The sequence below is a fragment of the Cervus canadensis genome, chromosome 4 (genome assembly GCF_019320065.1).
Source record: "Cervus canadensis isolate Bull #8, Minnesota chromosome 4, ASM1932006v1, whole genome shotgun sequence".
Classification (NCBI taxonomy): Eukaryota; Metazoa; Chordata; class Mammalia; order Artiodactyla; family Cervidae; genus Cervus; species Cervus canadensis.
In genome coordinates, this window is record NC_057389.1 from 90,334,081 (window position 1) to 90,469,132 (window position 135,052).

The 135,052-nt window shown below is 54.3% G+C and overlaps 10 protein-coding genes and 1 long non-coding RNA gene across 19 annotated transcripts in view; 6 read left to right on the top strand and 5 right to left on the bottom strand.

Moving 5' to 3' along the window:
• The first annotated feature begins 4,733 nt into the window (after positions 1–4,733).
• On the top strand, positions 4,734–17,878 carry TIMM44 (translocase of inner mitochondrial membrane 44). Its single transcript, XM_043466448.1, has 13 exons — positions 4,734–4,871; positions 6,666–6,767; positions 8,629–8,799; positions 10,183–10,263; positions 11,146–11,295; positions 12,285–12,424; positions 12,725–12,810; positions 13,519–13,611; positions 13,705–13,829; positions 14,643–14,693; positions 16,347–16,436; positions 16,979–17,089; positions 17,387–17,878. Exons 1-13 carry the CDS (start codon positions 4,827–4,829, stop codon positions 17,504–17,506), a joined length of 1,365 nt encoding a protein of 454 aa, XP_043322383.1. The 5' UTR covers positions 4,734–4,826; the 3' UTR covers positions 17,507–17,878.
• A 571-nt stretch (positions 17,879–18,449) lies between these two features.
• Positions 18,450–20,034, top strand: CTXN1 (cortexin 1). The gene is made up of 2 exons (XM_043466450.1): positions 18,450–18,639; positions 18,989–20,034. Exon 2 carries the CDS (start codon positions 19,009–19,011, stop codon positions 19,255–19,257), a length of 249 nt encoding a protein of 82 aa, XP_043322385.1. The 5' UTR covers positions 18,450–18,639; positions 18,989–19,008; the 3' UTR covers positions 19,258–20,034.
• A 1,159-nt stretch (positions 20,035–21,193) lies between these two features.
• SNAPC2 (small nuclear RNA activating complex polypeptide 2) lies at positions 21,194–23,984 on the bottom strand. Its single transcript, XM_043466463.1, has 5 exons — positions 23,802–23,984; positions 22,738–22,857; positions 22,519–22,587; positions 21,921–22,251; positions 21,194–21,831 (listed from the first exon to the last, which is right to left on the bottom strand). The coding sequence occupies exons 1-5, from the start codon at positions 23,982–23,984 to the stop codon at positions 21,509–21,511; spliced, it is 1,026 nt and encodes a 341-aa protein (XP_043322398.1). The 3' UTR covers positions 21,194–21,508.
• Positions 23,985–24,745: 761 nt separating this feature from the next.
• TGFBR3L (transforming growth factor beta receptor 3 like) lies at positions 24,746–28,484 on the bottom strand. 3 transcript variants are annotated; one of them, XM_043466460.1, is made up of 7 exons: positions 28,135–28,484; positions 27,046–27,182; positions 26,662–26,970; positions 26,208–26,334; positions 25,945–26,103; positions 25,689–25,780; positions 24,746–24,934 (listed from the first exon to the last, which is right to left on the bottom strand). In XM_043466460.1, the coding sequence occupies exons 1-7, from the start codon at positions 28,202–28,204 to the stop codon at positions 24,761–24,763; spliced, it is 1,068 nt and encodes a 355-aa protein (XP_043322395.1). In that variant the 5' UTR covers positions 28,205–28,484; the 3' UTR covers positions 24,746–24,760. The 3 variants fall into 3 exon arrangements, with proteins under 3 accessions (XP_043322395.1, XP_043322394.1, XP_043322393.1); XM_043466459.1 differs by having other exon boundaries at positions 25,689–25,762; positions 26,208–26,970; XM_043466458.1 differs by having other exon boundaries at positions 26,208–26,970.
• A 144-nt stretch (positions 28,485–28,628) lies between these two features.
• Positions 28,629–38,281, bottom strand: MAP2K7 (mitogen-activated protein kinase kinase 7). 2 transcript variants are annotated; one of them, XM_043466461.1, is made up of 12 exons: positions 38,062–38,280; positions 36,133–36,180; positions 33,142–33,283; positions 32,923–32,989; positions 32,674–32,787; positions 32,452–32,571; positions 32,249–32,356; positions 31,974–32,153; positions 31,800–31,880; positions 31,534–31,676; positions 30,993–31,038; positions 28,629–30,879 (listed from the first exon to the last, which is right to left on the bottom strand). In XM_043466461.1, exons 1-12 carry the CDS (start codon positions 38,183–38,185, stop codon positions 30,745–30,747), a joined length of 1,308 nt encoding a protein of 435 aa, XP_043322396.1. In that variant the 5' UTR covers positions 38,186–38,280; the 3' UTR covers positions 28,629–30,744. The 2 variants fall into 2 exon arrangements, with proteins under 2 accessions (XP_043322396.1, XP_043322397.1); XM_043466462.1 differs by lacking the exon at positions 36,133–36,180 and having other exon boundaries at positions 38,062–38,281.
• Positions 38,282–39,798: 1,517 nt separating this feature from the next.
• On the bottom strand, positions 39,799–47,714 carry LRRC8E (leucine rich repeat containing 8 VRAC subunit E). Of its 3 annotated transcripts, none has more exons than XM_043466456.1 (3): positions 47,634–47,714; positions 43,870–44,012; positions 39,799–43,068 (listed from the first exon to the last, which is right to left on the bottom strand). In XM_043466456.1, the coding sequence occupies exons 2-3, from the start codon at positions 44,005–44,007 to the stop codon at positions 40,816–40,818; spliced, it is 2,391 nt and encodes a 796-aa protein (XP_043322391.1). In that variant the 5' UTR covers positions 44,008–44,012; positions 47,634–47,714; the 3' UTR covers positions 39,799–40,815. The 3 variants fall into 3 exon arrangements, with proteins under 3 accessions (XP_043322391.1, XP_043322390.1, XP_043322392.1); XM_043466455.1 differs by lacking the exon at positions 47,634–47,714 and adding an exon at positions 44,260–44,608; XM_043466457.1 differs by lacking the exons at positions 43,870–44,012; positions 47,634–47,714 and adding an exon at positions 43,628–43,766.
• On the top strand, positions 44,176–56,928 carry PRR36 (proline rich 36). 3 transcript variants are annotated; one of them, XM_043466451.1, is made up of 6 exons: positions 44,176–44,265; positions 52,775–53,049; positions 53,162–53,261; positions 53,496–53,608; positions 53,690–55,900; positions 56,090–56,928. In XM_043466451.1, exons 1-6 carry the CDS (start codon positions 44,231–44,233, stop codon positions 56,596–56,598), a joined length of 3,243 nt encoding a protein of 1,080 aa, XP_043322386.1. In that variant the 5' UTR covers positions 44,176–44,230; the 3' UTR covers positions 56,599–56,928. The 3 variants fall into 3 exon arrangements, with proteins under 3 accessions (XP_043322386.1, XP_043322387.1, XP_043322388.1); XM_043466452.1 differs by lacking the exon at positions 44,176–44,265 and adding an exon at positions 51,474–52,234; XM_043466453.1 differs by lacking the exon at positions 44,176–44,265 and adding an exon at positions 52,280–52,613.
• A 2,754-nt stretch (positions 56,929–59,682) lies between these two features.
• On the bottom strand, positions 59,683–92,035 carry EVI5L (ecotropic viral integration site 5 like). Of its 2 annotated transcripts, XM_043466464.1 has the most exons (20): positions 91,834–92,035; positions 77,420–77,603; positions 75,938–76,127; positions 75,401–75,625; positions 75,245–75,319; positions 74,535–74,660; positions 73,253–73,396; positions 73,026–73,115; positions 71,799–71,896; positions 71,651–71,711; positions 68,599–68,652; positions 67,750–67,782; positions 66,594–66,734; positions 63,606–63,734; positions 62,168–62,308; positions 61,932–62,087; positions 61,699–61,845; positions 61,525–61,620; positions 61,347–61,442; positions 59,683–61,174 (listed from the first exon to the last, which is right to left on the bottom strand). In XM_043466464.1, the coding sequence occupies exons 2-20, from the start codon at positions 77,554–77,556 to the stop codon at positions 60,896–60,898; spliced, it is 2,418 nt and encodes an 805-aa protein (XP_043322399.1). In that variant the 5' UTR covers positions 77,557–77,603; positions 91,834–92,035; the 3' UTR covers positions 59,683–60,895. The 2 variants fall into 2 exon arrangements, with proteins under 2 accessions (XP_043322399.1, XP_043322400.1); XM_043466465.1 differs by lacking the exon at positions 67,750–67,782.
• LOC122440351 lies at positions 76,793–89,296 on the top strand. The gene is made up of 3 exons (XR_006269091.1): positions 76,793–76,917; positions 87,509–87,566; positions 89,161–89,296. It is a non-coding gene; the product is annotated as an uncharacterized LOC122440351 (long non-coding RNA).
• An 18,672-nt stretch (positions 92,036–110,707) lies between the features above and the next one.
• Positions 110,708–114,009, top strand: CD209 (CD209 molecule). Its single transcript, XM_043464377.1, has 8 exons — positions 110,708–110,849; positions 110,999–111,073; positions 111,191–111,280; positions 111,545–111,634; positions 111,905–111,982; positions 112,217–112,368; positions 112,859–112,971; positions 113,570–114,009. The coding sequence occupies exons 1-8, from the start codon at positions 110,810–110,812 to the stop codon at positions 113,763–113,765; spliced, it is 834 nt and encodes a 277-aa protein (XP_043320312.1). The 5' UTR covers positions 110,708–110,809; the 3' UTR covers positions 113,766–114,009.
• A 20,249-nt stretch (positions 114,010–134,258) lies between these two features.
• CLEC4G (C-type lectin domain family 4 member G) overlaps positions 134,259–135,052 on the top strand; it is a 3,461-nt gene continuing 2,667 nt past the window's right edge. Inside the window, exons 1-2 of the mRNA XM_043466467.1 lie at positions 134,259–134,372; positions 134,933–135,034. Of these exons, the coding sequence (XP_043322402.1) occupies positions 134,318–134,372; positions 134,933–135,034 (157 nt within the window). The 5' untranslated portion in view covers positions 134,259–134,317. The remainder of the gene's footprint in view (positions 134,373–134,932; positions 135,035–135,052) is intronic.

Sequence of the window (135,052 nt, forward strand, 5' to 3'; positions counted from 1 at the left end):
GCCCGGGCTACAGAAGACCTAAACAGACTTTTCTCCAAAGAAGACAAACAGATGGCCAATAGGCACATGAAAAGATGCTCAATATTGCTATTAGAGAAATGCAAAACAAAACCACAATGAGGTACCACCTCATACTGGTCAGAATGGCCATCATTAGAAAGTCTACAAATAATAAATGCTGGAGAGGACATGGAAAAAAAGGTAGGTACAAACCTACACATTAGCAGGATTGTAAATTGGCGCAGTTACTATGGAAAACTATAGAGATTCCTTAAGAAAACTAAAACAAGAGTTGCCATATATCCAGCAATCCCCCTCCTGGGCATTTATCCAGAAAAGACAAAAGCTCTAATTTGAAAAGACACATGCATCTCAATGTTCAGAGCAGTACTATTTACAATAACCAAGACATGGAAGCAAGCTAAGTGCCCATCGACAGGTGAATGGGCAAAGAAGATATGCTATGTATAATAAGTAATGGACTATTACTCAGTCATAAAAAGAGTGGGATAATACCATTTGCAGCAACATGGATGGACCTGGAGAATAGCTTACTAAGTTAAGTAAGTCAGAAAGAGACAGATACCGCATGATATTACATATGTGGGGTCTAAAAAGCGGTACAAATGAACTTATTTACAAAACTGAAACAGACTCATAGATACAGAAAACTTCACTTACCAAAGGGGATGGGTAGGGGGATAAATTGGGACTATTGACTTAACAGATTCACACCACTGTATATAACACAGCTTCCCAGGTGGAGCTAGAGGTAAAGAATCTACCTGCCAACACAAAAGTTGTAAGAGATGTGGGTTCCATCCCTGGGTTGGGAAGATCCCCTGGAGGAGGAAATGGCACCCTACTCCAGTATTCTTTTTTTTTTTCCCGATACACATAACGCTACTCCAGTATTCTTGCCTGGAAAATTCCATGGACAGAGGAGCCTGGTGGGCTATAGTCCATGGGGTCACAAAGAGTCAGACACGACTGAGCATCTGAGCGCACATATAAAATAAGTAAACAACAAGGACCTACTGTATAGCACAGGGAACTATATTCAATGTCTTATACCAAACTATAATGGAAAAGAACTGTTAAAAATTAATTATATATATATATATTTATATCACAAATCACTTAGCTGCGCACCTGAGGCCAACACAAAATTGTAAATCAACCATCAGTTCTCAGACGCTCAGTCATGTCCAAGTCTGTGACCCCATGCCTTGTAGCCCACCAGGCCCCTCTGTTCATGGAATTTTCTAGGCAAGAATACTGGAGCAGGTTGCCATGCCCTCCTCCAGGGGATCTTCCCGACTCAGGGATTGAACCAGGATCTTTTGTGTCTCCTGCATTGTCAGGCGGGTTCTCTACCACTAGCACCACCTGGGAACCCCTCACATGTGCATAGCAAATGCTAAAGCACATGTGGCAAAACAAATGTAGGTAAGTGGTGTATGAGTGTTCATTATACTATTCTTGCAACTTTTTTTGTAGCTTTGAACATTTTCAAAATGAAAAGGTAGGGAAAACATAAACCACCCTCACTCTACCCCATATGTACCTCCAGCTGTCATAATTTCACTTTCTAAGCACTGCAAAGATTCCTCAGAGGCATCTCTGTTCTCCCTCTCTATGTGCTTGTTAAACATTTAATAACTGACTCTCCAAACATACCAGAAAGTTCTTGATCTGTAGCATTTGTCAATTCCTATGGAGTAAATACTCCCACCATGGCCAATTTCAAGCTATTAATATGGTGCATTAGAGATAGAATTGGTGGGGACTTCCCTGGTGGTCCAGTGGCAAAGACTTGATGCTCTCAATGCTGGAAGCCCAGGTTCGACCCCTGGCCAGGGAACTAGATCCCACATGTTGCAATGAAGACCTGGCTCAGCCAAATTAAATAAATAAAAATAAATATGAAAACGAACCCTTAACTCAGTGACCAAGATGAAGTGGACTTGGGACTTGTCTCCCATTCCCCTGTGTGGCACCCTGCAAATAAACCATTACTTTAGAAAAAAAAAAAAGACAGAACTAGTAAGAGGTATAGCACATCTAATATGGTATTTCCAGCCTACGGAAGAGACATACGTAAATAACTTCAGTAGCATAGACAGGGACATAATAAGAAGTGTTGAGTTTTGAGAATTTATTACCATTGTTTTAATATAATCCAGTTGATTGTAAGCTTATACAATCAATTTTAAAATAATGACCGTGTTTAACAACTAGCTCCAAAATTCCTGAAAATTTGACAACTGGCTCTTGCCAGGCAGTCCAAGCTGGTTCCAGCACACCTCTGAAAAAACAAAAGACTCAGCCAATCGAAATCTAGCTTCCACAGCCACCATTCAAGCAAAACCTTCTAGCTTCTCTCCTCAGGAACCTCCATATTACAAAGTGCAAGGGCCGATGGATACCATTCTGGCCTGGTCTGCCTGGCCTGAGTTCTCTACTGCCTTCAGCAGCGCCTACTCCACCTGTCTTCTCCAAGCCCCTCCAGGTCCTCTTCTGACCTGTTGACCAGTCCTGCCCAGCCTCTTTTAAGGGCTCTTCTTCCCCCATCTAACTATGGGGTTTTGATGTGCCCACCTGACATATTCTCTCTGGGTGCCCTTGTCTAACTCCATGACTTCAACTACAACTAAGAAACCCTTAGACCTTCTTCTCAGCAGCAAACCTGTATATCCCGACCCTTAACTAGTTTGCTCCTCTTCAAATAAGCGCATTTCCAACAAAGCCAGGGTGGAAGCCCGCAACACTTCTTATCACCTCTAGGTGGCGCTCCTGAGGGACAGAGAATGCAGACCTGTCCAACCCTGAAGCCAGGGAGTACGCTGCCTCCCTTCCAAGTCCCATAGACCTTATCACAGTTTTAGTAATGGCAAAGGTTTCAATAGGGCAAAGGCAACGTACATTAACTCTCCCCATGGTACCAGCGAGTACACCATGTGAAAAGATGGGCTGAACGAAACACTAACTGGAATCAAGACTGCTAGGAGAAATATCAACAACCTTAGATATCTAGATGATATCTAATGGCAGAAAGCAAAGAGGAACTAACAGCCTTTTGATGAAGGTGAAGGAAGAGAGTGAAACCTGGCTTAAAATTCAACATTCAAAAAACTAAGATCATGGCATCCAGTCCCATCAATTCAAGGCAAATAGATAGGGGAAAAGTGGAAACAGTGACAGATCTTTTCTAGGTCTCCAAAATCACTGCGGATGGTGACTGCAGCCATGAAATTAAAAGATGATTACTCCTTGGGAAAAAAGCTATGACAGATCTGTGCTGTGCCTAGTCACTCAGTTGTGTCCAACTATTTGAGACCCCATGCACTGTAGCCCGCCAGGCTCCTCTGCCCATAGGGATTCTCCAGGCAACAGTACTGGGCTGGGTTGCCATGCCCTCTTCCAGGGGATCTTCCCAAGCCAGGGATCGAACCAAGGTCTCCTGCATTGCAGGTGGATTCTTCACCAACTGAGCTACCAGGGAAGCCTAGACAGCATCTTAAAAAGCAGACATTTCCCCCACAAAGGACCGTATAGTCAAAACTGTGGTTTTTCCAATAGACATGTACAGATGTAAGAGTTAGACCATAAAGAAGGTTGTGCGCCAAAGAATTAATGCTTTTGAATTGTGTTGCGGGAGAACTCTTGAGAGTCCCTTTGATAGCATGGAGATCAAACCAGTCAGTCCTAAAGGAAATCAACCCTGAATATTCATTGGAAGGACTGATGCTTAAGCTGAAGCTCCAATATTTTGACCACTTGATGCTAAGAGCTGACTCACTGGAAAAGACCCTCATGGTGGGAAAGATTGAGTGCAAGAGGAGAAGGGGGCCGAGAGAGGATGAGATGGTTGAATGGCATCATCAATACAACGGACAGGAGTTGGAGCTAACTCTGGGAGATAGTGAAGGACAGGGAAGCCTGGAGTGCTGCAGTGCATGGGGTCAGGAAGAGTCGGACGGACACTACTGAAAGACTGAACAACAACGCGACCAACACACCACCTCTTCCCAGCTGCATGACCATGTCCAGGTACCGCCACTTGGTGGTGGATTCTCGAAATGGTAAATAGCATCTGGGCGCTGACGTGACAGAGGCATGACCTTCTTCCTGGCCAGGTGTATCAATTCACACTAAATGGATGGAGGGAAGAGTGGCTCACACCCAGCCAGGTCTCAGCTTCCCGTTCCTTTTCTGGACCAAAACCAACAGGTGCCCTCTGAAGGTGCTGTACAAATGTGGGTTCGTTCTCTCTTGCTCGTGAAGCAACTCACTTGCTCGTCTGTTAGTCAACATCAGTCACTGAGTCAGAGTCAGTAGCAAAGGGCGGGCCCATCGGTCAATCAGTCAGAACCCCATTGAATCGGTTCTTATGGTGGGTCGTTCTGTTCCGGTTTTTCCGGCCACGCGAACCCTGGGTTGTCTGTAGGAAAATCTCCACTCGTGACAGAATCCACATCTTCAGGCTCCGCCTCTTCGCTTTCTTATCCAACCACAGGTCTCTGCCACACATGAGTACACGCCCCCCAGGTCACATCCAGTCACAGGCCCCGTTCTTCCGAAACTCTGCCCTATCAGAGACCTAGCTCTCTAGGATTCTCCCGCCCTCTGTGAGGCCACGCCCCCATTGTGGCCCGCCCTCTACGGCCCCTCCTTCCTTGGGAGTCCTGTCCAATGATACGCCCTCCCTTTCACAAATCCCGCCCCCCAGGACTTGCTTTTCCCAGGCCCAGACCCTACCAGGCAGACGCGGCGGATGACGGTATCGAGTCGCGCCCCGAGAAGGTCACACGGGATCCTCCAGCATGGCGGCGGCGGCGCTGCGGGCAGGCTGGTGCCGCTGCCCGCGGGTGAGCAGATATGCGGGGCCAGGAGGGCGGGACTAGGGAGCTCCGGACACGCGACCTCCAGGATCTCTCTGTCCCGAGGTCTTTGACCTCTTTGCCCCTTCCCTGGGCTCCGCGAGAGACTCAGAGTTTGGTCACTGGGTCAGCCGAGGCCGGGGCGGGGGCCCGGTAACGTGCTGGAGCTAGGCCTGAGGGCGGGGGAGCCGAGATTGTCCGACCGGGGGCAGTAATGCATGGAGCCAGGCAGGGAGAGGATCGCCGCTCATTTCTGGCTGACCCCACGTGTACCGATGAGTGAATGGTGACCGTAGCGCTCCGTGGAGAAACAGTGGCGAGGAAAAGCCAGAAGACCGTGACAGTCACGGCTCAGCTTTATATGCTTGTTCCGCGACAGGGGGCACTTTCCGTCCCTCCTCCTAATCCTCTGAAAGTACGGGAGGTAGTTGTCACCCTGGCTGAGAATCTGGGCTCACAGATGCCTTGGGGGTCAAGGCGTATAAAGTGCATTGGGAAAATAGTACTCACGTTGCTACTATTTGATGCTATCTCACAGGTTGGGAAACTGGGAGCACAGAGGAGTTAAGCAAGCTGCCCACAGTCTCAGAACTAGCAGGGTAGCTGACCTGGCCCAAAGCTCAGGTCAGGAAGGAAAGTACCTCACAGGAATCTGAGTGGCAGGAGAAACAAGGTGTTTCTGACTCAGGGCAGAGCTTTTCTTCTGGACTGATTGTCTTTTGAGTCAGGGTTTGAAAGTTGCATGTACAGATGTTTGGATTTGGGCACAAGACAAAAGAGGAGCCACCTTCAGGTTCTGTCCTCCTGCGGGGTTTTCCTCCCCAATTAGACAGCGATCCACTTCAACTTCAGACTGCAGCTGACATCAGTGGCTCCAGGATCAATGGCTGTAGGCATTTAGAAGAAGAAAACAACAAAGCAATTAAAACAAAAGTTTCAATAACTCACAAGAGTTACTCTTGAGTAGCTATAGGTGATCATAGCATCTGTGTCAGTCTGTATGTTGCTTAGAGTTCCTGGAGACAGGAAGCATGGAACAGGATGAGGAGAGGCCCAGGGATTGTAGACATGGAAATGTGATTTTGTCAGGTCATTGACATACGTCTAACTGGCTCCATGCTGGGTGCTAGAATGCAGCATTGAACAGGACCTACATGGAGCTTCCCTCCTGGAACTTAAGTTCATCATTTGGTCAGAGAAGAAATGCCTTTCACATGAGGTTAGCAGCATCTCTCTGCCCAGGTGACTCCCCTTAGTTGCTCTGTTCACATCCCAACCCTGGATCAGGACATGGTAGGTTTATTGTAGGGTCGTGCCTGGGACAGTAAGTTATCAATGTTTACCTCTGAAAGCCCAGGCCTCTGGTCCTCCAAGGCCAGCAGAAGTAGAGAAGGCTGGTGAGAGAAGATTGGTTGCTACCAGCATCAAGGATCAGCATGCCCATTTTCAGACTAAGGCCTTAAATTAGACTGGCACATTTAGCCTTTAGCCTTCTTCCACCATAGGTTGGCATTTCCTAGGACCCGTCTGGTTTCCCCTAGGTTGAGAGTCAGGAGGGTACATGTGGGCCCTGCGGTACAGTTCCAAGATTTTCTCTTTCTACCAGATTCCACTGGCTTCTCAGAATTTGAGAAGATGGTTGAGCATCAAGCATGCAGGTGGCATGTGATAAAAATCATCAGATGAGTCTCAGGCAATCCCTGCTCTTTTAGGTGGACTATTTCCTTCCTTCCTCATCACCCTCTGGTCTAAATGGATCTTTATCTCTTCTCCCTCAATTAGAGATGTGTTGGCAGCGGAGTCCATCTCCTGTCCAGCCACAATCTAGTGCCACTGCCCCATGGTACCTACCAGCTGCCCCGGCCTAGTGGAGAGCTGACCCTGGTGAGTGACTCAAGACGTGAGCGAGCTGGCTGGAAGGGGAGGTGTGAGAGTGAGGCATAGGTGACAGAAGCCTGCGGGATGCTGCCCGCACTGCTGGGGCGTCTGATGGGCAGGCCTTCTGGAGTCAGAGCCCAGTAGGCCTGGCGCTCTTGGTATCTGGAAGTGCTGGGCACACTTGGAGGTGGGGCTCCTGCCTCCCAGAGTGGAGTGGGATTCCTGTAGCGAGCTGAAATGCACCCCTCAGTGGGTCGCCCGTCTGGGTCCTTCAAGCAAAGCTGGGCCTTGCTTCTGGGAGACGGCCCCATGGGCATTTGCGTTTGCACAGTCACACATCTCCTGGAGCTGGGTTTCCCCAGGCTAGACCGTCCTTACCTTTATTTTTTTTTAATTGTATGTATTTATAAAACTTTTACATTTATATTTTTATACAAAATTTCTATAATTTTGTTTTTATATAATTTTATATTTATGTAATGTTAGTTTTTATATTTTTATAAAATTTATATATAAAATTTGCATAATTTTATTTATCTATAGCTATCCTGGGTCTTGGTTGCTATGCTCGGGGCTTTCTCTAGTTGCGGCGACTGGGGGCTACTTTCCAGTTGCCACGCATGGGCTTCTCATTGTGTAGGCTTTTCTTGTTGCAGAACATAGGCTCTAGGGCTCGGAGGCTTCGGTAATTGTGGCACTAGGGCTTAGTTGCCCTGCAACAAGTGGAATCTTCCCGGATCAGGGATCGAATCCATGTCCCCTGCGTTGGCAGGTGGATTCTAAACCACTGGACCACCAGGGAAGCCCCGATATCTCTCTTACTCTTGATGCTGTTTGTCAGAAACAGCGTTTTCTAGAGCTTTTGCCCTCCCCATCACTCCTCCTCAACCATGCTTCTGCTGGTGTTTCACCACCACGGGGAGGGAGGAAAGCCCCAAACCTCACACTGACTCCAATTCCACATGCTTGAGCAGCCCACACCCTCCCTTCCCTTTTGAGTCTCAGCACAGCCCTCTAGTTACCTGTGCCAGCCTGTCTCCCCAACCGTGTCCTGGGGCTGTTGTAGGTGTGGGACGTGTCTTTCCCATTAGTTGTCCACGTCTCTGATCTGCCCCGCCCCCTACCACTACCACCCAGTCCACAGCCCTGGAGTGAGTGGTGGGGCTGCTGTGAGCTGATGCAGTCCCTGACACTCTTGGAACCTGGATTTCCCCTGGAGAAGGGCTGGCCAGGACCCATCTGGACCAGAAAGCTGCCTGCCAGCAGCATTCCTGGCCACCCCACCTCTGGGGCAGCACCCAGACTTTCCGCCTCTTTTGCTGGGGCTCAATAGCAGCCAGGCAGGCTGTTGCCCCCGAAACTGGTAGGGTGAGTCCCCAGGCCTGGTGGTGGACCCTGCGCATCCTCAGAAGTGGGAGCAGCCAAGCACACGAGGCCACGTCCCCCTGACCTGAGTCACTCGCTCACAATCATTTTTGAAGCTTTCTCTTTCCTGAGCCTGTGAAGGAGGAGAAGCCGGGATCTAAACCCAGCTGTGTCTGACCTCAAAGCCCGTGTCTTGGGCAGGGCAGTGCATGGAGCAGGGCCTCATGTGGGATCTTCCTGGACCAGGGATCAAACCCGTGTCCCCTGCATTGGCAGGCGGATTCTTATCTGCTGTGCCACCAGGGAAGTCCCTGGTCTCATTTCTTTTTATTGCTGAATAATATCTTGTTGCCTGGCTGCCCCACAGTTTATCACCTAATATTTTTTTAGTGTGCCTCTTCTACTCTTCTGCAAAGAGAGAGCTCTTCATTGTTAAACCAGTATCAACAGGAAATTGAAAATTAAAAAGAAAATCCTATGTCTCTTTCTATATGCTTTCTAGTCCAAATCCTATTCTTCTGGAAGCAGAAAAGGCTTTCTCTCCGGCTTGCTCGATAACATCAAACAGGAATTAGCCAAAAACAAAGAAATGAAAGAAAGTATAAAAAAGTTCCGAGACGAGGCCAAGAAGCTGGAAGAGTCAGATGCACTCCAGGAAGCCAGGAGGAAATACGTGAGTCCCCTTCGCGACTCGTCTCTGAACAGACTTATTGGCCAACCCAGTATGTTAATCACCATTAACCTCTCTCACTTCACCACCTCTCACTTGCTCCGTGGAGCCAGGAATTCCCGTAGCGCAGTGCCCCGGCTGTCAGAATCCCTGATGATGGGGAGTAAGGGGGCAGGGGGAGCCACTCAGCCTTCCAGGTCTGCGGTGAGCCTGCGGCATCCTCTACACACAGACTAGCACACGGGGGGCTTTCTGGACCTTCTGCATCAGAATCTGCATTGTGGGGGAGTCTCAAGACTGGGGGATGTGTATACTTATGGCTGACTCGCACTGCTCTACAGGAGAAACCAACACAATATTGTAAAGCAGTTATCTCCAATTAAAAATAAATAATTTTAAAAAGGAAAAAAAAATAGGGAGGGAGGTGGGAGGGGGGATCGGAATGGGGAACACATGTAAATCCATGGCTGATTCATGTCAATGTATGGCAAAAATCACTACAATATTGTAAAGTAATTAGCCTCCAACTAATAAAAATAAATGAAAAAAAAAAAAAGGAAGAAAAAGAAGAATCTCCATAGGTCTCTCAGGCACTAGGTTTGAGATGCGTACTCCAGAGGGCCTCTGAGTGAAATGGGTAGAAAGTGGGTTCCAGGGCTAGTGTAATTGTTACGTGGTCGCTTGGCCAAAAAAATTGGGTTTTTCCATTAGAGCATAGGGAAACACCCAAACAATTTTCAGCTGCCTGTGAATGGGCCTGTGGCCCTTTATCTGTCTTCCCTCGAGGGCTCTGCAAGGCCGATGCAGAGCCCCGCCGTCTCCCCTGTGGGCAGCTGAGCCTGGGGTGTGGGCGCTTGCCCCGGATGCCCCAGGTCCCTTGGTGTTTTGCTGTGTTGACCCCCCCTTCCTGGGCCGCGGGCGCAGTGAGGCCTGTTCCCTCCAAGTCTCCGCCAAACTGTCTGTGGGGGATTCCACCCTATGGGGGAGCACCCTTCCTTGTCATTAAGGAAGAGGAGTGGGCTGAGGGGCCGCCTGGGGGCAGAAGAGGCTGAGGTTGGGGCAGGGTGCCTGGGTGGGGGCAGAATGGGAACAGCACCCCCCACCCCGCCCCCGCCACCACCATCCCCCTCAACATATCACTGATGAGCAGATAGGTGAGTTCGTCCACTGCCGCCCAGAGAGAGATTTGGGGCCTGGGGCTTTGTGCTCAGGAGGGTCCCTGTCCAGGCTTCGTGCCAGGCTGGGGGGCAGCCAGGGACCCTGGGGGAAGGGAGGGACCCATTGGGCAGGCTGAGGGGGAGAGGTGTCTGGGGAGGAAGGGACTGCTGAGAAAATGCTGCTTTGGACCTTGCATCACAACACAAAGACACAATGTCCTTCCCCTAGAGAACCATTGAATCCGAAACCCTGCGGACAAGCGAGGTGATCAGGAAGAAGCTGGGGGAGATCACAGGCACCGTCAAGGAGGTAATGTCCTCAGGGCTCCCAGGGCCTCTTAGCCGAGGCTGCAGGGCCCGTCTGTTCTCACCTCTGGCAGAGGAGTGGGGCGGCAGGAGGAGCTGGCAGCCAGCACTGTGTAGGCTGGGGTGGTGAGCAGCCTGTCCGCTCCAGAGGCTTTCCGGAGATAAAGTCCAGGATGCCCTCAGGAAGGAGGGCAAGGTCAGACCAGCCCACTGGCCTACAGTTCACTGGCCTGCTTCGTGAAATGAGGATGTTTTTCTTCCCTCCTTAGGATAGGAGGGGAGCACTTTGCCCCAAGGTGAGGGTGGAGGTGGGAGTGACTTTCCTGGAGGGCTTTCTTCTTTGTTGCTTCTGTTTGTTTTTTCTGTTCTCCTGGACTGGAGAGAGGGACCTGCCTGCTAAGTTGCTTCAGTCTTGTGACCCATGGACTGTAGCCCACCAGGCTCCTCTGTCCATGGGATTCTCCAGGCGAGAATACTGGAGTGGGTCGCCATGCCCTTTTCCAGGGGATCTTCCCAACCCAGGGATCAAACCCGAGTCTCCTGCATCTCCAGGAGAGAAGGGCAGGGCTTTGAGGCCAGCCCAGCTCCATGCACACCTCCTCACCTTCTTCTTGCCTCCCCACCACCCGTGGCTGCTGCTCCTGTGTATCCTGGGAGGGCTGGGGCTCCTGTCTGCTCCATGCCCGCAGCCCCAGGCCCAGATCCCCAGGAGTGGTAGGCACCCTTCTCAAGCATGCACATACCCCAGTCGCAGCTTCACCAGCCAGACAAGCTCAGGTTGTCTGCTCCCGCCCTCCTTCAGCCTGGCTGGCCCTTAGCTCGGGGGAGCTCCTGCCAGCCCCCAGCCTGTGCCGCGCTGACACCTCCCCCTTCTCTGTCTCAGTAGAGTCTTGACGAAGTCAGTAAAAGTGACCTTGGCCGGAAAATCAAGGAAGGTGTGGAAGAAGCAGCCAAGACTGCCAAGCAGTCTGCCGAGTCAGTGTCCAAAGGCGGGGAGAAGCTCGGCCGGACCGCTGCCTTCAAAGCCCTCTCCCAGGTGAGCTGGGCTGGGCTCCTGCCTGCGGGCACTCTAGGCCCTGGCCTGCTCCCAACCCCCGGGAGCCGAGTTGCCATCTCTGGGCTCAGCCCCTCCCAGCTGTGTGGTCTTGGGCAAATCACAGCCCCTAGGGAGCTACTGGTTAACAGACCAAGAGCCTCCAGCCCGCAGTCAGTGGCTGACACCCTTAGGTCTGGCCCAGAACCCCGAGACTGTCACTCCCAGTCGCTTGAGGTCCTGAATTCATTCTGTGAAGACCTTACCGCACACGGGGCCCTCTGCTGGCTGCAGGGCCACAGGAGAGAAGGTCTGAGTTGCTGCTCTCAAAGGATCGCAGGACAGGGAAGGGGCAGGCAGTTCTGAATAACATGACAGGAACGTCCAGGGGTGGCTCCAGGCAAGAGGAGCAGGCATTGCCAGCTGCGGGCACCAGGGACAACTGGGTGTGACCAGAGCCACTGCAGGGGCCTGGGGGCCGTACGGAAGAGTTCAGGTTTTATCCTGAAAGCACAGCCACCAGCGAGGACTCGGGCAGCAGCTCAGAGGCGGCCGGAGAGTGTCTGGGGTGGTGGGGCGGGGAGGGAATGGGTTCCGGAGATTTGGGAAGTTGGGATCCACAGACTGGGTCAGCCTGGATGGGGGTCATGGGGCAGGGGCCGCTCAGGATGCCCCTCCAGTTGCTGGTTTCTCCCTACCTGAAGGCAGGTTTCCAGGGAGACGGGGAATCGACCTCAGAATGTGAGGGTCGTCTGGGGGCTGCTCTTAGAGCCGGGGTTGGTGGGGGTGGGGGGGAGTCAGGGGCAGAAGTCAGATAGCCAGGGTCTCCTCATGGCAGTGAGCATCTGCCTCCCCCTGAGGCTCCGACAAATCCTTGGCCTGCACCTGCAAGGCAGGTGACCTGGAGACGTGGAGCCAGGGTGGGTGTACAGCTTCTGGTTGGGGGTGTCTGGGGGTCACCCAACTCCTACACGCCCGGCTGTGCCCTGCAGGGGGTGGAGTCTGTCAAGAAGGAGATCGACGAGAGTGTCCTAGGACAGACCGGGCCCTATCGGCGGCCTGAGCGGCTCCGGAAAAGGAAGGAGTTCGCCGGAGAGAAATTCAAGGAAGAGAAAGTGTTTGAGGCCAATGAGTAGGTCCCAGGCCGGTCAGGGCCTTCCCGTCTTGTCTCCACCTCCCTTTTCAGCCACCTGCAGTGTTGTCCGTCTCTGAGGACCACACGGGGTTCCAACCCGAGTCTGTCTGTGGGGTTTCTCTCTGCCCAAGGTTTCCTGGCTCCCTGAGAGAATGGAGGTTGGGAGGGATGGGCAGGGGAAACGAGAAGGCAGGGGGCCGGGAAGTGAGGCCGGGGTCATCACACTGTCTGACTGGTCCCTCTCCCCGGGGGAGCGGCCCCCGCGCTGCGCTCACTGGCTTCCCTGGTCTTCCCCAGAGAGGCGCTGGGGGTCGTGCTGCACAAGGATTCCAAGTGGTACCAGCAGTGGAAGGACTTCAGGGACAACAACGTGGTGTTCAATCGTGAGTGTCCCCATCTCAGAACGGCCCGATGGCAGGGCAGTGGGAGACACTCGCTGAGCGCTCCCGGGGGGCGGGCACCAGACAGAGGAGGGGACTGGGGTCCGAGGGGCCAGTCACTGCGGCAGAGTCACCCAGCGTGTGAGCAGCGGAGTGCGGGCCTCAGGAGGCCCGAGGGGAAGCACCCAGGACGTCTCGGGCGGCAGGGGCTCTGCCGTCGGGGCTGGGTCACCATCTTGACTAGAGCCAGTGTGGTTGTGGGGCAGGCAGGCGCGAGTGCCCCCCCCACCCATGCCCACCCCAGTGGTGCAGCTGTGGATTTGGCCCCTACACACCCCGCCTCACAAGCCAGGAACCAGCTCAAGGCCCAGCATGCTCTGCCCAGTCTGGGGCACCTGGCTTCCCTTGTGCTGACAGGGAGCCCTGTTCCTCGTCCCCTAGGGATTCCCAGAAGCCTGTGTTTCCTTTGCAGTGAAAGCAGCTGCCAGTAGAGGTGGGCCCCCACAGTTCACACAGCCCCCCAAGCTCATGGTGGCAGGGTCTCCACTCCCCCACCCCGAGGTTGGCCCACAGGCCCTGGTCTCTTGAGGAAGCAGCAGCCTCTGAGAGGCCCCCTGTTACCCAGTCTGCTCGGGGGGGGGCTGTGATGGAGTGGGGGTGTCTTTCTGGAAGGGACCCCTGAGCCCTGACCCTACCCGCCACCTGCCACAGGGTTCTTTGAGATGAAGATGAAGTATGACGAGAGCGACAATGCCTTCATCCGGGCGTCCCGTGTGCTGACAGACAAGGTCACGGACTTGCTGGGTGAGTGGGCCGCCCCAAGACCATCCCCTCACCCTGAGCCGGCAAGGGGCGGAGTCCCAGGCCCTCACTGCCCTGCTGGCTCGGCCATCCCAGGGGGCCTGTTCTCCAAGACCGAGATGTCAGAGGTGCTCACAGAGATCCTGCGTGTGGACCCCGCCTTTGACAAGGACCGCTTCCTGCAGCAGTGCGAGAATGACATCATCCCCAACGTCCTGGAGGTGGGTGTGCCCCGGCGGGCTGTTCTGCCTTTTCCCTGCCCCTCCATGGCCACCAGCCCTGGCTGGAGGCTGAGAGTCCTGCAGCCCAGCCCATACAGAAGCCTGTGGCGTGGCCTAGTAGGGCTGCAGGGAGCACTCCCCCAGCCCCCCGGTCCTCTGTGAACATCTGATCCCTCCTCCTGGGGTCCTTCTCCCTCCTCCGCATTCCCAGCTTCCTCAGGATACTCGGGGCAGGGCTGGGAGGAGGTGAAAAGGTAGCAACTCCCAAAAGCAGCAGCCCAGGCCCAGGCAGGATCCTCTGGGTGAGGTCATCTCAGCCCCCACCCCCACCACGCCCTGTGGTTCCCCCCAAGTGCCTCCCACCCCCCAGGACTCTCACCACATCCAGTTCCTGTGGCAGCTTCTCTCCTTGCACCCGGGGAGCCCTGCCCCACACTCCCCTCTGCCCGCTCTGCCCCGTCCCTCCTGGGCCAGGCCATCCAGGGTGTTGTCCCCAGGCCAGGCAGGCTGCCCCTGCCTGGCCACCTTGGCTCAGTTTCCCAGCTGGGACCAGACCTCCGACCACTGCCACCATCCCCTTCCTTCCCGCAGACCCTGGGGACCCACCCTGGGCTGCCCCACTGTTAGCTGCGGGAGTTCCCCTCCCACTGCCCCAGCCTGGCCCGGTCTCCGTTCCCCAGACTTGGACCCCAGGATGGGGCTGGGAGGCTGCCGAGGAAAGGGTCTCCTTGGAGAACATTCTCCAGCAGTATCTCCCTGCCTCCAAAGCCCACTTTCACTCTCATACTTGACTTTTTGTCTCTCCCTTTTTAGGCCATGATTTCTGGGGAACTCGACATTCTCAAAGACTGGTGCTATGAAGCTGTGAGTGCTCGCCGGCTTTTTTTTTTTTCCTGTTTAGGCCTAAGAAGTAACAATTTGAAGGAGATCTGCTTGGGTGGCTCCATCCAGGAAGAGCTTGATGGGGATGGGGGTGTTGGGGGTGGGGGTGGCTGCAGGCTGGGGATCCAGGGGTCAGGGAAGTGGGTGGAAAGGGACACTGGAGAACCCTGGGGTGCATCAGATGTTCATTCTGTGCATGGGGGTCACAGGTGCTGGCCAGCAAGTGGGGTGTGAGGCCCCAGGGCCCCCTCCCGAGGCCAGGGTTACATCACTGGGGTCATCCCTTGGGGATCAAGAGGGTGCTTCGGGGACACCAAAGCGGAGCTCCCACACAGGCGGCATTGGATGGATTCATTAGCTGTTTTTCTCATCGTGAGATCCTCAAACATAGATCCAAGCAGACACTGACATATTTCTGCCTGGGTAAAAGCTGCATGTCTTAAGGAGGCCTAGGTGTTCCTGGAGCTCCAGGTCCCAGGCCACAGGTAGGGCTGGGCTGCGTGATGGCGGGTCAGGCGGCCTCGGGAGCACCCTGTCTGCCCTGTCCCTTCCTGGCAGCCTGCTTGTCCCCACGGGGCCACCTTGCCCCATCCTTCTGGCTCCCTAACCTGTGTCTTCTGGGAGTTTGTTTTTTTCACCCCCAGCTTCTTGACACTAAATAATCCAGAATCTCTTTTGGCTGATTCTCTTCTGTACCCAGCTCACAAACAAGTTGGAAAAAGCAGAGGAGAAGATGTCAGGTTTTCTTTTTAAATACTCCCCTGCACGGTGACTAATCCAGCAGGCGTTTATGAGTGGGTTGTTTTTTTTTTTTTTTCACTTTGGTACTGTTAAGATGTGACTGGTTATCTCTACCCGCGGGCTGCTGCTGGTGCTCCTAGAAACAGAGCTGAAGTTGAAGCCACTCACACCGGGGCGTTCTGAGAATGTCATCTTTGAGAAAGCACACCAGAACGCAGATTGGCACCTTTTCTTTTTTTTTTCCTTTTCATTTGGTGTGTCCATTAGTTGCATAAAAAGTGGGTGCTGTTGGAATGTCTTCCATTGAGATGTGAGATTGCCATATCCCGGGCATGGGAGCAGGCACGAGAGGGCTATGTGTCTTTGCCCCCATAGGAGGAACAGGCCGCCTACGGCCGAGAGCCACCCACAGGTGCTGGTCAGGGAGAAGCAGGCAGATCCAGGCAGCTCACCCCAGCGCAGCCATGGGGCAGGATGAATCCTAGAAAAAAGCGTTTGGTTCCAGGCCAGGATCCACAGGAGAATGTTCTGCGTCAGCCAGAGAGGCCTCAACTTACCTCTCCGGGAGCATGTTCCTGTTTGCGTTCCAGGAGCGCTCCCGACCTCACTGATTAATACCGCTTTCAATAGTGGTGATACGGTGCTGTCTTGGTAATGAGAGGGAAGTGTGTGACTTGCGCCAGCAAGAGGGTGGCACCAGCCTGCCTGCTCCTGGCATCTGTCACTCCTGGCGCGGGAGCCCTTTCTGGGAGGTACAGGAGCTGAAAGCCTGAAACTCCGCCTGTGAGCCCACTACTGGCCTGGGGTGTGTAGGTGCCCTCAGCTCCCAGGTGCCTTGGCGTGGCTTGCTCGAGGGTGGCCGGTCCCATGGGTATGTTCGGCTTCTTGTTGCAGACCTACAGCCAGCTGGCCCACCCGATCCAGCAGGCCAAGGCTCTGGGCCTCCAGTTCCACTCCCGCGTCCTGGACATTGACAACATCGATGTGAGTGCCTCTTCCAGGGTCGGGGGGAGGGGCAGGGGTGCTTCTCTGAATTGTGCTCAGCTGGGCAGGGTGAGCTCCTTGTCCCTGGAGGAGTAGGGTCACATTCACTGCCGGGTTTCCATAGTCCTGGGGTTGGGAATTCTCCAGCAAGTGATGGCCCAGGGGTGCTGCTGCTCAGACCCAGGGGCTCCTGAGGCCAGGGCTCTCCCTGCACCTTCACTGAGAAAGGTGGGGGCTCTGTTGGGACCACTCAGGCCCCCACTGGTCTTTCTGCCACGACTGTGTGGGAAGCCCACACCTGTATGGAAGACGTGGCTCTGAGAGGCCTCTGTGTGTCCACAAAGCCTCAGTCCAGGGAGCCTGTCTGGGTCCTCAGCGATTCAGATTCCCCTCATAGTTGAGAAGTGCCCACTGGAAGCAGACCAGTGGGAGGCGGTAGGCCTGGGGTGCTGAAGCTTGGGTCTGCCCCTGGATGGGGGCTGCAAGGAAGGCACCAGGGACCACTCTCTGAGGCCCATCCACCTTGTCCCCACCCCCTGCAGCTGGCCATGGGCAAGATGATGGAGCAGGGGCCAGTGCTGATCATCACCTTCCAGGCCCAGATGGTGATGGTGATCAAGAACCCCAAAGGGGAGGTGGTCGAGGGCGACCCGGTGAGTGGGCAGGAAGGGAGGGGCAGGGCATGCACTGAGTTCCCTGCACTGCAGGGCACCAGGACAGCACCTTGAGCTGGGCCTGGTGGAGGTCAGAGGACCGCTGCTGATTTGTCTGGTTTGACCAAGTCCTGATTCCCAGCCTCTGCTCTGGATCCCAGACCCAGGCCAACACCCCAGACCCGCTCCCTGCTCCCTCCCAGCCCTGATCTGACTGCAGCCATCACCCTGCCCTCCTTCTGGTGTGGGTACTGGGTGTTCCCCGCCTCCAGCCCTCACCCTTCCCGGGTTCCGCAGGACAAGGTACTGCGAATGCTGTATGTGTGGGCGCTCTGCCGAGACCAGGATGAGCTGAACCCCTATGCGGCCTGGCGACTCCTGGACATCTCGGCCTCCAGCACAGAGCAGGTCCTCTGAGCATGGCGGCCATGCCCGGGCCCTCCAGGGCTGACCCTCACTGTGGACACACAGGGAACTGGCATCCACCTGCAGCAGCCAGACCTCTGGGGACAGGACTGTCAGCTCTGCGCCTGCTCTGCCAGGCCAGCTGCAACACCGGCCGGATGGGGCGAGGAGGGTTGGGGCTGCATCGGCCCCCGGCCCCCTATCGGGCTGCTGGCCTGCGGACCTCAGACCAGGCACTCCCAGGACTGAGCAGTGGGGCCTGGGCCCACCGGCCACATCAGCCAGGCCATTTTAGCTCTTTTTTTTTTTTTAAACAGTGCCCTTGTTATCCTGTATATAAGCGGAGATTTGGAAATAATAAATCGCCAAAGTGCAAGAGAACAACTTGGGTTGTCCAGGGTGTCTGTCACTGGGGGTGGGAGCTAGGACTGAGGAGGAGGTGGGGGGTGGGCCAGCCCAGTGGTGATGGGGAGGCGGTCATGGTCACTAAAGAAGCTGCAACAGAAGAGGGGGAGGCTTTACCTGGGCAAGACCCTGCCCACCCTGGGTATGTGTGGGGGTGATGGGGGACAATGACAAGAAAAGCTATGGAGGTTTTCGGTGACCTGGCTGGGGTCTCTTGAAGGTTGAAGGTTGGGGTCCCTGGGGCCAGAGGACCTTTAGCGCCCGAATGAGTTTTTGGGGCACTGGGATCCTTCAAACGGAAACTGAGGGGTCAGTTGCAGAGGAGAATGGGGGTGTGGGAGCTGAGGTCTGGCTGGGAGGTTTAGGAGTGCTGGTGGGGGTGGGAGGGTGAAGTCCTTGGTGCTCACCGTTCTTTGGGACCGGTGGTCTCTGCAGCGGCTCAGGGCGGGGCCCGGTTTTCCCGGTGGGCGGGGCGGGGTCGCGGGCGCGAGCGCCGCTCCCTGCGCAGCCTCCGCCCCCCGCGGCGGCCCCGCCCCCCCGTCGCCATGGGAACAGCCGCGGCGGCCCGGCTCGCGCGCTGCTCGCCTGCCTCGGTCTCCGCGGCTCCAGGGGCGGGTGGGGTGGGCAGAGCCGGGGCCGCCGCCGCGGCCGCCGCGGAGAGGCCAAGAGCGGACAGGGTGCGGGTCCCGGAAGACAGCGCGGCTGCCGGGCGCTGGGTCCCGGTCCCGGTCCAGGCCAGGGTGAGGGGCGCTGCGGGACGGAGGTGGTGGGGGAGGGGGGTCCCCGGGACCAAGAACAAAGGGAGTGGGGCGGGGGAGCCGGGTCGAGCCCCCGCCGCCTCCCCGGGCCGTGCGTTCGCACCTGTTGTGCGCGGACCGGCCGGGTCGGGGTTTCCTCTCCTTGTTCATAGCGTCCCCACCTGCGAGCACGCCCGGAGTTGGGTGCCCGCGGGCCGGGCATGGGCGTAGCCCCGGGACTGAGGCGCAGGCGGGGGCTGGGACTCGGCAGGGAGTGGGGGGAGGGGGCGACGCGGGGGAGAGGGAGGTCGCAGCTTCATCCCCGCATCCCGGGCGGGCCCCTCCTCCCCAGGGCGCGCGGCGATGTGAGCCATGAGCGCGACGTGGACGCTGTCCCCCGAGCCGCTGCCGCCGTCTACGGGGCCCCCGGTGGGTGCGGGCCTGGACGCGGAGCAGCGCACCGTGTTCGCCTTCGTGCTGTGCCTGCTCGTGGTGCTGGTGCTGCTGATGGTGCGCTGCGTGCGTATCCTGCTCGACCCCTACAGCCGCATGCCCGCCTCGTCCTGGACCGACCACAAGGAGGCGCTCGAGCGCGGGCAGTTCGACTACGCGCTGGTCTGAGTGGTGCGGCGCCCCTGGCCGGCCCTCAGCGGGGTTTTTCTCCCAGGGCCGCCGCCAGGCCTGGACCGCGCTCGGGATCCTGCCCCGCGAGCCCGCAGCCCGAGTGGGGAGGGCATGAGGAGAAGTCCAAGCCCTCCCCCCTCAGACCCCTCCCATCTTCCCTCCTGGCCAGGCCGGAGCCCCACTTCGTGCCTTTACCCTGCCCTGTCCCGCCCCTCCACCCCCAGCGTGTAGGTGTTTCTCTGCTGTTGTCCTGCCGCCCAGCAGCATGAGTGTCCTGTCCACTCCTGGATTCGGAGACCCCCATATCCTTTCCCTTCCTCCTTGTTCTGTGACCATCCTCACTCCCCACCCCGCGCAACCCCGCCCGTAAGCGCTGAGCCCCTCCTCGGGTTTCGGCCTTGCCGGGCAGGCTCTCCTGGGCTCACGGGGTGGGACACTGCATACCAATATGCCCTGCGCGGCCTGCCCCGGAGACAGAGCCTGAAGAGCGACAATGGCTGCTGTGTCCAGGATGCGTGGCTCCTTCCACGGGAGGAGAGGGCAGACAGGTTCCCTCCCGCCCCCAGCCCAGGCCCCAGTTCAGGTCAGCGCGCCCCTCCCTCTGTTACGACCTCCACCTTTCTTTGGCTCCCCTGCTACCTCCCCCGATCCCTCAGCCACACACCCCTCCCCAGACCCTCCCCTGGCCTCTCACTCCTCCCTGCCTCTGAGCCCATGCTGTTAATAAAAGCTATTATTGAGCGCTTACTGCATGCCAAGCAGTGTGCTGAGGTAGCGACTCTGCACTTGGCCTCTTGTATTTTCAGGATCCTGTTAGCATCGTCATTCTACAGGCCTGGGGACTCGGGTCCAGACAGGTTCAGTAACTTGCCAGAGCTAGAATCTGAACCCACGGCTGACTTTTGCACACTCTTAAGAGCTGCCCAGGGCTGAGAAACACCCAGATGCATGCTCTGGGGAACTGAGGCTAACCATCTCTAATTCCCCCCATTCCAGAAAGAGCCAAGACCACCCTTCCTTCCCTTAACTTGGGGCAACTCTGGGGGCCATTGATGGACTTAGCCCGGTAGACAGCTGGGATGGGGCACCCTCAGCCAGCCCTGGAGGTTGTCTCCGAGACCTGACGTGGCCTCCTGGTACTTTGACCATACCTGCAGCCCCAGACCACTCTGACCTGATCCCTCCGTCCCACCATCAACTTCGGGAACCTCAGGTCTGGTGTGGTGGGGCTGTGGTCATGGAGTGGGCTGGCTCCATTCCATGGCCTGCCTGGGAGAAGTGTTGTGCGCCCTGGGGGAGCTGTGTGCAGTGTGTGTGGGGAGAAACTGAGTGTTGCTATAAAAGGAAGGTTGTGTGAATGCACAGGCTCCGTGAACAGAAAATTCGCCAGCTCTTAGATGACTGGTGAGATCTGGGGGAAGGCAGTGCTGTGGGAGGACGCCTGGTGCCCCGGCCCAGCCCGAACCAGCCGGTCCCTGCCCCCGCACCCTCAGGGAGGCTGATGGAGGGGGCCGGGCAGGGGGAGAGACCCAGGAGCACCCCTGCAAACATGAGGCATTTGACAGCCACCGGGAGCCCAGCCTTGCCCTCCACCCAGCTGTGCTCCCTTCTCTGCTCCTCTGTTCCCCCTCCAGCTCTCCCTCCCTCCCCAAGGCCACCTCAGGGACTCACTCCCCTCCCTCCAACTTCCTGACACACGGGCAGCCCACCCCTCAGTCTCCCCTGGCTGGGGACCTGCCTCCCCCACCTCAGTCAGGCTCAGGCCAAGACCCTCCAAACAATCACCTAGGGTCACTTCACTGCCCACCGCACCCTCCTGCCTGACAGACCGCCCTCAGACCCCAGGAACTCTAAGCTGTGGTTCTCCAGCTCAGATTTTCCCTCCAGCATTTTGAACCCTCTCCCACCTCTAACTCACAGGAGAAAGAGTCAGTCAGGGGGGTTGACAAGAACTTTATTCACCATTACAGGACACGGGATACTGAGCTTCGGAAGGGGATGAGGAACCAGTAGGGGAAATATTTGATGGTGGTGTTAGCCTAGCCAGTTGTATGGCTGAACCTCTCCTTGTACAATTGGGCTTCCGTCTCTGAGACCCCCACTGTATCAAGCATGTTAAGGCCACTGCACATTGCCTCAGGGACCTTCCACTGTGGCAAGGGCCTCATGACAACCCAGGGCCAGACCAAGCAGGATTGAGGGTCTGGGGGCTCACCGAGGTCTGGAGTATCCCCTGCCTGCCAGGCCCCTACCTTGCCACCTGGCCCAGAAGCTCCAAGGGTACCAGGAACGGGTTCAGGGGGCACACCCCAGCCGCTTGCCAAGAGGTTATGGGCTGGCTGGAGCCAGCATTCTCGGGGGCCTGAGGGGTGGCCTGGCCAGTCTCCTCCTGACCCCTGGAACCTGCCCCGCTATCCTCAGTTCTGGACGCCAGGCCCCCACTGGCAAGGTCACGCTGAGGGGCCGTCAGATGTCGGTACATACCCGACATGTGTTCAACCAGGGTGGCGCAGGGCAGACGGGACAACTCCTCAGGAAGCGCCATGAGCAGGTCAAGGACCACAGCGGACTCTGGTGAAGGATGGAAAGGGGATGAGTCGGGAGGGCGGGGCTGGCCACCAAAGAACCCGCCCCCAGAGTGCCGGCTCCTCCCTCCTCACCAGCTGCGGAAAGCTCAGGGACCTGGCCACCGCGGGAGACGGATGACAGGTACGTGTAGATCTTCTCGAAGTCCACAGAAAAGTCTCCCTCAGCAGACTGGCCAGTCAGGGACTCGGAGGATGCCTCAGGAACAGGGCCTTGCGTCTTGGGGGTGGAGCCAGGAACCTCATGCCCTCCGGAGGCCTTGGGGGCGGGGCTGGAAGCCTCAGGACCCAGGTCCTCCTGTCCTCCAGGGGCGCTGAGGGGCAGTAGTTTCCCGCAAGCCTGCGTGGGCTTGGAGGGCACCGAGTGCAGGAGGTTGATGGGCTCCGTGGCAGCGATGCCGAGCGCCTGGCAGGCAGAGAAACATCAGGGAAGGAAAGGCGGAAGTGTCCCCACGGGTTACTCCCCTGCCCTGCAGGAGAAAACCTTCAAATCCACCCCCCCACCCCCCAACCCTGAGGAAGGCTGAGAGGGTGGACACGGAGGCTAGGGTGACCAGTGACGGGCCAGAATCACAGAGCTGGCAAAGGGAAGGGAGCCAGGTCCAGCTTAGACTCATGTATATGACCCTGTCCTCTGGGACACCCCCATCCTGCCTGGAGGGAATGGCTCTACCTGTGAGAAAGCCACAGTAAGTGCCTCCTCCAGAGGGCCTGTTATCTTCTCAGCCAGATCGATCCACACCTGGGTGGAACAAGCAGAAGGTACTTAGGGATTAATCCTCGGGAGTCCCCCATACCCTACTCCTCCTGGAGCTCCCCTGTCCAGATTATCCCCCCGAACTCCCACCTCATTCCCCAGGGGCCAGCCCTGGGGAGCCTTGCCCCAGCTCACCTCGATGGGGGCTGGGGTCTGTGTTTCCCAGCGCCTTGGACCCTTTGGGCCACCTGGATGTATCCTCTGAATGGCCTTCCGGGCCACTCGGCCCTTGAGCTGCCGGAGAAAGTCCTCGATCTGGGAAGTAAGAAGAGGCCAAATGGACCTTCTAGAACCCAGGGCTAGGCAGTCCTGCCTGTTCCAGGGCTAGCCACTGCTCCCTAGCCTCCCGCTGGCCAGGGGTTAAGGGTCATAGGGACTCTGCCCGGGGCTCTCCGGCCAAGGCCCTAGGCATGACCAGCTACCTGACAAAGATACAAGGCCCTGGCCGGTTCTGGCTCCTCCCCGCAGCCACAGCCCACACCCGTGGTTAAGTACTATCCAAGTCACCTACCCGCTTCTTCCACTCCACTCTATTTCCCTGACTCCCACTTCAACCACATTCCTGTCCAGTCCCGCTGCGACCTGCACCCATTCTGGGAAGTGAAGGAAAGTGTTTGTCGCTCAGTCGTTGCCGACTCTTAGCGACCCCATGGACTGCAGTCCTTCAGGCTCCTTTGTCCATGGAGTTCTCCGGGCAAGAATACTAGAGTGAGTAGCCATTCCCTTCTCCAGGGGATCTTCCCGACCCAGGGATCGAATCGGTGCCGCCTGCATTGCAGGCAGATTTCTTCACCATCTGAGCTAGCAGAGAAGACCCATTCTGGGGCCTCCGAACAAACTCAGAGCTCGCCCCGCCCCTAAATTTTGCCTTCGCTCCGCCCCTCCGACTTCTGCGACAAGACCTCCTCCTCGCCCCGCCCCTCGACTCACTCTGTCCCGCCCTCACCCCGCCCTCACCCCGCCCTCAGCTTCTCGCAGCCACACAAGGCCCAGCCTCGCACTAGTCCCGCCTCCTCCGCCGTTCTTCCGGTTCCTCAACCTCGGCCTCGTCCCCGCCTCACCCTCGACAGGCCCACTCCAAGGCCCCGCCCCCAAGCCTCACTTTCGTCCAGCCCACCCTCAAGGCCCGCCCCTCTGCCAGCCCTGGACACATCCTAGCTCCGCCTCCAGCCTTGCTCCCATTTCGGGACTCTTCTCACCTCGGTCTTGCTCCGGCCCGGCAACTCTCGGGCCAGCTCGGCGGCGTCCAGTTCTGGTTGGCCCTGTCGCGCCTGCAGTAGTCGTAACAGCTGCCGCTTTTCGCTGGCTTTCCAGGCCGCGGGGCCAGTCACCTCAACCAGATAGCGCCTCGGGATCGCTCGCCGCCGCTGCGGTGGCTTCATGCCGGTGAGGCGGGTGAGGGCGTCGGCGTCGTTCCGGAGTGTTTCCTTGGTGGGCGGGGTTACGGCGGCCTCTGGGTCCAAATGACCCCGCGCGGAAGCAGAATTGGATGGGGGCGTGGTTCTGCGTTTGCAGGCCGTTAGGGAACTGCCTACAGCAGAAGCGATGGGGACTGGTATCTAACTGAGGCTAAGGACCCCACCGCCCGCATTCTGTCTCATTCGTGAACTGGAGCCGAGACCTTAGATCTCATCCCTTCCCTCCATTCCAGGAATAAGTCTTGTGAAACTCCTGTTATGTGCTTTGTAGCCAAGAACCTCAGCTGTGAGGTCGGATAGCCCAGATTGGTGATTTAAATGATGTGACCTTGCCGAGCCTCAGTTTCCTCAGCCGTAAAATGGAGCTAAAATCCCGCCCTTGTCTATGCTCTGAGGAGGGTGAGGTCAGGCAGGAGGGATTTAAGGACCTTAAGGCTAGACGGAGAGGAGCTTGAAGCAGAGACTTGAGCTCGAGGTCTTAGCAAGGGCAGGGTCCGGGCCGTGGGAGTGGAGAGCGGAGAGGTTTTGAGAAGGCCGATGAGCTGATGCAGGTTTGGAGGAGGAGACGAGGCTAAGCTGTCAGGATTGGGTGTTCCCTTTTGTTAGGGGCAAAATGCCCGTGGGCGGTATTTGCACACGTGTATAAGGGCGTGTGAGCCCCGCCTCAAAGCCCCTCCCCTCCAGTCTGGACCTCTTCCGGCCCGGAATCCCCACCCCCGCGGCACGCGCACGCGCGGACTTCAGAAAGCCGCAGTCCAGGCCAGAGGTTTATTTTGGGCCCAGGTGGGAGGGTGGGAGGAGAAGCAAGGAGGGCGGGGCGCAGCGATTGTAGTCCCATGAGTCCCAGGTACTGGCGGGCCTAATACGAGGCCGTGGCTGGTTTGTCTCCGGATCCTGCTGTGGGCTCTCCATCTCTGGAAAGAGGCGACTCAGGCTGAGCGGGGAGAGGACGCTAAGGCTGGTCACCCCCTTCTCAACCCATCGCCCACCGCCCCATCAGTCTGCGTGGCCGGGTGAGAGTGGATGAAACTGGGCAGAGTCTGAAACCCGAATTCTCTTTTCCTAGTGCCTATGTGAGGTGTTGAGATCCTTTCTCACGACACTAAACCCGCAGTCGGCTACGGGTCACCCACCACCTGAGTTCGAATCCCAGTTCCACTAAATTTTTGTGACCTTTGGCAAGTCCATTTCAGAGAGTGCCTCATTTTCCTTATATTGTGGGGATTATAGTAGAAAGTTTTTGCAAGGATTAATATTCGTTAATCATTTGGAACTCCGCCTGTCAGAAAGAACGGTGCTGCTGCTGCTAAGTCGCTTCAGTCATGTCCGACTCTGTGCGACCCCACAGACAGCAGCCCACCAGGCTCCGCCGTCTCGGATTCTCCAGGCAAGAACACTGGAGTGGGCTGCCATTTCCTTCTCCAATGCGTGAAAGTGAAAAGTGAAAGTGAAGTCGCTCAGTCGTGTCTGACTCTTCGCGTCTCCATGGACTGCAACCTACCAGGCTCCTCCATCCATGGGATTTTCCAGGCAAGAGTACTGGAGTGGGGTGCCATTGCCTTCTCCGAAAGAACGGGCTATGAAGATCATTGTCATCACCTCCCTCCTCCATCTGTCTTAACCTGCCCCACGTTACACTCTCCCTCCTTCCTGCGCCCCGACACTTACCTGCCTCACTGGGGCCTCCTGGGCGGGGGGCCGCTGGGCGAGGCTCTCGGGGGGCTGACCGTGGAGTTGGGGCGCTGGAGAAGAGAGGGAAGCTGAGGAGTAGGGGTTGCGGTGAGCAGGGCAGGAGCTAGGGCGACCCCTGGAGGCTGCTGCGGGCGTAGCGGAGGCCGGTCTAGGGATGTTCAGGGCGGAGCAGGCCGACGCGCTGGAATAGACTGGGGGCCAGGCGGAGATCCCGGAGGGCGGAGATTGGTACCTGAGTGCGCGCACACGAGGCTGAGCCCGGCGGCCACAGCGGCGCCCAGCACGAAAGCGGCCAACACCAGCGCTACCACCGGCGCGGGCTCCAGGGCCTGCGGGGTCGGCGCGGGAGACTCGGGGAGCACAGCTCTGCCGGGGAAGCCCTTGGGTAGCCCTGTGAGAAGTACAACGCTAAGACTGGGATCAGGCCTCAGATGTCCTCCCCACCCCTCTTCTGGACCCCAGAGGTCCCCCCGCGGAGGACCGCTGCGCGCTCACTGGGGGGCAGCCGTGGCACAGTCACCGCGATGGGCTGCGTCAGTGTGTGCAGGCGGGGGCTGTCAGCACCCGGGCTCTCGTCGCTCCCACTGCCGGCGCCCGCGCACGCCTCATCCTGAGGCAGACGCTGCAAGGAAGGGGGCACAAGAGACGGGAATGTCAGGGGCCGGACTCCACGGACTGGGCCGCAGGCAGATCTAAGTGTCCAGCGCTCTGTTGCAACCAGGGATCGCATCACTAGAACCCTGGAAATCTGGCCCTTCGGACGTCTCTGCCCCCAACCCCAGCCTGAGACCCAGTACCTACTCCCAGTTTCGAGATAACCACCGCCCCCAGGTCTAAAAGCACCCAGATGTCCAAACCCTAAGGAGTTTCTCCCTCGGATGTCAGAGGCGCTTGCGCCCAACCCTTGATCGGCCCGGGCGCCGAGGTTCCCGGTCCTGCGCCCGCGCACCGGGGACAGTGGAGGCATTGTCAAAGGCGCAGGCGTCCAGCGGGCTCTGCGGAGGCGGCGGCAGCGACTCAGTTGGCAGTGCAGGAACTGCACAGAGGCGTTGAAGACCGGGCGCAGGCGGAAGCTGAAACGCGCGGGCCGGGCGGCACCGAGGAGCGGCCGCGGTGGCGGGAAGGTGACCGAGGAGTCGGCGGAGCAGCCCCCGCGCAGCAGCGCCAGGGCAGGGGCCGGGGCCGGGCGCGAGGACGGTGTTACGGAGCAGCGGTGCAGGGCCAAGCCCCAGCGCGGGGAGGGACGGGCCAGGGACGCCTGGGGGGCGGGGTCGCCGTCAGGATCGGCAGCCCCCACCGGCCCTCACCCGGCCTCCGTGCGTCCCGCGTCTACCTGCACAAACACCCGGCTGTCCGCTGGGACCTCGAGCGGCCCCGCACGGCGCGGGAAGGCATCCTCCGCGTCCGACAGCTCCAGACTGAAAAGGGGTCGGCGCAGCCAGGGCCCGGGCGCCGCAGGGAACGGGGGCTCTGGCGGGGAGAAAGAGTGGCACAGGAGAGGGAGGACGCGCTGTCTCTTGGTTCCCCCGGCCAACCTCCCGCCTCCCCTGCCTTCTTTGGAAGATGGATGCAGTTGTGGTGGAGGATTCACCTGCGCTCGGCTCTGTGCCTCACACCCTCAGCCATAAAGCTGCTGTGATGTACCCTCTGGAGACCCCCAGGACGTCCCAGCCCAGCCCCTGAGCCTGGACGCAAAGCTGCACCTTCCTGGGGAGGCGCCCCTTTTCCCAGACCCCGTCTTCTCCACCTGCAGCGGGCAAAGGATCCCCGGCGGGGGCGGGGCTGAGGGGCGCCTGACGGTGGATGGTCAGTCTGGGTGAGCACAAAGGTCCTCTCCTCCCCCCACCCACCCAGGCCCAGGGACTGCTTCGGGGTCACAGCAGGGCCGTCTAGGGGGGACGATGCTGACCCCACCCTTTCCTTTCTAAGGGTTGGGGATAACAGCAAGGGGGTCTTCCTCCAGCCCTTTCGGCATCATGGAAGCCCAGCCTGGCCACCAGGGTCCAGGGCTTTTCCCCATGTCTGGTTCCTCACTTCTGGACTGAGGGCAGCAGCAGCAAAGGGAATAGGCACTGGGGAGCCCCCACTGGGGTGTGTGGTCACCCCACTACCCCCATCTGCCTTCAGGAGGCACTCGACTATGTTCTTCTCAAAGGATGTTATCTAAACGTCCAGGATCACCCGTGCACAGTACCTAAGATCATTTGTGCAGACCACTCCCCTCCCACAGCCCTTAGCCTCACCATGGCTGCTGGGGAGTTTGAAGTTGGGGATCCAAGACAACCTGGAATCGGGGGTGGGGGAGACCCCACCTTCCACCCACCCCCCCCCATTCCCCCAGGCAGGGTAGATGAGAGATTGCGTTGATAGGGCAGCACAAGAACGGGTTTGTGCCGGGCCATGTCCCCTTGCCTGTACATACCAGCTGGCTCGCTGGGCAAGGTGGTGGTCCCCGGGAGCAGGGCCAGCAGCAGGAGCATGGTGCCCAGCATGCTGGCCTGGCTGAGGTGAGCGCGTACAGAGCTGGTGGCAGAAGCGCCAGCCAGGCAGCACCCACACCCAGGAGGTGGGCAGGCGGCCCTGTCCTTGGCTGGGTGGCCACTTCAGGAGGCAAGGAGCGGGGGCGGCAGACTGTTGGGTTGACATCAGAGCTGGCGCCCAAGGCCTGCCAGGATTAAGGGCTCTCCCACCAGACCTGTGGCTATCAGGTTAGGGGGAGGTCCCACACACTGGCCATTAAGTATGCGGCAAGTCACTACAAACAACCCCTCCAGCCCCCAGCCCTGCCTCCCCTCACTGCATAGGCCTTGTCCACTAGAATGGCTCCCAGCCCCCCACTTCCAAGGTCAGGCCTCAGGACCCCTTCCCCTTTTCCCACCTTGCTGCCAGGCTCAGGACACACACCACAGACTCAAGTGGAAGAAAAGGGAGGGGTTTTATTCTCAAGCGTCTAAGGATTTACAAACGAGGGCGTTTTGTTTTAAAAAGGGATGGGGCAATACTGGCGGCCTGAGAAGGGGTGGTGGGCTGATGGGCTGGGCCAGGCCGCCCCAGGCCCCTGGCTGCCCACTCTGCCCTCTGCCTGGTTGAGAGGGGGGTGGCTGGTGGCTGGTGACTGGGAGGCGCAGGGAGGGAGACATGGGGTGGGGGAAGGAGAGGCTCCCATTTTAACACTGAAGGGGAGGGGGACATGGGTGGACACTCACACGCAAAACAGAAAATAAAGTTAAATAAAAATTAAACCCAGGCAGCTGGCCTCAGGCCTGTGCGGGCCTTGGGGCTGGCCACGCAACCTTCCCGGCTACCCAGAAAGGCCCTTGGCAAGGGAGGGTGGAGGCCATGCCTACTGGCCCCACACCCTGCCCCCCTCCCCTCACAAAGGGGACTGGAGCAAGAAAAAGTGGCCACCCCCTGGGGCGGGGGACAAAGATGACTTCGAGTACTTTTTAAACATGCGGCATTTTGTGACTACCCTAGTAGTAACTAGATTCGGTGAGATAAATGGAGGGTACAGTGATACCTAGTCTAGATTGCTTCAGCTACATCCAGCGAGGTTCCTCACCTTTGGTGTTGGTTGATTTTTGTGGTTTTTCTGGGGTTTTCTTTTTCCTTTTTTTTTTTTTTCCTGTTAACGTTATTTTGTTCTACTGTCCACTTGATTCGCATGCGTCACCAACAACAAGGAAAACAGTCCCTCCTGCTCTGGCTGCTTGCTGCCCAGGGCCCCATGGACGCCGGGGCCTCAGGGCGGGCTGGGCACTGGCCAGCTCCGGGTGAGTCGAGGGGCACTCGTGGGCCACTACGAGGGCGTGACTGCCTGCACACGCCCAGCCCTTGGCCTGCTCCCACCTCTGTCCCTGTCAACACATCCTCGAACCCCCGCGTCCAATCCGTGCACCCTCATCCCTGCCTCCCGGGGCCCCATGGACCCCCTCCTGTCACCCGTTCCCTCCGCCACCTCCCTGCCACACCAGCGCCGGCTGCCCTCCACCACGCCCCGCGCCTACTGTCCCTGAAGGCCACCCTGTGTGGCCATGGCCCCTTGGGCTTCCTCTATACCCCCTGAGGTCCTCCACTCACCCCTGCAAGCTTGGCCAGTCTCCAGCCCTGAGGGAGGAGCAATCCCCCACCCCCAGAGCCCGCCTTTGGGACTAGTGTCTCCCAGGTGGTGGCCCGAGCCCCCACGGCTCAGCCCCCAGCCCAGCCCCCCAGTACCCACAGGCGGTTCGGGGGGCTGCCGCCACAAGCAGCTAAACACGACTTTGGTAAAAGTTTCTGAAGGTACCAACAAAGCCCATGAGAACAAGCTCTTCTCCTCCCCCCACCCCCAAATACCCCACCAAGTACAATAAAATACAATAAACTCCAAAAAGGACCCCCTGAGATCAAAGAGAGAGAGAGAGAGAGAGAGAGACCAGCCCGGGTCCGGCTGCAGTCACAATGTCCAGCCCGCCTGCCGGGGGAAGGGCGCCCGCCAACTGGCTCATCACTGGCCAGAGACCTAAGTGGACCCAGGGGTCCTGCCGGGGGTGGCAGGGCCTGGGCCAGGAGAGAGGCAGAGGCAGGGAGGGAGATGGGGAAAGCCAGAGAGGTAGAGAGGGAAGTGGCAGAGAGGGAGATGGAGCCAGGGCGCATGTGTGCATGGAGGGGGCGGTGGGGACAGCGCGGTGTGGGGGTGCAGGGAATGGCGGCTCTCTCCCGACCCCTGGGGGCCGCCCCAGCCCAGAGGTTACAACTGAATAAATAGCGAGACTGCTCGCGGCCTGCTGTCTTCCGTTCACAGTGTCTGTCGGGGTGGGGGGACGTGTACGGCCGGCTGATCCCGGGACGGGAAAGGGCTGGGGCCTGGCAGGCCCATCTGTCCACGGCTGGTGGGCAGGGAGTCGGGGGTGGGTCGGCGCCCCCTACTATCTGTCCTCAGCCCTCGTCGGCCGTCCGGGTCCCAGGGCTCCCCTGGCGGGCAGCTGGGGGACTGTGCAGGGCAGGGGGGCCTGAGGCCGCGTCCCCCAGCGGGCCGGCCGCCGCCGTGCGGCTACCTGAAGAAGGGCAGGTGGTGCTGGCTCAGGACCCCGCTTGTCCTCGGTGACTCGGTCTTCGCCATGACATCCTTGAACCAGGACGCCACGTCCACCTCCAGCGTCTCGTAGCGCTTGATGAAGCTGTGTTCCTGGGGACCCAAGGGGGTGGGGCTCAGGACCAGGGTGTCTCTTCCCTGGCCGCCTGGCCTCCAGTGGGGCAGAGGTTTTCGGACGGGGTCTGGGAGGGGTCCTGGGTACTCACAAGTAGCTTATTATACTTTGGTCTCTTCCTGTGATCTTTAGTAAGGCTGGAGAGAGAGAGAGAAAGGAGAGAAATGAAAGCTGGGAGAAGGGGCCTGGCTGCCCGCCCCACGGAGTCAGGGCTGCTGGATCTGCAGGCCAGAGCCCATGTCCTCCCCGCCCCCCAGCCTTGTGCTGACAGAGGGGCCGGGGTTGGCACTCAGGCCCCTCATCTGTGACAGAAGCCTGACACACACTGAGATGCCCATGGGGGACGGAAGCTCCTGTGTGGACCCAGCTCTCAGGCCTGGGACACCTGTGCTCACTCACAGTTCCCTGGTGAAGCCCAAGAACCACCCTGCCAAACACCCCAGGGCTAGGGGTCCCCTGTGGCTGAGTCTGGACCCAACTTCTAGCCCCTAGGGCTTGGGCTCTGGCTCCAATCTGCAGCCCCCCACCCCCATCCCAGGGGGCCCTTCACCCCACCCCAGTGGCCTAAGCTCAGGGTCATGTCTAACCTTGCCCTGCCTTCCAGACTGGAGGGCAGGGCTGGGGGTGCTCACCAGTCTTTGACGAAGGACTGGAAATCCCCCGAGAAGCCCATGTGTCCGGGCAGGAGCGGGGGCTCCTCTTGGAGGACTTTGGTGAGGACCTCGAAGTCCGTCTTGCAGTTCTTGTAGGGGAACTGTCCTGTCGCCAACTCCACCTGGGAGAGAAATGGGCAGGGCTGGGCTGGCCAAGGAGGAGGGGGCCCTGCCCTTTCTGCTGCCACTGCCTGCCTCCACGCCCCGAGAAAACCCAGCCTCCAAAAGCCGGGGCCCCAACTCACCAAGGAGATGCCCAGGCTCCACACATCGGCCCGGATGTCGTAGTCAGGCTTGGTGGGATCCGGGGGGTCGATGCGCTCGGGCTGCCAGTGGGAGGTGGGAGAGGGTGATGGACCCCTGGGGCTGGGGTGGGTGTGCCACCCCTCCCACTGGCGTCCCCGGGGTCCCCCACTTACTGCCATATAGGCGGCACAGCCAGCACTCCGCGTTTTGGCTTTGGAGTCGACCAGGCGGCCACTGATGCCGAAGTCACAGAGCTTGATCTGGCCCCGCTCGTCCAACAGGATGTTGGAGGGCTTGACGTCACGGTGGATCACGCCATGCTTCTCCTTCAGGTAGTAGAGCGCCTTCACAATCTGCAGCGTAGGCAGGGGAGGGCACTGGTCAGTGACATGGAGGCCGAGGCTGGGGGGGCACCTGCCTGCCCACCTGCGCCCTCCAGGCCACTCACTGCCACCGTCATCTTGCCCAGGATCCGCTCAGGCATGGGGCCCTGCATCCGCTTCTTGAGCTTCTCCGCGCACGTGCCCATGAGCTCCATGGCGATGAAGACATCCGTCTGCAGGGACAGCAGTGGCTGTACCCCTCTGCCCACCCAACAGGCTCAGGGCCCGGGGGAGGAGATGGGGGGGTTGGGGGGAGCCCTCGTCTCACGTTGGTGATGAAAGTCCCGAAGCACTGCACAATGTAGGGGCAGTCGTGGCTCTTGAGCACCACGTCCAAATCCATGAGGATCCTCTTGTTCTCCTCCTTATTCCCCGAGCGCCGCATTTGCTGCACAGGACAGCCGAGGGCTTAGCGTGGAGCCTGGGGCGCGGGGCCCCCGTGGGACATGGAGGGGGTTGCGCTCCCACGGGCAGGGCGTGGCGGGCTCACCTTGACAGCGATGACATGCCCCGTCTTCCGGAAGCGCATCTTCCACACCTGGCCGCAGGTGCCGCTGCCCATCTCCCCCAGGTTCTCCAGGTCGTTGATCTCCGCCTGGTAGCGCTGGTGAGGAGAGCCAGGGCTGGGGATCCAGCGGGCCTCTGCCCTCACCCCCGGCCCACATCTACCAGCTGTGTCCCACCCACCCTCCCTGGGGCTGCCAAGGGTGGGGCTGCCAAGGGAAGTGTGTCACGTTACCTGGCCCCCGATGGTCAGGTAGCCCGTCTGCTTCATGATCTCCTGCAGCTTCTGGTCAATCTCGATGCTGAAGGGAGAGGGAGTGGGTGCCGGTGGAGGGGGGTCCTGACCAATGTGAGGTGACCCCAGCCCCCAATACACAGAGGGTTCCAGAGTTCACCAGCGCCACCCCGAGGCTGGCCCTGCGCCCCCTGATCTCCCATCCCCCAGGTGGCTCACCTCTCCATGCTGCGGGGTGTGAACAAGGTTGAAGGCAGCCCCAGCATGTGGCGGGGCCGGGCAGGGGGCGTGGGGTGCTGCGGCGAGCTCTCGGAGGACGGTGAGCGGCTGCCCCCATCGTTGGCCAGTGGGAGCTGCAGGGCTGGGGGGTGGTGAGAACCAGGGGTGGGGAGGGGGTTAGCTCCCGGCTGGCCCCAACTGCAGGGTCTGGCGCCCCCATCCTTCCCTCCCTGGTATCCCTCAGGTGGGCCAGCACAGCCCCCAGCCCTGGTAGACGGGGCGCGCCCTGCTCCTAGGCCACTCTCGGGGTGCTTTCTCCCAGCCCCCCTGACTGGGAAGGGCTTGTGGCGGGCTGTGGGGGAAGGGTGGTCCCCAGAGGCTGAGGGTTCATCCCAAGTATTCCCTGATAGAGAAAGGAAGCCCTGAGGCTGCTAGTGGACCTCGGGCAGGTAGGCCGCCCCCACCCTGGGGCCCCTTCCTCCCCACTCTGCCCAGTAAGAGGCCCAGGGTCACCGCCCCCAGAAGGTGGCAACGCTGAACTGGTGAGAGAGTGGGTGAGGGACCCAGGCTTCTGGCTGCCTCGCCTGTTCTGTTTCAGGGTCAGGGAGGACTGCCCTCTGGCCAGCAGACTCTCTGAGCCTCCGGCCTGGCCTGCAGAGCTGGGGCCAATGCGGCCAGGGCAGGAGCCCGAGCTGGACCTGTGTCCTTCAGGTAAAGGGAGCCAGGTGACCCAGCCCCTCCAGGGGCTGGCAGGGCTCCAGGGATGGGGGCCAGGCCAGGAGGGGAGCTCGGTTCTTTCCAGAAGCCTGCATGCGGACAGCTTGGGCATGCTACAGGCAGGCGGGCAGGCAGCGGGCAGGCAGCGGGCACCCCAGGACGGGCAGGCGGCGTTAGGGGACGGGAGGGTGGGAGACAGACAGATGGGAGCTGAGACTTGGGGCCCAGCTGCCCAGAAGAGGCTCTGCAGAGACAGGCCAGAGAGGAGCTGGGGACAGGAGAGCAGGCCCCTGATGGACAAGGAGCCTCCGGGCCAGGCAGGCCACAGAGTGGGAGCAGAGGCCAGAGTGGCCCTGGAAAAGATGGACGACTCTCCAGGGAACCCGTGAACCTCAGAGACCCTGGCACTCGGCCTCCAGAAGGGAGCCCCTGGCTGGGAAGGCCGAAGGTTACAAGCACCCCCCCAGGTTCACCTCCCCTTGGAGAATGGACTGGGAGCTGGGCGGGGGGGCGGGAGCGTCTCCCCTGCAAGTTCTGCAGGCGCCTGGTGACGTGGGCCCAGTGACCAATGGGTAGACAGATACAGTGTGGCTCTTGGCGCCCAGGCACTTTCTGTGCCCTGCTGGCCTACGACCTTGGTCGCAGCCAGAGCGAGGAGCAGACCTCTGAGCCTGGCCTGCCAGTCCCAGGAGGGCCTGGTGAGAGTGATAGAAGAGCTCTGGGAGCCCGAGGACGTGGCTGAGCCCCGTCCCCTTCACTGGCCCAGAGGTCTCTCCTCCGGGGCCCTCCCTGCTCTATCACAGCCAGAAGTCTGGTCCTAAACCCTCCCTCTCTGGCTGGACACTCTCCAGGGCTCCCAAAGACCCTCAAGCTCTGGGACCCTGGATCCCTGGCAGGCTGCCCCACGCTGTCATCGGCTCCCAGGGTGAGGACCACCCCCCTCCCCTCCCTCGGCCTCTCTGTGCCCTGTCGGCCCCCCACCCCCACCCCTCACACAGTCCACCGGGTCCTCTGAAGGCTCCCCCAGAGCCTGGGGCCAAGGCAGCTTGTGGGGGGAGAGAGGCTTCCAGCCGGTCCCACAAACTGAAGCATGGTAGGTGTTTAAGAGGGGCCGGTGCAGGATGGCTGGGGGGTAAGGCGGGGGGAAGTATACAGAGGCCCTGAGAACGGAGATCACACAGGTGGTGCCGGGCCCACGGCAGGTCAAGAAGGCCAAACGGGAGCAAGAGACTGACGGGGACAGGGGAAAGAGGAGGATGAGTGAGCGAGGGTGAGGGAGACACAGGGCGGTGGGGCGGGGTGGAGCATGCAGCCTGCCAGGCTGTCAGCGAGCACACGCGCACACACACACAGGGCACGGCACGAACCCACAAGCACGTGCAGACGCCACGCCACAGGACTGACAGAGCCAGCTCTCCCTCCTGTTCACACACACACACACACACACGCACACTTCCCAACCCAGTCCTATTCCACACACAAGGATCAATGAGGCCAGCCTGCCCCCCGTCCCCCACCTTCCCCACAGGCACGCCTGGCTCCCTCTTGGGCCCTGGGGGGCTGTTTCCTTCCACTCCTGTGCTCCTCCACCTCCCAGGAGACTTTGCTCAAATGCCACCTTCTCCCCAGGCTTCCCAACCGCGGCACCCACCCCCCTCCAACCCTGCAGAACCCATGACCCTGCTCCACTGGGCCTTTCCTCCAAGGCACAGGGCCTCTTCCACTTCTCCCTGCCCAGAGGACCCCCCAACCCCCAGGGCCTTCCACCCCCAGGGGAGCACCAGCCCCTGGAACAGATGGGCTCCCTCCAGGCCTAGCACTGCTCAGCACAGGGCGGGGGGGTGGTGGCGACATGGGTCCGCTGAGCTGATGAAGTGGATCAGCAGGTGGGTAGCCCAACCTTCCCTCCCTTCACTCACACACACACACACACACACACACACACACACGCCTGCAGGCATGCGCACAGACACTCGGGACCCCCTCAGCAGGCGACAGACTCCTGGCAGGGGAGGGAGTCTGTTTCCTCCTGCGGGGGGTCCAGACCTGAGCCCGAGAGGAACAGAGGAGCAGGAGGGGACAGGACACAGAGGAAGTGCCCGGGTGGGCCAGACGTTGACCGTGTGGTTGGAGAGAGTGAGGGTGGGACGGGGGGACGCACACGCACACACGGAGCATGAGGGAGGGGGGGAGGAGGGATGGCATTCTGCGGCCGGGGCAGCGGTTAGGTCAATGGTGCAGAGATCCAAGCAGCGATGATAAAAAGGCTGGTACCTGCTCGTTGGGACGGGGCAGGAGCAGGGCTTAGAGTGATCACAATAACTGGATGGGGAAAAGGAAGAAAAAAAAAAAAAAGAAAAACAACACCACGATAAATCACAACAGAAACAACTGATTTGTCCAAAAGAAAAGAAAATCAAATCATAACAAGGAGGAGGGGGGAGGCACGCGGCACCAAACTGCAGAGAACAACAGAGATGGGAGGGCTGAGAGGATGGGATGGAGCTGACAGACACAGGCACCAGGAGGGGGCTCCCCGGGGCATGTTCTCCGTGGGCCTCCCTGTGCCTCCCTGCCCATCTGGGACAGCCTCCCTGCCAGGCACCCCAGGCCCTATCCGGGCCTGTCTCATCCACGCTGGGGCTGGAGGGGGAACAGCGCTGAAGAGCCTGGTGGGGACCCTCCAGTCCTGGCTGGGCTTCCTACCCCACGCAGAGTCTTAACACAGCATTGCTGCCTCAGGGGTCTTCCCGGGCCCTTAGAGACCCCTCCCCACTCCAGTAAGGAGCCCACACGGACCAAGGGCAGAAAAGGGAGGGTAGGGAGTGGACCATACACGAGAATGGGGGGTGATGAGGGAGTGATGGGAGTACCCAGATGAGCAGCTATCTTCCCCACCTCTTAAGATGGGCCGACAGGGAGCTACATAAGCCACAAGAGTCATATCAGTGGGGTTAACAAGAAGGGGAATTTGCTGGGTCAAGAGAGACACAGAAAGCATGTGTGGGAGGGGACTTCCCTGGTAGTCCAGTGGTTTATACTCTGCACTTCCAATGCGGGCAGGGGGCACGGGTTCCATCCCTGGTCATGGAACTAAGATCCCGAATACCGCAAGAAGTGGCCAAAAAAGTTATATAAAGAAGAGAAAGCGTGTGTGGAGATGCTCTTCATCAGGTCAGTAGGAAGGGGGAAAATCTGACTCCCTGTGAGCTTCCAGGATGTGCGGAAGGGTTCCGCAGGACGTTACAAGCAGACTAGATGTCGCATGGTGATCCCGGGCCAGGCGCGGGTGTTGAGGGGCAGCTCTTGACGCCAGAGGACAGGATTCCGGACAGACAGGCGCTGAGATCGTGGGATCACAAAGGAGCGGTACGTGTATACCCTGGGATGCCCAGGTAGCCTCACACTGGCCTCAGGTGTCCCTGGGCTGTGTGTGGAAGGGGGAGTCACTTGATTCAAGGTGACAAAGTTGCCACGCTTGGAAGCTGCGTATTTATTTCTGGAGAATCCAGAAAGATGGTGGCAGTGAAACTAGTCCGAGGAGTATGAGGAGGGGCCTGGCTTAGGTGGGTAAAAAGGTAGGTGGCAGGAAGTCTGCTGAACCAGTGACAAGATCTCAGCGCGGGGAGAAGGGAGCACTAGACACAATCACAGGGGCAGTTATACGTGGTCCAGCGATGTCAGGTGTCCCCAGGTCAGGTGCACTTGTGTCATCTGCTGAACCCGGCTGACAAGGACCCAGGTGGCGGGGGAGGGGACCTCTTGACACAGTCTCTGAGATGGCGACAGTGGAATCAGCTGGTGAAAAGGGATGTGTACACGTATACGGAGGAGCTGGATGTGGTCATGGTTGCATGGAGTAGGAGCACCAAGGCTCAGAGTAGGTGACAGAGGCTCCGAGGTTCCCGGTGATTGGGGGCGGGTCATCAGATGGAGGGCCTCGCCCTGGAGCCGGTAACTAGGTTCCCAGGCCCCATTAAGGGGAGCCCCGAGGCAGGGTGAGGACTGACGGGGAGCTCACGGGCCCCACGACCCCCGGGTCACCGTGACCCTCTCCCCGCAGGCCGACAGCGGGGAGCCGGGCGGAGAGGAGGAGGAGCAAGAGCGCCCCGGAAGCGGGGGCGGGGCCTGGCAGCGGGGGCGGGGCCTCCCGCGGCGCGCGCCCCGCCCCGCCCGCCCCCTCCCCCATGCCGCCGTGCTTACTGGGCCTGGGCCGCTGGGGGCTGATATCCAGGTTGAGGTCGATCCTCCGCCGGGCCTCGCGGTTCTCCTGCTTTAGCTTTGCTTCCAGGCGGGACAGCTTCTGCTCCAGGGAGGACGCCGCCATCTTCCCCGCCGCCGCCGCCGCCGCGCACCGCCCGGCCGCCCGTCAGTCCGGCAGACAAACACCGCACTGCGCCTGCGCTTGGATGACCCCGCCGAGCCGCCGTCTCGCTCTGCACGGCGCATGCCCGGGGCGCGCACCCGCCCTTCCCGCGTGCGAACCTCCGCGCGTGCGTGCTTCGTCCCAGCCGGAGGGGTGACGCCTCCTAGAGCTCGCGGATGGCAGCGTACACATCCTTCCAGTGTGATGCGCATGTGCAAATCCCAGAGAGCTCCGGCAGGAGGCGCTGTTTGAAAACTCACTCACCATTCAGTTAAGAGCCGTGGGAGGAGAAAGCAGCGCGCAGGCGTACAGAAGGGGAAACGAGAGTACGCGCGTGCCCTCTGCTGCGCATGCGCGTTCCTGGCCCTCGCTCGCTCTCTCTCTCTTTTTTTTTTTAAATTTCCTGCCGCTGTCCCCGGTGGTCGCCAGGCTATCCTCAGACTCGTTCTTTCTTTTCCCGGCTGGCCCTGGCTGGCACCCACGCCTTCCAAAACTGCCTTTCTCATCTCGGACAGTGCTTCGTTACGGTCCCTGTTGTGTTTAATTGCTGCCTACTCACCATAATTAGGCACCTGTGGGAAGCCCTTTCCATTTCAGCGGGGTCAGGGTTGGCCACGAAGACTTGAAGGATGGGCGGGGTAGGGTTTGGGCCACTGCCTGAACGGTGGGAATCCAGCGGCGTGATCCCTGCCCTCAGCGACGTGGGGCCAAGGTCAAGGCTAGAGAGTTCCAAGTCAGACTGGCCGTGGGAAATTTGAAGACATCCCTCATCTGTTTAGCTCCTGGACAATGCAGAGTTAGGACCTGGGGTTTGGTTCCTCCACCTGGTGTCTTCGCCACCTACACATTTTCTTCAGCTTGTCTGAAGAGTGCTGGGAAAATGTCCCCATCGGGAACCCTGGGGCGCCCAGGTGAGCAGCTTGCTTCTGCTCTCTGGTGCCTGGAGGAGGCTCACATGTTGGAGACACCATGGAGGTGGGGATCCCAGAAGGTCAGGGTTGGGCAGGCTGTGCCAAGGCCCTGCCCACTCTAGCACGAGAAAACTGATGGGTGTTGAAGGTTTCTGATGACTCTCCTGGTGACAACTTACGGGTGAAGCAGATCCAAAACTGTGGAGCCATGAGAATAACTGAATGTAAAGGACAGGCAGTTCTACCAGAGAAAGGCTAGGTAGACGACCACCTGATGTCTCCTGGTTAACTGAGGTCTCTCTTTGCCTCTGCTCCCAGGGAAGAGGCTTATAGCCTTGATTCTGGAAGCTGACTGTTGCCACTGCCTGTATTTGGTCTGGTGGAATAGAAGCCTTAGACAACGGCAGGAGTGGACACAAGGGATCAGACTTATCATTCTCAGACTTCCCTGGGCTGGGTAAGAATCCACCTGCCAACACGGGGGATATGGGTTTGATTCCTGGCCTGGGGAGATTTCACATGCCACGGAGCCACTAAGCCCTTGTGCCGCAGCTACTGAGCCTGTGCTCTGCAAAAGAGAAGTGACCACAATGAGAAACCCATGCACCACGGTTAGAGGAAGCCTGAGTGCAGCATGGAAGGCCCAGCTCAGCCAAAAAAAACTATAGTTCTCATAGTTAGTGTTATTTATTAAGCACCCACTGATATACACTCCCTCACATAGGGAACATTGAAAGAAAGCCCCAGCCTACAGAAAAATGTGCCTCCTTTGCAGGTGTTCCAGTCATTAGCACGTCCATGAATAGCCCCCTGGGGGGTCTGGGGGAATGTTGATTGCTTGAAGTTGCCTGCAGAGCTTTTAACTTATGTGAACAGGAGCATTTTCCTGAGGAAGGAGGTGCCCAGCTTTCATCAGATTTCTCAAAGCATCTAGGGATCTAAAACCAAGTTCAGAATCCCTGCTCTCGACACCCAGATATCTGCTCTGTAGGTCAGCATTTCCCAACATTCAGGCCTGGGATGGTCCGAATCAGAATTACCTGGGATGCTTCTGTTTACCAGCAAGTTCCTGGCCTCCAGCCAACGTCCTGAGTCAGCCTTTCAAGGGTGCGGGCTAGGATGTTTTGTTTTGGAGATGTTGATTTCAGCCAAATATGAGAACCATTGCTTTCTGAGTTCAGGTGTCCATAGAAAGCAACTTATAAATAGGAGATAAATATCAAAATTGGGGGGGGGGAGGTTGGTCCCTTATATCTGTGTCCCCTCGTTGGGAGAAAACCCCAGATGTAAGCTGTTTTGGACAGGGGGAAAGGGTTGAAATCCCATTGGGATGAGCCTCCCCCACCCCACCCCCCATATGGGGTACTGTGGTTGCTGTCTGGGGGAGGGCAGCATCTCTGGCCCAGGGCTAGGGGCAGGTCAGCCAAGCCAAAGACACGGGTGTGGTTTTGGTCTGAGAGTCTTCTGACTGAGTTAATCTCTCCAGGATGTTCCACCCCAAATCCACAACCTCCCAGACAAACCAGTCTCAGGATCTTGCCTGGGCTCCATCAACCTGACATGTCTGTTCCTTGTCTCCTGGCTGGGGCCCACTTTGCCACCTCCCTCGAAGATAATGGTAGATTCCGGGGCGGTAGCATCCGGGACGCATTGACCTCAACCTGTCCTCCCTCCCCGGCTTCACTCCGCCTCCATCCGGTCCCGTACCTCCGCCGGCAGCCCGTCGTAAAGGGTGTCCTCCACCAGGAGCCCCGACTTCTTGAGCCCCCCACAGTTGCCGAGCTCTTCCGGCAGTGCTTCCAGCCGGTTGCCCTTGAGCTCCAGGCGGCTGAGGGCCCTGAGGGCCCCCACCTGGGGTGCGAGCTGGCTCAAGTGGTTGTAACCTAGGAGCAGCGTCCGCAGCTTGCGGCAGAAGAAGAGCTCTTCGGGTAGAAACTCCAGGGCATTGTAGGAGAGAGCCAAGTGCTGAAGATTCTGCAGGAGACCCAGCTCGGCTGGCAGGGAGTGAAGCCCATTGTGCGAGACGTCCAGCAGGCGGAGGCTGGAGCACATGCCGAGCTGGGTGGGCAGCGTCTCCAGCTTGTTGTGGCTCAGATAGAGCTGCTCGAGGCCCCGCAGCTTCCGCACGTGCTCGGGGACGTAGGCGATCTGGTTGTGCCACAGCCGGAGCGTGAGGAGCTTGCGGCAGTGCTGGAAGCTGAGGATCTCCTCGATGGAACGCAGGTGGTTGTCCCGGAGGTCAAGCTCTTGCAGTGCACCTAGGCTGAAGACGGCATGGGGGATGCGCTCCAGCCCGCAGGCCACCAGCTCCAGCTCCCGCAGTGCCGCCAGCTTCTTGAGGCTGTTCAGTGCCACCAGACGCGCCCCGTCGTTGTGCAGGCTGAGCCGCTGAAGGTGGCCGGCCACATCAGTAACACTGGCGGGAACCTTGCCGGCGTTGCTCCGCAGAGACAGCACCTTCAGCTGCTTCAGTTCCCGGAGGCTCTCAAGGGTGGCCGCCCGGGCCAGCTCTGGGGGGAAGAGACCCTCTAGATGCAGCTCCTCCAGACCGCGCAGCCCAAACACCCACAGGGGCACCTCCCGCAGCTCCTCGCACTTGATTCGGATGACCTTCAGGCGGTCCCGCAGGAAGATCTGTGAGGAGAATGGAAGCCTGGCGGGTGAGTGGAGCAGGCTCAGCTCCTGCAGGTGAACCAGCTGTGAGAGTCCTGGGGGGAAGGTGATGTCACCGATGGCCTCCAGCCGCAGTGCCTCCACCTCGCTGAGCTCAAAGACCGTGTCTGGCAGCCCCGGGAGCATGCAGAGGGCCAGTTCCAGCCGGCCCCGGGAGTTGCGCTGCAGCTTCTGCCGCAGCTTCTCGGCAGTCCACTCGTGGTTGAGGTTGAGCTGCTTCAGGCGGCTCTCGCTGACCTCAGAGAGGAAGACAGCAAAGCGCTTGGAGTAGAGTGAGTCGTACTGGTCGATGAGGTGCAGCATAAAGGCGAAGTCGTTCTTGACATCGGGGATGTCGCCCATGCCGGTTTCCTCCCTCACCGACCGGAAGGAGTACTCCTTGAGGGGCCGGTGGAAGAGCCAATAGAGGGTGTAGAGACAGGTGATCCCGTAGACGCACACGAAGGAGATGTAGCAGAAAGCCAGCTTGGAGAAGAGGTGGGCCTTGGTGTGGTTGCAGCAGAAGCTGGCGTAGCCCGTCACCTCCGAGGTCTCCACCCTGCAGGCCACCAGGAAGCTGATCTTTCCCACATAGACCAGGTTGTAGACCAGGATGGCCAAGAACTTGCAGACCTTGAGCACCGTCTGCCGGATGTACATGGTATATAGGATGTCGCCCTCCTCCACATGCACGCGGAATTTCTTGACCTTTTCAAACAGGGCTTTGGCCTGCTCCCCCTCCTTCTTGTCCAGCAGGGTGACAGCTGGGGGCTCTGTCACCACCTTCTCGGGCTCTGCCAACACCTTCTCCTTCTCGCCCTCCCCTGCCTTCCCCTGCCCTGCTATTGTGGTCACGGTCACTGTCGCCCGCCCAGCTGTGGTGGTGGCAGGGCCCTTGTGGTTCTCCCCGGAGACCTCGGACAGCGCCCGAGTAGTCCATGGCGAGTCAAAACACTTGCCCAGGATGGAGATGAAGTGCTCGATCTTGGAGCTGGTGCCGGGGAACTTGAACCAGAAGCTGGTGCAGACCATGAAGATGAGCGTGTGGATGACCACCAGGTAGGGGAAGTACTTGGCGTACCAGTGGAGGGCCGTCTCGTAGCAGAGCTGGTTGATGAAGCTGTACTGCTGCAGGTCCAGGTTGTTCTTCAGGCCGCTCAACTCCCGGAGGTCCCCCATGGGCTCTGAGACCCCCCGCGGCAGCAGCTGCTGGCACGGGGCTTCAGATAAATTCTCCCGGGGTTCATGACTGGGCAGACAGATGATCTTGTCCTGTGTCACCTGGGGATGGGGGAGAGGATATGAAAGAGGGTGAAGGATCTAGGGCGGCCTGGGAAGCTATAGGAAGAGGAAGCAGGCTGCAAGCAGGAGAGGTCTGCATTGATCCCCAGCTGTCCTCAGCTGGCTGTAACTTTGGAAGAGTCACTAAAGCTTTGAGCACAGGACTTTGTCTGGAAATACAAGAGCTGGGTTGATTCATGTTCCTCAAAAAGATGTTAAAGACCTAGGGACTTCCCTGCTGGCCCAGTGGCTAAGACTGGGCACTCCCAATGCTGGGAGGCCTGGGTTTGATCCCTAGTCAGGGAACTAGATCCCACATGCCACACCTAAGGGTTCGTGCTTCAACTTAAAAAAAAAAAAATAAAGATCTTACAGGCTGCAAGTAAAAATGCCGCATGAGGCAACTAAGAACTGGTGCAGGCAAATAAATATTAAACAAAAAAATGTTGAAGTCCTAAGCCCCAAATACCTAACCTGTGATTGATGCCTTATCTGGAAATAGTTTGCAGAGCAGATGTAATCAAGTTAAGATGAGGGAGAAATTTGGACACACACTCACACTGAGGGCAGATGCTGTGAAGATACAGTGAGAATGTCCTCTATCAACCAAGGAATGCCTGAGGCCACCAGAGTCTAGACGAGAGGCACAGCCTTCGCAAGGAACCAGCCCTGTCAACACTTTTATTTCGGATGTCCAGTCTCTAGAACTATGATAGGATAAGGGAAGACTTCCGGAATCTCCCAGACCCCGCCCCTTGGAGACCCCGCCCCATCCAGGCCACACCCCGCCCCGCCCCTTACCTGGAGGGTGCAGCCGAAGACCCCGATCATGAGCATGGCTACGGTGAGGTACTCGGCCAGCACGTCCCACCAAGGTTTGAGCACCTTGAAGGCAGGCTGCTGCTCCGTGAACTGCTTGAACTCCGCCACCGGAATCATCCCTCCTGTGAGGAGAGCAGGAAGCGGAGGATGCAGAGAGAGACCCTCAGGAAAGGGCGCCTTGTGAGCCGGGCCCCCAGAAGAGCCAGAAAGACACGCCTCTGCTCCCAGTATCCGCGCTCCGCCCCGCCGAACTCCAGCAGAACCCACAGCTGTGCGCTCCCTTCCCCTCCCCCGCCCCCCAGACCTCACCTCCTTCCTGGAGCCAAGCGACTAAGACTGAATGCTTGGCTTAAGGTGGGAAGTACTTACTGCTCGGTAAGTCCTCGCCACCTCTGTTCCCAGGGACCCCTGCCTCGCTGGGACTGGGCTTGCCCTCTCAGAGCTCAGGAGGGGCATTCCACGAGGCCGCTGCTCCACCGCTCGCCGGTGTGGCCTTCTCCCCGAGCCCAGGCATCTCCTCCCACACTTGACGCCAGTCCCAAACACTTCGCTCTGCTTCCTTGACTCCGGACACCCGGTACCCAGGCGGCCAGCCCCGGATCCCTCCGTCACTGGACCACAGAGAGTCCCGAGACTCGGGACTTCCGGGGCGTGGACCCCCACCCCCTTCAGGGGCGCTCCGGGCACCACCTCCAACCTCCAACCGGAAAAGCCGGCTGGAGCCTGGCTCTGGTTACGGGCCCCAGGGGCAGGGAGTGGCGGAGCTGAAGGCTTGTCGGCCCTGGGGGCGGGGGGCGGGGGGGGCGGGTTGGCAGGGACGAGGACACCTGGGTTTCTGGTGGGGCCAGTGTTTAGGATCTGCTGCGGAAAACGGATACCCGAAAGGCAAGGGCTGAGGGGCAAAGAATCAGGAAATGGAAAACTCACAGGGAGAGAGCCAGGGTGACACCTACGACTACAACGTCTAGGACGGGGCTGGGCTGCCAGGCTCCTGGGCGGCCGGCCTACTCTGTCTGTCCCTGGGTTTCATTTTAGACCAAGGTATCATTATTTCAGATACAGACAGCCAGGCGCAAGTCACTCGGGGGCGTGGACCACAAGCTGGTACAGCACCCTCCCAGACAGGCAGCCCTGCAGCCTCTCTTCCCAGGTCTGGAAGGGGAGAGAAAGGAAGGCAGCAAGGCCCCCACTGTCTCCGAGGGGGCTCCTAGGCCGGTCCATCTCCCCTTCCCAGCACCCATGCTCCCCAATATAAAGCCCCTGTTTCTCATCCTTCTCACGCTTCCCAGATGGCACAGTGGTCAAGAACCCACTTGCCAATGCAGGAGATGCAAGAGACGCAGGTTTGATCCCTGGGTGGGGAAGATCCCCTGGAGGAGGAAATGGCTACCCACTTCAGTATTCTTGCCTGGAGAATCCCAGGGACAGCGGAGCCTGGGGGCTATAGTCCATGGGGTCGCAAAGAATCGGACATGACTGAGCACAGATGCCTGTTTCTCATGTAGGTTTCCTGGGCCCTGTGGTCCTCATCCTGATAGCTTGTCACTGGCTGGGCAAGGAAGGGAGGCGTCTGAGTCATCGGATCATCCTCCAGCCTCCCACCCATCTCCTGGGGGGCAGGGCTGGCCTCTGTCCCACACTTCAGCCAATTGCTTTGATACCTCCATGCCTCCCTCTTCGGTCCCCATAACCCTGGAAGGCCTTCTATTACTACTGAATGAGGACAAGGTGGAAGTGGGCGGGGCTGTAGGATGCAGGCCCCGCCCAGCCGGCTGAAGTCAGGGCAGTCCACCACACCCCTTAATCCCACCAGGGATGGCAGGCAAGGGAAGGGACACACCTGCCTACACCCGGTCTCCAGGGGCCCCTGACTCAGGCCCTGACTCACCCAGCACCAGGCTCACACAAGGGGGTACATAGAACACAGGATCCCTCACCCAGTGACCCAGCCCTTGCGCTGAGTTTCACAACCTGTCCTCAACAACAAGCCCAGTAAAGGTGCCCACCCTCCACCAGTGCATCACAGGCTTCAGACACCAGGGAATCTGACAGAAACACACCCAGGGCAACTCCACAGCCCCCAGGGGCCAAATTGCAGCCACCAAGTGGGACAAAACCCTGGGGGCATTCTAGTGTGTACGCACCAGTGCACGTGTGTACAAGCTGAAAGGAGACTCAGGACCGGAGACACAGCCATACACTCTCTTCCAGTTCTGGCCACCCACTATTCTCCCTGCCCTGGCCACCTGCCCCTGCAAGCGACACTGCTTCAATTAAGAATGGTGACTCTTAGCAGAAATGCCACACAGACAGGCAGGGAGGACCAGCTTCCTGCCCCCGAGGTCCTGCCACCCTTCAGGACACATCTCACAATTGTGGAAGCTCTGCCATTGGCCATCCCAGACCCACAATCAAAAGCAAGAAGGCAGAGACACCCAGGGTCCCCAACGGATGGGTCAGAGGCTCCCACGGAGCAAGGTGTATACACAACAAAGGCAGACATGGGGTTATCATTATCTGTCTCCATGACTCAATCTTGACTGTTTGGAACCTGCCATTAAGTTTCCCCCAGACACAAGACTGGCCCCCCTTTGTCTGAACCAGGCTGGTGGGAGGGCTAGGGGAGAAAGCCTCATGGGGGTGTGGGGACAGAGAACTTAAGGCCACCAGATGCTTTCGGTGTCTTGTTTGATCCCAACTCCAGGAGCATGGATGTGGAGACCCTTATTTCCCAGACTCGGGGAAGTGAAATAACTCATTCAAGGTGTCCCAGCTTGTGACAAGCAGCATTTGAGGGAGACCCCCTGAGTCCTGTCCATCTGATCACAGGCACTCTGTTCCAGGTTGAGCAAGAACATCTCACTGAGGTGAAGCATCTTTGCCAGGGAGCCTCAGAAGGGGGCTCCTTCCGGTAGAGAAGAGATGGAGGGAGGATGGCTGCTCTGCCTACCAGGCTAAGTTGTCCTTGTCAGCCTCTGAACAGGAAATTGCCCCCTACGTAGCCTTAGCTCTGCCTACCCATGCCTCATCCTTGCTTCTCTCTCATGCCTCCCTCGAGCCCCCACCTTGCCTCTAAACACTGGCAGCGGTGGTGGGTGCCCCGATCCCCCCGACCCCCATTTCCACCCACCGCCCAAGCTAAGCGGCAAAGAAGAAACAGTGACAGTTGTCAGCCCCGAAATGGGCCTTGGAGGGCATTCGGTTTAACCTTTGACTTCTACACGAGGGAGAAATTATGGTCGGGGGTGGGGGGGCAGTAGCAGCAGAGCCAGTTCTGGGCCTTAGGCCTGGGGAGTCCCAACCTAGTACTTTTCCAAGCTGCCCTTCCAGGACTGGGGCTTCTGGGGAGTCTTTAGGTTCAAGGGACCTGGAAGGGACAGCCTGGGGAGGCCCCCACGTGTTAGGGTTCTGGGAGGTGAGGGGCTCACTGGGATGAGCTGTCACTGGCAAGAGGAGAGGGGAACAGGGTATCAAGACGCCCAGGGTGGACCCTAGCTGTTCGATCTTCACTCTGTCCTTGGCCAGGCCTGCCGGGCTCCCTGGATAGGCGCCCTTGGGCTGGCCAGGGCCGGGCCTCTCTCTGCACCGCCCCCCCTCACCCCCCACCCCCCGCCCAGCTCCTTCTGTGCCCCAGACGGCTTAGGGCTCAGGTCGCAGGGCCAGCCGCACCTCGGGCGGTCCTCCTGTGGGCCAGGTCCTCAGCCCACCACCGAGTCCCCAAGCGCGGAGAGCCACCTACTCACCTCACGGGCCAGACGCTGTTTCCAACTCCTGTGTCCCGGGGAGCTGAGCGGCCCGGACTCCCGCGGAGTTCGCGGGCGGGACTGGGTGAGTCAGGGCGGGCGGGACCGGAGCCGCGGGCTGCCCCGCCCCGCCCCGCCCACCAGCCGTCTCGGCCCCGCCTCCCTTCGGACGCTCCCGGACTGCCGGTACCGTAGGCTAGCCGGAGGTAGGCGAGCCTAACCCTGAAGTCCCCGGGGAGGGGAGGGGCTCGTCGGAGGAGCAGAAACGGTAGAATTCTGGGCTCCGCTGCAGTGGGGCGGACCTGGCATGAGGGACCCTGAGAGGGGCTGAAGGCGCTGGACGCCCAAAGCCAACCTGAGAGTACCTTTCTGGGAGCTAAGCTATATAGACTAGTCAGTAACAGGTGGAGCTACTTGGCTTTGAAACTCAAACAGGGAATCCGTGATCAGGGCCCAAGGGAGGGCGGGGCGCTTTCTCCTTCCTGCTGTGACCACCCAACCAGGGGACGCTCTCCACTGGGGAGGAGACAGAGTCCGGGGTCAGAGGGCTCTGGGAGCCAAGGTTGGAGTCCAATCTGGGAGGTCTGCTTCTCAAAGGGAGACCCTGCTGCCCCAACCCCCACGATTTCCTCCCCACTTTGGGAGGCCTGCACTAGATCTCAGACAAGACTTTTACCTTGATCTGCTCTGTCTGCTAGATTCAAAGGAGAGGAGACCTGAGAAGGTAGGAGAGTGAGGCCCTATCTCTCATGGGGAAAACGAGCCCACAAGTTCACCAGATTAGAGATACTCTGAAACCTCGAGGGTTGGGACCCCCTAAGCTTAGGTTCCTCTGTGAAATCTGGCAATGGGCATGACCCCCTTGCAGAAGTACCTGTGGGCTCGGCCACAGGCCACCCAAAGACAAACCTTCTTTGTGTGGACAAGATAAGTGAGGCTATCTTCTCTCTCAGAGCTTCTGCTCTATTGGAGTGTGTCTGTGTGTGGATGGGGGTGGAGAGAGGGAGAGGGTAAGAATGTGTGTAATTAAGGAACAAGATAATGTCAATTTGTGACAAATGCTGTGGTGGTGCAGTGGAAAAGAATCTGCCTGCCAGTGCAGGAGAAGCAGGTGGGGAAGGACCCCTGTAGAAGGAAATGGCAACCCTCTCCAGGATTCTTGCCTGGAGAATCCCATGGACAGAGGAGTGGTGGACTATAGCCCATGGTGTCTCAAAGAGTCATACATGACTGAGTCATTGAGCATGCACTTATGCTGTGCATATAGCAAAACAGGGTGAGGTGAAGTGGTAGCAAAGGGGCCTTTTGAGATGAATAGCTTCTCCTTTTCCTCTAGCCTCTGGAGTAGCTCCTTGAGATCCATGTCCTGAGGGTTTGTTCTCAGCTATATGCTGGGATGCGTGTCTTGTCACACACTGCTTTGCACTCCTGTGCAATAGTCTCTGCGGTCACTGGAACTGAAGCCCCACGGGCCCTAGACACATATCTTTTCTGACACTTCACATGGTGCCTGGCACACAGTGGGCATTCAGTAAATAATGGATGGGTGCTTAGTTCAGGCTCTTCTTCATGCAGACCCCGAGGCAAGGAATTAGATGGCAATAGTTTCTCTGGAAGGTGAACTCAGGAAGGATTAACCATGAGCCAGTGGGGAAGAGAAGGAAGCCAGTACGTGTTAATGACGGCAGCTCTGGGAGATGATGGCAGATGCACCTCCAAGGTGTCCCACCCAAGTGGCGGAGGAGTGGAAGCATTGTTGCACCAGCTTCTGTCTGTCGTGGCTGAGGGCTTTGCTGGAGACTGGGGTGGAGGGGGGCGTTCACGCCTTGGGACTCCTGACTTTCCCTGCATGTGGGGACTCTGGGTGCTCAGAGGATATAGCAGGGGCTGTATGGGATCTGTCACAGGTACAAACGCTTGAGTGGAATGTCTTAGCCATATGACATACATGCAGTGCTTCCCAGTGGTCCTTCAGAAAGACTGCCTACTTTACATTCCCATTGGTAATTCATGAGTTTCCCCACATGCATACTATACAAGTTTTTAAACAATTGTGGTAATGTACACACACATAACAAAGAATTTGCCATCCTAACCATTTTTAAGGGTACAGCTCATTGGCATTAAGGGCTTCCCTGCTGGCTCAGGAGGTAAAGAATCTGCCTGCAATGCACATTGATCCCTGCAATGCAGGTTTGATCCCTGGGTCAGGAAGATCCTCTGGAGAAGGAAATGGCAACCCACTCCAATATTTTTGCCTGGAGAATCCCATGGACAAGAGGAGCCTGGAGGGCTGTAGTCCTTGAGGTCCCCAAACAGTCAGACACAAGTGAGCAACCAATACTCTCACTTCAGTGGCATTAAGTAATTTCACAGAGTTAGGCAACCATCCCCACCATCCATCTTCAGAACTTTTTTCATTTTGAAAAAAATGAAACTCTGTTGTCATGGAACACGAATTCACTATTCCTCTCCCCCAGCCCCTGGCACTTAGCATTATACTGTCCATCTCAATAAATCTGCATCCTCTGGGGATCTCATATAAGTGGATCACAGTGGCTGTATCATTTTACATTCCCACTAATGGTACACAAGTGTTCTTATTTCTCCATATTCTCACCAATACTTGATTGTTTATAACCAGCTTTTAAGGTTTTGTGAGCCTGAGGTAGCTATCTATTGCTGTGTAACAAACTGCCCCAAAACCTACTGCTGTGTGACAACTGCCCCAAAACTTAAGACAACAAGAATTTACTGTCTGACAGTTTATCAGGGCTTCCCTGGTGGCTTACCAATGAAGAATCTACCTGCAATGCAGGAGACACAAGAGAAAAAGTGTTTGATTCCTGGGTCGGGAAGATCCCCAGAGGAAGAAATGGCCACTCACTCCAGTATTCTTGCCTGGGAAATCCCATGGACAGAGAAACCTGGTGGGCTATAGTCCATAGGGTCACAAAGAGTCAGACTCGACAGAAACTTGAGCACACATGCAGTTTCTCAGGGTCAGGAATCCGTCAGAGTGGCTACAATGAGTGGTTCAAAAGTTTCCCTTCCCTGGACCCCAACAACCATTGAGTTGCTTTCTATCACTGTCTATAGATTAGCTTGCAGTTTCCAGGAGGTTGTATGAATGGGACCACACAGGGCATTCTCAAGCTCTCTATATGAACAAATGTGATGGGGACAAGGTGGGGCAGAGGGAGCCAGTTCCTTGGGATGGGATAGTGGGTAGCTAAAAGTCTGGAGAGATTGGGCTTGGGAGCAGAGAGCCCAGTGTTTCTGTGGGGTCGATGTGGTCTTTTATTTTTTAATTAATTGATTTGGCTGCACTGGGTCTCAGTTGCAGCACATAGGATCTTCAGTCTGTGTTGCGACACGCAGAACCTTTAGTTGCAGCAGGCGAACCCTTAGTTGCAGCATGTGGGGTCTAGTTCCCTGGGTTGGGAGGGTAGCCACTGGACCACCAGGGAAGTCCCCAATGTGGTTTTGAGTATAAGCGGAGGTGCAGGAGGGCACCTGACACTGTGCCCCAGCTCAGGGCGGCTGAAGATGGCCATCTCCCTCTTCATGCTTCTATCCCCTCCATGCCACAATCCCCTATCAAGATACTCCAGGTGGCCCCTGCACCAGTTGGCAAGTCACCAAAATGACACCTCTACTCCCTCAGGCTGGGCCGGGAAACCTCGAACGGAATTTCTTCAGCTCCTTCATGCACCAGTTTTGACACCTCCAGCCCCCCCCCCCCCAATAATCTCATCTTCTCAAAGCCTGGCTCTATCCGGAAGCCTTTGCTGACTTGACTTTATGTGACCTGGGAGGGTATGGAGAGCGGGGGTGCGCTGCCCTGTAGAAGGTTGGGTCACCTCTCACAGTCTCGGTCTCTCTCTCCCCCTTATTCTTTTTTCCTCTCTTCCCCCAAATCGGGGGCTACCCCTACTTTCCCAGGGCTTCATTCTCCCACCAGTCCCCCGAGCTCCACGAGATAGGAGGTTTCCTGGGGTCTGTGAAAAAGCTTTGGGTAAAAGAGAGGTGGAAGCCCCAGGAAACCTGGGTCTGGGGGCAGCCTCTGCGGTAGCGAAGGCGAAGACTGGGCCAGGGACATCGAGAGGCCGGATTGGCGAACTGGGCACGAGGCGCGATGGTCCCGCCCCCTGGTTGCCAGGGCCCAGCCTATCCGCGTTCAGGCGGGCCTCGGGTCTCCAGGTGGTTGGGTGGGGGCCTGGGCAGGTGTGTGCGGCAGCGGCTGGGGAAGAGGGGGTTAGACTGGATCGGAGACCCCAAGGGATTACCCCCAGTCCCCGAAGCCTCTCCGGTTGGGTGTCTGAGGTGCTCAGGCGCAGCCGCAGAGAAGCCGCCTCTACATCCCACGCGCTCCCCCCTCCCCACTCAATTCCGCGCGCTCCCGCCTGCGCCTTCCCGGTCTACATCCAGCGCACGCGCCCCCTTCTACCCCGCCCGCCGCCAAGGGCCGGGCCCGCCTCACCGCGCCGCCGCCCGCCGCCCCCTCCCCTCGCCTGGCCTCCGCAGCCACCGCCGCGGCGCTCCCACCCGGCCCCACCCCAGGGGATCCAGCGTGGAGCGGAGGGAGACCGAAGCCCGAGGTGAGCAGTGGCGCGAGCAGGTGGAAGGGCGATGCGGACCAGGGCCCAGCGGGCGCAGGGGGACGGGCTCGGAACGCGGCTCTTTGTCTCCGCAAGCCCGTGCGCGGGCAGCCGGGACCGCTCCTCCTCCCGGCAGGTGCCGGCATCTCTCCCGGAGGCCCGGGACTGCTCTGGGGGCTGGCGAGGGGATCCGGGCGTGTGCTCATCCCTTCATCTGGAACCTGTGGCAGCTCCCTGGCCCGACGCTGGTGGTCAAGACCCTGAGAGGGCGAGGGGTAGGTGGGTTGATCTCTGGTCCTGAGAGGGAGCAGAGGCAGGCGTGGCCTGGAGGAAAGGCGATAAGGACGAGGCTTGGGGACCACCGTGAGCAGCTGCGCTGGTGAGTGGTGGGTGGGTGGAAGGAAGTGGATCCAAGCAGAGGTTTGGGCGCCCATGGTTGGTGACGCAGGAGAAGGAGCAGAGAGGTTCCAGGACCCAGAGCCTTGCAGGCAGCATAGCGATCCAGGACCTGGGATGCTGATTAATCTGTTTCTTCGTCAGGTGCTGGATGGACAAGAGGGACAAGTCCAGGGCAGCGGCCGCTGGTCGCCCGCCCGCTTCTCGCCCTCCCGGCCTTCCAATCCCCAAGCCCGCAGGGTCTCCACGACCCCCTCCTCCAGTAACCAGCGCGGCTCTCCGAGTTCTGGGAGCAGCAGCAGCCGCAGGGCGAGGGCCCCTGGCAGAGCGAACCGGGGGCATCCGGGGAGCCGCTCTCCCGGAGGTTACTCCCCAGGTGGGACCAACGAGGAGCTCTGGGACGGGCCCCCGGAGCCCAGGTACTTCAGCCTCTTTCCCTGATTCTGACCCCATCTTGCCTCCCCTCCTCTGAGGCACCAGCTTTTCCTTGATATCTGGGGCACCTGCATTGACTCGGCCTTCTCCCCACAGCCTCCAGGCCCCCAGCAGCTGGGAGAGGGGAGCGGGCCCCTGCCAGGACCCCAGGCTCAGGCTGTATCTCTAGCCCTGGGCATGCCAGCGCGCCCACCAGGTAACACACCCGCCCCCACCCCCTAGTCCCTTAGGCAAGGGTTAGTGTCTCCATCTGGAAGCCTTTAATTAAAGTGTGTGGGAGCACTTGCTAATCACTGGGCGCAAATTGGTGAAAGCTGTTATTGGCTGGCAGAGAGAGCATATGCCCCATTTTACAGATGGGGAAATGTAGACTTGGGAGAGGAAATAGGAGCTGGAGCTCTGCCCTGATCGCAGGCCCTCCTGTCCCCAGACCAGGCCTTCTTGGGCAGAAGGGGCTCCGTCCCCCAGCTGAGGAACCTGCAGCCAGAGGAAAAGCCACAGATTCACCCAGAAGGAGCACCCTTAGTACTGGGGCACGGAGAGGTATGTAACTTGGGGGAGGAACCAGAGGGGTTCCTGAGCTGTGAAGTATTGGTGACCTTCGGCCTTCTGTTTTGTCCCCAGACTCTTCTGGGTCCACCCCAGCCATCCCCTCCCCGGTCAATTCCTGTCGGCCCCGGGCTGCGGGCGCTGAGGTGGGTGTCCCTCGGGCAGCTCCAAGTGCCCGGCTCCGGCCCCCGACGACTGAGGCTTCCAAGAAGTCAGTGAGCAGCGCCCCAGAGCGAAGCGCGGCGGAGCCGAGCCCTGCCTCCAGGAGGCGACCCAGCGCCGGCGGGAGCCTCCAGAGGCCAACCTCACGCCCCCTGGGCTCTAGCGTCACCCCTGTATCCTCCCCAGTCCGCTCTGGAGCCTCCCGGGCTGGAGCACCCCGGGCTCTTGTTCAGCCCAAGTCGAAAGGACTGCAGACTCTTCGCGCCCCGCAGGCCACATCCCCCAGGAAGGGCGCAGCCCCAGTGAGGGGCCTTTCTCCTCCTCTGGCCAAATCCTCTCTACCTTGTCCTACCGCACCGCCTCCGCGTGTCCCAACCACTCCCTGTCGGGACGCACTTCCTCCTTCTCCACCGACCACGCCCCCTTCCCAGGCCCTCAGCCGGTCTTTGACCACGCCCCATCCACTAGCCCCTCCCTCTCCGGCTCCGCCCTCTCTGCTGACCCTCCCCTCTCCACCGGCCACACCTCCTTTGCAGGCTCCACCCACACACCTGGGTACATCTTTTCCAGAGGGGTCCGCCTCTCCCTTGGACATGGCCCCTCTTCTGGCATCAGTCCCTCCATCAGTTTCACCTGCTCTGCATAGTGTACTCCCCACCGAGGCGTCTTTGACTTTACCTCCTTTTCCACCTCTCCCCTCTCCCTTAGCCACACCGCCTTCCGCAAGTCCTCTACCACCAGCCGCTGCCCCCCTACAAGCCCCTCAGTCTCAGGCAGCATCTGTGAGGAACCTGCCCTCTCCCCTAGCCACACCCCCTCCTCAGGCTCCTTCCGCTCTGGCCACGCCCCCTCCGCAGGCCAGTCCTGTGTCTCCACCTCTTCAGGCCACGCCCTATACACTGGACACGCCTCCCACACCCCCTCCACAGGCCACACCCTCTCAGACCACACTCTCTCTTCAGGGTCCTCCTCGTTCAGAGTCTCCCTCTCCCCTGGTCAGGCCCCTGCTACAGACTCCACCTCCTCTGGCTACTTCCCCTCGACAGGCCGCTCCTATACAGACACCATCTCTAGCCTCACCACCTCTGCGGACGACCCCTCCTCCGCTGGCCGTGCCTCATCCGCACTCTCCACCTTCTCTGACCACGCCTCCTGTACAGGCCACTCCCCCTCATCAGAGCCTGCCTCCTCTGCTGGCTCCACCTTCTCTGGCCTCACCTCCTTTGCAGGCCCCACCCTCTCCTCCCCCTGCTTCATCTCTGCATGATCCTCCCTCTCTTCGGGCTCAGCCCCCACAGAGGGGTCTACCTTCTCTGGCCTCGTCTCCTCTTCAGGCCCCCACTTCTCCCCCTGCTTCACCCCCTCTGCAAGACTCTCCCTCTCCCCTGGCCACACCTCCTCCGCGGGCTCTACCTTCTCTGAGCACGCCCCCTTTACAGGCCGCTCCTCCTCCTCCAAGCCTGCCTCCTCTGCAGGCTCCACCTTCTCTGGCCTTGCCCCCTCTTCAGGCCCCTCCTTCTCCCCCTGCTTCACCCCCTCTGCAAGACTCTCCCTTTCCCCTGGCCACACTCCCTCCGCGGGATCCGCCTTCTTTGAGCACGCCCCCTTTACAGGCCACTCCTCCTCTGAGCCTGCCTCCTCTGCAGGCTCCACCTTCTCTGGCCTCTCTCCCAATGCAGGGGGTTCCCTCTCCCTCTGCTTCATCCCCTCTGCAAGACCCTCCCTCTTCTCTGATCACGCCCCCACCACGTGCTCCACCTTCCCTGGCATTGCCGACTTTGCAGACCCCTCCCTCTCCCCCTGCCTCACCTCCTCTGCAGGCCCCACGCCGCCCTCCAACCCCGGGTCCCGATGCCCCCATCTCGGGCCCACGGCTGACCCTGGCGCTGGCCCCAGCCCCACCGCCGCCGCCGTCGCGCAGCCCGTCTAGTACGCTGAGTGGCCCGGACCTGGCGGGCCACAGCAGCAGCGCCACCAGCACGCCCGAGGAGCTGCGCGGCTACGACAGTGGGCCTGAGGGCGGCGCCGCAGCCTCTCCGCCTGCCGATGCCGAGCTCGCCGCCTGCCACCCGGCAGCTTGGAGCCGAGGTTCCGCTCCGCCTCTGGCCATCCGCAGCACCCCAGGTAAGCAGTCCTCCGGACTCTGCGGAGCAGTAGAAGGGGCGAGGTCTGGGATGTGAGAGGGCGGGGTCGGAGGCGAGGCTTGGGGGCAAGACAGTTGGGTCTGAGGGCGGAGCTGAAGGGGGGGCGGAGTCTCGTGGCGGGGGTGGGGCTTCCCGCTCTCTCTGAGCATCCCGGCTCCACTCCTCGCAGGAGCGCCCCTGCCTTGGTCTCCTGCATCCGGGTCGGGCTCTGCTGATGGCTTGTGCACCATCTATGAGGCTGAAGGTCCCGAGTCGGCGAGCCCCGCCACAGACGCACTGGATCCCGGGCCCGGGCCCGGCGCGGGCGGTGGGAAGGCGGCTGCCGGAGCTGCGGCTGGTGCGGCCTCTCGTGGCGCGAAGCCGGCGCGCTTGGGAGAGCTGCCGCTGGGGGCGCTGCAGGCCAGCGTCGTGCAGCACCTGCTGAGCCGGACGCTGCTGCTAGCTGCGACAGAGGAGGCCGCGGGAGGCAGCGGTGGTCCAGGTGGCGCCGGGGGTGGCGGCAGCGCGGGGGGAGCCCGCACTGCGCTGAGCGACGCCGAACTGGGCCGCTGGGCCGAACTGTTGTCGCCGCTGGACGAGTCCCGCGCCAGCATCACCTCAGTCACTAGCTTCTCCCCAGATGACGTGGCTTCCCCGCAGGGTGACTGGACCGTGGTAGAGGTGGAGACCTTCCACTGAGCCCGACCCTGTTCCCGCCCGCCCACCCCACCCCTGCCTTAGGTTCGCCCCTCTAGTTACACCTCAAAGGTCTTAGATCTCTTCCTCCCTTCCTCCAGGAGTCCGGCTTCCAGTGGATTGGCCTCAGTCCCTTTAGAGCCCTAGAATTTTGGTCCTGGCTTGCGACCCAACACCTTTGGCCAAGGCCCTCCCCTTGAGCCCCTCGCCTTTGGCCTAGAACGCGTTCCTGCACCCCTCGAGCCCCGTCCCTCCCTCGGCCTAGGCTCTCCCCGGTGTCCAGTGTATTGTCTACCGCGCGCAGCCCGAGTTTGCAATAAAGCGGAGGCTGAGGCCTGTTTACTTTCTTCTTCGCGGTCGCGGGCTGGGGGCTTACCGGGCGCATCCGACAGCAGGGCGGCGCGAGGGGCCAGGTGGGCCGTGCTGGAGGCTGTGCACAGCAGGTTGTAGCTCTGGTTGAAGGCTTTCCCCAAAGTTCCTCCACTTAGGGTAGGGGCGTGCAAGGAGGAGCTGCGGTGGGATCAGGAAATGCTGAGGGTCCCCGTGGTCTAGCACCGTGCACCCACCCCCGTGCGTGAATGTAGGTATTCTTATGCCCGACTTCTCATGGAAATATCAAGTGCAGGTGGGGCTGCCTGACCAAGTGAATGAACGAGGTATGCCCGGTGTGGCCAGCTGACCAAGCTCTTCTCACACTCTGCCTCAGGAGCAGGCACTCCTTGGGGGGTCGGGGAAGACACAGGGAGGGATTGCTTGGATCTCAGGAAAGAGCGCAAGCCACTTCCTGAGGTTCTTCCTCACAGTGTGCACCCCTTTACTTTCCATGCCCTGGGGTGTCAGAGGGAGACAGGAGAGGCCTGAGACTGATGGCCGTCTCGGGTCCCTCCAGGGCCTCCCAAGAGCTGCTCACCAAGAAGGCTGCAGTGCAAAAGGCAGGCCCGCAGCTGAACCCTGGGCTTGGAAAGGGGAGTCACTGTCTTCTGGGCGGACCACGCTGAGGAGCCTGCAGGGAAGGAGCAGCCTCTCCAAGGCTGATGAGAGATCTAGGCATCCTTCTGTTGCCCACTCCTCTCCAGGTGCCCTCACCATGCCCCTCTGTGCCAGCCTCCCAGCCATGGGCCTTGCCTTTCATCCCAACTTAGGGTGTCCCCCCCTAAGCCCTCTAGCCAGGCATCCTTGCCTGTGCACCAGTGTCGCGGGTCCTCACCAGAGCCAACCACTGCCTTTGCTTGTCTCCCCCAAGTCAGAATTCCTTGCCCTTCCTCCCACAGTCCAGTCATCCTGACTCTAGCTCCTTTAAGCCACAGCCCAGGCCCTCCTTTTTCCCAAGTACCCCTGCAGGAAATGGACCCCCTAGGCCTTTCCTCCCCATGGGTGTCCTGCTTTACACCCAAAATGATAGCGGCCTGAGGGGAACCACAATCCTCAGGACAGGTAGAAGGACAGGGAGAGACCCCATGTGGGGTTATTTCTCTGCCCATAGACCCAGTCCCTGAAGCTGGGTTCCTGCTGGTCCCCACCCCAGAAGCAACTGCCTCCCAACCTAGGATCTGAAGAGAAATTGGCCCAGTCTTGATGGGATACTGTCACCTACACCCCTGGGAGCCAATCGGTTAAGTTGACAAACTACAGAGGTTCCTTTTCTAAGCTGGGCCCTGGTGAGGACCTGGGTGTCCTTGTTTCCAGATGCTGAGACAAGCCTGAGTTGACTCATGACATGTTGGGTAGCTGAGGCCCCAAGACCAGCCCTTGAGAGGGAGCAGGGCAGAGCCCCAGTTCTCCCAACTTCATGCCCTATCCTGGGAGCTAACTGGGTGGAGTTACTCGGTGGGAGCAGGAGAGGCAGGCAGCAACAGTCGAGGTCTCAGTGTTCAAACTGTGTGGTGGGGATGGTGATGGATCCACAGGAGCTGTGGCGTGAGAGGGGTTCAGCTGTCCTGGTGCATGACAGGTGTCCTGCTCGCTGCTCTGCAGGTATCATGCAGCAGAATGGGGTACACTTTGTGGGCCCACACTGGACATAGAGGCCAGGGCCAGGCTGGTATCTGGCTGGACCATTAAATGTCTCCCCCAGGAAGCCTTCCTTGCCATCCCTGGATCTGACTCCCTGCAGTAGCTGGGACTACACCTCAGCTCCGTGGGCAACCCTATAAAGGACCCGCCTCTCTGGGTCTTCTTTCCCTAGGGCAGTACCCACCGCTGGCTCAGTTTTGTCTCTGTGCTGACCCCCAAGACTGTAGTCCCTCTGATGGTGCCCCTCTCACCTAAGCCCTCCATGGCTCCCCAGTACCCTCATTTCAAAGTACAAAGTCTTTCTTCTCCTGACTTGAAAACCCCCTTCCCAATCTGGCCATGGCCACTTTCTCCTGTTCTTTCTTCACAGATCTCACGTGTCTCCTGCTGATCCCGCCACATCTCACCCTTAGGCTTCTGCCCTTGGAGATGCACCCACCCCCCATGTCCTCCAAGAAACCTTCCCTGATCTCCCTACACATTCATCTAGGCACTCACCACTCTTAGCGCAAGCTTACCCCCCCCCCCACCCCAATGTCTGTCTCCTTCACTGCACTTGGGACCCCTCAGAACCAGGCTCAGAGCAGAAAACCCTGAAGGCCTCAGGAAGTACATGCGAAATGGAGGAAACTAGATCCTGAATCCTCCTGAGGCCCCTATCCCAAGCCCCTTCATTCTCCATGACTCTCAGGGGAGGCCCTGGCTGAATTGCCCTGGTGGGAAATCATGACCCACTCTCCCCATGTCCAGAGCCATCCTCCTGAAAATGCCTGCTCTAAGGGTGCATCTGCAAGCTGGACGTCCCAGGTCCTTGGTGACCTGTTCCTCCAATACCAACCTATCTCTTCCTACCCCCACACTTAATGTTCACACGCACAGTGTGAACTTTGCTCTTCCACGCTGCACCCCATCCTGGGCAGCCTCTTTGGGCCCCTGCTGGCCTGCTGTGACTTGTGCCCCTGTTTCTCTTAGACAGTGGGAGGCTCCCAAGGGCATAGACAGCCTCCTCCCTTCCCTACTGCTTCACAAAGGGCCAGGGACCCCCAGGCCTACCCCGCTCAGCACCCCTTGTCGTGACTGTGTAAATACACTTTATTTTTCATCTCTCCCGCCTGGGCGACATGTGGAGTGTGAACAGGCAGTGTGCAAAATGGTGGTGGGCAGTGCGGGGGGCATGTGGGTGAGCCCCTGGGATGCCCACCCTGGTCCCCAGGCTTTGTAACACTGAGTGGGCGACCGGGAAGGGGGGACTGAGCATGGATCCCCACCCCAGGAAGCGCCAGGGGAACTGTTTGTGATGCTGTTCTAGGCTCCAGGAGCACCGAGAAGGTCAGCCCGGGGGTCAGGAGGTCCCGGGGGGTCCAGTCTGGGGGCATCGTTGGACTTTGGCACCGTTCTTGGCTCTGACTCAGCAGAGACCACGGGACCACTGTGAGCAGGTGGTGGGGGGGGCACTCAGCCAGGAGGCCTCCTCCCCTGGGGCTGGAGGGTGGGGCTAGGGATACAGAGGAGGAAGGGAATTGTAGGCTGGGGACCCCCTGGAGAGGAGGCTAGCCTGCGCGGGGAGCCCCCCTCCCTCCGTCACTGGCCAAGCTGAGGTGATGGGACTGCCACAGAGGAAGAGGTGGGGTGCTGGGGAGGGGGAGGTCTCTCCACTTCCTTACAGCTGCTCTGGCCCCCAGCAAGCAGTGACAGATACTGCCCAGGCCCTGGCTGGTTCCAGCTGGCCACTCACACCCTGGCAGCCCTGCACTCAGTAGGGGGACTTTGGTTTCTGTTGCAGGGGCCACAATGCCTGCTCCAGGCAGGGAAGCCCCGCCTGGCCATCTGTCTCCAGAGGCCAAGGGTCCCCAGGGCCTGCATGGGTGGTAAAGTCCGGCCTACAGGGGCACCTTCCTCCTCAGGTCTGCCCCAGAGTCTGGGCCCTTCCCGGCAGGGCCGCTCTTGTCCCAGGAGGAGGCAGACTAGGAGGGGGAGCTTCTGTTGGTGCAGTCCTGGGACCCTTGGGTCCTCCTGGCCCTGGCTGTTAAGAGGGGCAGACCTTCCAGATAAATGGGCCGAGAGGGGAACGGACCAAGATGGGTAAACACTGCTGGGGAGGGTGGGCCTGCCAGGGCACTGTGAGGATCCCCAGCCTCCGGCCCTACCCTCTATGCCTGGCTGCGCGCTGGGCCTGGCCCTCGGGGTGGGTGAAACCGCAGAGGGCTGGAGTCTGTGAAGAGCTGGCGCCGACGCAGGAGCGGGCTGGCGGCGGTCCCCCCTGGCTCCGAGCACGCGGGGCACGGCCTCAGTTGTCCAGGCCCTGGCTGTAGGGCGCGGCCAGCTCGTCGGCATCGCTGTCGGAGCTGCCCTCACTGTCCTTGGCCGGCCGCTCCAGCCGGCGGAAGAAGCGCGCGTCGCGTGGGGACAGCGGGTAGAGCGCGTCCTGCAGCGCGGCGCCCACGCCCACGCCGAGCAGCTCCTCGTCGGACGACGGCAGCGAGTCCTCGTCCAGGTGCCGCGCCAGGCCCAGCCCGTCGAAGGCCAGCGGGTCCTCAAAGGGCGGCGGGCCCTTCAGCAGCCGCACCTGGGGCGGGGGGTTAGGGTGGGTGGGACCCGCGCGCTGGAGGCGTGCATCGATGTCCCCACGGACCGAGTCTGGCCGTCGGGCCCCCCTCCTCTCCCGCTCCCCGAAGCGCCGACGCCCGGCCCATCACTGGCCGCGGCCACGGGGGCTCTCACGCCTCTCCCGCGCTCACCTCGGCCTTCAGCTCCTCGATCTGGTCCTTGAGCTCGCGGATGTACTGCGACGAGTCCGAGTGGTTCAGCTGGCCCTGGATGCGGCCCTCCTCTCTCTGAGGGCGGGCCGTGCCAGTCAGCACGGGGTCCGGTCCCGGAGCCAGTCCGCGGCGCGCCCCCCCTCGCCTCACCGCTCACCTGGATCTCCAGCTCCGCGATGCGCTGCCGCATCTCGGCCACCGCCGCCATGCTGTCCGCCTCCCGCAGGCGCACGGCCATCACCTCCTCCTTGCTCTGGGGGCGGGGGTGGGGGAAAAGGGGTCAAGGGGCGCGGCAGGGCTTAGGGGATGGGGGGAGTGGGGGTGTGGGCACCTTGCACTCGGCCTCCGCCTGCTTGCGGCGGCTCTCGCTGAGCTGCGTCTGCAGCCCCTTGTTCTGCGCCGCCAGGTACTGCAGCTTCTCCTGCAGCGCCGCGCGCTCAGCCTCCACACGGTTCAGCAGGTTGCGGTGGATGTGGTCCTGCGGGCGGATGCGCGGGGGTCACGGACTTGCCGAGGGCCCGACCCCGGGCGCCGGGTTCCCTCCCCGGGCCGGCCTCGTCCCACCTGCGTCTCGAGCTCCACCACGCGCTGCCGCAGCTCTCGACCCTCAGCCAGCGCCTGGGCCTCGCGCAGCCGCACGCTCATCAGCTCGTCCTGCAGCTCGCCCAGGACCAGCTTCCGCGGGGACTCCTTCCAGCGGCCACCGCGGGATAGGTGGGCCTGCGGGGAGAGGTCGGCGGTCGGTCTGCGCTGGGGGCCCCGAGGCCGCTTCGACCGCCTGGAACGAGGCCCGCCCTCACCTGCCAGGTGTCCGAGAGCTCCTGCAGCTGCAGCTTCAGCTCCCGCGCCGAGGCCACGGCCTCACCCTCCCGAACCTTGAGCGCCTTCAGCTCCTCCTGAAGCCGAGCTACGTTGTTCTCGTCGGGCAGCGAGCTGTTCCTCTGCGGGGAGAGGAGCGAGCTGCGGCCACGTGGCCCTACCTGCGGGCCTCACTCCCCGCCCCCCTCTCCTCTGGGCTTCACCGTTGGCGGCCGGGCTGGGAGAGGGTGCACCCTGGACGCCCGGATGCCCAGCGAAGGAGGACGAGCCCCCAGGGGAGGAGACCCCACCCTCGCAGCCCCGGCTAGAAATCGTGGTCTGTAAAGCCGCTGTAGTAACAGCACCTGCTCTCTCCGGGGGCTGCTCCAGGGCAACCCCAACACCACACGTGGTTGTTAATAACACCAAGAGGGCGGGAGGCCAGGTGCTCCTCACCTGGGAGTCTGAGATCCTCGCCCTCCCAGCCCAGACCTGGCCCAGCAGAAGCTGAGCAGATGGCAGGTGTGGGCACTGTCTCCCTGGGGGCAGAGGGACGGCCCAGGCCCTATCCTGGTCTCCCAAGGGCTCAGTGATGAGAGATTTGTGCTCCAGCCTCTTGGACCAAAAGCCAACTGGCTGCAGGAGGTTCTCCCTGCCCCTTGTCTGGGAGTTGGGGGGAGGGTGGTGGAACTTCTGGGCCCACATTTCCCTCTGATGTAAAGAGGGGAGAGGAAAGCCCAATCTGGGTGGTGAGTCTGTTAGGGACTGTGAGGCTGATGGCCCCATGCAAGGCTGTGGCAGAGACACCCCACCTAGGAGGACACCTCAAACTGCAGCTTGAAGCTGGGGGGGCTGCGGCTTCCGCTAGTGGGTGAGTGCTGCCCTCTGGTGGCCAGGGCATTTCCCTTCTGGTGGCTCAGGGAAATTGAGACAATAACCAGGGTGGAAGAACTGGGAAGGGACCAAGAGGCCTGGCGCTCCCTGAAGGGCTGCAGGTGGGAGAAGGCGGCCCCCTGGGTGGTGGGGCTGTGGAGGGGGGAGGGCCCTCCTCCATCCTTGACGGGCCTGCGCCTTCCCTTCACCCTGGAGCTCAGGGCCTGAGGGGGTCGTACACAGGCGGGATGGGCTGTCCAGGAGGCCCGCGGCGGCCGCTGTGCTGCTGGCCTGGTGTGTGGCATGCGAGGGCAGGCGTGCCTCTCATGGAGTCGTGCTGCTGTGTGTGTGTGTGTGTGTGTGTGTGTGCGCGCGCCTCCAGGGCTTGAGTGGTACACACCTTGCTGTGGAGACTATGGCGGAGGAGGTAGGGGAGGGACTCTGACTCCAGGGCCTGGCCCTCAGGTCCCTGGGGCTGCCCCTGACAGCGAGGGCCTGGCTGTCACCTCCCAGGGGTGCCCTCACTGCCCCATCTCCAGGGTGCCCCCAGCGGCTGCCCAGTCGCACCTTCTCCATGTCCAGAACCTTGTCCTGCATCTCCCGAAGAGCCCCCAGGGTCTCAGTCTCCCGAAGCCGTGACTGCTCCAGCTCCGTCTCCAGATGGGCCACAAAGTCCTCGGTGAGGCGCGGGTTATCCTGGGGGCAGGCAGAGGGCGGTGCTGGGCGACAGGCTGTGGCCAGAGGTGGGCAGCCTTCCTGCCAGCCAGGTGAGGGCCCAGGCCTGGTCCCACCTCCACCATCCCCAGGGCCAGGAGCGGGGCTTAGGTTGTGGGTGGAGAGGGGGCAAGGAGAAAGTCCAGATCCCCTGGAGGGGCAGAACACCACGGGGGCCCTGATGCTTTGTCTTGGGGTCCTAGGGACACCACACATGGCCTCAGGAGCCCCCTGAGGGACACCAGTGCCTGGTTCACAGGATCATTGGGGGCAGTATGCAGAGCGAGTTCTCTGGGTGCTGCTTCCTACTGTGTGGTCTGTGGCCTGACCGCATTGTGGGGGAAAGAGTTGGCTGAGACCACTTTCTTGGTCCGTGTCCAGGGGCTTCTCAGAGGTACCTGGGGGTCCCAGGGGTGATGGGTGGGCCCCATACAGAAGACCTCGACAGTGAGGGAGGAAGCGCTTGGGGTCAAAGCACAGCCTGCATCTTGCTGCCTGGGTGGCCTGGCAGGGCAGTTCTCTGGCAAGTTGCCCCAGCCACCCTGCTCCTCAGCTGCCCCACCCCCTGCTTCCCCACTGACCAGGTCTTTATGGGGCCCTCCTGCCTAACTGCCCAGGTCTGCTCGCTACCCTTGACCACTGGGGGTCTCTGAAGTCCAGGGGTGTGGGTGGTTCTCTCTCGGCCCAGATGGGCTCTGGGCCCCGTGGCAGCTCGGCCCAGCTGCATCTCTTCCAGGGGCCCCACCAGCATCTTCCACACTCCCTCCCTGCCTCCCTCTGCCTTGCAGCAACCTCCCTGCCTCACCAGCTCTGCAGCAGGCCTAAGGGCAGGAGCCCAGAGGGGGCAGGTGACTGTCTCTCCAACTGGCCTGACGGAGGGCGTTGTGCCATAGGTAGGGTTCACCCAGCCTCAGCTTCCCCACTGGCCTGGCTGCTTCAGAGCCAGGGAGGGCTACAGCACGTGAACTTGGCCGGAAGGTGGGTGCGGGTAAGCAATAGCAAAGTTCTGCCCCTCTGTCCCCAGGAGCAGAGGGTCAACACGTAAGGGAGGGATTCTCCTCAGCCAATGACCATTCCTTCTCTTCACTGTTTCTCAAGCACCCTGTGGTTTCTCCACATCAGGGAGCCTCACCTCACTGCTAGGCCCTGCTGGTTCAGCCCTGGGGTGTGGGGAGCTGACAGCACCCTTCCCTGCCCCTCGGGGCCTGTGCTCAGGCATACTTGCTGAGTTTGGAGGCCACAGCTGCCAGTGGGTTACCACATCAGGAAGGCAGCTGCTGGGTGTGGCTGGAGGAGAGTTCTGGAAGTCCTCTCTGGGAGAAGTAGACTCTGCCATGCTTCAGCCCATGGGCCCTCCACCACCCACCCGAGTTCACGACTCCACAACAGACTTGGGCTGCCCCCACCTCATTCCCAACCCATCAGATCAGGCTGATGGGCACAGACCAGACCCTCTTCTGAGGGCAAGGTGTTGGGCACTGGAGGGGGTTACCCTCCCTTGTCCCAGCTCCTACCATGCATGGCTGCCTACCCATCCCCTGAGGAAGCCCTGAAACAGCTCCCCAGTCGAGTGTATGATTAACCTCTCTACCTCCCAAAACTTTATTGCCTTTCATGTGCCACCCTTCTCTTGAGTTTCAAAGAAAATGGCGGGCTGAAACCAAGCAGGACCCCGTGGGCCCTCCTGCATACAAAAGCCCTTCTGTGTCCCTGTTTCTTGCTTGTAGAAAAAGGCTGTAGTCTCCAAGGCCTCCACTGAGTTCTCGAGAGCAGCCTCAGGCAGTAAATGATGAGGACCATAGAGTCCCAGGACGCCTAGGTCCTCCTGAGGGAGTAGAGATAACTACTTGACATGGGTCTTTGACTTCTTCTGCAGAAAGTAAGAGCCCCAGCCAGGTGGAGCATGGTGACTACACACTGACCACCAGCACCAGACTCCAGACTGGTTGTAGCCAGAGGGTTGATGATGACTGAGGTTCCCTAAACATCACCCTGTTTCCTCACCACCAACCAATCAGAAGAAGGTCCACGAGCTGACCCTGCATCCTAGGACCCTCTCCCTGGCACTGCGTTAAAAAAAACCTGCCTAGGGGCTTCCCTGGGGGCCCAGTGGCTAAGACTCCACACTCCCAACGCAGGGGGCCTGGGTTTGATCCCTGGTTGGGGAACCAGATCCCACATTCCACAACTAGGAGTTCACATGCTGCAACTAGAGATTCCATGTGCCGCAGTGAAGACAGAAGGTCCCAAGTGCCACAACCAAGACCTGATTCAGCCAGATAAATAAATGAAAATACTAAAAAATCCCCTGTCTAAAAGCCATCGGGGACTTTCTGGGTTCTTTTGAGCATGAGCTGCCCTTTCTCCTTATTTGCAAAAGATGCTGCAGTTTCCTTCACCACAACCCGTGTTGGTAGCTGGTTTTGCTGCATGTCAGATGAGTGGACCTGGGTTTGGTTTGATAACAGCCCAACGGCCCTTCAGACCCTGGGGAGACATCAAGGCTTCCCCAAGAAATCACAGCTCCATCAGTGGAGGGCGGGGTCCCTGCAGGGACAGCTGGTTCCCAGATGCCCTTGTGTTGGGGGGAGGAGGGGAGGCTGACCGTCTTGCCCTCAGTGTGGTAATGTGGTAGGCGAGACACCTCACTAGGGGGTGGGAAGCGGAAACCACAGGACCCCCCTGGGTGTGGGGCTGGGGGAGACGCTGGGTCACTGGTCCCCCAGGAAGGAACAGGAGGGCCAGGGGCTGAGGCAGGGCTGACTGGGGCCAGGTGCCCCAGAGCTTGGCAGGCAGCCAGGCGCAGGGCGTGGGCTAGGGCCCCGCCCACCGGCCTGGTACCTGCTGCTCCTGCAGCTGCCGGATGGTGCTCTGCGCCTTCTGCAGGTCTTCGGCTGCCGAGCTGCACTGCTGCCGCACCACAGCCAGTTCCCGCTTGATGACGTAGTTCTCCTCCGCCTCCTGTGCGCGCGTCACCTGCCCCTGAGGACAGCGAGGACGGGGTGCCGTGACTCTACGCTCACACCCCGCGCTGTGCCTGGGGCCCGCCTGGGGGAAGGCTCAGAGAGGGTGGAGGCGGGGTGGGAGGAGAAGGACCTTCCACACTCAGAGCCTGAGATGGGGTGCCCCGTGGGGCCTGGGGATTGGGGGGGGGGGCGCAGGCAGGAACAGGAACCAGGAGGAACCTGGAGGAACAGACCGACCCGGGGCCCAGGCTCTCGCGTGCAGCCTCTGTCCCGGTGAGGAGAAATAAGTCCTTGTCCACAGGGTGGACAGCACAGCAGAGGCCAGGATCTGCCAGGGATGACGGGGATCTGGGGACAGCCGAGGGCCCAGAGGTTCAGGACGGGCTCCTGGGGGCCAGGATGGGGGGTACACCTCTCCCCCAACCTTCTTCAGTCCTGGGCCCCCAGACTTCCACCTGCCCAAGACTAAGACTCCCCAGCCTCATCCCCTCAACCCCCAATTTAGGCCCCCCATTCCAGGCTCAGAGCCACCAGGTGGTGAGGCAGAAGCTTCCAGAGAAAGCCATTCAAGATGAGGCAGCAGCAGAAGCAGGCGAGTGAGAGAAGAGGACAGGCCTTGCAGGTCAGAGCAGAGAAGAGCGTGAGGGGCCATAAGGGGTAGGGGAGTGTGTGTGTGTGTGTGTGTGTGTGTGTGTGTGTGTCTGTGTTGGCTCAGCTGTGCAGACACCAACCAGGGCCTGTTGCTGATGTAGCCTCAGGGTCCCCACCCTTATCCCTATCAGTGGAAACCTGTGCACTGCGTGCACACTCACACGCGCCCACAGGCATCAGGCCTTCACACGCATGCTCTCTCCCCCAGAGGGAAGCCTCTGTCTCTGGAGAAGCGGTCCCCAGCTGCCCACATGCACAGCGCCAGGTCTGCCCCTCCCCCCTCCTCCCCCGAGGGATGGCAGCGGCCAGGGCAGAGGCGTCTGGTGGTCATGTGTGGGCACCGGGAAGAAGTGGGAGAGGGAGAGGAAAAGCTACAGTACCTGTATTAACCTATCAGCCAGAGCAGCGCTCTCCTACCCGGCGGAGGGGTTCCGAGCGACAGGGGGAGGAGGCAGAGCGGAAGGCGCGGGGACAGGAGAAGGGAGACAGACAAGAACCACATGTCACTAACGCGGTGGGCTATCTCTAGAAGCGGGAGAGAGGAGTGAGACCGGAGAACCAGAGAACCAGCAGGAGAGGGCCGGGAGGAAGACCAAAGCCAGAGTGAGCTCCGTCCTGGGGAGGAGTCTGTGTGTGGGGGGGGGGCAGGGTCACCCATGGGAGCTGCGGGGCTGGGGCCTTGCGTGAGGAGGGTTGTGGGGGGCAGCCTGGGCCCCGTGAGTGCAGTTTTAATTTGGAGGCAGGACAAGACTCAAGGCTTTGGGGCAAGGACAAATTCCACCTGTGGTCAGTAGTAAGTCAAGAGAGACTGAGCAGGGAGCTGGAAGTTGAGAGCCCCTATCTCTACTCCCGTATTTAAAAACGGGTTGGGGGCAAGGGTCAAGGCTGTGGCACCCCCTCCATGGCGCATGGCCACCCTCTCCTTTCTTTTGTCAGAGCAGCCCACACCCAGGCAGCCAGGGAGGGCGCCGGACCCAAATGGATTTCTGTTTGCAGTTAATGGGGTTATAACTCAGTCCCCCTTCAGGCAAAGCTTCCCCTCAGTCCCCAATTTACACAGCAGCCCAAGTCTCAGGGAAACACATGGTGGGGCCTGTGGGATTTATGCCATGGGGTTTAAGGGGGGGTCGCGCCTGGGGCAGGAGGCTGGCTGGCCGGCCCTCTGGCTGCTAGGTCCTGCTCAGGACTGGGAGGGTTTGGTGCCACAGGCTGGCGGCTGCACCCCTCACCTTCTCCAAGGTCTCGATCCGCTGCTTCAGGAGCCGGTTCTCCGTCCGAAGCCTCTGTAGTTGGGGGAAGGGGGAAGTGCGTCAGAGCCCCGTGTCCTGCTCCTGTGCACCCAGAAGTCTGTCCCCTTGGGGCCAGGCCATCTTCGGGCAGGAGGGCACCAGCGTCTAATGGTCCAAGTTGGTGATCCCAGAAAACAGTCAAGGCCAATTCCCATCTGGAATGGCCCACTAGCTATTTAAAACCAAACCAAACCAAATCTTGGTTCAGGAAAACCAATGTGATGGCTTGGGTGGATATGCACTGTGTGAGGGGGTATGTCAGGGACGGAGCGGGTATGAGGGGGCAGTCAGCACCCGTGTCCTCCTGTCGAGTCGAGTTGGGCCTGTCAAGGGCAGAGCCTTCTGCGTTTTGGGGGAAGCTGCTGGCAGACAGTCCCCACCCTTCACGGCTTGGATTTGAGCCCCAAAGCTTAGAGGACAGACTCTGAGTCTAGGTCCAGGAAAGGAAAGGGGTCTTGCAGAACGTGCGTGCTGTTGATGACTACATTTCTGTGTCCCTTTGAGAACCAGTTGCGCCCGACAGTTGTCACTGTGTTCCCCACACCCCCCACTAATTTTCGAGGCGGTCTTCCTTCCTGCTGCCTTCCACGCTGTGCTTGTGGTTTTGGTGGGGTACTTGTGGTTTTAGGTTTCCCCACAGCCTTCTGGGAAGCGGGGGAGGTTGACATCCGCCTCGCCCCTAGTTTCTACCCCAGGGCCCCTTAAGCAGTGGATACAGAAATCATTTCCATCAGCGGGTCAGCAAGAGTCCAGCTTCCCTGTGTATTACACAAGACATTCTTCCAGGGAGAAGAAGGTGATGGAAACATGCAGAACACACCCAGGAAGCAGCTATGGTCAGAGAGGATCACAGACTTGACTGATGGGCACTGACTCATGTCAAGAGAAACTGAGTCGGAGGCGGGCAGGGTCTTGCTGGAGGCTCCTGGCTTGCCAGAGTCGGAGCTGTTGCAGGCCCGGGTTTCTGTCAGTCGTAGGGATCCAGAACCAGAGTCCTGACCCCTGACCCCTGGATAGTTCTGTCCACTTTCTGGCCTCAATGCATGGATGGCCAAGCTCAGCTCTCCTTGGAGGAGCTGGGTGTGCTGACCAACACCTCGCCTCGCTCCTCTTCCTCCCAGGGGAAAACCAGATAGGGTGTGAACAAGGACTGTGGAGGCCTACATACTAATCACAGTACTGAAAAATTTTTTTTGATACTTTGATATCCTGCCGCCTTGCTAATCCCAGAGACACTGCTGCTCCTAGGACTAGTTAATTCCTAGGGAGAGTAGACAGCATGCCTGCTGGTCTGCCTTTTACACCCTAACCGGTCACACCTCTGCCTACCCCCCTTACCTCTCACACACCAAACCATTATTTCCCATGCCCTCAATTGTCCCAGGACAGGTGGTGACCACTCCTGTAGCCCAGAGCCCTGGAAATTATTCAAACCAGCCAATCTTGACTCTCTTGAACCTGCCTACGCACGCTCTTGAACCCTCACCCACCCCTTCCCATGGAAATCCCAGCAAGGGCTCTGGCCCAGGCTTTTCTCCTGCCCTGCACTGATGCTTCCCCACGTGACCCCGCACACACAGCAGAGGTGTGCCCCTCCGGGAACTCTGAGTAACAAACTCTCCTTCTAAAGGCGGTTGTCTGTGTTTGTCACCTCACTGTACGTGATGAAAACAAATCCCAGGTTTGCTTTAAAACAGTCAAAAGGTGAAAGGGCACAGGGCAGGGACAAGGGAGAAGGCATCTGTCCTGCCCTGCCCTTGGTGGTGCTCAGGCCTGTCTTGTGGGAAATTTCCAGGCTGGGCATGTGGTCTGAGGGTCTGCTGCATCCCTCCCTACTGCTGAGCCCTCCTGGCCACCAGGTGAGAGCAGGCCCTTGTCTGCATGAGCAAGACACATGTACATGTTTGGACTGGTGCATCAGTAATGCTGCCATTCCTGAGAAAGGGAGATGCTTAAAAGTTCAGCACACAAAACTGGTTCTCAGAAAACCTCCCAACAGGGCCAGGACAATAAGGTCCTCTTTCCCCACTCAGATATGGGCAGCGTGTGACCTGGATTCTAATCTAGGTTCTGTTTCTGTCTTTCGAGAGGAAGTTGGGATGATGGTGGTGGTTCATAATAATAACTTGAACAGGACAGCAAGTGTCATCCCATTGTGCAGAAGGGCCACTGAGGCTCAGAGAGGTGAATTCACGTTCCTGGCAGGCCACCCAGCTGGTTTGTAGTAGAGCTGAGATTTGAACTCTGGTCTGTGGGACTCCAGGCCCAGGCACTGTGGGACTCTGTCCCTGAAGAAGACAGAGCCAGGCTGTGTTGGGGTTTGCATCTGTGTCTGTCCCCCACCCCCACTGGACTGGGGGCCCTCAGTCTCTGCTGTGACTCTGGCATCCAGTAGATGCCTGCTAGATGCCTGTGGAGAGATAACCAAGATCACATCTGGAGGGTTGAAAGCAGAGGGAAGGAGATGGAAGGGAGTCTGTGTGTAGAGGCTCTGTGTGCCCAGGAAAGCCCCTCTGATATTGTGATCTACCAGGAATATGTATTTGGTCTTCATCTCTGGTCCTGGCACAGCACTCCTAAAACCCTGGGAATTTTCTTAGAAAGGAATCAAGGTGTCACTTGTTATGTTAATGAGGTGACTTTTGGAAATCCCCCAGGTCACCTAAGCAAGGGGCTGGTAGCCAAGTGACCAGATCCTGTGATGAGAGGTTTGGAACTTTCTGCCTGACCTCAGGGAAGGGAGAGGGCTAAGAGTCGAATCTTTGTGCACAGGGAACTGTCCACCTGTTAAACCGTGTCCCCAGTTTAGGGGGTGGGGGTGGCCCTTGCTCTCACGCGGCCTGGTGGTGAGTGAAAGGGCAGCTGGGCCAAGGGATCACCCTTGTGGCTATGGGACGTCCTGGTGTGTGGCCCACGCTGGATGGGGCCACCCTCATCAAGGGGGCTCCTGGAGCATCCTGCCCCAGCCCGACCTGTCTCCACCTGGACTCACCTTGATCTCAATCTGCTCCTCCATCTCCTTGCTCTTCATGGCCGCGTACTCCTTCTCCAGCCTGCAGAGAGACGGGAGGGCCGATGTGCTCACTGTCCCACCCTCAGGTACCCCCTTACTGCCCGCACCGTGGATGCCTGCTACTGACCTCTTCATCTTCTTGGGGTTGTACTTGACCTGGTAAGCCTTGAGGATCAGCTTATCTGGACAGCTGTCGAACTGATGGGGGATCACCCTCTGGAAGTACTGTGGAGACATGGGTGGTCACTGACGTGTGGGCCCTGACCACCTGGGACCACCCGAGCCCCTGGGAGGCCCTGCTTCCCTGGAGGAGGGGCCTGGGCGTGCCAGAAGTGTCAGCCAGAGCCCGTTGGCCTGGGGCCTTGCATGGCCTGGCCCCCTGTGGGCGCTCCATCAGTGTATGTGGATCGAGTGAGCGAGTATGAGAAGCAGGAACCGTGAGAAGGAGCTGCCTGTGGCCAGGACTTCTGTCTACAGGAGAAGCAGGCTTCGGGAGCTCCTGAGGGGGAAGGCCGGGGTGCGGTCTGAGAAGAGGGGCCTTCATGGGGGGAAGGGGAGCCATGCCGCTGACCCAGGGTAATGAAAAGAGATGGAAGAGGTTGAAGGATTAGGGTGGCAGGAAGGAAGCCGAAAGAAGGAGCCCTTGGGGGCCTGCCTGCTCGCTCAGGGCCCCTGGGGCCTCCACGCAGAGTTGAAGCGCACGCTGCCGGCGGACATAGCTCGCTGCGGCTTGGGGCTGGGCTGGCTCTGCTCTACAGCCCAGCTGGCCCCCTCCGGCAGCTGCGGACAATGGGTGCCCGTGTTCGTGGACACAACTGTGGCCTTTGTGCATTCTTCCCCAAACCACCAGCTGGAGAATGCGGGGAGGGGGCAGGGGCCTGCATGATGGGGACACGGCGGTGAGAAGCAGGCCGGCCTCTTCTCCGCAGGCAGGGCAGCTGGCCAGGGCAGGCAGGGGGAGGGTCAGCCCCAGACCCTCACTCCCTCCTGGGCCCTCGCCTGGCCTGGTTGCTGGGGCTGAAACCACACCCAAGGCCTCCAGGTGTGGCTAGGATTGCTATTTGTCACATTAGGCTCTAGGGGATCTGGAGCTGGGGGCACGTGAAGGGGAATGGACTTCTGGGCTTGGAACTTCTCTCCCTGCTGCCAGGCTGCTGGCCCTGGCCCAAGTCTGGCAGAGCTGGGGGCTCCTCAAGGCTCCCCCCCCAGCCCTTCAGGGAGATCTTGGGGGGCAGAGATGATGGGAAAGGATCAGGGCGCTCAGGAAGTCCAGGGTGTCCCCATCTTTCAGGAAGGGTTCACTTGCCCAGGTGCCCTGACAGGGGCAAACCCACCACCCTGGACCCCTGCCCACCTGGGACATCCCCTCCATGTCCAGCTGCATCAGCTCCGTCTGGTTCACCTGCAGCAGGGCGAGGCCCACCCGGAAGACGATCTCCAGGCCCTGCAAAGGCAGCGGGGCAGCGCATCTCCAGCTCTGCTCTGCCAGGGGCCTCTGAGCCCTCCCTGAGCCCTGGGATCGTTTACAGTGGGGCCTGAGTCACTCCATCCAGCGCGCCCAGGAGAGGAAGGGGTCCTCACCTCATACATGAAGATGTCAAAGACACGGGTGGCGACAGGCAGTGGGAAGGTGGTGAGGAAGAGCGTGAGGAACCAGGACGAGGCATACATGGACGTGTGGAAGCTCTGGGAGCGGAAGTGGGTGTTCAGGTCCGGGAGCTGCTCCTGGGGTCAGGGAGGCGGCCAGGCACCATGAGGAGGGCGCTGGGCGTAGCAGTCCACACCCTTAGGTTCCCTCTTCCCGTAAGTGCCTGCATCTTCAGGGAGCCTTCCCTGACTTTCCCTGGGCAGCCCCCCTGCCACACTGTCCCTGGGTGGGGCAGAAGCACCCCCGGGCTCTGAGCAGCACGAGGGGAGACCCAGGCAGGGATAGCAGGAGGCCCAGCTGCCCGGGGATCCTCACCACCACCCCCAACAATGCTTTGCGTTTTGTGCCCAGACATGCTTAAGGGATGTCTGACTGGCCTGAACTTTAGACGGCTGGAAATTGACAGAAACTGGGGAAACTGAGGCTGGAGAAGATGTTAGGAGCCCCTGGTGGTCCTTCACTGGGAGAACGGACCCTTGGCTGTCGCCTGGGCTGCCTTGGGCCTCCTCCTGACTCAGGGACTCTCTGGTGGTGGCCAGCTACTTTGCCATGGGAACTCTCGGCTCCTTCTCTATGGCCCTGGGCCACCTGCTGGCTGGCATTTCCAGTCCCCTTGACTGACAGCACCTCCTGGTCCTCCAGGCCTGAGAAGGGGGCTTTTACAACCAGACGCATCCTGCCCACTGGCGCAGAGACACATAGCCCCACCTGCAACCGGCTTCCAGAGCAGGCTGGAGTGTGTGTGTGTGTGTATGTACACCGGTGCTGTCTGCCAGCCAGGAGCGGGCCCTGCGGGGGCTGCTATTTATAAACAGAGGCGCTGCGGCTCTCTAGTAATCAGCAAAGGCAGGCAGACAACACTTTCCCCCTTCCACCACACTGGGGAGCAGATAGAAAGGGACGGTGTGGGGGTGTGTCTGAGGCAGGCCAACTCCTCCATCCTGGCCTGGATGACTCTGGGAACCCTGAGTTCTGAGAAGCCCCCACTATAAGGACTGGCCCCTGTCTGGCCGCTGAAGTATCCTTTAGGCAGTACTCCCTGGCCCCTTGGGGAGTAGGACCCCTTTCTGCCCTGGAACGTCTGGGTGGGTTCTCACGCCTGGAATTTTCAGTAGAAGAGACTCCCTGGGAGAGCCAAGGTCAGCACCTGTGAGTGTGGGCTGGCAGGGTATGGGGGGGCGGAGTGGGCAGGCATGACCACCTGGGCGTGCTCACCTGTAGCATGTATTCAAACTGGTAGATGCAGAGCCCCAGCTCGGCCATGCTGGGCTTGAAGAGCTCCCGCAGGCGGTACTCCTGCATCAGCCGCACAAACACACAGAAGGCCTCCTCCTCAGGCATCTGGGGGGGGGGGGGCGGTGTCTGTGAGTAGTGTGGCATGGGAGGGGGTGCCCGCTGCTCTTCTCCTGACTTCGCTTGTTTCTGCTTGGTTTACTTTGACTGAACACAGACGGCGCTGGGCTGCCCGGACCCCCACAGCAAACCTCCGGTCAATATTGTCCCCCTGTTTCACTGATGGGAAGCGTCTAGAGGCTGAAGTCACGAGCCCATGGCCGCCTGGCAAGAAACGGTGGAGCTGGGACTTGAACTCCAGAGCCCATGGTAGAGGCAGCCTCTCGTCCAGTCCCTGCCATTCTCCCCTCCTGAGCCTGCTGGAGCCTCCAGAGGAAAGCCCCAGCCCCATAAACACTGCACTGGCCGAACCAAGTCCTCCGCCTGGGTTCCCCATCTGACCCTGAGAGGTGGTTGAGCAGGATGGGAAAGTGGCCAGGACCAGCCCTCTGTGCTTGGTCGGGAGACTGTCGGAGGTCACAGGCAGGCAGGGGGAGGTTCTGACCCCAGGCCTACACTGATGGAGGGAATACTTGCTTCTGTCCACCTCCAGGGGACCGACAGAGCGGGCTGGGCTGGCCCAGGCCACCTACCTGCATGAGCAGCAGGCCCACAATGAAGGCGCTGCCCTGGCAGTAGCCCACCTCCCGGTCCACCAGCGAGTAGGCCTGCATGGGAACACACAGGAATCAGGGCGGGGTCCCCCCGGGCCGGCGACCACGGTGCATCTCTCCAGGGCCAGGGCTCACCTTCATGACGTTGAAGAGGACCTCCTGGCCTAGGCTGTCCTGGCCCTTGAAGAACTCGTGCTCTGGGTAGGTGCGGGCGATGTCCCTGCGGATGAGCTTCTCGCAGGGGGACGACATCTTGAGCAGCTCTGAGTACTGGTTCTTGACTGGCATGTCTGTGGCACTGCACAGGAGCTGCCAGACGATGGCCCGGAAGTGATGCGGGATGCCCTTGCGGATCAGCTCCTGGAGACCGGTCAGAGGGGACGTGGAAGACCGGGCTGGACCCGGTCCCAGAGTGGCCTCCCCACGGCCGCCCAGCCCGGCCTCGGAGATGGGGCCTGTCCACGCCTCACCGGAGGCCCAGAGAGCCTGGCTAAGCCACCTCATGGCACAGAGTGTCACTGAGCACACGGGCAGGAAGCAGGCAGGGGTGTCTAGGACGCCAGCCCCGCCCACTCTCCCCCCTCCCCTCCCTCCGCCTGGCACACCTCCAGCCCTGGACCTTGCCCTCCTCCAGCCACTGACCAGCCCGCCCTGGCCCCACAGTCCCCCCACCTTCAGGAGCTTCTCCTTCCGGCGTCTCCACTCCTCCCACTCGTTGGCGATCCGGCCCCACAGAATCCACGTGTCCTCCTCCAGGTGGCTCAGGTTGGAGGAGGCTGAGGAGCTGGACACCAGCGAGGAGCCACTGTTCCGCCGGGAGCCATTCATGGAGCGCATGGACTTGGAGTCGGCCTCCAGTAGCCTAGGCAGGCAGGCAGGGGGTGGGAGGTGGCTGCAGGTACTTCCAGCCCCAGCCCCTGGACCCCAGAGAGCCCGGCCCCTCCTCCCTGGGGTCCCGGATTGGATCTTAGTTGTTCTTCCTGCATGGCACTTGCTGTGTGACCTTGGCCGATACCCTAACCTCTCTGAGCCCTGGTTTTGATCCTGGGTCCCTGGAAAGGCTGCCAGGCATGTGTCCCACTTTGTGCCCTGGGCTGAGAAGCTCGGGGATCAGCTCATTTAGTCCCGAGGGGCAGGCTTTGTTAAGATATGTTTACAGATGAGGTACAGAGAGGGTGAGTGGCTGGCTGCGGGCCCCCGGGCCACAAGAGGCTGCATTAACCAGCTGTTTCTGATGCTCTGATGTCTGGGGCCTCCCTGACCCTGGAGGGACAGCCCCTCCCAGGCCTAGCAGATACCCAGAAATGGTTACAGACTTGTCAGTGTACCTATTATATGCAAACCAACCAATCCAGAGTCCACAAACCAACCACCTCAACTAGGTGCTAGCACTCGGGGCTACTGTCCTCTGCCCTAATTACCCAGGGCTGGATACTAGACTAATAGGCCCAGCCCCTGTGCCCCAGCTTGCTGAAGTTACTCAGACTAGTCCTAACCCTGATTATACTGCCTCGCCACTCCTCCTGGCAGAGACCACAATGAAGGCTCTCACCCACATTCTTCTCATTCCCTCTGCCTCCTGACTGATCCTGGTGCTTCCCCGCGTAGCCCTGCAAGGTGTATGATGTGCTGTGCCCCTCCTCTTGGAATCTGTGAGTAACAAACTGTCTTTTTCTTTTTTTTTGGCCTCACCATGTGGCATGCAGGATCTTAGTTCCCCAACCAGGGATTGAACCCATGCCCCCTGCAGTGGAAGCTCAGCATTCTAAATGCTGACCAGGGAAGTCCCCAGAGTTCCTGGGGTCATCTGATCTGCTGGCCTCGACTTACTGGCATAATAATAAAACCCACACTTTAAAACAGGGGCCGAGCCAGAGGAGACGGTTGGGAAGGGCCAGCTCCAGAGTCAGAAGTTTTACTCTTCCCTCAACAAAGGCTTGAAAGTGCAGGTGGGGCTCCCTGGGCCCTGATCCCGCGATCTCCTCATCTGAATGGGAGAACATCTGTTGGGAGGTGGTGGCAAATGCTCTTGCCGAGCCTCTGCAGGAGTGTTACTTGGCCCAGGGCTCCGAGTGCAGGGGGCACCCAGGCGCTTCTGTTTGGGGCCCAGGCTGTACCCTGGGGCCCCACCTTGTCCCCCAGGGCCCAACTCACCGGTTCTGCTCTTCAAGCTTGGCCAGCAGCTCCAGCTCATCGGGGCTGAGGTTCTCGGAGTCGGAGGTGGGAGAGCAGGTGGGGGCTGACAGGGCCTCCTGGGATGAGGAGTCAGGGCTCAGAGTGGGGCTCGCCATGGCGGTCAGGCTCCTCAGCTGTGAGCAGGGCCAGGTCACAGCACTGTCTGGGGACCAGAGACACGCGTGGTCAGCACTGGGAGGGCTGCCCGCCCTGTCCTGCTGGCTCTGGACCAGTGAGCCTGCTGCTCACCTGAGACACCTCCTCACCCCAGGCTTCCCACCCCGGGTCTGTCTACTCGGTCACCCCTTGTCCCCAGGCACCCCAGTCCAGTTGCTGGTTCCTTCTGCTCTGGGTGCTGGCTACTAGGCTCCCCACTTTTATGGTCCAGATGCCAGCGAGGAGTCAGGAGGGCCACGGCCAGGGCCTGTGCTGTTCTGCTCTCCCTGGGCATGGACACCAATTCTTAACGGACACCCCTGAGTCTTCAGCAGGGCCAGGGGCCAAGGCTGCTTGTTACCCAGGGCCCCTGCCAGGACCTGCAGACGTCCCTGCTCTGGTGGCTGTTCTAGTCAGCCTTGGTCCCTGTCCCCAGCTGTGGTCTGACCTGAGAGCCCTGCCTTAGCATCCGACCTGCCCTGTCTCATCAACCAGAGTGGGCTGCTGGCACAGCCAGAAGCAATTATTCTCTACTGTTAATTGTCTGGTGCTGCCAATGGCCGGAAGAGCCGACTCCTCTTGGGCTGGGAAGCCAGGGACACGTCCAAGTGCTGGGAATCTGTGCTCTGGCGGCCACAGAGTGAGAGGTACAGGCTCTGGTTGGCATCCTGATCTTGGCCTGCCATGTGCCGGGTTGGTGCTGGCCCATCTCTGTTGTTCTTCCTGGGGAGGGTCTGATCCCACCCTCCTGGGAGCTTCAGGGACACTGGCATCTCCCCTCTGCCAGCCCCAGGAGAGGTGGCTCAGCACTACGCCAGAAACAGAGGCTCTGGACCCAAATGGACCAGTGTCTGAAGTGAGCTCCCCTGGACCCCAGTGGAGGTTCGGACAGCTCAACCACAGAGGGGCTCTCAGCCAGTTTTTGGAGAAGGGGGCATCTGGTCCCCTAGGTGGCAGCAGGACAGTCAGAGGACAAAAACATACCTGCCTGGCACCCTCAGGTCACTGGGCACCTTCCCACAGCCCAAGCTCAACCCCCCACCCACACCTGCGGGCCCACAGGTCAGTGGAACTTGACCCTGGCCATGCACTTGATTCTAGTCTCCTTTCCCAGGGCTGTCATGAGGTGGGAGGGGGGGCACCAGTTTTCTTTCACCTCGTGGGGGTACCCAGAACCCTCTCACCCCAGGACTCTGTGGCTCCCCAGGGAACTGGTTCTCCCTCTGGCCCCCAAGGGCATTGAGGGCTCTAGCTTTAAGTGAGTGGTACAAACTTGAGGTGACGGCTCCCTTCAGAACCGGAAGAAATTTTCCTCCCATTGCCCGGCCCAGGGACCACCTGCCTTGAAGACCAAGCCATGCACACCTCCAAGCCAGGAGTTGATCATTCCTAAGAGAGGGACTGTGGGGGCCGCTTGGGGCTTCCCGCAGAGTCCAAGTCTGTGGCTGTGGGACAGAGATGGGCTGCGGACAAGAAGTGCTGACTTGGAAGGCTTTCTGTGGGCAGACAGGGGCAAGAAAGGCTGTGTGGGTTTCCTGACATCAGGACTGGGGTGGGAGAGGAGAGGTGGAGAGAAGGATCAGAGCCCCAGAAGCACAGCTGGATTTGAGGAGTCATGTGGGGCTCAGGGACAAAGGCCACATGTGGCTGGGGCTGGGGCCCACTCTACTGTCCTGGCTGTACCCAGGGGACCCTAATCTCAGAAGTGCATTGCCTCCCCGCCCCACTACCCCACACCCTGGCCTGCAAAGAGCCCAGTGGTTCAGCTCTGGGTTTCTGATGAAACGAAACAACTAGGGCCATCTGCTCGCAGAGTTTGCTCAGATACTTATCACATATTAATGTGTATTTCACACAAGAAATAAACCTGATCCCACACCCAGGGCTGAAATGTGCAGTCTGAGAGGCGGGAATCTTCCAATCCGTCAGGCACTTTCTCTTGACTCACCCCCGACTCTCTAAACACTGCACAGCCTGGAAGCTGATGCACACACATTACTTCACACTCATGCACTCACATTTACCCACTCCTCACACCCCACACACTCAGATGCATTCCCACTTACAAACCATCTCACACATCAATACATGGATACACTTATATAGTCTTGCGTGCTCATGCACACATGCTCTGATACACACATAATCACACACCTACACACTCAGATACACATTCACATGTGATCTCACACCCACACACCCCTTTGCCCACACGCACACACATACACGCTCACACTCACGCTTCCTGCACTAACCAAGGCTCCCCATGCCTGAATCCAGTAGACAGGAATGGACGTGGGCTCTCTGCCTTCTGAGCTCGGTGAGCAGGCCTGTCTCCCACCCCACTCTACTCTGAGCACCTGGACTCTTATTGGCTCAGCCTCTCCTCCCCTGGCACTTACTGGGTGTTGTCTGAGGGCCTGCACTCTCCTAGGGATGGGGATGTGGAGTGGAACAAGGCGAATGAGCCCCCCCGCCCGCCCCACACACACATTCAGGGCATGCAAACGTCCCACCCTTTGCTGGCTGGGCACAGAGACAAGATAGGTCCCGTCGAGTGCTGAGAAGCCACTAGCCTCTGAGATCCATGCACAGACCCTGCAGGTCTGGGGTCCCAGCCTCTCAACAGCTTCAACTTCAATGCCCTTTGTTTCTGCTCCACTATGGCCACCCAAAGTGGGGTCCCAGCCTAAAGAGTGGGTGGTGGGCCACCTAACAGCCTCTGCTGGCACCACTACCCTCCATGCCCCCGAACGCTGGCCGCGTGGCTTAGGAGGCTGAGCCAAGCCAGAGGAGTGGGAGGAGACTGCTGGTGAGCTGGGGCCGGGGGCGGGGCGGGGCTGGTACAGAAGGGTCCAGATGCCAGGGTCGCTCTACCTCTCTTTTCTCCTCCTTCGCAGGAGCGTTTGGACACTGACAACCATGCTTCTTCCTCCTGCTACATTTTTTTCTGTTAATATTATTTTTTCCCATGCCATGTGACTTCTGGGATCTTAGTTCCCTGACCAGGGATGGAACCCATGCCCATTGCACTGGGAGCTTGGAGTCTTAACCACTAGGCCACCAGGGAAATCCCCCACACTTCCTCCTTCTCAAAGTCCACTCCCATATTGTTTTGAGACACTGGGCTCCTTGGCCTCCTAGGGCTCCTCCTCTGCCTCAGCCCAGCAAGAGGCCCCTTCTTCCACAGGCCCCGCCTTGGCCCTTATCCCTTCAGGCTCTTGGTGGTGTTGCTTTCAGGACTTAAATGAACAGAAAGGCTTGTCTGTGATTGTGACACCTGCGTCCCCAGCTTTTCCCTTCTCTCTTTTTCCTCACCTCACCAAGGTGAGGACTGAAGACTGCTGGGCAAAGAGAGACACAGCCCCTGCCGGCCCAGAGCATGTGGAGCAGGGAGGAGAAGAGACTCAGAAATGATCATCTGAACTTTCTATTACTGAGAGAAACCCATGAAATAAAAGATGAGGTACAGTGTAAATTAAAAGACTCTTTCTCCTTGGAAGGAAAGCTATGACAAACCTAGACAGCATATTAAAAAGCAAAGATATCATATTGCCCACAAAGGTGCACATAGTCAAAGCTATGGTTTTTCCAGTGGTCATGTATGGATACGAGAGTTGGACCATAACGACGGCTGAGCACTGAAGAATTGATGCTTTCAAACTGTGGTGCTGGAGAAGACTCTTGAGAGTCCCTTGGACTATAAGGAGATCAAACCAGTCAATCCTAAAGGAAATCAACCCTGAATATTTACTGGAAGGACTGATGCTGAAGCTGAAACTCCAATACTTTGGCCACCTGATGCAAAGAGTTGACTCACTGGAAAAAACCCTGATGCTGGGAAAGATTGAAAGCAGGAGGAGGAGAGGGTGACAGAGGATGAGATGGTTGGATTGCATCACCGACTCAATGGACATGAGTTTGAGCAAACTCTGGGAGACGGTGAAAGACAGGGGAGCCCAGTGTGCTACAGTCCTTGGGGTAGCAAAGATTAGGACACAGTTTAGTGACTGAACAACAAGAGTGGAAACCAGTCTGGCAGTTCTTCAGAAAGGTAAACAGTTACCAATATGGGACTTGCCTGGTGGTCCAGTGGCTAAGACTCCATGCTCCCAGTGCAGGGGACTGGGGTTTGGTCCCTATTTGGGGAACTAGATCCCACATGCTGCAACTAAAGACCCTTTATGATGCAACTGAAAAGATCCTGTGTGCTGCAACTAAGGCCCACCCAGTGCAGTCAAATAAATAAATAGGCTCTCTCTTAAGAAAAAAAAAAGTGTTACCAATATGACCCAGCAATTTAACTTCTAGGAATTCTACCCAAGAGAATGGAAAAACGTACATCCACATGAAAACCTGTATACAATTGTTCACAGCAGCTTGATTCACAATAGCCAGAAAGTGAAAACAACCCAAATGTCCATTGGTGGATGAATGGATAAATGAAACGTGGTCTATCCATATGATGGAATAGTATTCAGCCATAAAAAAGGAACAGACTTTTTCTGGTGAACTCTTCCCTGGTAAATCCCCTCACCCCACCACCTCCAGTATGCGGGTTCACTTTTCTCCCCTCTCTTCAAAAATATCTAACCCTACACCCCAGCCCAAGACACACTTTTCTGTTTTTTTTTTGGCAGCACTGGGTCTTTGTTGTGGCACATGAGTTTCTCTAGTTGAGGCTCACAGGCTCAGTAGTTGCAGCGCACGGGCTTACCTGCTCCATGGCATGTGGGATCTTAGTTCCCCCACCAGGGATCGAACCCACATCCCCTGCACTGGGAGGCAGATTCTTAACCACTGGACTGCCAGGGAAGTCCCCCAAGAAACATTCTACAGCAATTCTTTGTATATACACCTGCCTGCCCTACTGGGTCATGAACATACTGGGGGCAAAGGCTTGGTTTCTTAATTTTCTAATCCAAGCCTCTAATGCAGCATCTGGCCGTTAGTAGGTACTCAATCAACGTCTTTGTTGGATGAATGAAGAGAAAAGTCCCTGTGCCACTCAGCCAAGTGATCAAGGTCAACAGGATTAGTGATAAGTCACGTGGAGAGCATGTGCACTTAATATGCTGACGTGAGAAGGGCCCTTCATCTCTGTGTCTTCCTCCCCAAGACTATGAGAAAATCATGTGACCAATCCAGATTAAGAGATGCTTTAGAGCATTCCTGACTAGTCCTCCTCAAGTGTTAAAGTCATCAAAGACAAGGAAAGCCTAAGAAAGCTGCTCCAGATAAGGGAAGTTTCAGGAGATGTGATGACAAAATGTCCTGTGGGATCCAGGATGTGGTCCTAAGACGGAAAAAGGGAAAAGCTAAGGAAATCTGAATAAAATATGGATTTTAGTTAATCATTTGCGTGCCCAGGCGCTCAGTCATGTCTGACTCTTTGCAACCCCATGGACTGTAGCCCACCAGGCTCCTCTGCCTATTTTTCAGGCAAGAATACTAGAGTGGGTTGCCAGTTTCCTACTCCAGGGAAACTTCTGGGCCCAGGGATAGAAGCTGGGTTTCTTGAATCTCCTGCATTTGCAGGTGAATTCTTTACCACATTACCATCTAGCTAATTATAATGTATCAATATTGGTCCAACAACACAAGACTACACGTGGACATCACCAGATGGTCAACACCGAAATCAGACTGATTATATTCTTTGCAGCCAAAGATGGAGAAGCTCTATATAGTCAGCAAAAACAAGACCGGGAGCTGACTATGGCTCAGATCATGAACTCCTTATTGCCAAATTCAGACTTACATTGAAGAAAGTAGGGAAAACCACTAGACCATTCAGGTATGACCTAAATCAAATCCCTTACGATTATACAGTGGGAGTAAGAAATAGATTTAAGGGACTAGATCTGATAGACAGAGTGCCTGATGAACTATGGACGGAGGTTCGTGACAGTGTGGTTTGTGACATTGTACGGGAGACAGGAATCAAGATCATCCCCAAGAAAAAAAATGCAAAAAAGAAAAATGGCTGTCTGAGGAGGCCTTTTAAATAGCTGTGAAAAGAAGAGAAACCAAAAGCAAAGGAGAAAGGGAAAGATTTTGAATTTGAATGCAGAGTTCCAATTTGAATGCAGAGTTCCATTTGAATGCAGAGTTCCAAAGAATAGCAAGGAGAGATAAGAAAGCCTTCCTCAGTGATCAATGCAAAGAAATAGAGGAAAACAATAGAATGGGAAAGACTAGAGATCTCTTCAAGAAAATTAGAGATACCAAGGGAACATTTCATGCAAAGATGAGTACAAAAAAGGACAGAAATGGTAAGGAGCTAACAGAAGCAGAAGATATTAAGAGAAGGTGGCAAGAATACACAGAAAAACTACAAAAAAGATCTTCATGACCCAGATAATCACGATGGTGTGATCACTCACTTAGAGCCAGACATCCTGGAATGTGAAGTCAAGTGGGCCTTAGGAAGCATCACTATGAACAAAGCTAGTGGAGGTGATGGAATTCCAGTTGAGCTATTTCAAATCCTAAAAGATGATGCTATGAAAGTGCTGCATCCAATATGTCAGCAAATTTGGAAAACTCATCAGTGGCCACAGGACTGGAAAAGGTCAGTTTTCATTCCAATCCCAAAGAAAGGCAATGCCAAAGAATGTTCAAATTACCATACAATTGTACTCATCTCACACGCTAGTAAAGTAATGCTCAAAATTCTCCAAGCCAGGCTTCAACAATACATGAACCGTGAACTTCCAGGTGTTCAAGCTGGTTTTAGAAAAGGCAGAGCAACCAGAGATCAAGTTGCCAGCATCCGCTGGATCATCGAAAAAGCAAGAGAGTTCCAGAAAAACATCTATTTCTGCTTTACTGACTATGCCAAAGCCTTTGACTGTGTGGATCACAATAAACTGCGGAAAATTATGAAAGAGATGGGAATACCAGACCACTTGACCTGCCTCTTGAGAAATCTGTATGCAGGTCAGGAAGCAACAGTTAGAACTGGACATGGAGGAAAAAGAAAAAAAAGAACTGGACATGGAACAACAGACTGGTTCCAGATAGGAAAAGGAGTACATCAAGCCTGTATATTGTCACCCTGCTTATTTAACTTATATGCAAAGTACATCATGAGAAATGCTGGGCTGGAAGAAGCACAAGCTGGAATCAAGATTGCCAGGAGAAATAGCAATAACCTCAGATATGCAGATGACACCACCCTTATGGCAGAAAGTAAAGAACTAAAGAGCCTCGTGATAAAAGTGAAAGAGGAGAGTGAAAAAGTTGGCTTAAAGCTCAACATTCAGAAAACTAAGATCATGGCATCTGGTCCCATCACTTCATGGGAAATAGATGGGGAAACAGTGGAAACAGTGGCTGACTTTATTTTTTTGGGTTCCAAAATCACTGCAGATGGTGACTGCAGCCATGAAATTAAAAGATGCTTACTCCTTAGAAGGAAAGGTATGACCAACCTAGACAGCATATTAAAAAGCAGAGACATTACCTTGCCAACAAAGGTCTGTCTAGTCAAGGCTATGGTTTTTCCAGCAGTCATGTATGGATGTGAGAGTTGTACTGTAAAGAAAGCTGAGCGCAGAAGAATTGATGCTTTTGAACTGTGGTGTTGGAGAAGACTCTTGAGAGTCCCTTGGACTGCAAGATCTAACCAGGCCATCCTAAAGGAGATCAGTCCTGGGTGTTCATTGGAAGGACTGATGTTGAAGCCAAAACTCCAATATTTTGGCCACTTGATGCAAAGAGCTGACTCATTTGAAAAGACCCTGTTGCTGGGAAAGATTGAAGGTAAGAGGAGAAGGGGATGACAGAGGATGAGATGGTTGGATGGCATCACAGACTCGATGGAGATGAGTTTGAGTAGACTCCAGGACTTGGTGATGGACAGGGACGCCTGGCGTGCTGTGGCCCATAGGGTTGTGAAGAGTTGGACACGACTGAGTAATTGAACTGAACTGAATATTGGTCCATTCATTATAACAAACATACCAGATAACGTTACTAATGGGGAAACTGGGTGTGGGTGTAGGGTCTGTGTGAACACTTTGTGCTATCTTAATTTCTCTGTAAACCTAAAACTGTTTTGAAAACTAAGTCTACTTTATTTTAAAATTTTATTATTTTTTGACTGCATCATGAGGCATGTGGGATCTTCGTTTCCAGACTAGGGATACAACTAGTGCCTCCTACAGTGGAATTGTGGAGTCTTAACCACTGGACCAACCAGGGAAGTCCCTAAAGTCTATTTAAAATTTTTTTAAAAAGAGAGAGAGAAGATTCTGTACCAGGGTAGACAGAAAAGTACAGGACAGTGATAACAAGTGAGAGGTGCCCTCGCAGGTAGTGTCATTCACAAGGTCTCCAGATGAGGCTGTAGGGGAAGGATTTACACTTGGAATTTCTTTTTTAAAATATAGAGTGACTCAAGTATTTTTTTTTAAAAATTATTTCATTTTGTTCTTCCATGCCGCACCACATGGCTTGAGGGACCTTAGTTCCCTGACCAGGGATCGAACCCGAGCCCTCAGCACTGAAAGCACGGAGTCCTAACCACCGGACCACTAGAGAATTCCCTGCACTTGGATTTCTGACTCTAGAGTCTTAACCCCAAGCTGATCCGCTGAGCTGCCACTCTCTCTGCATACTTTAGAAATAACTCACGTAAAACATGGAGTGCAGTGGGCACTCTGTAAATGAGTTACTCTTTCTCAGCGGGGAGAGTAAGTGTGTGTGCTCCATCTTTCTGAGGCAGGAAGAAAGACCCCACGGTTCCTTTGTTTCCCTACCTGCCCTGCCTCTGCCCCCCGCCCCTCACCCCAGCTTCTTACCTCTGCAGTCCCCAACCTTTTTGGCACCAGAGACTGATTTCATGGAAGACAGTGTTTCTATGGACCAGGGGTTCGGGGGGATGGTTTCAGGATGATTCAAGCACAGTAGACTTATCATGCACTTTATTTCTAATCTAATGCTGCCACTGATCTGACAGGAAGTACTGGTCCCTGGCCTGGAAGTCCCCTGCTCTACCTCTAAGGATTATAGGGACACAGAATCATTTCTGAACCTGAAGTCTTCAGAGATACCTGACCCCATCTACCCTGTCATTTGGGCCACACAGACCACCCTGACTCTGATGTCTTGGGCGCTTTCCCTTGGCAATGGGGTAGGCATTTGATGGGCGAGCTGCCCCTTGGGTAACAAGGATGGCTGCTGGAATCCAAGTGGTCACTGCTGGCCCTCCTCTCATCCCCAGTTCTAGCCTCTCCTCTGTGCCACACAGAATGTTTCCATGTCCATGTTCATCCCACCCCGGTCATGTGTGTAGATAACTGATCCCAGGTCTCCTGGTCTCCGAGGAGGACTTCGGGGCCAGAAGCCTGGGTTCAAATCCCTCTTCTCCCAGTTTCTTGCTTTCTGATCTGGGTATGATGCACTTTATGCCAATTTCCTCATCTGAAAACACGGCTGATGACAGTACCGACTTCACAGGTTTTGTTGGGAGGAATGTACAAGCTAAAACCTGTCAAGTGCCTAGGAGGGAACTGGCCTGTAATATTCTCCTGGATGGAAAGTTCCATGAGGGCAGGGGCTGACCTGCCCACTACTGGATCCCCAGCATCCAGCGTACCATCAGGCATCTGACATTTGCAGACTGAAGAAACAAACTTCCCCTCCTCAGCAGGCCCATCGCTTCCATGGTGGCTCTGTTTAAATGTGAAATGCAGTAAAACTATAATCATCTTTATTAGTAGTAACAGCAGCAGCAGTAAACAACCTCAGGCTGAAATCTGAGGGGCAGATGACCATTATGACCTGTGGAATCTCTTCTGACCTAAAAAAACCCAAAACTTTACTATCCTTCATGTCAGCAGCTAATACTTCCTGCCACTGTCACAAGTTCCTTCCTGGCAAATCCTTCATTTCTCTATATTTCAGTGTCCCTGAGGATGACAAAGAAAACAATTTAAAGCCCCCAGAAGCCCTCCAGGGACAGGTGAGTAAGAGAAATTGCATCCTGTACAGGCTCTTGGCTCTTCAAGTCAAGATGGTAGCTTTCCTGCTGTGAAGAAGGCTGGCTAGGCTGGGGGCTGGGGTGGGGTTCATCCGTCCTGTCTTTGGGGGCTCTCCAAGTAGATGGACACAACCTCTTTCTGCAGAAGAGATCCAGGCACTCTTGCAGAAGTGGGTGAGTAGGGAGGACGCTCAGCTCCTGAAACCAACCAAGTGTTTACTGAACATCTGCATGCCCTGTTCTTGCCTTGGACTCAGCCATGAACAGACACGCACCTTGCCCTTGTGGGACTTGTGGGCTGGAAAACAGCCGCCAATGAAACAATCTCATGGAGGCATCCCTGGAGGTCTGGTGGTTAAGACTTTATGCTTCCAATGCAGAGGGCACAGGTTTGATCCCTGGTTGGGGAACTAAGTTCCCACGTGCCGCGTGGCACAGTCGAAAGATTAAAGAAAAAGAAAAGAAACAATCTCACCAACACACCATGATGAGAAATGAAAAGGAAGTGCAGGTGAACTGTGCCAGTGAGGCCCTTGAGATCTCCCTGGAGGGCCCAATCTCTTCCTCGGCCCTGGCGGTCAGCTCTCTTAACTCACCTCCCCCCTGCCCTGTGTTCAGCTTCTAGAACATGCGTGCTGCACACATCCCTGGGCAGGGTGGGGTTGACTGCTGTTCCAAGTTCAGTTCCAAATACTGACCCCTTTGACCAGGAAGGGTCCCCCGGTGTGGGCCCCGTGGACTGCATGCAGGACATGAAGGTTTACAGGATAAAACCCACCCAGGAGGTGCACCTCGCCACGCTCGCTCCTGCTGCCCAGGCCTTGGTCCAAGCGTTCGGACTGCCTGAACGCCGTTCCCAGCCACGCCTGCCTGGAGAGCCAGAGAGCTCCTCTCCCAACTCATACGTCATCCCTGCTCCCCCTTCCCTGACACCTCTGGGATGCGCCGGGCCCTTCCCTCTGCTCCCAGCACATGCCATCCATTAATCTGTCTCCTGCTTCCACACGGGATGTGGTGGTCAGGGCAGAGGCTGGAATGCCGCTTCTTCTGGGTGGTTTGGGGGGATTAAGTGAGATGATGTGTAAATGGGGCTGGCACCAGGCATGGCACATGGCATGGCCTGATTGGCATGAGCTACTGGTTTCAGCTCTGGCCTCCTGACATGGAGAGGGGCTTTAGACACAGGGCACGGGCCACACCTGACATTCCTTCATACCCTAACCCCTGACTCAATTCCCAGTTCATTGTTGGGGGGCCTCACCTGGAACAACCAGCACCTGTATTCTGCAGGGGGAAACTGAGATCAGGATGCTCCATGCCCCCTGTACCGTACAACAACAGCACAGACACAAAGACCTGCCCGGACCCCCAGGCCAGGGTAAAAGGGCACTGATGTCGCTCACCAGCCCTCCTTGGGAGCCTTCTCGTTTTTTCCTGAGGAGCTCACAGTCTGTCCTGGGAGCCTCCTGACCCCAGTGCATCAGCACAAAGTCTCCCCCTCTCCAGGGAAGCTGTGGAGTTTGCTTCCTGTGTGCCTTGTGACCTTCAGGAGTCTCCCCTTCTCTCCTCCCTTCAGCACGTGGACAGAACAAACCTCGGTCTGCCTCATGTCAGAGGGCTCCATGGGGCGTGGACATCGCCAGCCAGTGGAACCCCAACTGCCCTCTGTCCCTCTGGGAGGTCCACGTGTGACCACAAATCCCATAACAGACTGTCTCTCAGCCCTGAGCATAGCCCAGCCATGGAAGGACAGCCACTATTCACTGAGGCATCAGCGAATTACAACCAGGGGACAGAGAAGGTCAGTGACTCTGCTAGCACCCACAGGTGGGGTGACTGCCCCACAGACCCCATGGACCCCTCTTCCACATGGTGCCCAGGGGGACACTCAGGGACACATCCTAATCACGCTGGCTCCCCTGAAGTCCCAAGTCTTGGTCGTGGGATTTCTCTCCCCATTTTCCAGATGGGTAAGTCAAGGCCTCAAGCCAAGATGCGCTTTTCCCCAGAACCACCCAGAAACCACTGGTGAATGTCTACAGAGAATCTGGGCTTATTTCTCTGGGGTTTTCCAGGTAGGCTTAGGTCAGACGAAGGAGACAGCAGGCAGCGCTGGACTGATCCAGATTCCCCTTGAGGGCGACCTGGGGCTCCTCCTCAACCTTGTGGTCCTGGACATGCTGTCTCCCCAGTTCTCTGATCTGCCCCCCTCTGTGACTTGCCCCCTTCCTGGGCCAGGGCCGGACCACCTGCGGGTGACCGCTGAAGCCCAGGGGAACCCACAGGGTGGACACGAGGGGGTGGGCTGTGGGTCAGCCGGCCAGGGCCGGCTGGGCAAAAAGAGCCAGACATGTGGACACGGGTCCCTCAGCTCCATCCCAGTCAGGCCAAGGTGGGAAAAAAAACAACAAAAACCAAGCCGACTCCTCACTTGTGTTCCACCCGAGCCTCTTCAGCACATTTTTCCCTTCTGAAAATATTCCTTAACAAAGAGCTGCCTGCTTCTGGCAGGCCCAAACCCAGCCCCACACGGGTCCCAAATGCCAGGGTGGGTGGAAGCTGTTTCATTTTCTCATGACACACTGGCCATGGGGGAAGGAGCTCCCGGGCCAGTCAGGGGCGGCACCTGGGTAGCTGCTGCCATCAGAGGCCAGCAGGCGTGATGGGGTCAGGATGCTGGTCCTACCAGTCTTATCAGACTGCAGGACTGGGGCCAGGGGCAGCCGGTACCCCCACCCCCTGCCACGGGTTGGCATCAATCAGGGGGCAGGCACTGGGTCTTTGGGGGAGACTGGTGTAGGGGAGAGAAAGAGGGAGCATCCTTCCCTTTGAAGGGGGAAAAAATGGGGAGAGATGGATGAATGGGAAGAGGTCTGGGGCAGGTGTCCACAGGGATGCTGGGAGATTCTGGGTCACTCCACCACCTGCAAGGCCCCAGTGGGGGCACCGGTTCAGGCAGGCTGGTGTGGATGGGAAGGCTGGCCACCTGGGGCAGGGCAGGCAGCTGACATCGGAGTCTCTGCCTAAGCTGGGAGCTGGTGGCGGCTTCCAGGAGGACCTGGGCAGGTGAATTCCAAGGAGGAGTGCTAAAGTGCTGAGGAGCTGTGTGTGTGTGTGTCTGTGTGTGTATGGGAGGCAAGTGGGGCGGGCGGGCGGGGGGGTCCCAACTGCCTGGGTCTGTGTTGGAGGTCTTAAGTGTTTCTGTGTGTGTTGGGGATCCAAGAGTCAGACTCTGTCTGTGTGTGTGTGTTTGTGTGAAGGGCTCCTGAATGTCTGTGTATGAGGGGTCCAGGCCGTCTATCACACCCACCTTGCGCCCCTCATACTCATATCAGTATGAGCTGTTGAGGATTCACAGGTTTCGTTCTGTTGGCTCTCAGGTGTGAGTGTGTATGTGTGTGTGTGTCTGTGCAAGTGAGTGGGGCCCTCAGAGGGGTGGGTGTCCCTGGTTGGGGAGGGGGTTCAGACCATCTGTTGGGCTGTCCTGAGCACAAGGTGAGGGTGGACTTTCCGGAAGCAGGGATCAAGAGGAGTCAGGATCAGGGTGTGTGTGTGGAGGATCCCAGGAGTGGTTTTCAGGGGTGCCCTTGGGCATGGGGCTGCTGGGGGTGGGTGATGGGCCAGCAGGCTGAGGTGAGGCTTGTGGGCAGGAATTCAGATTTACAGAGGCTGAGGAGGGGTCACACTGGAGGGGTATGGCTCTAAGGCTGGTATCTTTGGGGGTGGGGGCAGGTCTGGGCCCAGGGATGGGATATGAAGTGAGGAAAGGGACGGCGTGACCAGGGGTCTACAGATGAAAGGAGTCTTGGGGGATTCGGAGAGAGGGAGGGCGGGGGTCCTGGGCTTGCGGCGGGGTGGGGGACGCTTGTAGGGGGCGGGTCTGTGGGGTGGTGACTGCGGGAGCCCTGAGAGGCCTGGAAAGGGGTCCTGAGGGTCAGTAAAGAGGGTGAGCGGGGGTCACGGGCCTGAGGGGGGCTCCCGGGAAGGGGGCTGGTGTGGGGGAGGAGGGCACCTGGAAGGGTGCTGGGAGGGGCCCAGAGGGGTCGGGAAGCGCCAGAAACGAGGATGTGCAGGGGCCAAGGCCCGAGGTCGACGGCCAGTGTCCGTGCTGGGAGTGCCGAGGGCTCCCGGGGCGGGTTCCGGGGCAAGGGGCCCGGAGTCCCGGTCTTGCCCGGCCCCCGTGGGCCGCAACGCGGAGCCGCGGGCCTGAGAAGGCGCCCGGGAGGCCCGGCCCGCGCCGCCTACCTACCTGTGAAGAGCACGCCGCCATCGCCATGCCGAGTCTCGCCGTCCCGGGCCGCGCCGCCGGATCCCCGCCGCGTCGCTCGCCCCGCAGCCCCGGCCCGGCCCGGCCCCCCTCAGCCGCCCCCCGGGACCGCGGTCGCCGCCGGCTCCGCCGCTGCCATTTCACCCGCTGACAGGAGCCGCTGCCCCGCCCCCGAGGCCCAGTCAGCCAATTCACCGCCCCCAGCCGCTCTGGCTCCGCCCACTGTCAAGGAGTGATGGCGTATTTGGCCAATCCGTGGCCATACCGTAAGGCGGGCCCTGGCTACGGCCAGAAGGTTGCCGCCTTTAAGGAGAGAAGCGAATTGAAGTTAGGGAAGCAGTGAAGGACGGGTAGTTTTGCCTATCGAAATGTGGCGTCCTGTTGATCAACACTTGGCAGGACCAATAGCGAGGAGAGAGGGGTGTGTCTCTGAGAAAAGACTGCGTCCCTGAGGAACCGCAGACAGAGGCAGGCGAGCGTTTGGCGCTAAGCCCCGCCCAGAGCCGGGCTTTTTGCCCAATAAAGAGACGTCCTGGGACGTCCATTATTATCTGTCCCTCAAACCTCGGCCATGGCAACTGTTGGGCCGCTATAAAGAAAATTGACATCTAGCAAGCCAATGACACTGAAGGAGGGCGGTGAAGTAATGCTTTCTGGCCAATGAAATTGTGATATTGTTGTGCAGTTGCCCTCCCGGGCGGTGGGACTTAAAACCGGGAGTGAATGAAATAGGGGAGGAGCTGAGAGGGGCGTGGCCTAGATCAGCCCTGAGACAGGGGCTGAGCAGGCAGCGGCCAAAGGGTTGGGTCTGAGAAGGGGCGTTGCCAGAAGTCCCTGCGGCTGAGGGACAGCATCTTCACACTGCCCAGTTTGTGTTGGGGGCGGGACTTTGGGGGGTTGGGGTGTCACACCGGGGACTCAGGCCCTGCTCTAGTCTAGGCCAGGTTAAATATCTTAAGTGTCTAATGTTCCTCCATCAAACTCTGAGCATGTCGTTATCACTGCTTACATGACTCCCACACCCCCCACACCTCTTAGACACACGGGGGCAGGGTGGGAGTGATGCAGGACCTAAGTCAGGTTTCCTCGGGGGGTCCCCAGCATTGCTGAGTAGGGGCCCGGCACATAGGAACTGCTTATAAAATGTTTGATAAGTGAATGAATGGCGGGCGCAAGATGATTAACAGGGAAGGGAAGGGGGGAAGGAAGGATCATTCAGGCTGGGGAGTTACTGATAGGGGGACAAGACTTAGCAAAAAGGACACGCTTATACCCCAAGATGCAAGGAAGGGTCCTCGAGGGCCTGGGGCGGGGAAGAAGGACCCTGTCACAGAAGATAGGGTGATATCGTCAGCTCAGAATGGGAGCTGAAAATGGAAAGAGACAGAAATGGGAACGGGAAGCCTGGGACCTAAGATGGGCCATGTCAGGACATACTGAGGTCTGAGATCTCAATCTTCTAAATAGTAGGTAGGGGGTTCCTTTTGGTTTGGGAAGCAGTGAACGACATCGGGCCACACTCCCTGCCCCTGTTATTTGTCTCCGCCCCTGTCTACACTCTGTCTAATCTACATTTTGCCTTCCTTCTCTCTTTGTCTCTGTCTCCACTCTGAAACTGTCTACACCTTCTCTGCCACTGTCTATACTCCCTCATTGTGTGTCTTCTCTCTCCCCCTCTCTCTTACTATCTATTGTACATTGCATCTATTAAAATTCTGGAACTGTTCAGAAAAGCTTTGAAGCATATTTCTAAAAACTCAATGGTAAAAATAATTATAATGAATTCCTTCTCCTCCACATGCCCATATTCCCCCATACTCCTCTTTTTTTTTTTAAAGAACACATCTTTGATTCCCTGGCAGTCCAGTGGTTAGGACTCTGTGCTGTCACTGCTGAGGGCCTGGGATTTGATTCCAGATTGGGGAGCTAAGATCCTGCATGCCACATGGCTAAAAAAGCATATCTTTGCCTTCCCCCTCCTTTTTGGGAGGAGGATCTTTTTGCCTGGGCCAGGGATTGAAGCCATGCTCCTTGAAGTGGAAGGGTGGAGCCTTAACCGCTGGACCACCAGGGAAGTCTCTATTTGTTCCCTTCCTTTAAAATTTATGTGCTGGACATTTCATAGTCCTCACATAGTCACAAGGTGGTCTTGTATTTGCAGAGTATGAAGCTGAAGTGAACCTCATGGACATTGTCCATTGATTCCTAGCAGACTTAAGAGGTGGGGGAGGATCCCTGTGGGACATGGTTAGATACAGGATGTGTTTCTGTGCTCAGTCGCTCAGTTGTGTCCGACTCTTTGCAATCGCATGGACTGTAGCCCACCAGGCTCCTCTCTCCGTGGGATTCTTCAGGCAAGAATGCTGGAGTGGGTTGCCATTTCCTCCTCCAGGGGATCTTCCCAAGTCAGGGATGGAACCTGCATCTCCTGCATTGGCAGGTGGATTCTTTACCACTGTGCCACCTGGGAAGCACTAGGTGAGCCCTAGAGATGGGACACATGGTCTCGAGTCAGGAGGGCAAGAGGAATACCCAGGATGTGGTGAGGGCCAAGTAACCACCAAGGGGTAATCTCTGAGTTGGCTGTCCATGGTCCCCCAGTTGGAGGAGTGAGGACAAATCTTGGGGTTCACCCCCAGAAAAGAACAGTTTAGTGTGACCCACAACTTTAAAGGAACAAAATACCTGGACTGTTATGGGAGGTAGGAGACAGGGGTCTGCAGAGACACAAACCTGGGTGGGGTCCAGGGAAGCCCAGAAAGATATAAGGACTGGATCATTTCTGGGAATTTGCCTAGGAGATAATTGGCATCTGGTGTCTGGGGAATAAAATTAAATGCCAGAAAGATGCCCAGGGCTTTTGACCCTCTCTTGCTCACCCTGCCATGCTCACACAAAGGATGGTTTTATTCTGGGGACACTTTGATTCCATTTTTAAAAGCTCAGTGAGAAAAAAAAAATCCAACACATTTCTGTTGGAAAAGATTTTGAATCCTAAGCTGCATCTAGCCAACTAGATTCCTGGATAATTTTGCTTTTATTCAGTGCACTTAAACTGTCCCCAATTTTTGTTTCAGTGTTCACTTTTATTTGATTGAAATCATTTTTATCAGGAACATTTTTTCCATGTGATCTTTGCAGTAAACATTTGATTCATTAATTGGGTTCTTTTTGTCCAATTTTTTTTTTTTTTTTACCAACTGTCAATTCTCCCTCTGTCTTTTTCAGTAGGGGGAGGTGGTTATCATTTCTTCAGAGTCAAATTTTGCATCTTTCAACTTATTAAATTACTTTTCTCTCAGTATTTAGTGGATAAGAAGTTTTAGCACAATTTTTTTTTTGAGATTAAGATTTTAACTCAAAATTTATTTATTGTGAATATTTATCAACGTGGGCTGAGACTAGATACTTTGTCTTATAAAGAGCAGACAGGGGGATAATACATATATCTCCTCCTATGAAGAAGTGGAGTCTGTTTTCCCATCACTTGAATCTGAGCTGGTTTTGTCACTTGTTCTGACCAACAGAATATATCAGAGGTGATGTTGGGCTAGTTCTGAGCCTAGAACTTAAGAGACAAGGCAGCTTCTTCTTCTTCTTCTTTTTGTTTTTGAGAATAGTTGATTGTGGTAAAATATACGTAACCTAACATTTGCCATTTTAAATGTACAATCCAGTGGCACTAGGTGCATTCACAATGCTGAGTAATCATTACTACCTACTTCCAAAACTTTTTCATCATTCCCAAGTAGAAACTCTGTCCCTATTTAAAAACTCCCCATTACCCACCCCCTACCCTGCCCAGACCCTGGTAACCTCTATTTCACTTTCTGTCTCTACGAATTTATTTTAGGCACTTCATCTAAGTGGAATCGTATAATATTTGTCCTTTTGTGTTTGGTTTATTTCAGTTAGCAAATATTTTCAAGTTCATGCATGTTGTGTTAGAACTTGTTTCCTTTTTATTAAAAGTTAGATCATATTCTGATGTTTGCACGAACTGTATTTTGCTTATCCACTATTCTGTAAATGGACATGGGTAGTTTCCACCTTTTGGCTACTGTGAATAATGCTGCTATGAACACAGGTGTACAAGTAACTGTTTCAGACCCTGCTTTCAATTATTTTGATGTATACCCAGGAGTAGACTCTTGAGCGGAGAAGGCAATGGCACCCCACTCCAGTACTTTTGCCTGGAGAATCCCATGGACGGAGGAGCCTGGTAGGCTGCAGTCCATGGGGTCGCTGAGGGTTGGACACAACTGAGTGACTTCACTTTCACTTTTCAGTTTCATGCATTGGAGAAGGAAATGGCAACCCACTCCAGTATTCTTGCCTGGAGAATCCCAGGGACGGGGGAGCCTGGTGGGCTGCCGTCTATGGGGTTGCACAGAGTCGGACACGACTGACGCGACTTAGCAGCAGCAGCAGCAGGCTCTTGAGTCTCTTGGACTGCAAGGCAATCAAACCAGTCAATCCTAAAGGATATCAATCCTGAATGTTCATTTGAAGGACGGACACTGAAGCTAAAGCTCCACTACTTTGGCCACTTGATGCAAAGAGCTGACTCATTAGAAAAAACCCTGATGTTGGGAAAAATTGAGGGCAGGAGAAGGGGACAACAGAGGACAAGATGGTTGGATGGCATCACTGACTCAATGGACGTGAGTTTGAGCAAACTCTGGGTGATGGTGAAGGACAGGGAAGCCTGGTGTGCTGCCGTCCATGGGGTTGCAAACAGTTAGACACGACTGAGTGACTGAATAACAACAGGAATGGAATTGTTGGATCATATGATAATTCTATGTTCAACTTTTTGAGGAGCCACCAAAGTGTGTTCTACAGTGGCTGCACCATTTTAAATTCCCAGAAGCAAAGTCTGAGTGTTTCAATTTCTTTACCTTCTTACCAATATTTATTATTTAAAAAAAATTATAGTTATTCTAGTAGGTGTGAATTGTTATCTCATTGTGGCTTTGACTTGCACTTACCTAATGACTAATAATATTGAGTATCTTTTTATGTGCTTATTGGCCATTTGTACATCATCTTGGGAAAAATGTCTATTCAAGTCTTTAGCCCATTTTTAAACTGAATTGTATGTTTTTGTTGTTATTGAGGTGCAGAATTTGTTTATATGTTCTGGACATCAAGCACTTATCATGTGATTTACAAGTATTTTCACTCATTCAGTAGGTTGTTTTCACCTTCTTGAAGATGTCCTTTAATGCATGAAAGTTTTAAATTTTGATAAAGTCCAGTTTATCTATTTTTTTGGTCACCTGTGCTTTGCATGTCACGTCTAAAAATCTGTTGCCAAATTCAGTGTCATACAGGTTTACCCTTATGCTTTCTTTTAAGAGTTTAATAGGTTTAGCTCTTACATTTAGGCTGTTGTTCCACTCTGAGTTAATGTTTATGTGCAGTGTGATCCAAGTGTCCAATTTCATTCATTTGCTTGTGGAAATCTGGTTGTCTCAGTACCATTTGTTGAAGATACTACTTTTCCCCCTTTGAATGGACTTGGCACCATTGTGAGAAATCAACTGGCCATCAATGTATGGGTTTACTTCTGGACATTCAATTCTTTTCCGTTGGTAACACATCTTTTCTTGGGTCAGAACCACACTGTTTTGAACTGTTTTGTTACCATAGATTTACATTGTTTAAAATCAGAATGTATGAGTCCTCCAGCTTGAAACTGAAGGTAGTTATTTTGTTACTGAAATATATAACCGCTCTACAATGCTTGTGGGCTTCCCTGATAGGTCAGTTGGTAAAGAACCCACCTGCAATACAGGAGACCCCGGTTTGATTCCTGGGTCCGGAAGGTCCCCTGGAGAAGGGATAGGCTACCCGCTCTGGTATTTTAACCTGGAAATGTCCATGGGGTTGCAAAGAGTTGGACACAACTGAGCGACTTTTACTTTCACATGTTTTTGGTCTTCCCTGATAGGTCAGTTGGTAAAGAATCTGCCTGCAATGTAGGAGACCCGAGTTTGATTTCTGGATTGGGAAGATCCGCTAGAGAAACGATAGGCTACCCACTGTGGTATTCTTGGGTTTGGCTTTGTGGCTCAGTTGATAAAGAATCCGCCTGCAATAAGGGAGACCTGGGTTCAATCCCTGGGTTGGGAAGATCCCCTGGAGAAGGGAAAGGCTACCCACTCCAATATTCTGGCCTGGAGAATTCCATGGCCTGTATAATTCATGGGGTTGCAAAGAGTCGGACACGACAGAGTGACTTTCACTTTCAAAATGGTTGTGTTAGTTTCTGCTGCACAACACTGAATCAGTCATATGTATACACACATCCCTTCCCTGTTGAATCTCCCTCCAACTCCCCATCCCATCCCCTAGATCATCAAGAAAGATCCTAGACAAGGGATCCACTAAGTCATGGCTATATTCCTGACCTACAAAAACCTGGAATAATAAATATGTGTTAATCCACTCAGTTTGTAGCAGTTAGTTATACAATAATAGATAACTTTGTGTAGAGGAGCCAGAGTTGAAACAAACAAATCAAAGAACAATTTGGAAATAGATCATAGAATGACACAAGATATCCGAAGGGATCCAAAAAAGGAGAGGTTTGAAAACTGAGCAGACTAAACATCGTAGGAGATGCTCGAAAGGAAGATAATTAAAGACCAAGTACCTAAAATAGCATCAGGATAAGATGGTTGTATAGCCTCACCCTGGTCTCCCTATACCCTAACTGTGGCCATTTGGTGTTTAAAACCAGTTTGGGCTTTCTTTATTTTTTTGTGACACCACACAGAATGTGGGATCTTAGTTTCCTGACCAAGGATCAAATCCATGCCCCCCTGCACTGGAAAAGAGTGTGTGTGTGTGTTTGCGCAGGTGTGCATGTTCTCAGTCTTTGTGACGCCATGGACTGTAGCCCGCCAGGCTCCTCTGTCCCTGGGACTCTCCAGGCAAGAATACTGGAGCAGAGTGCCATTTCCTATTACTCCAGGGGACCTTCCTGACCTAGGGATTGTACTTGCGTCTCTTGCATCTCCTGCACTGGCAGACAGATTCTTTATCATTAGCGCCAGGAGGGAGGTCCCTGGGCTGAAAGCGTGAAGTCTTAATGACCGGACCACCAGGGGAGTCCCTGGGCTTTCACTTTTGACCTATTGGATCTTGGATGGTTTCTTACTCAGCTCTGGCCCTGGTGTCTCCCTCTGACTTTGCTGCCCTCTGCAACCTCAGGCTGGCCACAATCCTGGAGAAACTGGACAATCACTCCATCCCTGGCGTTCTTCCTTTCTCGTCCTCCCAACAGAAGAAGAGGATTTGGATAGCAAAGATTCATCAATGACAGGCAAGTTGCAAGGTCAGGCAAAAGAAAAGGAAGGGAGATGGAGCTGGAACAGCCCAGGAGGAAGAAGGAGACACAGCAGGTAAGGCCATCAGGGGAGTCCCAGGAAAGTGGAGTTCAGGTGGGAAGGAGGAAGTGGCCCCCTTTATCACGGGTGGGACCAAGACAAAAATGGGTCTGCTGTTTTTCTCAGAGGAAAGGTAGATACCGTCACTGGTGATTTGGGGCAGGGGTGAATGCAGGAATGAAAACAGCCCTCTTCTGAGAAGTGTGATGATAACCCAGAGGTTTTCCCCCCAAAGATGAAAGAAGCGTGGTCCTGTTCCCGGGAGTCTTCCTGTTCCAAGACGTGGGGCACAGTTTACCCACATGACCAGGAGTGGAGCAGTGGAGGCTGGAGGAACAGCTGGCTCAGGACATTTTACTGCAGGGCAGAATGTGTGGTGGGGCAGGCCTTCCTTCCTGGGGCTCTAGAGGAGCTAAGGCTTAAAGTGAGGAAACGAGCAAACTGGAGGACTGTGATGTCACTCTAAAGAGCAGGTAAGACATTGAGAGAGGAGGAAGAGCGGCATGCCAGGCAAAAGGACCAGCCGCAGCGAAGTCAAGGAGGCAGGAAGGTGTCTGTTCTGTTAACCTATGTCGAAGCCTTCTTGACCACTGGGTGGCGCTGTCCAGCCTGGCGCGAAACCCATTAGGCTGTTGGTTCCCTGATTTCCGGCCCACAGCCCAGGACGGTCTTCTCCTGGCCTGCGATGTTAGCTGTGGTTCTGGAATTCTGCTGCTGGCAAGTTTCTGTGAGGCCAGCCCAGCCCATTGAGCCCTATTTCAATGACACCTCTATAGCAGCGTGTGGCACTCTTCAGAGAGCTGTGGAGAAAGGTGGGGTCTAACCGGGGGCAAGTCTTTGGGGAAATCTTCCTGCTGTCAGGTGAGATCTTCTAAGGGATGACAGAGTCTGCTCCTCACCTGGTTTTGGATGGGGCTCCAAGTGGCTGAGAAAGGAAGGCTTCCTGGAGGAAGGTGGTATTAAAAGATGTGATTTGTCAGTGGAAGAGAGAGGTGAGATTCTGGGTGGGAACGGAGGACTGGGCAGTTGTGCATGTCTGGGTGGTAAAGAAGATGATAATAGGCAATAGAATGAGACAAGATTTCTTCACTCATCTCATCTGTTTACTAGACATTTGTCAAACACCTGCTTTGATTCCAAGGACACGTTCTCCTGTGGAACTCACAATCTGGATGGGGACACAGATCTGAAAGCAGAGAACTTTTGTGTGATACCTGAAAAAGGGGTTGGGATTGCCCAGAAGAGGCCCCTACCCAGCCTGGAGGGAACCTAGAACGGCTTCTGTGATACAATAGGAAATATATCTGGACTTCCCTGGTGCTCCAGGGGTTAAGAATCCACCTGCCAATGCAGGAGTCATGAGTTCAATCTCTGGTCAGGGAACTAAGATCCCACATGCCTGAAGTGCAGCTAAGCCTGAGGGACTCAACTACTGAGCCCGCTGCCACAGCTAAGACCCAACACAGCCAAAAATAAAGGTACATTCAGAAATAAATGGAGCTTCCCAGGTGGCGCTAGTGGACCTGCCTGCCAACGTAGGAGACATAAGAAACGTGGGTTTGTTCCTTGGGTCGGGAAGATCCCCTGGAGGAGAGCATGGCAGCCCACTCCAGTATTCTTGCCTGGAGAATCCCATGGAGAGAGGATCCTGGTGGGTTACAGTCTATTAGATTGCAAAGAGTCGGATATGACTTAGCAACTTAGAAATAAGTATTTAAAAAATAATAAGGCAGCAGACCAAAAATGGAGTTACTTATGGTAAGTTTCATGACACCTAACCCAGTTTTTCTTTCTCTTTCTTTCTTTTAAATTTTTTTTAAACTATGAAGGCATGATAACACATTTACAGGAGACTTGGAAAATACAAAGTTACATATACCTGGTGGTGGTGGTTTAGTCACTCAGTTGTGTCTGATTCTTGCAACTCCATGGACTGTAGCCTGCTAGGCTCCTCTGTCCATTTCCCAGGCAAGAATACTGCAGTGGGTTGCCACTTCCTTCTCCAATTGTTCCACTATATATTACAAATTTTTAAAGTAGATAAGATTTTTAGCTGGAGTTTCAATATAAAACTCTCAAAAATTAATAGAATGAATATACAGAAAAGTAGAAGGATATAGTAGACCTGAAAAGCACTATGAACCAATTCAACATAATTAAAATTTATACAATTTTCACACAACAGTAGGATACAAATTCTATTCAAGTTCCCATAGACTACAAACTAGGAGACACTGGAACATATCTAGGGACATAAAACAAGGTGCAAAAATTTCATGGTCTAAAGGTTTTGAAACCATACAGAGTCTGTTCTTTTATCACTGTGGAATTATGTCAGAAATCAATGTCAAAAGATATTTAAAAATAACCCACATATTTTCAAGTGCAATGTGACATTTATTAATACCAAGGGATATCTTTGACTTAGCCGGTGAAAGCCTCAATAAAGCCTAACTCAGTCTTCATGACAGTTTCAGCTGTTTCAGAAATGAAATCTTAAACCAGCCAATCAGGAATCATCTGATAGACCCCTGCCATCCCTCTATTGGAAAGTAACTTTGCAATGACCCACACACTTTTTTTTCAGGTACAACGTCCTTGACCCTGCTCCCATCTGCCTAGAAAACCTCTAGCCTTGTACAGCCCTTCAGAGCTCCTTTCTGTCTGCCAAACTGGATGCTGCCCGATTCATGCATCACTGGATAAAGCCAACGAGATCTTTAACATATACGCAGTTCCTTTTTTTTTTTTTAAAACAGATCTGATTTGGTCTCCAGGTGGATGATGTCAGAACTGCCTTCAGTCTGCAGGACACCCCGTTGGAGTCTGGTGAGACATGAAGAATGGCTCAAGGATGTTGGAAAATACTCCGGAGCTTTCTTAAGATCATATTCTAGGGGAAAGGTTACATCCTGAAGGACTGATTGTTCAAGAGGAGATGGGACAGGGTGGTTGGAGAATGGGTGTTTTCTGTTCGGGCAATCAGCACGTGCAGAGGTCAGGAAGTGAAAGAGAATGTGGCTTCCTAGAGGAACAGAAAGTTTTTCAGCAGGCCTCTGCAGCCCCAGGAGAGAAAAATGGGGTGGCCAGTTCAGGATCCAATCACGAAGTATTGAACACCAGGCAGTGTGTGTTAGTTGCTCCGTTGTGTCAGACTCTTTGTGACCCCATGGACTGCAGCCCTCCAAGCTCCTCTGTCCATGGGATTTTCCAGGCAAGAATACTGGAGTGGGTTGCCATTTCCTTCTCCAGGGGATCTTCCCAACCCGTGGATTAAACCTGGGTCTCCCACATTGCAGGCAGATTCTTTACCAGCTGAGCCACCAAGGAAGCCCTACAAGGCAGAGAGGTTTGTAGTGAACGTAGTAGGAATAGCCCATCCAGTAGAGTGTCTTGTCTCACCTTTCTGAGAGGCTGGTGTTCCAACTCTGCCGATGTGTCTTTGGAGATGGGAAAGCCACCACCTTCCCAACTGTGTCTCTAACTCTGAGGCCATGAGTGGTGTGTCTCCTCAACTCTTGAGCCTCAGTTTTCCCCATATGAGAAATGGGGACACAGATCATCTTAGTCCATTCAGACTGCTGTAACAGAATACCATAGACTTCTGGGGGCTTAAGCAACCAACATTTATTTCTCAGAGTTCTGAAGGCTGGAAGTCTGAGCTCAACATGTGAGGGGACTGCCCTGGGAGTCTAGTGGTTAAGAGTTCACCTTTCAATGTAGGGGACAGGGGGTTCAATCCCTGGTCAGGGAACTAAGATCCCACATGCAGGGAGCAACTAAGCCTGAGCTTAGAAACTAAGTTAGAGAAACCTGCCCAATACAACAAAGAGCTCACATGCTGCCACAAAGACCCAGTGCAGCCAAAAAATAAAATAATTAGATCAATATGTGGAGAGATTTGGTGTCTGCTGAGAATTTTGCTTTTTTGTGTGTGTGTGCTCAGTTGTGTCTGACTCTTTGTGACCCCATGGACTGTAGCCCATCAGCCTCCTCTGTCCATGGGATTCTCCAGGCAGGAATACTGGAGGGGGTTGCCATTTCCTCCTCCAGGGGATCTTCCTGACCCAGGGATTGAACCCATGTCTCTTTCACCTCCTGCATTGCAGGCGAGTTCTTTACCACTAGCACAACCTGAGGATATGCCTCCGGGTCCAAGGAAGACCAGCTCCTTCTGGCTATGTCCTCAGGTGGCAGAAGCAGGAGAGAGCTCTCTGGTGTCTCTCTTTTTAAAAAAAATTTTTTAAATTTATTTGGCTGTGCCGGGTCTTAGTTGCAACATGTGAACCCTTGGTTGCAACATGTGGGATCTAGTTCCCTGACTGGGGATTGAACCAGGTAGTCCTCTACATTGGGAGTTTGGAATCTTAACCACTGGACCATCAAGGAAGTCCCTGGGGTCTCTTTTATAAGAGTGTTGATCCCATTCTTGATCTAATTACTTCCCAAATACCCCACTTCTGAATATCATCTCACTGGGGATTAGGTTTCAAAGTTGGAATACCAAGGTGGGGATGTTGGACATAAGCATTCAGTCTATGATTCAGACCCACCTCACAGGTCTGTCATGAGAAAAGTTAGGTCTCTTGGTACCAAACAGTTGCCCAATAAAATTCATTTATTTCTCTCCTTTAAAGAAACTTTTTTTTTTGTCCATAGCATGTGGGATCTTGGTTCCCCAGCTAGGGATTGGACTCGTGTCCCCTGCATTGGAATGTACAATCTCAGCTACTGGACCCCCATGGGAGTCCCATTCCTCCTCCTTTCTTTAAAGAGCAAAAACTCCTCCAAAACACCTTGAACATGTTGCACACTTGAATCTCCCATGCTCTGTCCAACCATCCCACCAGCACAGTTCACTCTGGTTGTATCACTACTTTTCCATTAAGAATATACGAGTGATGGGATTTCCCTGGTGGTCCAGTGGTTAGGTAATATTCATTGGAAGGACCGATGCTGGAGCTGAAGCTCTAGTACTTTGGCCACATGATGTGAGGAGCTGACTCATTGGAAAAGACCCTGATGCTGGGAAAGATTGAGGGCAGGAGGAGGGGTGGGCGACAGAGGATGGCATCACCGACTCAATGGACATGAGTTTGAGCAAACTCTGGGAGATAGTGAAGGACAGGAAGCCTGGCGTGGTGCAGCCCATGGGGTGGCAAAGAGTCGGACACAACCTAGCAACTGAACAACAACCAGTAGTTAGGACTCTGCTTTCGCTGCTAAGGGCGTGCATTCAATTCCTGTTTGGGGAGCTAAGATCCTTCAAGCCATATGGCATGCACCCCCCCAAAAAAAAACTTAAAAAGAGAAATAGATGAAGAGAAAAAAGAATATACGAGTGATAATTCATTTATTATCATCTTTGAATTGCCCATTACTTGCCAGTCAGTGTTCTTAACACTGGGATGTAGCAGTGAATAAAACAGATTCGGTCTCCTTCCTCTGAACAGTTGGCTCCAGCTGTTTTTATAAATAGTTTAGTGAAACTCAGCCCCACCCAACCACTGATACATATTGTCCCGGTTTTTACAGGGGTACGGTGGAGTAACTGTGGCAGAAATGACACCCAGAATATTTGATATCTGGTCCTTTTCAGAAAACATTTGCCAATTTTTGGTCTAGAAGGTTACCTTCTGGGTGAGATAGCTAGGTTCAGATTTTGAACCTGAATCTTGTCCTCTTCTCTCTTTTTCTTACTGTGGTTGTTCAGTCACTCAGTTGTGTACAACTCTTTGTGACCTCATGGACTACAGCACACCAGGCTTCCCTGTCCTTCACTATCTCCCAGAGTTCACTTAAACTCATGTCCATTGAGTTGGTGATGCCATCCAACCATCTCATCCTCTGTCACCCCCTTCTCCTCTTGATGCAATCTTTCCCAGTATCAGGGTCTTTTCTAATGAGTCAGCTCTTTGAATCAGGTGGCCAAAATATTGGAGCTTTAACTTCAGTTAACTTTAACTTCAGTTTCAGTTTCAGCTTTAACTTCCAGTGAATATTCAGGACAGATTTCCTTTAGGATTGACTGGTTTGGTCTCCTTGCTGTCCTAGAGACTTTCAAGAGTCTTCTCCAACATCACATTTCAAAAGCATCAATTCCTTGGTGCTCTTTCTCTTAGACTTCTCAGTTAAGAGATGCAAAACTATCAATTCACACTTTGCACTTCAATGGGTATTTTTTGAGCTCGTTTGAATTGAGGGGACACAGTGATGAACGAAAATGATGTGCTTGGGATTTCACTGGTGGTCCAGTGGTTAAGACTCTGTGCTTCCAATGCAGGGGATGAGGGTTCCATTCCTGGTGGGGGAACGAAGATCCCATAGGCAACAGGGCATGACCAAAACTAAAAAAAAAAAAAAACCCATATAAGAAAAGAAAATGATGTGTTCATTTATAAGCTGATGGATCATGGACAATTGATGCGACCTTTGAACCTCTGTTTGTGCGTGTGTACTCAGTTGCTCACTCATGTCCAACTCTTTACAACCCTATGACTGTAGCCTGCCAGGCTCCTCTGTGCATGGGATTCTCCAGGCAGGAATACTGGAGTGGGTTGCCATTTCCTCTTCCAGGGGATCTTCCCAACCCAGGGATCGAACCCACGTCTCTTTGACCTCCTGCATTGATAGGCGGATTCTTTACCACTGCACCACCTGGGAAGCCCTTGAATCTGTTTGCTCATAGGTAAAATGGGGACAGTAGTAGCTGTGTTGTGGAGATTTGCTGAGATGGTGTCTGAAAAGCATTTAGCACAAAATAAGTGTTGAAAGGGTGATGACAGGATTTCCGCTGGTGAGAATGCAGAAATTTCCCAAAGAGCCTCCTTTCTACGGTGATAACTAGAAGACCCCATACTTTTCAATAGAACTAGTCAGAGTGGTAAATGCAAGGAAGCCTCGAGGAGCTGGGTTTCAGAAGTAAAAATGAGCCCTTCAGGGACTTCCTGGTGGCCCAGTGGTTAAGACTCTGTGCTTTCATTGCAGGGAGTACAGGTTCGACCCCTGGCCGGGGAACTGGGATCCCACATGCCATATGGTATGGCCTTTTTTTTTTTTTTTTTTAATTAATGATAAAAGAACTCCTAGTAGGTGAGCCAAGAGCGGTTGCAGCTTCTATACCAGGGGACAAGCAGGCACAAGCTCTGGGTATGGACAGGCTTACATGGATGGAGAAGTGTTTTGGGGACAAGGTAAATCAGTCAGTTCTTAGATGACAGAAGGAAGCATTCAAAATGGTGGCCGCTAGAGTGTTGGGATCCAGACGTGGGGAGGAGAGCGTCCTAGTGGAGAGACGAGTGGTGTGGGATGTCAGAGCCCAAGTGAGGTAAGAAGGACAACATGAGGGCCCGCCTGCCTGGCCGGTGGGGTGGGGGTGGTCAGTGCCCAGTGAATCTACACAGTATAAGGGTTGGTGATGGGAAAATGAGGTTGGCTATACATATGGTGGGATTGATGAAATAAGTAAATAAATACATCCAGGATAATGGGAATCAGGTTTCCCACCATCAGAGAGGAGTGTTACAAAGATGAATGGAGTGGGAATTCCCTTGTGGCTTAGCGGTTAGGATTCCAGGCTTTCACTGTCCTGGCCCCAGTTCAGTCTCTGCTTGGGAAACTGAGATGCCGCAAACTGTGTGACCCAAAAAAAAAAAAAAAAAAGAACGGAGGGTAAATTAGAAATGAACTCTACTGTATTTAGTGTTGGTGTGAACTCATGGTTTTCAACATATATGTGTGTGCTCTTAGTCGCTCAGTCGTTTCCAACTCTGTGATAGATATAGAGAAATATGCCAACAAAGCTCCGTCTAGTCAAGGCTATGGTTTTTCCAGCAGTCATGCATGGATGTGAGAGGTGGACTATAAAGAAAGCTGAGCGCAGAAGAATTGATGCTTTTGAACTGTGGTGTTGGAGAAGACTCTTAAGAGTCCCTTGGACTGCAAGGAGATCCAACCAGTCCATCCTAAGGGAGATCAGTCCTGGGTGTTCATTGGAAGGACTGATGCTGAAGCTGAGACTCCAGTACTTTGGCCACCTGATGCGAAGAGCTGACTCATTGGAAAAGACCCTGATGCTGGGAAAGATTGAAGGCAGAAGAAGAAGGGGCCGACAGAGGATGAGATGGTTGGATGACATCACTGACTCAATGGACATGAGTTTGAGCAGTCTCTGGGAGTTGGTGATGGACAGGGAGGCCTGGCATGCTGCAGTCCATGGGATCGAAAAGAGTTTGACATGACTGAGTGACTGAACTAACTGATAGAGAAATATATGTGTATGTATCTGTTTTCTTGTCTGTCTACTCAGAGGTCCTGGGACACCCTAATAATGATGATGCACTTAACACTCAGGTCTTGGTTTCTAAATGTCATTCTCCACTTAAAAGCAACCAGGTCTCTTGGAAAATGGGTGATTCCAGGGTTTGGGCAAGGAAAGTCTGATCAGCAAAAAACTGATAAGCGCATGTCAAATGGACACAGAGCCAGAGTGAAAGGCTCCCACTAGCCAAATCAAAGACACTTTAAGCATCAAAAAACAGAATGAAAAAAAAAGAAATGTCAGCAAAAATGGCAGAGTAAAAATTTTGCCCTTCCATAAAAGCAATGGAAAAACTGCAGAATTTGTCAGAATCAACACTTTTAGAATGCTGGCAATCAACCAAAAGCTTACAGTAATTCAGGGAGTATTTAGACAAGCAATACGGCTGAATCTCAATAAAGAACAGTGAGCTTGGTGGAATTTTAACTCGCCCTAGTCCCATTCCCCACTCTCCAACCCAGAAATAGCTTTACAGACTCACAGACGTAGAGGATAGATTTGTGGTTGCCAAGGAGGTGGGGAGGATTGGGAGTTTGGGATTAGCAGATGCAAACTATTACATATAGGATGAGTAAATAGTGCGTGCCTACTGTAGAGCTCAGGGAGCCTTATTCAATATCCTGTGATAAACCATAATGGTAGCGAATATGAAAAAGAATGTATATATGTGAATAACTGAACCACTTCACCGTACAGCAGAAATGAACATAACATTGCAAACTGACTATACTTTGATGAAATAAAATTTAAAAACAAGATAGCCTTAAAAAACAACAGGTCACATTTCTGGTACAGGAAGAAAAATGGAGTCAGAGCTCTTATAAAGCCTCGTTCCCAAGGAATAGTATTACCTGGTCTATCTAGTGGTTCCCTGGAAGACCACCCTTGCAAAGATTGTCTTTCATTGACCTCACTCGAACTTGCCCAATGCTAAAAACCTCTCCCCAGGGGATGTCTGTCAAATATTTTAACATCACAGCTCCCTGAGGAAGTGGCTAACAGCTGGGGCAAATAATAACATAACCAAAAAGTCTTAAAAGGAAAAGTTAAGGAATGAGATGTCCCTAGGGGCTTTGAAAGGGCTTCCCAGGTGGCTCAGTGGTAAAGAATTCACCTGCCAGTTCAGGAGATGCAGGAGACAAGGGTTCAATCCCAGGGTCAGGACAACCCCCTGGAGGAGGAAAGGCAACTCACTCTAGTATCCTTGTCTGGGAAATCCCATGGACAGAGGAGCCTGGTGGGTTACAGTCCATGGGGTTGCAAAGAGTCGGACATGACTGAGCGACTGAGCATGCACATAAGAGGCTTTGAAAAGTTCCAACATTTTCCTGGGAATCTGGAAGGCCACATGCATGTGGAGGACTGTGAGCATACCCAGGAAAGATCTGACAAGTTCCTAAGCTCTTAATTCTGGCTGACTTCGAGGCTCTAAGAAAGCGGGAAGTGGCGGCTAAGGCTGGACTGCAAGCTTCCTGACTGAGTGTTGACTATGTGTCAAAACACAGAGAGATCCTGCATGAAGACTTTTAGTTTCAGATTTTCAAGGAAGGCTGTTCAATCACTAGCTAAACACAAAGCTAAGTAGAGATTTAAGTGATTGTACATGACAGAGAATAGAGACTTTGCAGAATTAGTTCAGAAAAATATTAAATAAACAAGAAACAACTACTATGGAACATAGCAATGACAACAAACCTTCAGGAGGAGGTAGAATATGATATCCATAGTTGCCATACTATATTACAAGGCATACCTTGGAGGTATTGTGAATTTTGGTTCTAGCACAATAAAGCAAATATTGTAATGAAGCAAATCACATAAATTCTTTGGCTTCCCAGTTTACATACGTTAACACTGTAAATCAATTCTTTTTTTTTTTTTTGAAAAGAAGAAATTATTTAACATGAAAAAGGTAGTAATAAAGGAACTGAGGAATAAAAAGGAAATAAGATATATGAAAAACAAATAGCAAAATGGCAGATGGAAAGTCTACCTTATCAGTAATTATGTTAAGTATAAAAGGGTTAAATTCTCCAACTAAAAGGTAAAGATTGACAGAAAGAATCAAACAGATGATCCCATTATATGCTGTCTACAAAAGACTCACTTTAGATGAAGGGGAAAAAGACAGTTATACATACTCAGTTGAATCAGATAGGGTCCATATAGAAGTAAATTGGAAGTTCGATACACAAAGTTTCCAAGCGACTGTCTATATTATATTTAGTAGTTACAAAGGGGGAAAAAGTAACTGCTTTGTGTAGTGGTTAAGCAGATTCAGGGGTCAACTCCCAGCCCCACTGCTTTTGAGCTGTGTGACCTCAGGCAGTTCCTTGCCCTCTCTGTTTCTCAATTTCCTCATCTGTAAAGAAGGACAGTAACTACCTTTCTCACAGGGCTATGGTGAGAACTGTTAGACCATCAGGAACACACTGTGGTTAACAAATCTAGATTTATTACTTGTAGCAGTGAGGGAGAACACACACCAAGGAGAATGGTTGGCACATGCTTAAGTGCTGTTCTTACTGAGTATTCATCATTAGAATAGGCAGTTTATATCCATTACTAGTGCACTGTATTCAACCTCATAATTATAGTGTGAAGCAGGATTGCTATCATCCAGTCACTAAGTTCTGTCCAACTCTTTGTGACTCCATGAACTGTAGTGCTCAAGGCTTCCCTGTCCTTCACTATCTCCCAGACTTTGCTCAAACTCATGCCCACTGAGTCAATGATGCCCTCCAACCATCTCCTCCTCTGTCACCCCGTTTTCCTGCCTTTAGTCTTTCTCAGCGTCAGGGTCTTTCCCAGTAAGTCAGTTCTTTGCATCAGGTGTCCAGAGTATTGGAGCTTCAGTTTCAGCATCAGTCCTTCCAAGGAATATTCAGGGTCAATTTCCTTTAGGCAGGCTAATTGTGCCATTTCACAGGTGAGGAAACTGAGGCTCTGGAACCATGAGGCTGAAGGTACCAGAGTTGGATAGGGGTTGGACTAGTGCCTTCTGGCTGCAAAGCTGATGGCCCAGCCTCTGCCCCACCCTAAGTGAACTTTCCTTTAGTTGTGTCAGCCGCTTCATGTCTCCCCAGATTTTTCTGGAAGGAAGTGTATCCCTATCGTGTTCCTCATTCTTTGTGAGTTGAGAAAGAACAGGTCTGAGGAGGGGCTACAGAGGGAAATACGTGAGGTTATAAAAACCATCGTCCAGAGAAGAGCTGGAAAGAGGAACAGAAAGGGGAGAAGGATGGCAGAGATGTATGAACCCAAGGAGCCAGATGACTCTGGTGAGGCTGGGCCCCCAGTCTGGGGTGATGTTAGGGGTGACAGGGCCCCAGGGTCCTGATGGTGCTGGGGTCTGGCATCCAGCTTGCAACTCTGAGAGCAGGGCTCCGCAGACTTCCAAGTTCACGTGTGTGTGCTCTCTTCTCTCCAGAGGAGGAGACATTTGGGGGCCAGAGACTGGCTGAGAGGCACCCTAGACTACTGCACAGTTTGAGGAGCTTGCCAGGTACTGGGGTGATTGGTTCAGGAGCAGGCAGCCGGGGGGAAAGGGGGCGGTTAGGGGGTGGAGTGGGGGCAGACTCTGCCCCCCGCCCCGAGCCCCACCCATCTGCTGGTCCTGCAGAGTGTGTGACCTGGGCCCCTCTGCTTCTCCTGTTGCTCCTTTTCATCTCCCTGGGTTTCTTCACGCTCCAGCTGACCACTCTGGTTCAAGGTGAGTGACAATCGAGGGCTTGGGGTCCTCGGTCCCTTTGGGTTTTCTCTCTGGGATGGTCTTTGCCCTTTTTCACAGTCCCTAGACCTACTAGGGCTGGGTCGTTTGGGCTCTGTGTCACCTTCTGTGTGACCATGGGCCAGTCACTATCCCTAAGTCTGTTTCCTCATGTGAAAGGTAGCTCATCCTCCCCGTGGGGAGACCTTGAAAGTAGATTTGGCTCAGGGTCAGTGCTTAAAGGGGGAATTCTCTGCTCCGTTGTAGTTTCCAGGATCCGGTGTCTGCAGAGAGATTCGGGAGACCGTGAGAACAACAGCCTGGATAAGTGGCTGGACACCAAGTTCCGGAGTCTGAGTAGGGAGGGGGCTCTGGGCTCTATGGCTGTGGACAAGTCGCCGCTGCCCAGGGGTGGAGGAGAGAGGGCAGGAGTGGGGGAGGGGACCGGACCCCTGCAGGAGGTCCTGGTGAGCTGGCGTTGTCGGGCAAGTCCCTCTCTAAGCCTCAGTGTTCTCGTCTGTATGATGGGCTTTCCGGGTCACCTGACATCCACGCATGATGTTCTCATGGGGCTCTCTGCACCACACACACAGTAGGTGTGTAATAATTGACGTCCTTTCCCTGCAGCTGAAGTTGCACAGAAGCAGATGCAATCAAACCTGGAGGAGATCCTACAGCACCTGACCCGGATGAATGCCACCCTAGGTAAGGGACCCACACCAAGGTCAAGAGGAAGTCACAGGATGGTGGGTGGGGGGCTGGGCCACACCTGCTGCAGCTGCCAGGCTGAGGAGGGCAGAGCAGAGCTGGGGTGTTCCTCATGGGTTTCTTGAGAAACTGCTCTGACAGCTGAATAGAAGGGCCCAGCCCTGGGTTCCGAAGATCTGGAGACTCGGAGCCAAGCAACCTCTCTGTCCCGACTCCACCCCTCCTCCCCAGCTGGCCTGTGCCATCCTTGTCCTCAGAATTGGGAGTTCTTCGACGGAAGCTGCTACTTCTTCTCCTGGACCCAGAGTGACTGGAGATCTGCCGTCTCTGCCTGTCTGCTTATTGGGGCCCACCTAGTTATCATCGAGAGTACTGAGGAGGAGGTGGGCTGGGCAAGGTCCCCCGAGAGGCTGGGCCATATTGCCAGGTCAACAAAGAACCTTCTGCCTCCCTCTTCCGCCCCTCTGAGAGATGGGCAGCTGGGGGTGGGGCGGGGGCGTGAGAGGTGAGATACAATCAGGGAAGGCTTCTGGGAGGAGGAATCACAATGGACTCAGGAAGGTCACGTGAGAGAAGAACATGGATGAGAGGAGCCCATGTATGGATAGGAAGGGAATTCAGAGTGCCCTTGAGGCCATATACAATGCATGTTAACTGAGACATAAGTTAAGACATATCCACATGTGTATTACGTTAACACACATCCACAGCCTCCATGCACGTGTGAACACATACAACTTGAGTAGGGCCTCTAGGCTAGACTGTGAGAAGAACTTCTGTGGGAGGCGGGGGACCATGGAGATGTGGGCAGACATGGGATGTGTGGCGTTCAGGCATCTTCCTCCTGATACTCCTCTTCCCACCCACCCCCAGAAATTCCTGAACTTTTGGTATGCCAGAAATAATAAACCCACCTGGATCGGCCTCAGCGACCACCACAATGAGGGGTCCTGGCGGTGGGTGGATGACAGTCCTGTCCAACTCAGGTAACCTCCCAGTGACAACGGCCCAGGAGAGGTGGGCGGGAACTCCAAAACAAGGGTGCTCAAACTCTGGACTGGAAAGCATCACCTGAGAAGCTTGGTGAAGATGCAGAGTCCTGCCTTCCTCCGGGGGTAGGGGGTAGGAGCTGGGTGGGACTCTGATTCTGTAAGTCTAGGTACAAGCCCAGGAATCTGCATTTAATTTTGTGTTAGTGTTGTCAGTCGTTTTGTGACCCCACGGACTCTAGCCCACCAGGCTCCTCTGTCCGTGGAATTCTCCAGGCAAGAAGACTGGAATGGGTACCCATTTTCTTCTCCAGGGAATCTTTCCAACCCCAGGGATCAAACCTGGGTCTCCTACATCGCAGGCAGAGTCCTTACCGTCTGAGCCACCAGGGCAGCCCACATTTAACTTTCCCAGAACTGATTCTGGTGGGTGTGGTGTTTGAACCCACATTTCAAAAACCCTGCCTCCGAATTCCTCACCAGCCTCTGGCTGGTACTTGGCAATTTGCTGTCAAAGTCCAGGGACCAGCCCCTCCAAAATTGGGGGTGGGCACTGAGTGGAGTAGTGGTCTCATAGCGCTGATGCGGTTCACAGCTTCTGGAAAAAAGGGGAGCCCAACAACCACGGAGATGAGGACTGTGTGGAACTGCACAACGATGGCTGGAATGATGGCAGATGTGTTACAGAAAACCCCTGGATCTGTGAGAAGCCCTCGGCTCCCTGCCCAGACCTTGGAGAGTTGCTGCCTCCACCATCCCGCCCCGCCCCGCCGCCCCCCGCCCCCCATTAGCAGAGATCAGCTACTGGAACATGCACTCTGAGGGTTCTTCTTGGGCCCCACCCCTCTCCGTTTTCCCCTTTGGTGAATGCCCATCCCGTTACTATTCAGAAGACTTTGAGATCCTCTAAGACCAATCTCTGCACAAACTATAGACCATTTTTCTTTATCTGTCAATAGGCTCAGCTCCATGGTATCCCCTTAATGGTATCTGTCCCTCCATGATATCCCCTTAATAAAGTCATACCTTGCATTATGTGTCCCACTGAACTTATTTTTGTTCCTTTGCCTCTGTTTCAGTTATTGTAGTTTGATAATCTGTTTGATGCACCCGAGGATATTGTCTTTTTTCAATATGATTTTCTCTTTTGTGTGTATTTGATTTCCCAGATACCGTTTTGTTTTTTGACTGTACCACGTAGCGTGTGAGATCTTAGTTTCCTGGCCAGGGATGGAACCTGTATTTCCCTCCCCCTGCATTGGAAGCATGGAGTCTTAACCACTGGACTGCCAGGGAAGTCCCCCACATACAGTTTTTATTTAATATAGTTAAATTATTTATGTTTGGCTGTGCTGGATCTTCGTTGCTGCATGCAGGCATTCTCTAGCTGTGGTAAGCGGGGAACGGGATGGGGGATTGCTACTCTGCATTGCAATACGTGGGCTTCTCACTGTAGTGGCTTCTTTTGTTGCAGAGCTTGGGCTGTAGGGCCCACAGGCTTCAGAAGTGGTGGCACACGGGCTTAGTTTGCCCTTCGGCAGGTGGGATCTTCCCAGAGCAGAAATCGAAGCCCTGTCTCCAACATTGGCAGGCAGACTCTCAGCTACTGGACCACCAGGGAAGTCCCCAGATAGCATTTTGAATCAGTTTGTAATTTTGGTTGGGAATATGCATATATACAATATGTATATGTTTATATGTGTCTGTCTAGCTATGTGTTCATTTATTTATGAACCAATTGTTATTCAGGTACTTTAGCTTTTAAAAATTTATTTTATTAACATATAGTTGATTTACAATATTAGTTTCTGGTGTGCAGCAAAGTGATTTTATGCATATATATTTTTCATATTCTTTTCCACTATGGTTTTATTACAGGATACTGAATATAGTGCCCTGTGCTACACAGTAGGATCTTGTTGTTTATCTGTTCTATATATAACAGTTTGCATCTGCTAATCCCAAGCTCCCAGGCTATCCCTTCCCCACCCACCCTCCCCTATTCAGGTACTTTAAAAATGTCCTTCAGTAAAGTTTTATGATTTTCTTCATATGAATCTGAAAAAGCCCACTATTTCTAGGTGTGTGTTTTGGCTTCCCCAGTAGCTCAGATGGTAAAGAATTGGCCTGCAATGCGGGAGACCTGGGTTTGATCCCTGGGTTGGAAAGATCACCTGGAGGAGGGCATGGCAACCCACTCTAGTATTCTTGCCTGGAGAATCCCATGGACAGAGGAGCCTGGCAGGCTACAGTCCATGGGGTCCCAAAGAGTTGGACACAACTGAGTGACTAAGTACACATTCGCTTCCTATTGGTGCTGTAACAAATTATCACAAACTTAGTGGCTTCAGACAACACAAATGTGTTATCTTACACTTCTGAAAGTCAGAAGTCCAAAATGGGTCTCATGGGCTTGAAATCAAGTAGGGCTGACTTCCTTTCTGAATATTCCAGGGGAGAATCTGCTTTCTCGCCTTTTCCAGTTTCTAGAGGCTGCCTGCAATTGTCGGCTGGGGGCTCCTTCCCTCCATCTGCAAAGCCAGCCATGACTAAGTCTTTCTCACCTTGTGTAGCTCAAACATTGCTTCTTCTGTTCCACATTTAGAGGACCCAGTGATTACATTAGTCCCACTGGATAAGCATAGGATTCCCAGGTGACTCAGTGGTAAAGAATCTGCCTGCAATGTAGGAGACGCAAAAGACGTAGTCTCGATCCTTGGGTTGGGAAGATCCCCTGCAGGAGGGCATTGGCAATCCATTCCAATCCCATGGACAGAGGAGCCTGGCAGGCTATTCCATAAGATCGCAAAGAGTTGAACATGACTGAAGGGATTTAGCACACACACACACTGGATAAGCAGTCTAAGCTCACTATTTTCAGGTAAGTCAATTAAAGACCGTATTTCTGTTATTTTAATTCCCACTTTTCCATTTCTCACATCCCCACTGCCTTATTCATGCCTCTCAGGTTCATCTCCCAAATAAATCACACCTGAGTGTGGGGTCAACTGGTGGGCTAACCACTAAAGACACAAACTCAATAGAAACTTAATGCTGAGATAAAATTTATGAGTGAAAGAAGCACTGGAGTCCATTTATCTATTTTACTTTGTACTGTGAAATGATTTTAAGACTTAGAAGAAAAGTTGGGGAAATAGACACGAATTCCCAAATACTCTTCATCCACATTCCTCCAATGTTAACATCTTACCATCCACAGTTTAATGATCAAACCCAGGAATGTCGGGTTGATACACTATTATTAACCAAACTACAGAACTTATTTGTTTCTTTTCCTGGCTCAGGATGTCAAATAGCATTTAATTGTCATTTCTTAGTCTCCGCCAATCTGTGATGGTCTAATCTCGTCCTGACCTTCATGCTCTTGACATTTCTGATGAGTGCTGGTCAATTTTTCTGTACATTGTTCCTCAGATTGAGTTTGCCTGGTGTCCGCACCGCCCCCACCCCCGCCCCCGCCCTCCTGTTTGTGCATTTCTTGCATACTCAGTTATGTCTGGCTCTTTGCAACCCAATGGACTTTGGCCCACCAGGCTCCTGCATCCATGGGATTTTTCTAGGGAGGAATACTGGAGTGGGTTGCCATTTCCTCCTTCAGGGGATCTTCCTGATGTAGGAATCAAAACTGCATTTCCTGCATCTCTTGCATTGGCCCGCAGATTCTTTAGCACTGAGCCACCTAGGACTGGGGCTTCCCAGGTGAATCCACTTGTGATCAGGAGCTGCAGGAGACTCAGGTTCGACCTGAGATTGGGAAGATCCCCTAGAGAAGAGTATGGCTACTCACGCCACTATTTTTGCCTGGAGAATCACATGGACAGAGGAGTCTGGCAGGCTACAGTCCATGGGGTCCCAAAGAGTCGGACACCACTGAGTGACTAAGCACACGTGTATATATATATATGCACATAAATTAAATTCCCTAATTTCTTGTACATGTTCGAAAGACAACTGGGCTGGATATCAAATCCTTGGTTCATACTTTCAGGCACTGAGTAATTTTTAAGGTTCCTCCACTTTGTATTGCTTTGAATATTAGCTTTGAAAAGTCTAATAGCAGTATAATTCTTATGACTTCATAAATTTCTTGATTTGGAAGACTTAAGAATTTTATCTTAATCTTCAAAATCAAGTAGACATATGTCTTCAAATAGGCATAGGAATATGTCTCAGAGTTGACCTTCTGGGCTTTCCCAGGTACCTAGTCAGCCCTCTCAGTGTGTAATTTCAGGTGATTTTCTATTTCGGGAAAATTTTTTATTATGATTTTACTTTATTTAATTGGCTGTGTTGGGTCTTTGTTGTATCATGTAGGATCTTTCATTGCAGCGCGTGGACTCTTCAGCTATGACTCGAGGGCTCAATAGTTGTAGCGCCCAGGTTTAGTTGCTCCAAAGCAGTGGAATCTTAATTCCCTGACCAGGGATCAAACCCACATCCCCTGCATCACAAGATGAATTCTTAACCACTGGAATACCAGGGAAGTCCATTTTTTGCCTTTTTAAAATTGATTGATTTTTGTTTTTGCCTGTGTGGCATGTATGGTCCTAGATCCTCCACCAGGGATTGAGTCTATGGTCCCTTTAGGAGAAGCGTGGAGTCCCAATCACTGGACTGCCAAGGGGTTCCCTATGACTTTAAATGTTTGCTCTGTTTTGTTTTGTTTCTTCAAGGATCCCAAAACAGGGTGTGTTCCTCCTTCAATGTCCAAAATTCCATTGCCATTCATTTCTCCCCCACTCTGAAGCTTTTCCATTTCTTTCTCTTTATGTCATTGTCACTTTCTTTGTTGTTTTTCTGTCTTTCTCCAATGTCTTTTTATTACACTTTCATTTGAGTTTATTCTCTCTTGGGTACTTTATTTAATCTGCATTTCTGAAATAATTTTGTCTTTTTCTGCCATTTCTTTCCCTAGATGATTCAAATATCTCTTCATCACATCAGTACTTGGCTCTTTAGCTTTTGAATTAAAAAAAAACAAAACAAAACTGGCTGCATTCTGCAGCATGTGGGATCTCAGTTACCTGACAGGGTTTCATCCCTGGTCAGGTGAAGTCTTAAACACGGGACCTGCATCAGAAGGTGAGGTCTTAAACACTGGACCATCAGGGAAATCCCTAGTTTTTAATTTTTGATGTATAGTGATTTTCATATCCTGAAATGTTTGTTGGATTATATTTAATTCTCTTTGGAGTGTTGGCTTACAGTTTTCTTCTACTTCCTGATTCCATTTCAGAGGAACTTTTTCCTTTGTTGATTTTGTCTGTATTTTCATTCTGTGATGTGCTTAGTTGCTCAGTCATGTCTGATTCTCTGTGACCCCGTGGACTGTAGCCTGTCAGGCTCTTCTATCCATGGGGATTCTCAAGGCAAGAATACTGGAGTGGGTCGCCATGCCCTTCTCCAGGGGATCTTCCCAACCCAGGGATCAAACCTAGGTCTCTCGCATTGCAGGCGGCTTCTTTACCATCTGAGTCACCAGGGAAGCCCCATAGACGTCATAAAACCAAATTTTAGAAAGTTGAATTAAACACACACATTCACACATACATAATGTCTACAAGAACAAATCAGGTTGTTACTCGATCTGATTAGACACTATTTGAGAACTTTCTGGATATCAATATAAGCCTTAACTGTCAGAAATCTTTTTCTTTTCCTTCCCTTTTCTCAAGGTGCTTCCAATTACTCTCTCTGAATTTACTTTTGTCCTTTTTGTTCAGACAGGCAGCTCAATGGTGCCCACTTATGCCAATGCAGCAAAATTAACTTAATTTAGTGGATTTTGTCTTTGTTTGTTCTGTTTGTGGCAGAAGTAGGTGGGGAGACCTGAATTTTTTTTTAATGTATTGGAATATTGTTGATTTACAATGTTGTGTTAGTTTCAGATGTACAGCAAAGTGAATCATATACATATGTCCACTATCTTTCAGATTCTTTTCCCATATAGGTCATTACATACTACTGAATAGAGTTCCCTGTGCTGTACAGTAGATCTGTCTTAACTATCTATTTTATTTTTTTAATTACAATTTTAATTAGTTTATTTTTTGTAAATTTTTAATTTTTAGCTGTGCTGGGCCTTCTTTGCTGCACTTGGGCTGTCTCTAGCTGCAGTGAGTGGGGACTACTCTCTAATTGCATTGCCCGGGCTGCTCATCGCGGTGGCTTCTCTTTGCTGTGGAGCACGGGCTCAGAGTGCGGGGCTCAGTAGTCGTGATGCATGGGCTTAGCTGTCACACAGCATGTGGGATCTTCCCGGACCAGGGTTCGAACTTATGTTCTCTGTATTGGTAGGTTAATTCTTTATCCACTGTGCAGTCAGGAAAGTTCCTTGCTATTTTTTGACTGAGTTTTTTTTTTTTTTAAATATTGAGCTTCCTGAGCTATTTTTATATTTTGGAGATTAATCTCATGTCTGTTGCTTCCTTTGCAAATATTTTCTCCCATTCCCAGGGCTTACTTTTTCTTTTGCTTACTGTTTCCTGTGCTGTGCAAACCTTTTAAGCTTAATTAGGTCTCATTTGTTCATTTTTGCTTTTATTTTCATCACTCCAGAAAGTATATCAATAACATCTTATTGCAATTTATGTCAGAGTGTTCTGCCTATGTTTTTCTCCAAGAGTTTTATAATGTCCCATCTTGCATTTAGGTCTTCAATTCATTTTGAGTTTACTTTTGTGTATGGTGTTAGGGAGTGTTCTAAGTTTCATTTTTTTACATGTAGCTGTCAAGTTTTCTCAGCATCATTTATTGAAGAGATTGTATATTCTTATCTCCTTCATCATAGATTAGGTGACCATAGATGCATGGATTTATATCTGGACTTTATATTATGTTCCATTGATCTATATTTCTGTTTTTGTGCCAGTATCATACTGTTTTGATTACTGTAGCTTTGTAATATAGCCTGAAGATCAGGGAGCCTGATTCCCCCACCTCTGTTTTTCTTTCTCAAGATAAAGCAGGGATTTTTAGATTATCTCCATGTTCAGGACTGAAACTGGGCAGGACCCTGTGGGGCCCTGGGTGCAGAAGCCTTTCTTTTCATTGGAAAAGACCCTGATGCTGGGAAAGATTGAAGACAGGAGGAGAAGGGGATGACAGAAGACAAGATGGTTGGATGGAATCACTGACTCAATGGACATGAGTATGAGCTAGCTCTGGGAGATGGTGAAGGACAGGGAAGCCTGGTGTGCTGCAGTTCATGGGGTCTCAAAGAGTCAGACACAGCTGAGCAACCGAACAACAGTAACATAATAACAGCAGGAACAGGAGTAAATGAACAAGTGAATGATTAATTGGTGTGGCTCACCGAAAGTTCTTTTTTACAGTGGTCCTTGGCAGATCAGAGATGCTGTTCCTGACCCCATTCTCATCCATCTCTACCTTCTGTTGACTAAAAATTAGTCAAAATCTCAAAGTTAAGAGTTATGTTTTATTCAGTGGGAATTTTTAGGAGTTCAAGGCCACAAGACAGCCTCTCAAGTAGCCTTGAGAGAGCTGCTCCAAGGAGGTGAGGAGAGGAACCGGGTTATATAGAAGTGTTGCAACAAAGGGTCAGTAGTCTAAACATCAGAAGATTATTGTTAATTAAAGAAAACCAGATATCCCAATTAAGGAATTTAGTGCTTTCCTATGCATGGTAAGATGCAAGAGTCTAGGCTTACTGAAAATCATTCCTTCCATATGTATCTCAGCTATCTGGAGCCAGTATCCTGTGTTTTCACACCTGAGCTCCCTTGGGGCTCACCATAGAGAGTGGCTGCAGTCTAATGGCTGTCAGATCACAGGTATGCTTCTCCTCCCGGTTGCCCTGGAAGGCTCCAAATGCTGATGACTGTGACACCCTTGTTCATTGATATGGCAAGAAATACTCCATTTCTCACTTCCCTTGTCTCAGCTTCATCCCATGGTATAAGTTGACTATGTAACTCAGCTTGGGACTTAGACTCACAAGGGATTCTCCAGGCAAGAATGCTGGAATGGGTTGCCGTGCCCTCCTCCAGGGGATCTTCCCAACCCAGAGATTGAACCTGAGCCTCTTAAGTCTCCTGCACTGCAAGTGTATTCTTTACCACTGAGCCACTGAGGAAGCCCTATAGCTGCTTTACAATGTTGTGTTAATTGACAAGCAAGACATTTCTGTGGGTTCCCGGAAATTCTCACTTATCAAATGAAGAAATTTTTATCCTTTTCTTTGTTTACCTCAGCATTTTTTGTGTGTTTATCTTTTTTCTTTTTTTTAAAGAAGAATGAGCATTGAATAGATGTATTTTGTAACTGCAATGTGGAAAGGTCAAAAATAAATTGTGGAAGGTACTGTTTAGACAAAGTTTTCAGAAATGTGAAACAATTCAATATATTGTTTAAATGCACACATGATTCAGATATGATTTAATATGAGAAACACAAAGTTTGGGAGAGCATCTTCCTTGGGAAGGAAGGAGAGAAATAAGACCCGAGTGGGTATGTGAGACTATCAGCTATAATTTATTTACTTTTAAGAAGATCTCATGGGGTTGCAAAGAGTCGGACACAACTGAGCAACTGAACTGAACTGAACTGAAGAAGATCTCAAAAACACAAAGAAGTCAGTACTTAATAAAGCTCAGTAGAAGGCAAGGTGTTTTTCATATTTAACCTTTGTGCATGCTTAGTTTTTTTAATAATAAAAAGGCAAAGCCAAAACTAACATCAGTGACCAAAGCACAAGATATGCTTTGCACCGAACCACGTACCCTGGTCAATAGCGAGCTTCTTGTCTTTGGCGATAATGGAAATCACAGAGTGGTCTTGGCCTTAGGACTGAACCTCGCGAGCTCAGTCCCTTCAGACTCTCCGTGACCCTATGGACTGTAGCTCACCAGTCTCTTCTGTCCATGGGCTTTTCCAGGTAAGAATACTGGAGTGGATTGCTGCACCCTCCTCCAGGGAATCTTCCCAACGCAGGGATCAAACCAGAGCCTTATGCGTCTCCTGCATTGCAGGCAGATTTTTTACCAACGAGCCACCCGGGGAAGTCTGACTTTCACCTTCCTCCCACACTAATCCAAACCCCCTGTCTCCATGATCCAAGTCCTTGTACAATCTGGCCCCAGCTGGCACCCCACCCTCAGATTACCACTCTGAATTAGTCTCAGCTTCTCTGAAGAGTCCTATGCCCTCTCTCCTCCCAATCATAGCAAATAGTAATATCACGCTCTTTCATGCTCTGGAATAATTCTGGTTTTATCTTCAGGCAACACCTCCTCCTGGAAGTCCCACCAGATCCTCCAGGCTGAGTTAGATGTTTCTAGGGGTTCTCCTAGTCCCCTGTGCTTCCTAGAGTCATCACATTGTTTTCAAGTCCCTGGTCACATGTTTCCCATCTCCTTGCTCTCTCTCTCCCACTCCCAGGATGAGTCTCCATTCCCTTCCCTGGGTGGGGGACAAGGCTAGAAGTTAGAGGGCTGTGGCTGGTCTTGTGCCTGGGACTTCCCTTCCCTTTGAATTTCCCCTGTGGGAAAATTCTGAGCACGGGACAGGGAGTGGGCAGCCTTCTGGTTGCCTGGTGATGGTGCACATCTCCCCTCTTCCGCCGCCACTCCCCCAAAGTGCCCTCTGTCTGCTGGACTGTTCCTTTCTCTGTCAGCAGTGCACAAGTTCTTGGTGGCCCTGTTCCAATGCTACCTCTTCCAGAAAACTTCCTCTTATGCCCCCCATATATATGTGTGTCAGTCGCTCAGCCGTGTCGACTCTTTGCGACCCCATGGACTGTAGCCCGCCAGGCTCCTCTGTCCACGGGGTTTTCCAGGCCAAGAATACTGGAGTGGGTTGGCATTCCCTTCTCCAGGGGATCTTCTCAACTCAGAGATTGAATCTATGTCTCCTGCATTGCAGGCAGATTCTTTACAAAGATCCAAGACAGCCAAAAATAAATAACAATGCCCTCCATAATGGCTGACAAACCCATTCCTTCTAGATCCCTTCCCAAGAACATAGTCTAATGAAATTGTGCAACGCTTGTGGGTTTTTTCCCTTCCGTTTCCTCCTACTGAGCCCTCAACTCTCTTGAGTTCTGCTGTCCTTGAGAGCCCTAGAAGGAGGGTGCACCCTCCCAGGCTGTCCTGCCCCTCTGTAACCTCCTGCTGGTAAGGCAGCTGTCAGCCCCTGTTGATTCAGGTTCCATTTCTGATGACAAAGGCAAGATAAGCCTTGTGCATCTCAGAACCAGGGAACTTTTAGGAAGAGGAGCGGGAACCTCCCATCTTGTGGACAGGAACCTTGATCAGCCCTGCACGGCCTCTGAGCCTTGCTGACTTGTGCTGTTGTCATTATCATTATTTTTTGGCCACTCCATGCAACTTGTGGGATCTTAGTTCCTGAATCTGTGCCCACTGCAGTGGAAGTGCAGAGTCCTAACCCCTGGGCCACCAGAGAATTTCCCAGGACTGTTGACTTTTTAAAACTTTATTCTAATAATTTTTGGCTGCATTGGGTCTTCATTGCTTTGCATGGGCTTTCTTTTTCTCTTTGCATGGGCTTTCTGTGGTGAGCAGGCGCTACTCCTGTGGTTCAAGAGCTTCTTATTGCTGTGACTTCTCTTCTCGAGGAGCACAGGCTCCAGGCGCGCAGGCTCTGTAGTTGTGACACACGAGCTTTGTTGCGGTTTGGCATGTGGAAATCTTCATGGACCAGGGATCAAACCCGTGTCCCTTTCATTGGCAGGCAGATTCTTATCCACAGAGCCACCAGGGAAGTCTGACTGTTGACTTTTAATGTCTAACCATCCTCCCCAACTCAGCACCATGGCCAGCCTCTCTGAATGGGTGATACACACCCTTGCATATGTAATACATACTTGGTGTGGTTGTATGTGTGTAAGTTACAGAAATGTCCCAGAGCTATATATCTCCAGTGGTTTCTGCTTCTTGTCAACCTAGGTCACTGGGATCTAGACCATGGCCACCTATGCAATTAGTTTATTACTCGTTTGTTTCAGAGTGAGTGCCCATCAGGTTCTTCTTATTCATGAGCAATTGAAAGCATCACAAGGAAAATGGAAAGAACCCTCCACTACCTGGGAAATGCTATTTGCCTTTGTATCTCTACCTACAGAACTTCTCTAAGTTAATAAAGAAAAAAAAAACCCTAAATCATCTCATAGAAAAAGATGGAAAAAGGATACAATGTATAGAAAAGCAAACCAGAAGAGTCAATACATACTTGCAGATGCAATACATACTGCAGATACTCAAAATCTGCAGGAGTCAGGGAACAGGATCAAAAGCCACAATGGGGTGGGGGGAAAGCCACAATGAGATTCAGTGAGAAGCAAAAGGGGTTCTCTGATAAAAATGTGAGGACTTTTTTAAAAAAACTAAGGCGAGGGGGATGTGTGGAAAGTAAGAGAGAGGAGTTGGGAAGGGTGGATTGAAAGGATGGTTCAATCTATTAACAAAGGACCGAAAATGAAGGAATTAAGAAACTCACTTGACAAGTTAGTTTTTTTAATGGGTTGTTTCCACTTAATGGCTGTTATAAACAATGCTGCTATAAACATTTGTACACAAATTTTGGATGAACATACTTTTTCTTTTTTCTAGGATAAACATCCAGGACATTAGTTGCTGGGTCATAGAGAGACAAATTAGTTTTTAAAAAGCCAAAATAAACTAAAAGAAAGTAAGAATAGAGGATTTTTAAAATTAAAGTTGAAATAATTGAATAAAAATAAGAATAGCCATGAGTTTTTTTTTTTTTTTAAACAGCATACGTTTATTATTTTGGTTTTGATGACTTAGAAATCTGAGTACAGTTTAGCTGAGTTTTCTCTTTCAGGAAAGAAAGAAAGTGACATCACTCAGTCGTGTCCGACTCTTTACGATCCCATGGACTGTAGCCTACCAGGCTCCTCCGTCCATGGGATTTTCCAGGCAAGAGTACTGGAGTGGGTTGCCATTTTCTTTTATGCATATTAACTCATAAGCTCATAAGAGTCTGAAGAAGTAGAAACTATTAATTTTACTCTCCCATTTTATAGATGGGGATCTGAGTCATAAGAAGATTCATCGATTGTTCTAAGATTGTATTGGTTTGGCCAAAAGATTCATTTATTTTCTTCCATAAGATGGCTCTAGTGGTTCTTAGTTGTCTTTAACTTCATTTGAAACAATTTTGTTAGATTGTATTGTGGCAGCTGTCATATCAGCATGCATTTTTAAAAACATCAAAATTGGTGAATTTTTGTGTGGCCATTTTATATTGAAGGTGGAAGGAAAGAAAGCAACATTTTTAGCATATTATGCTCTATTATTTCAAGAAAGGTGAAAAGGCAACTCTTCTAGCCAACTCACTGGAAAAGACCTTGATGCTGGGAAAGATTAAGGACAGGAGGAGAAGAGGGCAACAGAGGATTAGATAGTTGGATAGCATCACTGACTCAAGGACATGAGTTTGAGCAAACTGCGGGAGACAGTGAAGGACAGGGAAGCCTGGTGTGCTTCAGTCCATGGAGTTGCAAAGAGTTGGACACGACTTAGTGACTGAATAACAACAAAAAACATAACTGAAACACAAAGAGATTTGTGCAGTGTATGGAGAAGGTGCTGTGAACGTGTCAGTAGTGGTCTGCGAAATTTTGTGCTGGAGATTTCCTGCTGAACGTTGTTCCATAGTCAGGTAGATCAGTTGAAATGGATATCAATCAAATCAATACATTCATTGAGAATAATCAATGTCATACCATGTGAGAGATAGCCAATATACTCAAAGTATTCAAGTCAAGTGTTGAAAATCATTTGCACCAGCTTGGCTATGTTAATCACTTTGATGTTTGGGTTCCATGTAAGTTAATGGGAAAAAACTTTCTTCACTGTATTTCCGCATGCAATTCTCTACTGAAACGTAACAAGAATGTTCCATTGTTTTAAATGACAGTAGAAGTTTTTAAAAATATGTATTTATTTTTGCCTATGCTGAGTCTTCACTGTGGGACACAGGCTTCTCACTGCCACGGCATCTCTTGTTGCAGACCATGGGCTCGAGGGCTTCAGTACTTGCAGCACGGGGGCTCAATAGTTGTGGGGCATGAGTTTAGTTGCTCCATGGCATGTGAGATCTTCCCTGACCAGGGATTGAGCCCATTTCCCCTGCATGGGCAAGTGGATTCTTAACCACTGGATGACCAGGGAAGTCTGAAACCATTCCATTTTTCAAACGAATTGTGATAGGCGATAAAAAGTGGATACTGCATGATAATCAATAATGTGGAATGGAATAGATTTGGGGGCAAGTGAAATGAATTACCATCAATTACGGCAAAGGCCAGTCTTCATCCAAAGAAGGTGAGGACATGTATATTGTGGGATTGGAAGGGAGTCCTTTATATGGGCTCCTTTTGGAAAACCAAACGATTAATTCCAACAACTACTTCTCCCAACTAGACCAGCTGAAGGCAGCATTCTGTGAAAAGCATCATCAATTAGTCAACAGAAAACCCGTAATCCTCCATCAGGATAACACAAGACCACATGTTTCTTTGATGACCAGGCAAAAACTATAAGTGCTTGACCGGGAATTTCTGATTCATCTGCTGTATTCGCCAGACTTTGAACCTTCAGATGTCCATTTAGTTCAATCTTTACAAAACTTTCTTAATGGAAAATTTTTACTTCCCTGGAAGACTGTAAAAGGCACCTGGAACAGTTCTTTGCCAAAAAAGATAAGTTTTGGGAAGATGGAATTACGAAGTTGCCTGAAAAATGGCCGAAGGTAGTGAAACAAAATAGTGAATATGTTGTTCAACAAAGTTATTGGTAAAAATATAAAACTGTGTCTTTTAGCTTTACTTTTAAAACCAAAGGAACTTTTTGGCCAACCCAATACATCTTGTAAAGGGTATATTTGGGATTTAAACCCAGGAAGTTTGACTCAACTAGTAAATAACACCATGTCTTTAAACCAAAAATAGTATAAAGAACAAAGCAGAACCTATTTTTTAGAATCAGGCTAGCCCATGGGGTATACCTAAGGTAAGCCTGGAATGGATATAAAATACAACAAAAATAGAACAGCAATTAAAATAATTTTTTAAAACCCCATTGTGTGAGCTTATATGGTAATATACTGAAAGATCTGGGGGAAACAGCTTCTTAAGGAAACATGACCCAAATAAAAGTTGAATTTCTGAAAATGTAGTTTAGGGACTTCCCTAGTGGTCCAGTGGTTAAGAATCCGCCTCCCAAGGCAGGGGACTTCTGTTTGATCTCTGGTCCGGGAAGTAAGGTCCCACATGCCCAGGAGCAACTGCTGAGTCCTCACTCCACAACTAGAGAGTCTGTGCGCTGCAATAAGGGATCCCATGTGACACAATGAAGATCCATATGCCACAACTAAGAACAGACACAGCCAAATAAATAATAAATAGATAAAAATTTTAAAAAAGAATTTTTAAAAAAAAATTTAAAAGCCAAATAAATAATAAATAGATAAACAATAGATTAAAATAGCTTAATTTATTAGTCATTCTTTTGTCTTCTTGATGTTTTGACCAAGAAATCCTTTCTACCTGGATATTTCCCCCAACGTTTTGCTTTTCAAATATTTAGATTGAGATCCAACTGAGCTGGGGTTGGCTGTCTTATTTGCCATGACTTGGCTTTCCATAGGGCATGGGACACGGTAGGCACTCAAGAAATATTTGTTAAAGGGATTCACGAGAGGCCAGAGTAGGCAGTCATTAAATATCTATTCAAAGAGTTTGGGTGAAGCTTAAGGTAATGAGTTCCTGGGATGGTGGATATCAGTCTGCATCTCAGCCCACACGTCCCTTGGTGAGCGTAAGTGCAGAGAGACAGCTTTGGCTTCTGGGTACCTGAATCCAGAAGGCTGCCCATCTCATTGGTCAACCCATAGAAACTGGTCTTCAGAAGCATCATGGCGTGATCTGGAAAGGAGTTGCAAAAGTGGGCTGAAAAAGTCCCAGTCTCCATTTGGGGTGGAAGCCTTTTGCTCAGTCTCCTCCCCTTTGATTTTTAGGGTCACTAAAGATTCTTGGACAATTCAAGAGAAAGGAGGGAAAAATCTGAGCTTGCGAATTAGGAAAGTAGGAGAGAAAGTCATTGATTAGAAAATGAAATGAGTTTATGAAACATTTTGTTCTAGTAACATAGTAATTGGAATTCTTGGTTTCATGTGTGACTTCTATGTGGGCAGAAATTGCAGCTGCTTCTTTTTGACATCTACAGCTCCTCGGACTGGGTCTGGCACTTAGGAGGTGTTAAATGAATGTTTGTTAAATAAATGAGAGTAAATATAGAAGATTTAGCACCTGATATTCCCTTTGGTTGAAATGTGCTTCCTCCAATATATTGAGGCTATTGTCTTGTTTCTTTTGGATCTGTGCTTAAATGTTGCCCCTGCCTTCCTTCCTTCTTTCCTCGTGTCCTCCCTCCCTCCCTCCCTTCCTAACTCTTTCCTCTCTTCTCTCTTTCTGCCTTAATTGAAATACTGTTCACATACCATATAATTCACTCTTGAGATTCAATGGCTTTTATTATATTTACACAATTGTGCATCCATCGCCATAACCAATGTAAGAACTTTTCATAATCCCTAAAAATAAGACCCACACTCTATCACCCTCCACTTTCCCCCCAATCACTCCTAGCCTTTGTTGTTGTTTAGTTGCTAAGTCGTGTCTCTTTCCGACCCCATGGACTGTAGCCCAGCAGGCTCCTCTGTCCATGGGATTTCCCAAGCAAGAATACTGGAGTGGGTTGCCATTTCATTTGTCGGGAGATCTTCCTGACCCAGGGATCGAACCTGAGTCTCCTGCGTTGACAGGCGCATTCTTTACCATTGAGCCATCTGGGAAGCCCCACTCCTAGCCTTAGGCAACTGCCAATCTATTTTTTGCCTCCATAGAACAGCCTGTTCTGGATATTTCTTACACGTGGAGTCATACAATATATGGTCTTTTATATCTGGCTTCTTTCATTTAGCATAATGTTTTTGAAGTTCACCCACATCAGAGCATGTATTAAGATTTCATTCTTTTTATGGCTGTGCCATTTCATTGTTTAAATGTACCCCATTGTGTTTATTCACTTATCAGTTGATGGACAGTTGGCTGAGTTCCACTTTTTGGTTACTATGAGTCATGCTGCTATGATCATTCATGTGCAAGTGTTTATGTGGATGTATGTTTTCATTTTTCTCGGAAATTGCTGGGTCACATGGTAATACTATGCTTCACTGATGTAAGAACTGTCAAACCACTTTCCAAAGAAATGTTGCATTTTCGGAAGACCCTTTCCTGACTGTCCTAAAACAGCTGCCCCAAATTGCTCACCATCTGCTCACCCTACTTCATTTTCCCTTCATTCCTTGGTGGAATAGTTTAGAACATTGTATATACTTACTGCTCTGTGACACTACAATGTGTGTTAGTCACTCAGTCGTGTCCGACTCTTTGCGACCCCATGGACTGTAGCCCGCCAGGCTTCTCTGTCCGTGGAATTCTCCAGGCAAGAATACTGGAGTGGATTGCCAGACACTACAATACATGGCACATATTCATTTGCTGTCTATGCAAGATAAATCGCCCTACTTCTTGGGGCTTAAAACTGACTTGTTATTTTACACAATTCCACGATGAGATGGTTGGATGGCATCATTGACTCGATGGACATGGGTTTGGGTGGACTCCGGGAGTTGGTGATGGACAGGGAGGCCTAGCCTGCTGCTGTTCATGGGGTCGCAGAGTCGGACACGACTGAGCAACTGAATTGAGCTGAACTTAACTGAATGGGTTTACGGGGTGACTCCTTTCCTGGTCTTGCCTAGAATCAGTTGGGTTGTTGCACTGGGATGACAGTTGGACCGGCTGGAAGAGCCAAGAGGATTTTTCTTGCTGGAGGCCATGGGGACCGCCTTCTCCTCCACGTGGCCTCTCGTTGTCACCCAGCAAAGTCAGGCTCTCTAACCAGGAGACCCGCAGCACGCCAGGAGCACGTGGGTGGAAGCCGCAAAACACACTGGCCCCCCGGACTCTGATTTCACGTGGTGGCGCTTCTGCACACCCACTGGTCAAAGCAAGTCACGCGCGGGTGTTCTAGATTCTAACTGAGAGGAAATTGATTCCATGTGAGGGGAGGAGTCACAAAGTCACAGTGCAGGGTTTTGTGAAGGAAAGGGATAAGACTTGGTCCAGATGTTTCAGTCTTGCACAGTAACTAAGAGAATTGTCTGTGTTGCAGGAGGAACATGGTCTTGGATTAGGGCACAGACGCGTTTTGGCTAAATCCTGGGTGAACTACCTTTCCTGTCTGAACTTGTGATTCCTTCCTGCGAAAGAAGCAATCCAGTTTTTTTTTTTTAATTTATTTATTCACTTGTTTTTGGCTGTGCTGGGTCTGCTTTCTCTAGCTGTGGCAGTGGGGGTTACTCTCTCCTTGTGGAGCACGGACTCAGCAATTGTGCAGCATGTGGGATCTTCCCAGACCAGGACTTGAACTCGTGTCTCCTGGGTTGGCAGGTGGATTCCTTACCACTTGAGCCATCACAGAAGACCCAGCAATCCAGTTTTATCATCACCCTGATAATCCTCCTTTTAGTTAGCGCCAAGAATGCTTTCAAATTGTGGTGCTAGAGAAGACTCTTGCAGGGTCCCTTGGGCTGTAAGAAGATCAAACCAATCAGTGCTAAAGGAAATCAACCCTGAATATTTATTGAAAGGACTGATGCTGAAGCCGAAACTCTGATACTCTGGCCTCCTGATACAAAGAGCTGACTCCTTGGAAAAGACTTTGATGCTGGGAAAGATTGAAGGCAAAAGGAGAAGGGCCCAGCAGAGGCTGAGATGGTTACGTAGTATCACTGACTCAACGGACATGAATTTGAGCAAACTCTACAGAATAATGGGGAACAGAGAAGCCTGGTGTGCTGCAATCCATGGGGTCTCAAAGAGTCGGGTGTGACTTAGCCACCACACAACAAAAACAAGAAAACAGGTTAAAATCAACATTTCTAAGACCTTTTCTCTCCCTGAACATGGGTAATCCATTTAGCTAGAGTTTTCAGTTGATCTTGGATGGCCAGTCATAGAAAGATTATAATAACAATATCAACAGCAAAAATAAAAGCAACTACTTCTTATGGAACATGGCCAGGCTGAACGTGTTGCTCTGCAGGTCTCTTGAAAGAGTCAGGGAGTCTTTGGGTCACCCCAGAAGCAGAGTCTAAGGATTAGAGGACTTGTAGTTAACCTGGGAAGTGGTTCTAGAAGCCCCTGGAGGAATGTGAGGATAGGAGAGGGAAAGGAAAATGTTAGTATAGGATGTGCTCAGGTACAGGTACTGCTGTGGGCACCTGGGGCTGAATCTCACCGGGGACCTTTGGGAGCTGGGGCAGAACACATGACTCCAAGTTACACCAATGAGTGTCTTCCTTTTAAAGAAACTTCTCTTGTCTTTTCATTTTATTTGATCATGTAATTCTCTCTCATTCCTGCCTGAGACAAGGTGAGAGAATAGGAATCAAATAACAATTTTAAACACAAGGTGGATAAGGTTTGTTATTTCTAAGGGTTGTTGAGAGGATGTGAGAAGGTGGAGTCTGTAAATGCATCTATGCTGCTAAGTCACTTCAGTCATGTCCGACTCTGTGCGACCCCATAGACGGCAGACCACCAGGCTCCCCCGTCCCTGGGATTCTCCAGGCAAGAACACTGGAGTGGGTTGCCATTTCCTTCTCCAATGCATGAAAGTGAAAAGTGAAAGTGAAGTCACTCAGTCGTGTCCGACTCTTCGAGACCCCATGGACTGCAGCCTACCAGGCTCCTCCGTCCATGGGATTTTCCAGGCAAGAGTACTGGAGTGGGGTGCCATTGCCTTCTCCAAAATACATCTGTAAGGGGGTCTAAAATGCAGGAAGTGCTCCTTACCAAAAAAATTTTTTTTTTCCTTTTCAGCGAGGCCCACCCAGGCCACCTGACTTGCTGGTCACTGCCCCCGCCTGGCATTCCAGGGCTCCTTGTCCAGCTTGATTGGTCTTCCTTTTCTTTTGTAACACTTGTGACTTTTTGTTTGTTTTATATTTTATTTTTAAATACTTTTTAAATTTTATGGTGGAGTACAGTTGATTCACAATGTTCTGTTAGTTTCAATCTTACAGAAAAGTGATTCAGTTATACATGTACATAAATCTATTCTTTCACAAATTCTTTCCCCAGTTTTGTTGTTACAGAGTTCCCTGGGGTGTACAGTAGGTCTTGCTGGTTAACCATTTTAAATACAGCAGTGTGTAAATAATTGCAAATTCCCTAACTATCCCTTCCCCCACCCTTCCGTTCTGCTAACCATAAGCTTGTTCTTTAAGACTATGAAGCCTGTTCCTGTTTTGTAAATAAGTTCAGTGTGCTTGTGACTTTTAAAAAAGTGCTTTAAAATTAGTTCATTTATTCATTTTTGGCTGCGCTGGGTCTTCGTTGCTGCATGGGCTTTCCCCTAGTTGAAGCGAGTGGGGGCAACTCTCTAGTTGCTGTGCGCAGGCCTCTCATTGCAGTGGCTTCTCTCGTTGATGAATGAGTACCAGCTTTAGGATGCAGCATTCGGGCTCGGTAGTTGTGGCACACGGGTTTTGTTACTCCTTGGCGTGTGGAATCTTCCTGAACTAGGGATCAAACCCAGGTCTCCTGCATTGGCTGGTGGATTCCCATCCACTGTACCACCAGGGAAGTCCTACTTGTGACTTTGAAAAACACAATGTTAGAGTCCTTACCCTCAGCATATGAACACTGGGGGCCAATCAGTCTTTGCTGTGGGGGCCTGTCCTGTGCTTTGTAGAATGTTGAGCCCCATCTTTGACCTCTATTCACTAGATGCCAGGAGCACCCCCACCAACTGTGACAACCACAAATGTCTCCTGACATTGGTCCATGTCAGTGGGGGAGATTAATTGCTTGGAGTTTAGAGCCACTATGCTATTCAGCTATCTTTTGATTCTGTTCATTGTTGGCTGTTCCCACATCCTGGAAGTGAAAAGTGAAAGTTGCTCAGTTGTGTCCAACTCTTTGGGACCCCATGGACTGTCCATGGCATTCTCCAGATCATAATACTGGAGTGGGTAGCCGTTCCCTTCTCCAGGGGATCTTCCCAACCCAGGGGTTGAACCCAGGTCTCCCCCATTGTAGGCAGATTCTTTACCAGCTGAAACACAAGGGAAGCCCAAGAACACTGGAGTGGGTAGCCTGTCCCTTCTCCATAGTATCTTCCTGACCCAGGAATTGAACCCAGGTCTCCCGAACTGCAGGTGGATTCTTTACCAACTGAGCTTTCAAGGAAGCTCCTACTGGAATGTTAACTCCAAGGGAAAAGGAATTTGCTTCTTTGGGGGCATTGACATAGCTTCAGTTCCTTGGCATGTGGTAGGCATCCAATATTAGTTGAAAGAATGAGTGGCATTTGGAGGGTTTTGTGCCTGGGGATGGTGTCAAGGCTTGCCACATATTACTTCATTTGTTCATCACAGCATTCCTTGGAGGGAGGCCTTGTCATTGTCCCCCTTTACACAGAGGAGGAAAACAGAGGCTTCTAGAAGTTCCATATGGATACCCTATACATACACACCCAATTGTAGAGTCCAGAAGCTTAGCTGACTTCCCCTCAACAATCGGCAATGTTCTCCCTTCTGGCGGAAGAGGACTGAATGAAGCTCACGTCAGTTGCAACTTCTAGCTGGCACCTGCAGCAGAGCTGAAAAGGGATGAGGAGCTGGCACAGGGTGGGGTGGGGGGTGTGGGTAGAGTGGGGCGGGGAACCTGAAGGGGCTTTCTCAGGGACCAGAAGGGAGCGGCCTTGAACTTGACTGGGTTCACCCTGTCTCTCTCTGAAGGAAGATTGCTGTCAGACCTATAAGAGGTGCAGACTGGGCTGGAAAGCGAAGCCCCAGCAGACTCTGGGAAGTGTCGCTGGAGCGAGTACTTGTGATGGTCCACCCGGGATGAGCAGCCTGGAGATGCTGCTGCTGCAACCAGGCCCGGGAGGCCGGATCTGCACATACATAAACACACACGCATGCACACACTTCACTCCCCACCCCTTCCCCCACACTTCTTCTCCCCCTCCACCCCCCCAACTCCCAACTTCCCCTCCCACCCCTCCCTTACTCCAGCCCAGCCCAGCCCGGCCCAGAAAGGGTCCATCTCTGTGATTGGTCCGTGGTTCTCGGTACCAGGAATTGAGATCAGGAAGATGGGAAGGAAGGAAGAGGGTGGGTAGGATGGGGGAGGGATGGGACTACATTTGTATCTACTCCCAGAGCTAGGCGCCTGCTCACCATGGACACTGCAGGGTACAGAAAGTGGGACGGCAGGCAGGAAGAGATCCCTGGAGGTATGAGCAACCGGGCTGCCTCAGAGGTCCCCTTGGGTCCCTCTCTGGCCAGTGGTTTGGGGTTTGATGGGGAAGGGAGGGGCTTTCCAGGTGGCGGTAGTGGTAAAGAACCCCCTTGCCAATGCAGGAGACGTAAGAGATGTGGGTTCATTCCATCCCTAGGTTGGGAAGATCCCCTGGAGGAGGGCATGGCAACTCACTCCAGTATTCTTGTCTGGAGAATCCCATGGACAGAGGAGCCTGGCGGGCTACCATCCATAGGGTTGCAGAGTCAGACAACAGTGAAGCGATTTGGCACACACGCCCACACGCACGGGGGAAGGGAGAGGATCAGCCAAGAGAGAGCTTATGTAGTGGGTGCAGGAAAGACACCACAGATCCTAGAGTCAGCCGGACCTGGTTTCAAATTCCAACTCTGCCGCTTAGGGACTGTGTGACCACAGGCAAGTTACTGCCCCTCTCTGAATCTCAGTTACCTGGGAAAAACCCAAGTGACTGGGGCTGTCCTCGGAGCCCAAGGATCCAGGGAGGAGCTCAGGAGTCCGTTTGTGTTATCCCAGGGCACTGGGGACGCTGGGGACAGAGACCCCTCTTCCTGGTCTTGGCTTTCATGGTCATCACAGTCCTGTGGACCCTCATTCTCAGCGTCCTGTTTTCCAAGGGTGAGTGACTGGATGATG

Excerpts from the sequence above, each read along its gene's own strand:
- CTXN1 (XM_043466450.1), top strand. The coding sequence starts at position 19,009 with ATGAGCGCGACGTGGACGCTGTCCCCCGAGCCGCTGCCGCCGTCTACG.
- CD209 (XM_043464377.1), top strand. The coding sequence starts at position 110,810 with ATGGCAGAGATGTATGAACCCAAGGAGCCAGATGACTCTG. Across the intron at positions 111,074-111,190 it reads CAGTTTGAGGAGCTTGCCAG|AGTGTGTGACCTGGGCCCCT; the intron begins GTACTGGGGTGA and ends CTGGTCCTGCAG. Across the intron at positions 112,369-112,858 it reads TCGAGAGTACTGAGGAGGAG|AAATTCCTGAACTTTTGGTA; the intron begins GTGGGCTGGGCA and ends ACCCACCCCCAG.
- TGFBR3L (XM_043466458.1), bottom strand. The coding sequence starts at position 28,204 with ATGCTGGGCACCATGCTCCTGCTGCTGGCCCTGCTCCCGGGGACCACC. Across the intron at positions 27,183-28,134 it reads CTTGCCCAGCGAGCCAGCTG|AGCCCCCGTTCCCTGCGGCG; the intron begins GTATGTACAGGC and ends TCTCCCCGCCAG. Across the intron at positions 26,971-27,045 it reads ACAGCCGGGTGTTTGTGCAG|GCGTCCCTGGCCCGTCCCTC; the intron begins GTAGACGCGGGA and ends CCCGCCCCCCAG.
- LRRC8E (XM_043466456.1), bottom strand. The coding sequence starts at position 44,007 with ATGATTCCGGTGGCGGAGTTCAAGCAGTTCACGGAGCAGCAGCCTGCC. Across the intron at positions 43,069-43,869 it reads TCTTCGGCTGCACCCTCCAG|GTGACACAGGACAAGATCAT; the intron begins GTAAGGGGCGGG and ends CCCCATCCCCAG.
- TIMM44 (XM_043466448.1), top strand. The coding sequence starts at position 4,827 with ATGGCGGCGGCGGCGCTGCGGGCAGGCTGGTGCCGCTGCCCGCGG. Across the intron at positions 12,811-13,518 it reads CAACAACGTGGTGTTCAATC|GGTTCTTTGAGATGAAGATG; the intron begins GTGAGTGTCCCC and ends CACCTGCCACAG. Across the intron at positions 16,437-16,978 it reads TGGACATTGACAACATCGAT|CTGGCCATGGGCAAGATGAT; the intron begins GTGAGTGCCTCT and ends CACCCCCTGCAG.
- MAP2K7 (XM_043466461.1), bottom strand. The coding sequence starts at position 38,185 with ATGGCGGCGTCCTCCCTGGAGCAGAAGCTGTCCCGCCTGGAAGCAAAG. Across the intron at positions 33,284-36,132 it reads TGCCCCGTCCCAACGAGCAG|CCCTGCAGCTCCCACTGGCC; the intron begins GTACCAGCCTTT and ends ACCACCCCCCAG. Across the intron at positions 32,154-32,248 it reads TGGGCAAGATGACGGTGGCA|ATTGTGAAGGCGCTCTACTA; the intron begins GTGAGTGGCCTG and ends CCTACGCTGCAG.
- EVI5L (XM_043466464.1), bottom strand. The coding sequence starts at position 77,556 with ATGGCGAGCCCCACTCTGAGCCCTGACTCCTCATCCCAGGAGGCCCTG. Across the intron at positions 73,397-74,534 it reads AGTTTGAATACATGCTACAG|GAGCAGCTCCCGGACCTGAA; the intron begins GTGAGCACGCCC and ends CCCTGACCCCAG. Across the intron at positions 61,443-61,524 it reads TCGCGGAGCTGGAGATCCAG|AGAGAGGAGGGCCGCATCCA; the intron begins GTGAGCGGTGAG and ends GCCCGCCCTCAG.
- PRR36 (XM_043466451.1), top strand. The coding sequence starts at position 44,231 with ATGCTTGGCTTAAGGTGGGAAGTACTTACTGCTCG. Across the intron at positions 53,609-53,689 it reads TAGTACTGGGGCACGGAGAG|ACTCTTCTGGGTCCACCCCA; the intron begins GTATGTAACTTG and ends TTTTGTCCCCAG. Across the intron at positions 55,901-56,089 it reads GGCCATCCGCAGCACCCCAG|GAGCGCCCCTGCCTTGGTCT; the intron begins GTAAGCAGTCCT and ends CACTCCTCGCAG.
- SNAPC2 (XM_043466463.1), bottom strand. The coding sequence starts at position 23,984 with ATGAAGCCACCGCAGCGGCGGCGAGCGATCCCGAGGCGCTATCTGGTT. Across the intron at positions 22,588-22,737 it reads AGACCCCAGCCCCCATCGAG|GTGTGGATCGATCTGGCTGA; the intron begins GTGAGCTGGGGC and ends TGTTCCACCCAG. Across the intron at positions 22,252-22,518 it reads TTACTGTGGCTTTCTCACAG|GCGCTCGGCATCGCTGCCAC; the intron begins GTAGAGCCATTC and ends TCTGCCTGCCAG.